Raw genomic sequence first — 121,896 nt, 5'->3', positions numbered from 1 at the left:
ATGTTGTGATGTGTGCTGTCTCCTCTTTTGTTACCCAGCACTTTGCTTTCACTGGCAGGTGCCAATAGAAACTGATCCTTCGATAGCATTTTGCTTTGTCAAGATCTGAGTCCTTGTTCCTGTGGCTTTTTCTCGCTGTCTTAAAACACAGAGATCTCCTAACTCAGCCAAATAGATATCCTGTAGGACTTTTTAGCCACTTTTCCTAGCTCTAGGAAATTTGTACAAATTCAAAGAATGGCCTCTCCAAATAACTCTTCTGACCATCATTAAGTTTTGGACTGTCATTTTTTCTTATTGTGCTCAAGATTTTATTATGTCAGTTATCTTTTCTCAACACAGTGAAGAGTACAGACCACTTCTTGGGTGAGTTGATCTTCTAGTATGAAGCAGAAAATTTTTTTCTAGCGCTGCTGGTTTATGCCAATTTTCCATAGCTGACAGGTTAATGAATCTGTTACTTATTTGAATATGTTGGGTTTTTGGAAGGTGGGATGGGTGAGTTTATCAAAATGTGGTTTGTAGAACATCATTCACAAGAAGAAAACCTTAGTTTTCTAAGGTTCTCAGAACAGGTATGCAGTGACTGTTACCTCAGCCAAGCAGACGTGTGATTCAGTGAAGGTGTGGTTATTGCAGGAGGAGTGTCCCAACCAAAGAGAAGACATCATTTAAAACCCATGGCCTGAAGGTACGACTGTTTTTCTGGGAGGATGAGGAGCAGTATTTCAGTCCTTGTTTTGACCTGGCCAAAAACTGGTGATTAAGAGGCTCATTTCCCCTATTTCTGGCACATATGTTCCTTTTCCTGGGCAAATGCCCATAAGCTTGCTTGGTTTTCTAAACCTAAGCCTCATATCTATGAGGAGAATCAAAGGGTAAATTCATACATTAATCCAGAGTTTCTCTTCCTGATGTGTCGTGGAGAAATGAATGTGTTTGGGCATACTTTCTAGGTCTTCGGTTTCATCTTGGGATGTGTTTATAGCCAACCATTTTCCTGTTACAGCTTCTCCTTTTGGCTGACTTCCTTTTTAGTTCAGTAGTTTTTCACTGACCTGACTTAGGAGAAATGTATTCATAGCTGACAGACTTCTGCCTATTTGTGGACTTCTTTCCCCTCTAATGTTCTACTTTGTGTCAGGTCCTTATTCTGGAGGAGCGGCTTCCTTGCATGTTAATCCCCTTGCAAATGAAGGGGGAAAACTGCAGCTGCCTTATGGGAGAGGTTACAGGGCATTTCTTAAGTCTCAGTAGTGTCCTTCATTTTCTGCCAGTCTTGCTTTAGCCTAATTAGCTGCCACATAGATCAGAGCAGGAGGCCACCAGGAAACAGAATGGTTGCTTCAAAGCCTTGTGCACTGTAGTAGCTTCAAAGGAGTGCAGAAAACTGATGCTGTGGATTCTACTGTCCTAGAGCCTGGAGCAAGGATTGGGTCCTTAAGGTCCTATATTTGCTGCAAATTGACCCAGCCATCAAGCTATCCCTTGTACAACTAAGCTACTGCCTTTTCTGTTGCCTAATCCAAAGCGGAAACTACAACAGAAAATAATTCAGTAGAGCTGGTGAGTCCCTCTAAGCACAACTAGTGAATCTGTCATCACTTGCTGTGTAAGAAGCCAAAGTTAGCTGAAGCATTGTTTTTTTATGTAACAGGGAAAATGGCTTTGGTCCAGGTGATCCAGAAGCCTGAGGAGCCAGCCCATCCTGTGATGTAGGCCTGATAAGCTGCAAATAATCCTGGCTCAACTCCCCTGTTCTGTCTGCTGGTTTTGGTGAGGGGAGGGGGAAGGCTCTGTGTTTCCTAGGTACTGGGATAGCTCTGTGTTTATGAACTAGACTACCCATGCTGTGATCCGTGCAAGAACTGCTTTTAGTACATGCACAAAACCAAGTGTGGGGGCAGAGAGTGGTTTGTGAATGCTTGTACAGAAGTGTCTGGATAATTAACTCAGCCATAAGGTAGAAGCATTTAAATCTTTGAAGATGTTTTCTGTGGGAAACACAGGATAATCATCTCCTCAGGCACCCAAAAGAGACAAGGTTAGATTCTGATGTCAGCCTAAACTGCAGATCAGGAATTTGGGTGCTGGTTTTGAATCTCACCTGGAATAATTTGTTCCATGTCACAAGGATTTAAACCTAGTCTTACTGCACCATTGTCGCTTGGCTGTCTCTACTAGCTCATCCATCTCCACTGACAAGCTGGCACAGTACAGCGAGGGCTCTTTTGATCCCACAGGAACAAATGCCTGTTAGCAGGAGAGGGCAGGAGTGGACACAGACCCAAGCCACAGGGGGCATTCTGGGATAGTGGGGTTACTCTGTTTCAGGTGTTCTCATGGCAGCATCCTAAGCCTTGCATATTAGTTAACCTTTCCCATAGTTGTTGTATGTGAAAGGTCTTCGATCTGTGAATGAGCCCAACACATGGTGCTTGTATGATAACAGCAGAGATATTATTTTTAGCTCCCAAATTCTTTTTCTTCACTATTAGAGCTGAAAGACCTTTTGTCCTTAAGGCAGGCTACTGTTCACAACAGTGTACTGGGGCCAGCATGCTACATGAAGCCAACACTTCCATTGGGGACAATTTTTTGTCAGACTAGCTAAATGGCTTTTTAAATAGCCATTAAAATCTAAACGAAGTAGTCATGTTTTATAAAGTTCTAAAAAGAACTGTTGTCTTTGGAACATGTAATTTGCAGATCTCACTGCAGTAATCCTTGATTTAGAACAATTACAGCACTAAGTACTTGCCTTTTTTCCCCCTCAAAAAACAAAACCCCAAACCAAAAGCCAGACAGGTTTCCAGCAAAGGCTGGGATAATTGAATGGAAACATAGCCAAGTCTTGCAAAACTCTAGTCTCTAGTATACAGTTGCTATTCTCTCAAGAGATATTTTCTCCTGCCATCTGAGAGCCTGGTCACTTTTTTTTTTTTTTTTTTTTTTTAAACGTAATCACTAGTTGCTAGAAATAAATATTGCAAAAACTAATATGCTGGTTACAGCCTTAAAACTGGGCATATGCAGTGCACACTGGTTTAAGAGAAAGCTGTTTTATAACATCTTTAATTATGAAATTTCTTATGCAACTGAGTTAAAGGGTCATTTATGAACAATCCAATTCCAAAGCTTCCTTAGGCAGTAACTGACCTATGTAATTTCTTGTAGCTTAAGCTTGACTCAGTCCAGTCTGACATCAAACAAGATTTGGGAGCTGGAATACGAAGAATGTTGACTCAATGTAAGGTTCATAATATTTCTTTTCCACTCACAAATCAGTGGAGTTTATCTGTGGCTCCAGTGTCTGGGTTTTTTTAAGTCCCTTAAGAGAAGTGAGGCAGCTGTGCTGCTTGCTATGGCAGGAACATCTCCCAGGCACTACTGGCAGTAGGCAGGCTGTGCCAGCTCTGGATCTCTGACCATGAAACCAGACCTTGCACAGCTGATTCTGCAGCCAGCTTCAGTCCTTGGCTCTGGGATAATTTATACAGCTACAAGAAATTTGACTGTAGGCCTCTACCTCTTGTGTGGGCATGGACTGCATCCAGAGAGAAGCAAATCCATACTCCTGATTAGCAGCTTAAAACTACTGCTCCCTTCCCTTAGATTTTACTGGGAAAATGATGGAGGGATCCTTAGTACTTCCGCTTAGGTCAAAGCTAACTGAGCAGCATTGAGCCTTCCCCATTCCGTATTCCTGGTATGGAACTGAGACTTCTGCTCACTTTTCAAAGAAAAAGTAACTTTCCAAAATCACTGTTTGCAAACAGCCAAACAGACGCATTGCATTTCCTATGACAGAAGACTGAGCCAAAAGTCTTCAGCCTTACGAGTGACTGTGCCTTCCTGAGCTTGCTTCTACCTTTGAGGGATTCTAGCAAAAAAAAAAAAAAATCTCTTTTTTAAATTTAAGCCAATTTAAAAGACAGTTATCTTTAGTTTTATTACAAAGCTTTTATTAAAAAACAACTGCTCAGCACATTAACTCAAACTGGAATGACAAAAAAAAATTGGTTGACAGTATTTTTGGCAAAGGCTGTGCCTTACTATTTTAAAAAATGGGTACATCAATGCTCATTTCAACAACTGGCATAAAATCCCACTAACAGGCTAACAAAAACAGATACAAATACAGAACAATTGAAGTAATAATTCAAGTGCTGGGCTTTTTACAAGGAGAAGGGGAATGGGTGAGAAGGAGAACTCACTGCAGTCAGATTTGCTGGATGTATTGCTTATGTTTACAGAGTAGATGATGCAAGACTAACATGTCTACTGACCAGCTGACTGTTGTTACATTTATTTAGTTCTATAGGACACTGTATTATATAGACTGAGAGGCCACTATTTGTTACAAATAGTTTAACAAAACAGCCACCTTTTTTCCATACAGATTTTTCCTCTGGCAGAAAAAAAAAAAAAAAAAAGAAAAACTCCTTTTATTTAAAAAGTATTTCAGATTTCTGACACTTGTTTAAAAGCTCATACCTAGTAAAATATACACCAAAGAAATTACAAACTAAAAGTTAAAATATAAAAGCATTCAAGTTTCTTTAAAAAAGCTAAAACCAAAATTGATCCTGTCGCACCATTAAATAAAAAGAAGGTTGAGCGTGTCATCCTGGTCCAGGCAAATTCCATTCCTCGATGCGCTGTATGGGGCAGCTGTGGTCTACGTTATTCTGCTGGCTGAAGCAGGCAGAGACAGCCATGCTACTGTGTTTGCTGATTCAATATGGACACAGATGAGACGGGAGCTTAAGAGTGCAAGGCAGAGGTGAAGACAAAAGCTGCTCTGCTGACCCAGGAGCTCATTTGCTCTATTTATATCAGGGCTGGACCTCGTGATAGTGAAGGATTTTGGCAGTGATTGTCTTTATGATTCAGTGTCTCTAGCAGTGACATCAGGGTGAATGACATCCTAGACAGACTCCTTGGGGGTGGTCTGTGCGGATGAAGGACACACCTAGGGTTTAACAAGCTTCCATCTCCAGAAGGGGTCCTGGTGTCGCCGCCTTTGCTTTGCAAGTTGAGAAAGCATTTCTTTTCCCACCTACAGGGAAGAGGAGGGGAAAGAGAGAGAGTGAATGATAAAGACTATCTGAAGCCCTTAAAAAAAAATTCTTCAGACAAGCTGGTGATGGGTCACTGTAATTCTTACAACTGTATTAGTGGAATGTGCATTACAATGTCAAAGTTAAATGCAGAATTTATTACTACTTGATTTTGCTTTAAGTTTGCAACCATATTTATGGAAAGTATTTTGGATTGTAAAGAGACTGACTAGAAAGGTGGGGTTTTAAACATACAGCATATTACAGAAGTACTTCCCTTTTGTAGTGGATTTCATTTATCTACAACATTTGACCCAGATACCATTACAAAATTAGACATCCTCGGGCTTTAGTACCGCAGTGCAGTGGTTGAGGTCAATTAAGCCTCTATTTCAGAGCCTCAAGCTCAACTCCCTGCAGACATGAAAAAAATGCTGTCTTCTGCAAGGCAGTTTGGCACAGGAATGTGGTGCATGAGGCTTGTGTGAACACTGATTCTACCATCCATCCTCATGACTGGAGAGGATTTGTTCTGCTCTTCATTGGGTAGGGAACATCTTCCAGCTGTGTAAGAACCATGGGCCTCCTCCCTAGCATTAAAGTTCACTAGACCTTGGAAGGATTTATGTTCTTAGAGCATGTGAAATGGCCACAGTACAGGCCTAATAGGAATTGCTCAGCCAGAGAGGAACAGTTTTTCCTCACTAGGTCTCTGGGTTACATCAGCTGATTTATGAAATTGCCAACTCAACCATCACCCTTGCCCTTCCGATCCAGAGAAGTGGGTCATAACAGCATCTCCACCCAAAATCTCTCTTAACGGAGTCAGATGTTTTTCCACACATGGACACATGTTCTCCAGTAACTGTTTAGGGATTATTGGCATCTCAGAAAAATCAACATTAACCTCTAGGTCTCCATGTACTACTCAACTGCCAAACAAGTAGAAGGTTCAATGAGCAAAGCTTTTGAGAGTGATCAAAATTAGCACAAGAATGCACTTCAGTGGAGAAGGTTAATGCATTTTCACCAGAAGAAACACAAAATGCTTAGTCACATAAAGAGATACATTGCCAGCACCTTGAGTCACACAAGGCAAGACAGAACAAGTTTATGAAGAAATGGTTTAAACCACAAGTAAAACTTCTTTTAGACTAATCATGATAGATAGACTGCTAAAGCCTGCAAGAGCCACAAGCTGAATTAATAAGCAAATTTTACATTACATTATATTTCAGCAGTATTTAAATCAGGGCCATTTATAACTGAGCACCCACCTCCCATCTGGTGCAGCTTCCATCTAAACCATTACAACACAAAGTGTTTCACTCATAGTGGCTGAGTAGTGTGGCAGGACCTAAGTAAGGAGTTACAATGCCTCATGTAGTCCAGGGTAGAAAGCCTCTAAAACTGATTTTGTACCCTTTCATTTTAATCAGCATAAGCTGAGCCCCCAAAATCTTACCAAACAAGTATTCTTCCTATCAGAGGCTACACATGTGACTATTGTTATAGTGGAAAGAAAAGTTGAGGACACTTAAGTTTAGCTGCAGACTGAGGTAGAAAAGACCAGTGTGAATTTATAGCCAACTTCTCTGTACAGCTTCGATTTGATGCAGACTCCCCTGCTACCCAAATGCTGCAATCCCTGATACACAAGGAATAACTTACACCTGCTGCTGGTAGCCACAAAAGGATATTTAAAGCCACTGAGGCCTCTTAAACAGCACAGCTAGAAGTCCACTGGCAAACCAGCAGTTTCAACAGAGGTGGTCTGTATTGACTAATTCGGTTCCTATTTCCTCATAAAACCAGCCCATGTCCCAACTAAAAAAAGCTTCCTGAGCTTCCTGCCTTTTTTTTATTATTATTTTTTATAAAGTAGCGCAGTGCTCCGTAACACGTGCGGATCAAAGAACTACGAAGGGCTCTACCTTTCCAAGGAGCACGAAAGAGAGGCCAAGCAAACAGCAGAGAAACACTGGGGAGAGCACCCTGCAGCTTTATATTTATTTTGTGCCTTTTCATCCCGGATTTTCAAAGGTTTGGTCCAGGTTGCTCTTCCTGGGAAGGTTTTCCTCTCAGTCTTACATGAAAACATTCAGCTTCCTGTTGAGGAATGGCCTTGAGGCGCCAGGCCAGTAGTTCACAGCGGTCTGATACAAGCGCTGTGATTCAGAGCTACTCCCCATTAGCAGCCAGGAATGTCTCCTTCGCTGAAGGAAATGAAATGCTCTTCTGTTGAGATGGTTCCCTGCCTCCTCCCCCCTTCCCTTACCAGCAAGCTGTCTTTGAAGTCAGGAGGTTAAAATAACGACCGTGGCCTTGCTCTGGCCCTCAGCTTTTCCCAACAGTGGCCATTCCTTCTTTCTCAATCCAGAGGCAGCTTTTGCAGCGCCTGCCTCCTTTCCTTAGCTCCTAACTATGCCCAGCTCCTCTAGAGATGCTGCAGACACCACAGTGATTCTGGATGGGGACAGGCACAGGGAAGCCCCACATATTTTTATTTCCAAGCAAATTACACAGTAGCTATCCTGAAAACAGCATCTAGAACCCAGCCTTTCCCCTGCTGCACATTAAGGCTAAACGCTGGAAATTGCTTCTACTGCTGATAAACCAAATAATACCTAAAAAATACGAGTGATGATGGTGTTGCATTACAGATATAAAACAGGTCAAATCAGGATTCTTTTCAAGAAACCACAGGCATGTGCTAAGGAGACTGAAGACTTCCCACATCTAAGGCTTCACTGGGGGGCTGCAGCTGAAGTCTCGCCAGGCGAGGCATGCCCTAGCAAAGCCCAATCCACAAGTGAAGTCGGCACAAATCAAAGACTGCAATTACAGCTCCCTGGCTGTGGTTAGGCTTCAAAGAAAATGCTGCAAGTCACATTTTACATATGTGAAGTCTTGAGCCTGAGCCACAATAGGAGGCACTGTCTGTGCCATTTGCAGTGTACATCTGACTGCAGGAGGAAAGGGGAAAAAGAAAAAGAAAACAACGCCTCGGGAAAGAAACAGACATAAGATTCAAGAATAAGGCAGTGCATAAAGAAAAGCCGTACTACTGAAGTGAAAAAACTGTAATTCAGGAATTCCTACAATAAAACTAAAGTCTCCTAAGCCTGGGCTCAATGGCTGAGGGCATCACAAGGGGATCTGAAGTCCTCCCCATGCTTTGGAATGAGATGGATTGCAGGGTGGGTCCCAAAGGTCTTGTTCTCCTCTGGTCTTTTAACTTTTCTAGAACAAGGGAGAGAAATATGCAGCTTCATTCAGATCATGCTAATCAGGAAAGGTTACTGAAGAAAGTCCAGAGTGTCTGAGTCAGTACAGGAATAAGTATGGTAAAAGAAATACCTAACCCTTCACAGAGGGCAAGGGATATTAAATGTTTTAAATGAGGTACTTCTTTTCTACACCTTTCCCTATCACATTGTTTGGATACAGTTCTAAGAAGAAACAAGACTACATATAACAGGCAGTTACATATATTTTTTTTAAAAAAAGAAAAAAGTTCATCTCCAAACCTGTCTGATAATCTGGTACTTTAAACAACATGGCAAATTCAGGGACCCAAAAGCTGAAACTGTAATCTTCTTTGTAGGTCCAAAACGAAGCTGTTTGACTTATTGCCAGCCATGGTTTATTCCATAGTCCAGAAAGCTGGCTATGCAAAACCAGGTCATTATTTATCAGGGTGGTTCATGCTGTTTGTGAAGTCCCTCTGTATTTTCTTTAACACCAGAGCTGGAGACAGTTTCAGGCACAAGCAGATAGATGCCAGCATTGCAGTCTGCTCCTCTTCCTGCCCAGCTGTGCCATGGTTTGTGGGTTTAGCCCAAACCAGATCCTTGAGATGTTCAGGGCAAACACAAACAAACACTCCACAACCCTTGTTGTTTCTAAACAAAAAAAGCACCTCCCAACAAAACCCCAGTCCTTTTAGTAATCCAGTTTGCTGCAGGGTCCCACAAGCTTTTACAAAACATGGATGCAGAGACCTATGGGAGACAGGAAAAAGGCCTTCTCTGCAAGAGCTGGATACCAGCAGTCAGCAGAGGAAACTTTTAAAGCTGCCTTTGTATCCAAAGAAATGACATAAAATTGTACCCTAAAACTGTAACAGATGCTGCCATGTTGAAACTGCTAGTATGAAGGTTTTCTTGGTCTGTCCAACCCCTCCAATCCCCCTTGCTATTTTTAACCTTGGTCCATTGCTGGTAATGAATGGAGACTCCAACAGCAAATTCTTCATTGCTGTTTTAAATGCCCTAAATTAACTGCCCCTGAAAATACCTCTCCATTAACTACAGGTGGAGCCTGGAGTCCTAACTTCTGTCCTCATGGTTTGACCTCAGCTAGACGCATTAAATGAGCAGCAGGAATATTTCTCCCCCAGCCTTCCCAAGCCAGAGACCCTTTCCAGAGCAGATTAGTTTCAGCATGGAAAACACCCAGGTATTTTAGGGTTCCCATTTTGCACAGCTGATGGCAATGATGCCAAGCAGGTGTGACTCTTATCAAAGGCTTCCAGTGTAGGCAGCACAAAACTACAAGCTCTATCACTGAGCTAGAATCTTTAAAATTATCTTACTGGAAGACACAAGACATGTTTTTCCTGTTGAGGGTGGGAGGGGAGAGAGGCTCCATGTTTATAATAAAAACCAGATTGCCTCTAGACAGCTGTTTCTAGCCGCCTCTTAAAGAGGAACAGTATACTAAAGGCAAGGAAGAGGGAGGAAGAAACAGGCTTGTCTCCTTTCTGTCTCTTTATGGCATATAATAAATATTCAGAAGACTTTTTAAAACTATTTGTTTTCTAGTCTGAGAGCTAGGGGCACTAAAATTGCTACTTCAGTTTTCACCTGCTGTAGCAGAGAAGAACATGAGGTGTTGGTAAAGCAATAAGTGAACATTCTTTCAGAAGAAAGAACTAACACAGGTACAGTTTCCTTTGTAGATATTTTTTTTTGTCACGATTAAACATAGGTTAGAATTTACACTACTTTGAAAGACAATCTCAACAGTTATATCTTCTGATACATGGAATAATATAAATAGCTGTTTTCATGAAACCAAAAGCAAGTCAGATGTAACTTGAATATCTTCCAGAGTTTCCATCAACTCTTCTACACACAGGCATCCACAGAGCAACAGTACAAGAGTAAGACAACAATTCACAGAAACCACGACAGAATTTAAACATACCAACTTCACTTTGATGCAATTAACTCATCATAAAATCTGTACTGATCCAAAATACACAACAGGAAGCCTGCGTACCTCAAAAGACACATATGTGAAGAAAACCAACTGTTCATCAAAATGTAGTCCCACCTAGCTTGTGCATTTGCCTTTACACCATAGAAACCAATTCTGTGTAGTTATTTTGGCAATAATGTTTTACCACGTGCAATTTCAGGTATCCCTGAGATGAAGGATAGATAGAAGCTCTCATAACTCCTGTGGTTAACTCTGATACAGCTTAATATTAATGAGGGAACACATAGCCTGTAACTTTTGCAAGGAGGAAGTAACTTCAGAAATTATATCTCTCTGCTCACTTAAGCCTACTTAATTCTCTTCAACCCTGATCCTACTGATGCCTGTGGCAAGAACACTAATTACGAGATGGTCGCTGGTACCATTTTCCTCAGTTGCCTCTAACCCTGCTCACACACTACACCCCTGTGCCAATGATGCTTTCACTGCACAAATGCTTCCAACATTTGTTCCTACCACTGGAAGGAGGAGCTGAAAGCTCATGTCCTGAAAGCTCTTGCTAAAGCCCCTAATGTCTCACTTACCAGGCTCATGTTTTTAACTGGCCAGACAGTGGTGCTTCATAGCTGTGCTATGAGCTTTATTATTTCTACGGCTTTCCAACCTGCAAGCTTTCAAAACTGTCTATATGGTACAGTCTTAACAAGCAGGGAAAGGTCAGAGATTTAAAAGATGACATGCATAAAAAAATCTTAAAGTAGAGAATTAGAGAGCTGACTGGTATGAGAAGGTTTGCTCTATTAGCAGTGACTTTTGCAATATCATGGTTAAGGCTCTGGTTTTGTTCTGTTCTTTTGGGTAGTTTTGTCTTCAGGATGGCTAAGTTTGCATTCATGTATATCAGAAGACCTCTTTAATCATAATCTCTAAAATCAGAGGCAAATGGAAAGAAAACTCTGCTAGGGTATATGATGATTTGCTAAGCTTTCACAGAATTGTATTTGAATACAATTCTCTTGAAACTAGAAGACAGATTTCACCTAAGCTTAGTCTCCAGAAACAAATGGGAAAGACTTTCACAGGGTCATAAAAACTTGCTTTCTAGCTGGTCCGGAACACAGTATTGAAACCTCATTTTTAAAATTTTCATGTAAATACACTAAAAAAAGTGAAACTGCAATGCAGACCTGAGAAAACCACTAAAATTCTGAAGTTTTCTTCCCACTGGAAATGAAACGACATTTCAAAACCTTACATCTTATTTATGAAACAGTTTGTTTCTACAGAATTTTTCTCATGACCTTAGACTTCTCAGTCTGGTGGTGAGTTTACTAAATCCACCGTTTTTATCCAGAGAAGAATAGTGCACCAGCAGTCAACTCCCTGTCCCCACCCTATCCCACAGGAAGAGTTAGAACAATAGTTGTCCCACTGCTCTCCTTCATTCTAGCCCAAGCCGCCTACTGCTAACACCTCAGAAGTGAAACAATAAGGGTTTTTAAAATCACTTTTAAATGTGGTTAAGTACAAACTTCATTAAGCATCTCTAATTTCACAGTAGGTTCTGCAACTTGAGTGTCTCCATCAAAACAAACACATAAATCCACCTCCTGAATTACCTATTTTTTTGTTAGTGTCAATTTAAAATACGAAACGATGAAGATCAGCTTTATAACTGACCATGCTGCACTTATTTTGCAAAAACCTTTAACATTTTTTCTTAATTCTCTAATCCCATATCTATGCTGATTGCCTAGTTGAAAGTGTTCTGCTGTTCTTTAATTTGGAAAACTTATGCTTTGCTACTACCCTCATTTACCCTCCCCATAGGCTGTGATTGCACTAAAAATAGCTTTTCCTTCCTTCCCCTCCCCTTTCCTTTCCTTCCCCTCCCCTTTCCTTTCCTTTTTCCTTTCCTTTCCTTTCCTTCCCTTTCCTTCCCTCCTTTTCCTTGATGTCAGAGAACCTGAAATAAGGAGGGCTTCTGTCTTTCACCCCAGCAAGATCCATGTCAGGTCAGAATTAAGTTGCAGGAGGGGACACACTGGAGGGAAAAGATGCCATCCAGAGGGACATGGGCAGCCTTGAGAGGTGGCCTGTGCAAACCTCATGCAGTTTGACAAGTGCCAGGTCCAGCAACTGCGTCAGGGCAATCCCAAGCACAAATACAGGCTGGGTGGAGATTGGACTGAGCACAGCACTGTGGAGAAAGACTTGGGGGTATTGGTGGAAGAGACCCAGCCATGTGCACTCCCAGCCCAGAAAGTCAGTTGTATCCTGGGCTGTATCCAAAGGCAAGGCCATCAGGGCAAGGGAGGGGCTTCTGCCCCTCTGCTCTGCTGAGACTCCACTTGGAGTGCTCCAGCTCTGGGGTCCCCAACAGTAAAAGCACATGGATCTGTGTGACTGATCCCAAAGGAGGTCACAAAGATGCTCAGAGGGCTGGAGCAACTCTCCTCTGCAGATAGGTTGAGAGAGTTGTGCTTGTTCAGCCTGGAGAAAGTTCCAGTGAGACCTTGTAACAGTCTTCCAGTTCCTAAAGGAGGCTACAGGAAAGCTGGAGAGGGACTTATTATGTAGTGATAGAACAAGGGGGAATAGCTTTAAACTGACAGAGGATTGGTTTAGATTGGATATTAGGAAAAAAATTCTTTAATGTGAGGGTAGTGAGACCCAGAGAAGTTGCCCCATCTCTGGAAGTGTTCAAGGCCAGATTTGATGAGGCTTTGAGTAACCTGGTCTAGTGGAATGTGTTCCTGGCCATGATGGGGAGGCATTGGAACTAGATGATCTTTAAGGTCCATTTCAACCCAAGCCATGATCTGTCTGACGGCTATACTTGTTTTCTATGCAGGACTATACTAATTTTCTATGGAAATTTTATGTCTATCTGAAATAATACAAATATATCAATCCAGAAAATTTCCTTCTGCTCATTCTGTTCCTCTTGCCTCTGCTGAAAGCCACTATTCATGGGCAAAACAGAGAATAGGGAAATACGGGTGACACAGGAAACAATTTTTAAAGCAAATCAAGACAAATCTCTACACCACCATCACCACACACATTCTCATAGAGACTAACTTCTATGCAAGTTCTCCAGGCTCTGTTTAAAGCTTCTGATCAGTCAAGAGCTGTGGGAAGGGGTGGAGCATTTGTTTCAATTTGAACTACTTCAGCAGCAATTTCAAGAGCACTGGACAAGCCAGGTTTGAAAACATGCCTGAAAAAGGAAGGTACCACATCCCCTTTGCATCTCCTTTCTCAGATGCTGGCCAGAAACCCATGGTGAACCATGACCACAGTCATCAGATGCTTCTTCTCCACAGTATTCTGGCTGTGGACTGGTCCACTTTATAGTCTGCTTCCACAGCCTCACTCAATTTTATTTTAAAGTAATAGGGAAAACATAATCCAGTCATAAATTACTGCCCAAAAATTACTTCTGTGCTGAAATTTGGCTCAAACTTCCATGTAGGAAGTTTGAAATATTAAGATAATTCATTGTTCAAAGTTAAATGGCCTTAATCTGATACTTCTGATTGCAAAGTCAAGTTTTCTTGGTTTTGAAAGCTTTGTTAATGTAGATACTAATTGTCATGAATTTTGCAAGCCACAAATATACTTCTCACAGGTTTTCAGATGTCTATTAAGCTTCTCTATCACTCTTTTTAGCCCTTGAAAATATGCCAAAACACAATGTTAAATTATGTAGTTTCCCCATTGCATCCTGCCATATGTTGGATGATGTGCCTTTTAGAGTTCTTAGAGAGTTCTTTAGAGTTTTTAGAGAAACTCATAAGAAGTTAAGTATTTCCATGCTGCAGAACAATGAGGAATTTTTGTTAATACCCTTCTATTTCCTTGCTGATTTCAAAATACTCATGAGATGCTAAAAATCATCCTTTTTTTTTTTCCTTCCAGAAGTCTCCTTTTCTAGGAAAGTAGAAATCTCCACTTGCAAGACAGAATTGCTCCTATTTACAAATCCCCTAGAAGGTTGTGTTTAAAGTAGAAAACCACCACTCACCTTTCAGAAAGGTGCTCAACAGGTGATCTCTACATTGTCTTTAATCTCAACTTTCCTCATTTCCCCTTCCCTCCCTGGCCTCGCCTCAATTTATTTTTAGCATTACAAGGTCTAATTCCACTCTTGGTTGGTTTCAAAAGAAGAGAATAAATAAGAGTTATTTCTTCAATAAATCAAAGTTATTTCAAACAGTGTGTTGGGCCATGTCAACTGCAAACAAAATCCTCCTTGGGACAGTTCTACAACACTTGAAGGACATGCTTTGGAATAACCCAGGATAATATAGCAAAGACTGGTGCAAAGGGTCACAGTATTCCTAGAGCATTTTGAAGTGTTTTACAAATTGGCCATTCAGCCAGTTGGAGATCACAGAACTCAGTTAAATCCTAAGCAGTGAAGCCATAAGATGACTGCTGCTGTGTACAACCCTTGGAAAAGGGGCAACTTAATTTTACTGCCTTGGCTTTACCACTCTAATCATACTCAAAGTCAAAAAGCAGGACTAGAGGTCCACCTTAAAAATCAGTTACTTGCTGAAAGTTCGTGGACAAAAAAAACCTGACAAAAACCCCACACCCAAAACTTTCACAGTATCTTAAATCATGTCTGTTTGCATGTCTCTTCCGTTACTTTCCTCTGAACATCCCACCACACAATCCTCCCACCATTTCATCCTTCTCACTTACATCACCGTAATTACAGCCCTGGCTGATCTCCTTTGTGCTGATCTTGAGATTCTTTCTTTGGTCTTGCCACCTACTCATTTCTGATTCTTCTCAGATAACAGAACGCTTGTCTCCTTCCCAGACCTCCCACCCTCCTTCTCCCTCTTTCTTACACCATCCGGGCGAGTAAGAAAGCTATTCCCAAACTTATTATCTCCATCCAGTAAAGACTACAACAGCTCTGCTGTGGGCCTGGTAAGATATTATGCTTGTGGGCAAAACATTCTTTGCGTTAGGCTTGCAGAGGGCAAGAGTCTTAACCTTCAGAAGTTTACTTTGAAGTCTGGCTGATTCAGGTTGCCTAAATTGTTCTGTGCATCTACTTCCCACAAGAGCACATCTGTACATCTCCAGTGCAGATCATTCACTCAGTGTGAAACACTTAGTGAGGCTGCCTGCACGTGCACATATGGAGTCAACAGCGCACTTTCCCTTCCCTGAAGAACATACTACTCGTCTCAGGCTCTGTGTTACAAACTGCCTGAAGGCAGAGAGACAGGTATTGCCAACAGTTTCCACATTGTTACAAAGCCTAAGAGGACACAGGAAGGCAGGAGTGTAAAGGTCAAAGGGAGAGAAACCCCCATACTCAGAACATTCAACCTCTAATACCAAAAATGCAGAGAAACTCCAACAAAAGTAGTTCAGCATAGGCAAGACTGTAAGGCATCCAAGGGACCAAATATTCCCTGTTTTTTAGCTATCACTTGAACCTTAGTTGTATTCCAATCCCAATCAAGTGCTCTGTGCCAATTCAGATAAAATTATGGGTATTTTTCCTACTGGTACTGTGTTAAGGTCAAAGTGAAAAATATTCACAACAGTCACAGACCCAGCAACTAAGCTGAAATATCTATTATAAAACTCAAGGTTAAAGCACTTTATTTTTCAGTAGGTATAATGCTCTAAGTAATGATATTTTACAGCTACGTTTGTTGTATAGGTTACAGAACACCAGCACTGCAATCCACATCTCAAATCAGCATGACTCAGGCACATTGCAAAGGGCAAGGTTGCCTGCTTGCCTGAAAAACTTCTGCTTATTAGGAAGAAAAAAAAGAGCAAACATTTTGCCTTTTCACTTTACTTCAGCTTTAAAAATACCCAACAAACAAATCACCAAAGTCTTGTCTTAACTGAGTTTAGACTAACCAGCATAATGGCATAACTTCAGAAGAGGCCTGAATCATGCTGACTGACACACTGCACACAGGAAACTGAAGTTCTCTTTCTCAGGCTGAAAGTCCAAGCAGAGCAGAGGGCCAACAGGAGCCTGCTTTGCTGACTACTCTTAAATGCCACAGGGAGCCTGTGGCCAAACAAGGCAGAGAAAGAAAGGACAGAGCCCATTTCTGATACCGTGTGTAGATGACTTTGAAAAGTTGTAATTTTTTTTGCATGATTCCTGGAATTCTTGGGGATCTCCCAAGTGCAATCTGTGTTAATTAGACAGTTTAGAAGCAACTATTATTTCAAATTAATGCCATTCCTACTAGAAAACACATCACACTGAGAGAAAGAGAAGAACCAGCCTTCCAACACAGACACTGTGGAATTAGAATCACACTGTGGTACTGTGTGCACTCACAAGCTGACTAGATGGTGTTATTGCACATGTGTAATCACTAGTCATTCCACACTCAGTACAGGTAATATGATATAAAGAAAGAAAACACATGCTGGAAATACAACAACCACAAAAACCCCCAACCTGCACCACACATGAAATACCACTGTACAGCTGTGGGAGAAATTCTTGAAACAACTGAAATACCGTCCCATTTTCTTAGCAGGTATTTTGTTAGTATACAGGTGAATAAATTGTTTTTAAAGATGTACCCAGCCAGCCAGAATCTTGTTGATGTCAGCACGTAAAATGTGCTCCGAAGTCAGCATCTACTCTGCTCTTATTAGCTGTGACAGTCTGGGAGGGCTTGTACTGCTTAATAAACCCATCCCTGGTTCACAGGCAGACTTGCAGTGAGTCAGTGAGGTGTGGTCAGTTTGAAAATATTATGGTTAAGCAGTGAAATGGTGAACACCTAATAGATAGCCGGTATAAAAACCATCAGTAATCAAAGTAACATTAGCTTTGGGATATGGTAGTTCTGCAATTTTTGCTAAATTCATGTTATTGCATAAAATTTATAAGAAGGCTTATTTTACAATTCAGTTTTATCAGCAGGAAAGCTTTAGAGATGTTCTTACCATGCTTCAGATGTAGGCAGCTGTCATTCTGGGGCCTGTACCTGTAGAAGATTGTTTTCCTTTAACAAATTTCTGTTACAGAGTTTTTGCACATTCCAAGTAAGTTTGTTTGCTACAGTGTTACATGGAATTTTTTTTGTGTGTGTGTTTTTGGTTTTGTTGTTTGGGTTTTTTTTATGGTTCTTATACCAGCCATTTTTTGTTGGGGAAAACAGGGTGTTTCTTTATATCTGTTTTAAAGGCAAAGAGAAGACCTCACTGATGCTTTTAGCCAACCTACTAGGCAGCTATTAGTGTACAAAGAAACGTAAAATACAGTGAGAAAAAATACAGTTACTACAAAAGGTCTGTGTAAAGTTTCCAGCATCCAAAAATACCCCACAGTATTTGAGACATAGTTAAGTCTAAAGATGATACAACACTGAGGAGAAAAGCAAAGGTAAAACAGGACAGTGATTGCAGCAATGTGTAAGTTCAGCCAAAGATGTTGATGCCGTCAAGACTGCTGCTCAGAAAGGTGTAAGGGAAAGGAGGCACAGGTTGTGTGCATGTTCACAAGCTTACATTCCAAGTGAAATATCTTAAAATGTCCATCAGAAGCAAGTGTTAGATAAAAGCTTGTAAAAATTAAATAGCGCAAGCCCTGGTTTCTAGAATATACCTGAGGAAATGGCAAGTAAGAGGTGGTCATGGCCTACCTGATGCTGATTCCTGCAACTTTTCTCTCTTCCTCTTCTTTTTCTTCCCCTGAAAAATAGGAAAGTTTGTCATATCATTACATGAACAGAACTTTCTTGTAGTCACTTACCCCATAGCAAAAGCCATCTGGACACTGAAAATGTTAGGAAAAAACGCAATTATTTTCAGGGTAACTTTTCTATCCCACTTTTAACTCGAGTTCAATGGTTTGCTCTGAGCATTTATGGAGAAATATGCACATCAGCAATACATATATTTATATCCACATGGGATTACAATTTCTGGCAGTTTTTCAACTAACACTGGCAGCCACAAGCACCTAAAAGACTTCTCACACTCAATAATCTGATGACACGTATGTTGATATCATAATTTATGGCTCTTACAAGAACGCTTCACATATTCAGATACTTACACTGGCATACATGGTAGGAGCAGACAGGGTGTTGAAAGTACCTAGGACGACCATGACTTGTCCCCAGGGTGCAAACCAGCCAGCTAAAACTGTTCTGATAATGCTCCTACCTGAACAAAAGCCAAGTCTGGTGTGGCTGTGCCTGGCACTCTGCAATAACCAAACAGCAGAGACTGTACAGCAGAGCACCCTTAACATGGCTGAAGTGCAGAACACAAATGAATGCCTGGCAGCTGTCTTTCTGAGAGACCACACTGGCCACAGCGTGCCAACCTACACACTCAGCCTTCTCCTGCACCCCCATCTGTGGCAATGGCCACAGCTCCTGCTTCACACAGTCTGTCAGGAAACAAAAGGCCAGCTTAGACCCACAATTTTAAACCTCAATCATCTTGCATCACCCTAACCACCACTGATATTCCTCCATATGTTTTGTCTTTATTGCCCTGTACAGTCAGTGAAAGCTTTTTGTGTGTGTTTTAAGAAAAAAATAATATCCATCTATATTTTAAAGAAGCCTCCAATCAGGCTGCAATAGATGAGCTCTGGCAAAGGCTTGTGCAGTTGCTGTGAGCAGGGCTGCAGCCTGCTGCCCATCCTCTGGCCCCCCACTCTCATGGCTGGCAGCTGCATGTCCCAGCACAGAGCATGTCACAGTGGTCTCAGAGTGGAAGGGCTGAGGTGCTGGGACACACATCTAGCTCTGCAAGATGCTTGGATGGACAGCAGGTGATGTGAGAAACCACCTCAAACCCCTGCAGTGCTCACTGATTGATAGACAGCAATGGGAGGACTCCAAATACATACAGGCTGTGGCAAAGCTCCAGCACGTGAACTTAAGTAGCCTTCACTCTGCTCTGACAGTCTGGGCCTGCCTAACTCTCAAGCTCCTGTCCTTATTTATCTCAAGGCTGGCAACAGGGCTGGGCAATGCCTTGTAAGCAAGACTCTGAAGTCAGGACCAAGACTAGAAGTCAGAAAACACATTTCAAGGGCTCTGGAGAACTCAGAGCAATGTACTTTATCACTTAGGCACCAAGGCAATACTTTTTTAGAGGAAAATGCATTAGTTCAGATGTTAACATGGAAAAGTCATGGGAGGAAAGTTTGTTTTATTCTCTATATCAGACTGACTTCAAGTGCTAAAAAATAAACTGAAAGCAGATCTGAGATCTACCTATGAGATAACACAAGTGAAGGATTAGAAGTCTGGGCTGAAAACTAGTTGTCAGCATTCCCAGGTAAGATAGTTTCTGACAACTGCAGCACACACAGACACCCTCATGTTGTGAAAACATTGTGCTTCTCATGTCTGTCACACAATTTTGCATGACTGCTTTGGGTATCAGTAATAAAAACATATGAAAAAGATAGTTTCAACATTTGAATAGCATTTTATTTGAATTCCTAAAATCCTGAATAACCAGGCAAACCAAAAGAGAATAACTAAAACCAAACTACGTATTTTTTACTTGTACTGTTTTATGAAACAGAAGAACCACCCCTAAGTCACTTCCAACCCTCAAAATGCTAGAGTATTACCACCTGTGCTAAATTAATACAATTTCACTTTTTGGAAAAAACCAAGATGACATATATCTGAAAAGATTTCAGTGATAAACTGTGCTCTCCTAGGATCATCATCTGACCACCACTGCAGAACATGTGCATTCCTGGAGAGGCAGAGGGGAGGGTTGCAAGAGGAAGCTAGCAGAGTTCCTCATTGTAACATACAGGACTGGAGTATGTCAGAGCTATACTTCCACACAGGATGTAGGCTGGAAGCACATCAAAGAGATAACTCATACGTGCCACCTCACACACTCCAAATGTCTGTCAAGGCATTTAAGAAACCGCAGGTCTGCTGCTTGTGTTCTGTGGCATAGGCTGGGGCAGAACACAGGGTTCTCAAAGCTGACATGACCAAACATCACAGGACCATCTTGAAGCCTGATGTCCAGTAAGAACGAGCTGTCAAGACTCCAAAGTGGTGTGATTTTCCAGCAAGTAAATTTGAGACAAGCAAAACCCCCTTGTTTCTAGGGAGTCTTTCCCTAAGACCCTGCTTTTTCCCACCTATACTTCAAGACAGCTCTGTTGACACAGTCTGGCTACTGGAAATAAACCCTGCCTGCATAGTGTAAGGACAGTTTATGCTGTGTAAAACAGACAGAAAGAAGCTGCTAGGGCTTTCAGTTGTGTCTGTGCTTACAAAACTGGGCATGCATGTGAGCAAGATCAGCATTTCCTTCAGAGATAATCAGATAGTTTCTGTGTCAATGCATTCCGTGCCAGTTCCTACAGTTTCTGTTAACACTGTATTTCGGTACCTCAATCCTTAATGTTCAAAGACATCACTGAAGTAGAGAAACACTATTGTCCACCTAATGCAAAGGAAAATTGAGCCAGATGTCCATTTCTTATCTCAGTAGATGGTGTCACATCTAATAGAGGGACAGAAAGGAGCTCAGATCTAGGGTTAGGATCAGTCTCTCAGGACTGCAGCTTCTGAGTTTGATATAATCACATTTGGCTACACTGACAGCTCATTGTAGGCACCAGAGTGTAACCATGAAGTGCAGGCTATTTGATATTTAATTATAAAACAAGAGTAACTGTAAGAAAACTTCTTAACATATACCTATATATATATATATATGTATGTATGTATAACAGCAGGCTCTACCATGAAGATTACTTATACAAGATTTGCATAAATGGACTATTCTGAATTAATTTCAGCTAAAGTTCAGTCTGCATTAAGACTTCTGGGCTTGTAGTGCTCTTGAAAGCAAGACATCCCTTTTTTTCCTTAGGTCTAAGAAAGATTTCTGGATAATAAGTGATCAAGTAGAAATTATGGAAAATTCACAGCTGTCCAGTACAACATGAGTTTCCAGACATTACTGGCCATTGTCTTAGGAAAAAAACTTTCCATGTTGTCTTTTCCCCTCAAAAACTGTGAATTTCATAAGAAGCATCTTAACAACAACAACAAAATCCCAAGTTTTCTGGATGCTTGAAGTGAAAACAAATGTATGGCTTATGTCATATATATGTTCACCATCCTTTCATCCAGAACTTTCCACAAGTTATAGAGAAAAAGAAGAAACAAAAATGATTTTAGAAGTTACAAAAAGAAAGTGAATTTTAAAAAAGAACCTTCAAGTAAGTGACTTACATAGTTGTCTCTTGCAGACCAGCCTGGATAAAGCTGCATGTGTAGCTGCCTTTCTTTACGAGCTAGTTCATAATATTTTGCTTGTTCTTCACGGGAGAGAGCATGCCACTGCAAACAAAATAAACACACCTTTAGATTAGGAACTAACCTATACCTAGGCAACAGATGACTTGAGCAAGTGTTTTAGTGACTTTGATTCAGCCTTTCCCCACTGCAAAAATGGATTCATTAGCAATTACAAGCACCTGTGTTTATTAACGACTTTCAGGCATTTGTCAGCTCTGCAACTGCCAAGCGCCTTGAGCAAGACAAAAAATTATTTATGGAAACAGGGCTCACCAAATAATCTGCTCATGGAACCAAGCTTTCCCAACACTACTTAAAAAAACCAACAACAAACAAACAAAAGCAAACCTCAACAAAAAAACAGCAACAAAAACAGCCTTCAGCTCCTGGCAGAACTGAGTGGGCTTGTGCTGCTTTTAAAGGGCAGCAACCTCCCCTTGACAGAAGGGTCTGCTGTCTTAGTTTCAAGCAGCAACTAGACACAAGTTTTCAATGTCTTCAACATAGAAGTCTTTCTGGGCACCAGCACCCCTGCTCCAAAATCAACTTCTAAGTATTGAACTTTAGGGTACCTGCTTTCTGATTGAAAAAGGAAATGCCAACTGCAAAAGTTTCAAAGATAAAGAAATCACAGAACTACAAATTACATGAATTGATCTTTGTAGCCAAGCAGGAATAAATTTCCTGGTTTCATGTACTCAAAAATATCTCCCCCCCCCAAAAAAAAAAAAAAGCAAACAAAAACCCCTCACAACCTGCACATTTGGAAAGGTACCAGCTACATTAGTATCCAGTAATTTTGTTCTTGTTGAAACACCTATCATAGACCTGAACCAGAAAGAGTAAAATCCTTTTATTTAGAATTAAGTTCCACTGCTGCAGCATTAGATGCATGTTCTTGTTTGACAACATCCATGGGGAAGTAAGGGGAGAAGAAGTTATTAAAAAAATCCGAAAAACAGACAATCGATCATTAAGAAATCATTAAGACATTCATACAAGACTAACATACAGAACTAATATTTCAGATCAGATCACATTTCTATGATTTAATGTGTTGTTTGGTTATACATCAGAGGATGTGAACTAAAGCTCTTGCCCTGCCTTGACTCAGCACGTTGAATGTGTTATTGAGAGCACAGCAGCTCAGCCTGTCTGCAACTCTCAAACTCCACATGCACATTCAGAAACTGGAAGGCAGTGAACACAATGATGTGGCATCAGGGAGCCCAGCAGCATGCCATGTCAGCTCGTGAGAACAGAGGTGGTGCCTCCTCTGGGATAGCACAGGGTAAATAGTGACCATGATGACTGAACATAAAACACTTGACAATAATTAATGTCCAAGCAAATGCATTGGATAACTCATGCCTCGTTTGCACCACAGGAAAAGTGGAATTTGAGGTACTTCTATGGAGAACAGTAACTTGAAAAGAGGAGTCCAAGCTGCAGAAAAAGCATGCAAAGGACCCCTGAGGCTGATTCCTTACCAAAACAGAGATAAATAAGCCACTGCCTTTGTCCAGGCCAAGAAGACAAGGCTGACACACTAAGCAACTAAGATAAATCATCTAGGATTGCCATCACCTGTAAGGGTAGTTCACAGATCACAGAATACTGTGAGTTGTAAGGGACTCTCAAGGATCATCAAGTTCAACTCTTGAGTCCAACTCAAGTAAATAGCCCGTATGTGATTCTAGAGACTTGCATGAAAGCAAAGGCAAATACCAAGATGTCCTTTAAGAGGAGGTAACAAGAACAACAGAAAGCAGAAGACTGCATGAACTGGGACAAGTACCAGTAGATTTCTGCTCTGTTTGGAGGGGGATGTCTTTCAACTGTAATATAAAAGGAGCACTTTAAGGTCATGTACTGATTTCCCACTTAAAAGTACAGGGTTTTCAGAGAGTCACAGAGCCTTGGTCAGTGATCAAAAGGAGATGTTCACTGGGAATTTGAATAATCCCCACTCAAACTCATACTGATACAAAAGTCACCCTTTTTCTCATTTCTGGGAGTCAGTTGCAAAATGCACATTTACCTCTGCTTGGAAGAGTAACAGTGACAGAGAACACAAAGGCTGTTCTGTGAGTAGGCCTGCATAGGTTTTTTTCTGAGTGTGGAAAGTACAAAACATGACTACAATGCCACAGAAGCATACAGCTCTCAGCAAGGCTCTGGTACATGTATTGAGATCATCAGTACTCAGCTGATGACTTCAGAGACATTCAAAACTTGGCTGGGAAGGTTCCTGAGCAACCTGATTTAACTGGACCTGCTTTGTGCAGATGTTGGACTACATGACCTCTGTGGGTCCCTCCCAACCTACATGACTACAACTGAACCACATTATATTCACTTTTGAGTTTCATCTCCAGTGGCATCCAGTGTTCATCTTTGAATGATCCTTTCCTGCTCTGATGGACACCAGCCTAAGGGAGGACCCAGAATGTGATTAAAATGCTTCTATTCTGTGTGACTGAGGGTATTTAATGTCTGAGATGCTGACACCATAACCTGAGTGGAACAGACAAATTTGATGATGTTGCTAATGCTGAAAAGAAGAAAATCAAGATACTGCTTTTATTTTTGTTGCATGTTTTATCTTCTATAGCTAATTTGATAGTTGCACATCAGTTATCACCTCAAGCAGAAAGTCTTCACACCCAGCTAAAGAGAAACACAAATTAGCAGCACACACGAGTGCTCACAAACCCTCCTGTACATACCCTTCTGCCAAGGATCTGGTTGATAGCTGCGCTTTCTTTCAGAGTACACTCTGCTACAACGTTTGCTCTCATTTCTTTCATGTACAACATGAAAGCATTCAGAGGTTTCTTAATATGAGGTCTTTTTGGCTCTTGTTCTTTTCTCTGTTCGTGCTGAGGCTTCCTAAAACGTGGTTGGGAAAGGGAGAGGAAAGGAAAAAAAGCATTAATTTGCCTTCAACCTAAAAAGATCCAATGGAAAATTACTAACTTGTGGTTACAGTAGCACTTAAGTAGTAAGAATGAGAATTTCAGTGGTCATGCCCTGTCCACTTTCATATTTTTTAGTTTAATACTCAGGGAGGTTGTCAGGTTGACATTCTCTAGCAAGTAACGTTTAATCTGTGAATCTGCTCCAAACTTGTCTCAATTCTCTTTTTGAAAGGCTATTCATGGTACCCTAAAAGACCACTGCCACAGGCAGGAGAATAGCTTCTCACCCCCTTCTTTCCTAGGTCTTTTGCCTTTGGGTACTAAGCAATGAGACTGATTTTTACTAGCAAATTTTGCAGGTAAGAACGTTCCCAGCAGAAGTTCATGTGTTCTCACACAAGCACCAGTCACAACTGGACAGGTCCATGATTATGACAGAATCAAGATGGCTGTTGCCAATGGCTTAAAAGTGCTGGACTGGAATGAAAAATGGCTTCTCATTACCCTTAACAAACAGTGGCCTACAGTCCTTGTTTTAGTTATAGGAGAAGAGTTAAAATTCAAAGAGGTCATGAAAGGCACTTCTTTTTAAGTGCCCTTGACTCTTCTTCAGACAGAGTTAGTTCTCAAACATTTATTTATTAAGAGCCAGAGCAGAAAGGCAGACTCACACATGCATTAGCTCACTGTCGTTGTGCAGATGTTCTTGTTTTACTTGAGGTGTTACAATAGCTGGGTGAGGGATTCCAGTTGTGTGAGGGCCTGGAGGACCAGGAATCATGTGATGCGAAAACCTAAAAGAGAAAACAAAGCAAGGTCTGTAACCCCACTGAAGACAGGCATTAAACACATATGACAGCAGCAGGACACTCCAAGAATGCAAATGCTATGGAGCTTGCAATGAAGACAACTATTAAAGAGCACAGGAAAAATATTTGGCTAAGATTTGTGCATTGTAGCCCAATTATTCAAGAAAAACAAGCAAACCAGTCAACATTTTTGGTTGTAGAGAAGTTGTTTTATTACCTTTCAGGCAAACACTTCTAGCAATGCACACAAAAAATATTTAATGTTTGTACTGTTGCACTGTCTAGCAATAAAAATACACATTTCTTAACCAAAAAAACGTATTGCCACACCAAGATATAAACATCCTTGAAATATCCACCACCAGCCAATGCAAAGGAGGAAACTGCCATGCAGAAACAAATAAAATGAAAGAAGAGTCTTTTCAAGAAGTCCCTGATGGCTGTCTTTACTTTTCAAGGTACTTAAGGTAGAAGATTTTAACATAATTTCATCTGAACCCACTATTCTTACCTCAAATGCATAAAATGAACTTTGAAAATCCTGCATCCTGGATGAAGGATGGGAGCAGGGAGAAATTTTTGTCCTAATTAAAGCTTCCTTTCAGTTGTACAAGAAGGAAATGGAAAACAAAACCACTAACTAAATAATCCCACCCTACTAACCCAGGTCATTCTCAAGAGCAGCTGAGACAGATCTTGAAGGTGCTGCGCATTGCAAACTCTGGCACAGCAGAAAACCTGCATGCTGTATTTTAAACTGGTGGAAAGTACTGTTAACATCAAAAGCAAGCTCATGCTCCAAAGTTTTGCTGAACAAGTGACGGCTAAGGAATGGCATCCAGCCTCTCCTTTTACCATTCCCTAGTCCCCTTGTTGCCCTTTTCCTTCATGTGATCAAAATAAAGGAAACACAAAGCCCTGTAACCAAATCAAGTGATTTTATCATGGAGAAAGAACGGGTTTTCTTCCCAATCACCCTGACAGGCACATGCTTATCATTCCCCTGTAAGAAGTGAAGGGACAGTGATAATCCAAAGGAGCCCACACACAAAGAGGTAAGAGGACCTATCACTCATCAAGTGGCCTGCCTTAAATCCCTGTGCAAGAGGATATCTCTTCTACAGATCACAGAAAAAAACCCCAAGAACTGTATATTGCAACCTCTTGTACACCAAGCACAGGATGCAGAAGCTGTCTTTAGAATGCGAAAGCAGAGCATAGGAGGTCTGGAGTGTGTCATGGCCAAGCCTCAATTAGCATTGCTTACTTGCACTTAGACATAAAGACACAGTGCCTGAGTCACACACCAGTACTGTGCTGGCATCCCCTGCCATTAGTGGCTTTGGGCTATGAAATACCTTCTTGTGAGCAAGTTTCCACACAGAGCATTACCTACATGATTCAAGACTAATTACCAATGATTTTGAAATTGGAACTAGAGAACACAGACTAGAGTGACAATCCACCTGGTTGCACACTGACATGAGCAAAACCCAAGGATGCTATGCACAACGCTATATGTTGCATCTAGAAATGAACTAATGACTCATTTCAGATGAAACAGCTCAATTAATTGTTGACAATTCACTGGTGCTCCTCATTGCAACACTTCAGAGACTGACAAGAAAATGCTGAATGAGACCAGTGTGGGATCCAGGCAAACTGCATATACACACAAAAGTTAAATAAAAAATGTATGCGTAAGGGTTTAGCTGACTGAAAAGCAAGCAAAGGCAGACCAAGATGCAAGCAGAAGAGCAACTTGCCCTCTAATGCCAGCAGTTACTCCCCAGTCAGTCATTCACCTCCTACACCTACCTGGACATGGAAGGGTCGACTGAGAGTGAGGATGGATAGGGCTGCCTGAATCCACTCGAGATGGGATATACAGGCTGACCTTGCCTGAGGTCACAGAAGAAAGGAACCCATCAATCATGTGATATGGTATTTAGTGGTTATTCTAGAGTTACAAGCTCTTGATGGGAACTCAGTACTAGTCACAAATAAATAGCAAGAGCTAACACTTTCAAGAGTTCTCCTAATGAAACTAATGAATACTTAAATGCTTTGAACTTTCTCTCTTGCTATTGAAAGATTCCCAATCTAAGTTTCCACTGGGAGGGAAAGCAAAACAACCAGCGTTCCTCCCCCGGGGCACACACACATGCACACTCCTCAGTTTCTATCTCTCTCACCTAGTTTTAGAAGCACTGGAATCAGATTTGTTAAAAAAGCTCTTAGGAAAAAAGCATCTTATTCCAAATAGTTCTACTGTAGATCAGAGCAAGAACACCAGATGGTGAATTATTAAGCTAAAAAGCCTTTTGAACAGTTTTATTAAGTCTTTGAAAACTTAGGACTTTCTCCATTAGCATAGTAAGGTACAAGTGGACAGCTTTTCTAAGGAGAAACTGATTCCATAAAAAAACCCCAACCCAACTATGTAAAAGCCCACGGCGACACAAGCCTGTCTTACTACTTAAAGATCAAATTTTGCAGTCCAGTAAGAGAAGCTTGCATAGAAACTTTTACTTCCTTTCCACTCCCATATATACAGAATATTTTGCCACCAGTCCATCATGTGGGGTCTTTAATTTTTATCATCATCACATTTTGATTATTTTCAGTCCACAATGGTCCAGTCATGACTACAATGAACACCCTGAAGTAGCAGGTGATGGTAATGTGAGCAAATACCAGTTCAGCCCAAACACCTCCACGAACCAGAGGGACACCACACACATCAATCCTATTCAAACAGTTGTTTATCAACTGGTCAATCAGCTCTCAGATGAGAAAAAATGGAACCTGGCCTTTATAAGGTTCAGAACACAGATTTTACTCTTGGAGCACATTACTGGAAATGAGCAGTGCTCAAAGGGAAGAGGAAATTAAAAAAAAAAAAAAAAAAAGTTGAAGGAAGTCTCAACAGCACTACCTCACAGCAGGGAGCCATAGCATAAGGGACAGCTGAGTATGTCCCACTGTTGGTGAATGCTGCTGAACACATCCCCACGTCTTGTAAGGTTGGATCTTGTCTTGCCTCTTGTTTCTCTTTCCCCTCTTCCCTCCCTCCAGCTTCTGCACCAAGAAACCATCCAGAAGAAATGACTGACCACATCTGGAAAATGCATGCTAGCAACTGCCTGGTGGCAGTGGAAGTGAGGAGTCAGCTAAGCAGCCAAATGGGGAAGGGGCAGGGAAGATTAAAAAAAAAGATACTCAGATACTTCCATATTTTAGTTTGATATCTACTAATTTTTTGTTCCAAAAAGGCATGTGGCCTTTCCTGAAAGATATGCCAGCAATACAATATTTCACCATCTTCTGCTCTACTTTCTCTGCCTGTTGTCATCTGGATCATGTTTCTCTCCCATGGAGACATTAAAAACCAAAAAAAATCTGCAACCCTCATTGCATGGGCACAGAGTAGTCACAATAAGGATTCTAAAGCACTGCAACTGTGGCCGAGTTCCCTTATTCCCTGTTTCAGGAGATCTCAAGGGAAGTATATATCTACCTCAAGCAGACATGAAGCACCCTGCCAAATCTATTCCTCCAAAAATTCCTCCAAAAGCAAAATGACACCCTGAGTGGCAGCAAGAGATCATGAGAGAGCTAGTATTAGCAAGAGCAGCAAGATCTCCCTGTGGCAGATGCTCCTCTCCATACAGAAACTGTAAAAAGCAGCACACTATAAAATATTGTTCTCCGTTTGGGGCAGTTTCAAGATTCATCCCCCCACACACTTCAAAGTTCTTTCTTACCTCCCCTCTCTCCAGTAATTGCAAATTTGTTTATTAAAATTTACATTTAATTACTTAAGAACTGTTTTCAGCTATCTTTCCAAAAGCTAAGATCCACAAATGTGAACCATAAGAGACATGCAGACTTCAAAGTGAAATCTAACACTTCAATTTCTGTACATGTTCAAAAAACAGATTCATTTAATTTCAAAGATCAACATTTTTTCATCTTTTCAACTAAAATAAAGTAGCAATTTCTTACTGGAATGACATTACTATTATTTTGTAAATGCTATAATTGATTCAACAATAGGGAATGGTGTGAGCATGCAGGTGTCTGAAAAGAAGCTAAAAAATCTTACCAGCCAAGAGGTGGTGTTATCTGTCCAACCCCCCCTGGAGATAAGGGATAGAAGGTAGGGAGATCAGGAGCTGGAGGATGCCTGGACATGCCTGTTAAAAAGCACAGAAGAATGAGTGAGTTTCCCCTCAAAATACTCCATGTATGACCTACAGTTCCCAGCTGATACTACAGTGCAACTAGTGCTCTGGATAAGGAATAACTACCTTCTTGGTTGGTATTAAAAGCAAAAGGCTCCACAGGCCACCTTTAAAACAATTTGCACACAATACTGCAATGCAAAGGGAGATACTGGAAAAAAACAATGTGGAAGGAGGAAATAAATGTATTGGTAAGGACCTGTGCAAGTTAAGATCTCCTGTGAAGTGCATTAGGTGCTGCTGTCCTCTCAGTGGTCTCACCAAACCTGACAGGATCCTGAGGACCTCTTCTAACACATCATGAAACAAGGGGAAAATAAAGCATTGTCAAAGAGGCAGCACAGCAGAGCTATTAGATTAGGTAAATTGCTACTTTTATATTTTCACGGGCTCCCTTATGGATTCACAGATTTTGGAAACTTGCTACCACAGAGGATCAGTGGTTAATTAAGAATCATTTTCAGGCCTGTAATGGTCACACTTGATATGATTCATTTGGCTTCCAATTGTCACTCCAGTTCCAACTAAGCTCTTCATCAAGTTGACTCCTGTGGGCTCCAAGGTCAATCTGTTTTGCAATGGTAGTATTTCATGGAAAAATAAGAGTCCCATCAGGAATGATCCATCAGCTCACATTCCCCAGAACACAGAGTCCTACAACTGCAAGAATCACCTCAAGATTAAAGCTAATCCTCATCCCAAAAGGGTCTGTGGTCTCCATTCTTCACCTAAACCTTGTGCCCCCAGGAGACATGGAATTACAGTTGCAGAGGCCACAAAGACATTGGTTTATTTAAATGTGTTTGGGGAAGAGGGGGTGAAGCAGAAGGAATTGTTAAGTCTACTTCACATGTTAAATCAGCTGCTTTAAAAGGGCATAAATATTTATGTGGTGACACTCCAAAGGTCCAAGACTGAGTGTGTGCTACCTTGAGACTTAGTTTATAGACTGATGTTACTGATTTATTCCCATGCCCAGTTTGTATTTAAATCTTCTGAATTTCATTACAAGATTTGAAGAATATCTGTCAGGACCATGTACAGGAAAGCATGGAAAATAATACCAGTGGTATCATTGTCTCAAAAAACCTGAATTTTCAGACTTGGAACCAGTACCTAAGTGAGGATCGAATTTCCAGTCAGTTATCTTTTCAAAGGTGTAAAACAGCTGGCAGCTGACATAAAAGGAAACACTTTACATATCCCAGGGCTTTTACATGAGAGGGAACATCTTTCCAAGTGGTTAAAAAAAAAGGAAACCAAACAAGGTGTAAAAGAAGCACAGCACCTCATCTCTCACATCTCTGATGATGAGTGATGCTCCTGGAAGTGATGACATGACCATGCCTCTGCCAGGCCAACTTCTGCACAAGGAGCTGGTCCACTCCTTCCCCAGAATCTGCAGTTCTGACCCACGGAGACAACACTGCTCTCTCTTAACTACTGCACAGTTGTTATTGCTAATCCAAAACTTCTGGCCCCCTATGGAGGGCTACAAGCACCTAGTACCTGCAGGAGCACACACAGCTATCATATGGCCAGTGCCCTCCAAAGCAAGTTCTCTTGAGCGGGTTAAGAAAAAAAAAAATTAAAATTAAAAAAAATAAAATAAAGACGTGACTGCCTTTAGGAAGGTGGTGCTGTGTGTCCATCCCAAAGTGCCTTGGATGCAAGAGGCAGTGCTGAGGGCAAGCTGCTGCAGACCCCCTCGTTGGACTCCCTTCGGTGGGAGGAAGGCACCCTGGCATCAGGGCTAGGGCGCCAGGGCAGTGCCTTGCTCCAGACCCACAGTGGGAGGTGAGGACAGAAACAATGGTTGGAGGCGTTTGGCAGAGGACCTGAGGAAAAAAAATCCTCTCTCTGCAGCAACTGCACGGGCTACTTCACTGTGGCTGCTCCCACATGCCGGTGGCGCCGAAACAGGGAGCATGGACAGAAAGACCACACACATCAAGGACACCATCCCAGACAAAACCAGTAGTCTCCAGCCTGCATTATCCACATCATCCATCCCCATTTTTGCCAGACACTGAGCAAAGGGATCAAGAGCCTGTTCAGGAACACCAGAGGGCAATGAGCTTTGTGCCTCCTGGCACAGCCCCTCAGCAGGCTTGCACTCGTGACTGGTGGGATGCTGGACAAGGGAGAGGGTAGAGAAGAAGCTGAAGAGAAGATGTGCAGCAGAAACAAAAAACCAACAAACTAGATGTTGTTCAGTTGGGGTCTGCTGTACAGGAATACAAAAATAAACTGCATTAAAAGCAAAAAAAATGGGGCACAGAAGGGCAAACTGAGTGTGCAGTAAGCAAAAACCTCTTGAGCTCACAAACAGCGAGTTGTGCCCCAGCTGTCATAGCCAGCTTCAGAAAGAGGTGGAAATCCCATTCTCTTAACATGTAGCACCCCTGGGATTTCAAGGAATGAGTGTGAATATCCTTCTCCTGGGCACTGATGCAAAGGAGGAAGACAAAAAAGGACAGGAGGTCTCCATTTGCTTCTTCCAAGTCTGAAAGAGATATTATACATGTATTTACAGGCCAGGCTTTCCAGGCAGAGTGCTTTTTTTGTATTCCTTCTCCCTAGAAAAAAAACAAAACCTAACCAACTAACAGCAAAAACCACACAGAGCCACCAGGCCATAGCATTTTCTGGATGTAGCCCATGTTATTATCGCCATAGCAAAGCCAAAATGAAACCTAGGCATCCAGGGAAAGACGGAACAAAAAAGTCTCTCTCAGTGAACAATGATGACTAAAAGCCTCTTCAGATAAATGGGACAACTGTGCATATGGATGTGTGCCCAGGTAAAGCAGAGCTTCAGGATTTTGTCAACTGTGTGTCACAGCACGTGGTGGGACGTGCGAGTGCAGAGAGAGGCATCCTCCAGGACCAGTCATGGCACTGACAGACTTCCTGCCCATGCAGAGATATCCAGACTACAGTGAATGCCTTTGTAAAGCCCCTACTCTCTCTCCTTCTCTCCTCACCACGAGCTCTCCCATGCAGGCCTTTCCTGCTGAAGCTCTTGCCCAAACCCTGGCTCAGACCTGTGGCAGCCATGGCCAGCCTTCCCCTTGCACCTCCCCAACATCCATCACGTTCCTCCCCAGCTCTTGCAACCCACTGCAAGCAAACACACCCTTCCAAGGAACCCCTTGTGTTCTCCTGGGTATTGGGCAGAAGCTCTTGGCACAGGCTGGGCTTGACACCTTGGAGACTGTCTGCTCTTCCCTGAGGGCCTGTGGATTGACCCTGAGCAGGGCTGGTCTGACATTCCCAGATGTGGATCTAGGAGGTTTTTCTGTTTGCCTGAAGGGGTCCTAGAGCTACAGAGAAAACTGACATCCAGGACTTGGACACCTAAAAAGATGCTTTCTGCAGAAGGCAGCCAGCATAAGGAGGTTAAAAACATCTGATTTGTAAAGCTTTTACTTGCACAGGCTCAAAACTACTTTTATGGGCAATGCTTTGATTATGCAACTGATGTACAGAAGAATATGGACAGGCAGAACACAAAGACATAAAATAAAGTGAAAGAAAAGGTTTCAATAACACCCCTCTGGTCTCAGAAAGTGAGAGTTGGTTGCCCTTTCTGTATTTGCATGCTGCAAACCTTGGGCACCATAGAAGATGGTGAAGACTGGCTCCTGCTTACTGAGATTCTGAAAGACTTTGATGAGAAAAGCAAGCCCAAATTATCATTTTAGAAAGAGTATAAAAATTCAGGCAGCCAAGTATCAGCATCAAAGCAGAATTACCATCTCTGAAAGTGGGATATGCACCTGGAAGCCTCCCTCTAAAAATATTACAAATTGGTAATACTGGCTCTGTCAGCAGCACAGAGGGCACCAGGACCACACTGTGCTGGGAAAGGATGGGCTCACCTTGTTTGGAGCTGACGTCGGAGGGTACGTGAGATGGGTGTGACCCCGGGGAAAAGTGCTCATCGCTGTAGGTGATAAGAGGGGTGAGGGGGTGAACCGCATGAGAAGGCTGTACCACGGGCACCTTGTTGGACTGCAAGAGAAGAACAAAAATTGAATTGTGTTAGTGAGGTGAGACTTCTGCTTTGGGGAAAAAAAAAAAAAAAAAAAAATAACAAACCAACATTTCCAAAATGCTATTTTTAAATATTTGCATTACTGAAGCAGGGGAAACAGATGGGCAGACATGACATTGGGGCTAGTGGATGGAAACCAGGTTTGCTGCCAGAATCGGCATCCTTAAACCACTGGCACCCGAAGAGGGATGCAGATATTGAGGAAATGCGGGGAAATGGGTGGGCGCCGGGAGCAGGAAGAAAGGCATTTGGGAGACATTGAGACAGGGCTGCGGAAATGGCAAATGGAGAGCTGCAGGGCAGGAGGAGCAACGTGTTGGGCAGGCAGGCACTGTGCACCAAGGGCTGTGACAAAAGGACAGCAGAGCCAGCAGCACTGCTGGAGAAACCCTTTGGTTATGGGAACAGCATTTGAGAAAAGAAGGATTAAAGTACAGGTTTGCCTTATCTCCAGCCTTAAAAGCAATACAAGCTTCATGAACTTCCCTCTTCCTCCCCAGTGCTCTTCCTGCATGGCTGTGGCACGGCACAGCTGGGACAAACCCCTGCCATCATGAGAGGGACCAAGTTTGTCCCTTGCAGTTTTACAAACTCTGGTTGAAAACTCTTGGTCTGTCTACCGGGTAACTAAAGGACCACCCTTAGAAGCCTGATTCCATATATAAGCAGTTGGCAGTGGCCTCTCATGAGGGTCAGTTAGAGGGGAGACCTGCTGAGCGCATGGGGAGAGCTGGGAGGCCTCTGACTCTATCAGGAAGAACTCAAAAGTACTACAAATGCGCACAAGGGTCCTGAAATGGGTGCCATAAGGTGATGTCCTTGCAGGGCAAGATGCACACTTCCCACCAGCACTTCCCAGAGTGCAGAGGTACAGGATTAGGGACAGGATGCTGTCCAAAATTACCCCCTTAAATCAAGGTTGCAAGACAATGAAACACCTCAATCCCAATGAAATCCTACATTTTTAACACTGCTGGAAACTCAAGTAGCTTTTTCCACAGTGGGACAAGCTGTAGTGATGATGCCAGCATGTAACAGGCACTCCTCATTTGTGCCCTGCCACTCTACCCTGCTCCTCAGCACAAATAATTATGGAACAAACAGGTTTTTAATAAAACCCCTCCAAAATAATAAAGCTGTCCTTCAGACAGACACACTGACAGTGAGAACAGCCTGCCAAATGTAAGGAATTAAGAAAAAAAAAATTTAGGAGGCTAATGAAATTAATTTTCATTGAGCTTACTACTGAAATCCTAGCACAAAGCAGATGTTAGGACATAGCTCCATGCACAAGTCCATGATTTTTCTGGCCTTCTGGAAACAGACGGTTGTAAATGGACAACTCAATTCATTGTTAAGGCTGATAGGAGTAGAGGAAAGGGAGCAAATGGGAACCAGTGCAGCATTTTCCGTTTTCCTCGTTTCCAGAGCACCACCTTAAGGAACTTGCATTAGCAGGCAGTATCTTCTTAATGTCTGACCTATCCCTCCAGTCATATAGCTCAGAATCTGGTGCCATGAATTTTTGCTAAATTATGCTATCCTTGCTCTCCTTTTAATTTTACGGTTTTCAACACAGATTTGCTTTCCTGTGGGAAAGAGATAAGAACCTGAGGATTTTAATTTAAGCTTCGGCCTTGTCTTATATTTTGCAAGATGGAGAGAGAAAGCAGCGCTGGTAGGTGTTTTAAAGCCAACAAGCATTAGGTCCATTTTTATGACCAAATAATAAAAGCAATATGAATTCTCAATAATATCTATGAGTTGAGTTGTAAAGGGGATAGCTCAGACTGCTATTCATCTTCCCCATCCGTATAAATTCCACAAAAAACAGATGCCAACAAATTTCAGATTATTTACAAATTGGGCCTCAGTCTCTAGCTATGAGACTTGTGGGCCAACCCACTATTCAGACATTACTTAATCAACAATAAACTGTATATTATGAATAAAGATAAGCAATAGATGTATTTAGGTCACACACACACAGCTGCTAATCAGCATTAATTTCTCAAAATTCAGTAATTAACATTTTGTATTGTACTGGATGTAATTGTCATGCACACCCCTGGTATCAGGGTTCCTTGCTTTCAGAAATCACCCATTTATACTTAGAGCATGCCAATCCCTGTACCCCCTCGCTCTCCGGCATCCTGCAGATTTTATTTTATTTTCTAATTCTCGGCACCTTATCCCCTAAGCCCATGGCAGCGGCTTTCAACGGGCGAAGGAACCGTGAGAAGTCAGGAGAAAAGCAAACCGCTTGTCAGCGAGCTTAAAATTAACATATAAACGGGCAATATCTCCATTAAGAGCATTTGGGGGTCTGCAGAGCCAGAAATTGGGAGAAAAAAAGTGACAATAAAAAATAGCAATAATGCAAAGCTTCTCAGTCTGCCTGCCCCACACAGCTTTGGGAAGACTCGGGGATCTCTGGCAGCCAAATCCTGCTGGTCACCCCAATATGACAACAGATAGGGCCTCACTGGGCACAGGCTGAGCCTCCCAGTTCCCTCTGGTCCCACTGAGATGTCCACAGTGATGATCAGCAGCAGGAGGACACACAGGGTGACACATGCATAATTAAACCAGGAGGAGAAAGGTCTGACGACATATTTTCCAAAAGCCCTATAGACTTGAAATCGTTCTGCCATGGCACCTGCCCTACAAGGCAATCCAGATGGGTTATCTGGGCCTTCCTCCCAGAGAGGGTTCAGGGCAGGAGACCAAGACCTTGTATGCAGACACTTGGATGCCCCTCTTGCCACCTTCTCAACCCTCTCAGCCCCAGCTGCAGTGAGGGATTGGCCCCAGGAGTCCCATCCAGTCCCATGGACCCTGCCCTGTACCCGTTCCCTGGGGACATTTGGACTGGGGACGCTGCCAAAGCCCCTTCCACCACCTACTGCTCACAGTAGGCACTACTACTTTCCAGGGCTGTGAACATGGCCAAATTCTACTTTACACTGAGGTACAAAACTGTGCTGGTGAGACTGCTTCTACTGCTTCCCAGTCTTTACCCATGGGCTTCCTCCTCCCACAAAAATGGCATCCCTATCATATTTGCCTCCCCAAATCCACCAAAGACAATCCATACATCTGCAGAAACACCTGAGAGACTGACAAAGACTCGATCTTGGTCAACATGACCTCTATGCAGGGGGAACTCCACTCCCCAAGGCTTGCTGAGCACCTGCTGACCAAGCCCACAACTAGCTCTCTCTGGCACACTGGTGACATCTATATCTAATATAGGCATGGTCCACAGAATGCCTTTTCTCCTCAGCACAGCCTGAAAATCTGCAAAACCCAATCAGTCCACACGCTTTCAACAAGACAATTACGTTGTCCTATGTGAGGTTCTTTGGTATTTTAGTACAGAAATTATACTTTATCCACCCACCAAAACATAGCATTTTGGTACCAAGTAGGTACCCAAGCAGCTTCTAAAACCACGATACAGTGAATGAGGATGAAATTTCCATTCTCGTTTCCAGGACAAGCTGGAGAAGCTGAATGTTTGTTGAAGCTGTCCCTAGCACAGCCCTGATGCAGCATAAATGGTGTATTACCACACCACACCAGTGAAGTTCCATTCTCTGTGCCTAAGGTTCTTTACATGACCTGGAAAAGGAAATGGGACATACAGCATAGCTCAAGGTATGCAATTTGGAAAAAGTAAATTACTAAAAATGAGGACCTGTTGTTTACAACCTGATGACCTCCTGTGGTGTTTTAGGACACCTTATCATGCGTGTGTTACAAACACTAAAGGCTAATGGCAAAGGGACAGCCTATTCCTGTTTGCCTGGGGACACACAGCTGTGTCCCACAGCATTCAGCTCAAAGGGACACTCCTGAGCGACTCAGCCTTGGTGGTCTCCTTCTCAGAGACCACACGGCCACCAGGGCTCCAGTCCCAGAGCACAGTCTTGCACCACAGACCACGCCAGCATCCTTGGGGAACTGGCCTCTGTGCAGCGCTCCCTGGGGCACTTTTTCTCACCAGCTTGGCCCTCCCAGTTGGTATCTTTTATTTCTCCCAAGCATGTGCTCTCAGGCTGAACTGAGGCAGTGCAGGCAGGGGACATTCCCCTGAAGGACACGAAGAGGACTGGGAGAGCATACATGTACTGGAAACAGCAGGAGCCATATTATTTGGCCAGTTAGGGCTAAGATGAAACTGCTATTCAGTTTTATGACTGACCTGAAAAAATCCCCCAAAATCCCCCAAAATCCCCCGTACAATGTTGGTGGGCAAAGGGTAAGAGCTTGCAGGGAAGAGGGCCCTGACCCAGCAGTTGACATTATCCCAGCAGAAGCTTTGCTATGCACCGGACACCTGTTTAAAGCTATTGCTGTGTTAAAGTAACTCAGGAACAGGTCTGTACAACAGCAAACACTTTCCTTGCAAACAGCAATCACAGTCTGCAAGTGGTAAAGCTTGAACTTACTCAGGCATTTTGGCCAGGGCAAGGAGCAGAGTGAGAAATCCCCTGGCTGCGGCACTGGCACAGCTGCTGCCACATGGTTGGGTGACCCCTGCAAGTGCCTTGCACTGGCAGTGCTGCACCTGCACTTGCAGAGCTACTCACCATTTCAGACATGTGCCTGCCCTCTCATCCGAGGAGCACACTGTGAGACAATTCAGATTAATCTTTGGTGAGCTCGTGGTGAAATGCTGCAGCACAAATTCAGTCTGAATCCAGTAAGTTTTCCCTTGTTTTTGAAATGCTTCTGAAGAAAAGCAAGAGTCCAGGAGAAAACCAGACCTCAAGCCCTCCTTAAACAGCCAGCTAATGCTTCAGTGAAGGCCCACACCTGTAAGGTATCTTATATGCAACAAGTGTGCAAAAACTATAAAAAGCCTGAGACAGCCATGGCAAAAATGCCTGTAGGTCAGCGCTGGGCGAGGCAGGCAGCTGGGAGCTCCTGCTGGAGCTGGGGCCACCATTTGTTCCAGCTGCTGCACAGAGAAAGATATTAAATTAATGACCCTTCAAAGGACACACATCTACAAAGGAGGTTGCAGGCAGGCAGGGAGCTTTGCAGAGAACCATGAGGCATGCAAGCCTCTGCACACAAGACCTGAGTGTCCCTTGTCAACATCCAAAGAGGTGCTGGGCTCGTTTTTGTTTTTCCTCTTTTCTTTAAACACAAAGTCATTTCTAAAAAGCAAAAATAAAAAGGTCCCAGCCTGTCCACTCTTCCTCTCCTGTCAGCAAGTAATGCATTGTTACAGATACTAGCAGATGGTCTTCTCAATTAAGACTAAAATAAGTCAACTAAAAAAAAACCAAACCAAACAAACCAACTTAAGGATGAATAAATGCATCATTCCCTTTCATTCCTGAAAGAGGGGGTCATTTGAAGAAACAACTTCAACTTTTTGACAACAAGTGTTAAGTTTAGGGGGAAAACACAACAGACAGCTCCTCAAAAAAACCCAGCACCAAAACATCTCTAAACCCTTCCACTTACTGCTATAGCAGTACCTCAAAATAAATGAACTAAATGGAGAGAATTCGAGGCTACCTTGATCTGAAGAGACAAGGAAAATTCATCTCTTTTTTAGCCTATTCTCATTTCTGCAGACTTGAAATTATCCTTAGGCTGAAGGTTTTAGCAAACCCAGAAGACAGCAGTTCCAGCTGTCCTCTCAAAATACCAACAGCATTTTAATGGCTAAACTAACTTTGTATTTATGCGTTTGCTGACCAGCTGTTGCAATAAAAATGCAAGATCAAGAAGAATGTTATTTTGGAGCAATGTCAAAACCAGGTCCATGTCTGGGTTCATCATGGACTGGCTTCAGCAAAGGAGAACCAGTGGTGGAAAAGGAGGAGGTAATAGTAACATGTTTTGGCCAAAATAGTTACCAGTAGAGGAAACAAGCTCATCAGCACCAGTAGTAACAGCAGTAACAATTTGCCACCTCCCTAGGAGCGACTGTACAATCCCTTTTCATAGACAACTTCGCAAAGATGCAGCAATATAGAGAGCTTAAGTTACTCCCCCATTCCCAAACCATTTTTTTAGAGCAAAAAGGTTTATGTCCAAAGCCAGCCTCTTTCTAGGCTCTTGACAACAGACATAATTTTATGCTTAATTTTCAAAACCCTCTCCAATCCTCCCAACAGTGCAAGGGGGAAGATGCCAGAGTAGGTATGGTGCAGAGTGGCTTGTAGCATTACTTTTAGCCTCACCTGAAGCTAAAAGGAACAGGGATAGGAAAGCACACCCACAGGAACACACTGCTCACAGGAAACAGGGGCTTATGAATAGTGTGATTTATGAAAGACAAATAAAAAAGGTGCAGTCTTTTAACCCTGCTTCACAACTGGGCAGCAGGAGGCCATTTATCTCACTGACCTTTCATACTTACCAACAGCAGGGGGGACACCCCAGGGACTCACCATTTTAAAGAGGTGAAGTGAAATGCTGCATTGCTGCTGATGTGAAACTTTACAGCTTCACAACTGCTAACACTTACTCAGAACAAAACTAAAATCAAAACCACACATTTCAGGGGGCAAACTGATGACTTGATGAGGTCAAAAAAATCCTCCTGGTCCCCCTTTTCCTCATGTGCTGTATTCAACTCTTCATCATGGAAGTAGCACTTAGTGCTGGGAGTCAGGAAAGGGCAGAACAAGAAAGTTACTCTAAGTCAGTTATTGAAAGTTTCCCCATCTCCCAACGACACACTGCATCATGAAACCAGAGCCAGAGCATGCTAGGAGCCCTCAACATTTGGAGAGAAGAAGCTGCCAGTACATCATCAGCAGGTAAAGGAGGCAATCAGGATGCTTGCTAGAGCTTCCCATGGTTATTTGGGAGCAGGAAAAGTTTGTGACCTTTTTCCAGTTGCTCACACCACTTTCCTTTCTGGGAAGCCCAGCAGCAAGTGGCTGTGTCTGCAATGCATAGGAAGGGCAGCTTCACGGCCAACACGACCATGCCACAGTTCGCAGGCACAAAAATCAGCACCTGAAGCAAAGGGGGTGTCACAGCTGAAAGTGCAGGCAGCATACAAGGACAGGCAAGAGGAACTGGAGACAACTGCTCTGCCTGAAGCCTGAAGGGTTGGTACACAATAAAAAAATTCATTGCAACAGCCAGGGGAGCACTGCAAAGGAAAGCGTAAATATGATCTGACAAGGCCTAGAATAAGCATCTATCTAGATGGATTATAATCAGTCACTAAATTCAGGTTAATTGCAACATTAGCGAGAAACCACTATTATTGGCTTGTCTACATTCTTGTCTTTTTCCATCTTTTTCACCCCTCCCTCCCCTTCAATCTTGGAAATTCATATAGCACAACTGCGATTTTTTTTGCTGAAAAGTTGTAATAAGCATTTGAGTTCCCTCAAGACAGCTTTAAAAACATGGGTGTTGAATATCTGACAGAAACATGCTTTATTTCAAGTGTTCATTAAGCACTGTCATTAAGTAAATGATTAAAGCACACCCAGTATTAAAATAGCTTGATTAGAAATCCCCTGCTATCTGCATTTTCTTCTCTCCCATGACTTCTTAATTTGTTTGTTCTTGCCTGCTCAGGAAGGCAGAACAGGAGACCTGGAGTGCTGGTGAACTATGTGGGGAGCCATGCAGGTCTTGTAAGGCTCTGATCAGGGGAGGACAAGCCCACTTCAATTTCTGCACTCTGAGTTCACATATACAGAGATTACACCTAGTTTTACACAGCCCATTGGTTTTGGAAATATCACTGATAGGGCACTTAATTAGCAGAAAACCCACAGGCTCACAGAAAGGACTTTCCCTGTTGCAAAGTCTTATTTCACTCTGTAAACTCAGCAATAGCTTCTCTTAGATGGAGATCAACTGCCAGCAAACACTCCACAATTTGACTGTCAATACTTGTTTTAAGGTCTGATTTCTGCAAGAAGATCTTTTAACTTTGGCCATCCTGAACAGCTCATCTTTTTCCTGATGAGCCCCACACCCAACAAGCAGGAACCTGCATTACCAAATCACACACTCAACCCCAGAAGTCTCTTAGAATCCCCAAAAACCTGGTAAATGGGACTGCTGCCACTACAAATGCTCTGATGGGCCTTCACTCTGCACAGTATCCCTTCTTTTGCCTGGTGCATCCTTGTCACATACAAGCAATCCCATCAGATGGAAAGGTGTTTTTCTTCATTGTTTCCTGACCTGTCCAGAACACTCTTGGTTTGTTATTGGCTAGAGAACAGAGCCCCAGCAATGTTTTAACAAGCCCAAGCTTGAGTCCCTGGGTTGCACAGTTCTAGCTTATTGCTTCCTTGGACAGTAAGGACAATTGTCCTAAGCCACCAGAGGAAGAAACCCACTGGACATCAGAGGAGGCAGTGCCCAGAGCCCAGCAGCTTGCCAGGGAGGAACAGTAGAATGTGACAGGGAGCCTCAGGGGTTCTGGGTGGGGGAAAGGGGGCTGGAGTCCATCCTGGTGTCACCTCTTGTGCCATCTTCTGCTCTTCCCTGGTGACAAAGCTGCTCTGGTTTCTGTCAGCAGAGCTGTCTGCTGAGTTAAGACAAAGACACGATCTTATTTTGCTTGCCTCGAGGTTATCAGGATCTCTACTCACAACAACTTTGTCATTTTCTCCAGTGTACTCAGACCCACAAGCTCATGTGCTTCTCTCACAAGCAGAGGGATGTGCTTCAGTCCAATATTCAAACCTTGGAAATGGTTCCATCTACCACATAAGCACAAGTGTTGTGTGAAAGCAGGTTGTCCGACAACAGCCTCTGAAGCCCAGCATTTCTGTTGTGGCAGACAACGTGCGTCACAGGATGGGATGACTTTTCCTTATCGGCCTCCTCAAGTCCCACAGGATACAGACCCAGACTCCTGGGGGGAGCCAAGAAAAAAAATCCATCCTGCACCCTGGTGACAGGAAGATGCCTTTCGGCACTGCACACACAGCGGATCAAAAGTGCTTGAAATAGGACCTCTCTTAAATGTATTTATATTAAGTCTATGTTACAGCCTATCCAACTCCATATGTCATAACAAAGACTATCAGAGGCCCAGAAAACTGAGAAATGGGTCAACTTCTCTCTGAGCTGCAGTTTTCAAGGTGCACTGAATAGAGATGTTCCTGATTAAGAAAATGCAAGAGTATGACATGTATTGGGAAAACATCTTAGCTCTGTCATATAGAAGGTAAGGACAAGGGATTGACATCTGTCTGAGCACCTGGCACACTTTTACATGTTCAAAACCTCTGTTTAACATGTAAGTCTGCAAGCAGACTGCAGAAGATGCAGGCAGCATCTTCTTACTTCTAGTAAAGCAGAGATCATGCTGGGCTAGTCAAGCTACCCAACACGACTGATGTTTTTGGAAATACTCTTGCCTCATCCACCCTCTTAAAAACAGGAGACAAAAAGAAAAAAATGTAGGAATGGATGTGATGATGGAGGAATGACGAATTTGATGACATCAATGACTCTTCTCAGCTGGCCTTTACTCCTGGCAAGCCCTGTTCCTCACCACACTGATGCTGCTTGAAGACTCCCAAAGGGAAACTAGTGCTAAAGCCAACCCCTCTCTGGCTCCAAAGTGGCAGGAAGGGCTGCCCCAATTTGCCATGAAGTGAGGAGACCCTGCTGCTGGGATTTGAGCTCCTTCAGGGGGGTTTACTGGCAGCAGTGGGGCAGACCTGAGCCCAACACAAAGTGCAATGCTGACAGCTGGGGGTGCATGCACAGCATTACAGGTAGCAGGCACAGGCAGGGCTGGGTGGGATGGATGCAGGGGTTGCTCAGCACATGCCCTCAGAGGGGGCATTTTCTCCAAATTTGAGGCTCTCAGGCATCGTTGACCCTGCATACGCACTGTAAAAAGTTTTCAAGTAACTTCCTTGAGTCCGGCTAAACCGTATTAACAGATTTATCCAATAACATGCAAATTTGAGTTTTAATGAAAAGTCTTAAGTCCCAGCTCTAAGTGATTTGGACTTTTCTGCTAATGGCATCGGCTAATGACCAAAGATTTAATGCATCAAGTCTTAGCATACATCAGTGCAAACAATATAACCATTTAGTGGAGGCAAAAAGTCATCTCATTAAACATCCATCATTGGATGTGGGCAAGATGGTCCACAGGCTTAAAATAAAATATTCATTTTTAAACTTAAAAAAAAAAATCCCTAAAAAATGTACAAATGATTAGGCCAAAAGTAGCAGTCTGCTAAAGCTTCACTGGGATTGAAAATGCAAACTGCAACGTTTATCTGGAGGTAAAACGCATTTGCAAGTACTTAATTTCAGCAGCACTATTCCACAAAGAAGACAAAACCAATTTTAACAGGAATTAAAGCAATAGGGCCCTCCAGAAACAGGATGTCTCTTAGACAGGTTATTTGAACCATCAGTAGAAGGTCACAACAGGAATTATTTCTCTACCACATTGTGCAAGATGATTTCAGTACAAACAAAAGTGTTGAAAAGCTACTAACTTAATTTTATAGATCATTCCCACGAGGGTTTGTCACATCAATGAGACACAAAAATATGCCCTAAAAATTACATTTTTATGGAGCTAAAAACACAAAAATCACAGCACACAGCTAAGGACGAGCAATGAATGACCTGAACAAGGCATGGGCTCAAAGAAACAGGGCTAGAAACACTTTTTGGCCCAAACCATTGATACCGAATGTTTCATTTGGACTCTTGAAATAAGGAGGAGCAATAAACCTACCACATGACACAGCTGGATGCTGAGCTACTGACACAAAATCTAAATGCCCATTATTTTTAGTCTTGTTTGCCAAATGGCATCTTAGAGGACACAAAAAAACCAGACTGACCCCTCCCAGCCATGGGCTGACAGTAGAAGATGACTCAGCTAGGGGAAGGACTGCAATTATAATGGACCCGTGTAAGCTGCCTGTTTGCAGGAGGAGTGGAAAAAGGACATCCAGATAAGACAGAGCACCCACTTTTGTGCCTGCATGCTGCCTCTCCCAAGGCAGCTTAGGAAACATTTTTTTTCCACTCCCCAAAAAGCAGATATGGCAACCTCACAGCAAGCCCTGCCTCCAGACACAGAGAGAAACCAACAAAGGAGCCCTGGAGGGATGCTCCTACATCAGCTTTGGAGCCAGATCATCCTCTAAGAGCTGCCTATCCCCACTGAAACACACACTTGTGACCCAGAGTCCTCAGGACCCAAAGTGGTGCTATGTCAGGGGAGGTTTAAATCGGGTATCAGGAAAAGGTTTTTCACCCAGAAGGTGGTTGGGCACTGGAACAGGCTCCCCTGGGAAATGGTCACAGCACCAGCCTGACAAGAGTTGAAGAAGCATTTGGACACAAACTTGGGCACGTGGTGTGATTCTTGGGGTGTCCTATGCAACGCCAGGACTCAGGCTTCAATGATCTTTGTGGATCCCTTCCAAGTGAGGATATTCTATGATTCTAAGAAAATGCATCTTCTCCTGTGTTAATGGTATTATCTCTCCTCCAACTCTTCACTAGCCCTGTTCACCACCCATCCTTGCCTCTGTTCCAGCACCCTGTACTCACTCCTGGGAAGGTTCCTGGGCCTCCTGGCCCTGCTTGGCTCATTTAATTGCACAGCACCCTCAGGCTCCCCAAAACCAGGCATTTCCTTCAGCTTTCAGGCCTTACCCATGCAGGCACATCACTGTCCTGGGCACTGACCTGAAGATGCTCTGGTGACTGGGATGGCAGCCCATGAGATGGGGGAGACAGGAAACATGGGGCTCACCTACTCCCTCTTCCCACCCCATTCAATCTGGTCTGTTACCACTAAGCTCCTTCACCCATTCGGCCACAGGGCTTAAAAAAAGGTTGCTGGTATGCACAAGACACGTGATGCCTTTTAAATCCTGCACAGGATATTTCTGCCTGCTGCTAGACTTGAATTTTTTTTTTTTTTTTTTTTTTTTTTTTTTTAATTCAAGAGCTGCCCTTTAAAAATCACTCTTAAAAACAAAAAAACACACCCGGCCCACAACCTAAGTTTTGTGCAGCAGGCACCTACGTCCTCATAAAAGCCCTGGGCTGTGCTTTATAACATGGGTAGAAAGTCTAAACATCGTAAAAACAGCCTAAATTGCCAGATTGCCCAAGCCTCCAGTAAATCACCCTTCCAGATGGGCTTAGAGCTGCACATACAGCCCCACTAGTAGCAACGGGTCACTCTGCAATTATATTTCAATCCTACTAAACTCAAATAACATTATATGAGAATTATGCTCAACTACATTAAAGAGGCACTTCCAAAGTTTACCATCACCCTGTCATTACCCACAGTTTGATTTTTCATTCAATTAGTCTTCCTCTGTGCAATTAACTTCTCCCTCAAACCATGGCAGAGGCCGGGATGGACAATTTCTTATCATAACTACACCCCTCCTTGGTACTTTTCATTGCAATAAAGGTTGTGCTTGGGAGAAACACAGTGTGTTAGACGCCGTATAACACCACTGAACAATTTATCAGGCAAAAAAATAGCTCATGCCAGGAGAGCTTGGGGAAGCACTCAGCCCCTCACCCCCCTCCACTGCTGACAGGGCAAATGGTCAAGAGTGCCAGAGATGCCCCAATGCAACTTTAATCCTTTTCTTTTTTGGCGTGGACACACAGGGGATCTACATGAGACCTGCCCCTCCCACACCGGCTGCTGTGGGGCAGCAAACCCTGGAACTGCTGCAGTGTCCAGTCTGGCCTGGCACTGGGGCTGGGCAAACTCTGCCAGCGATGCTCCCACCCAGCAACCCCTCCAGCTGCCACCCCCAGCCAGCAACATGGGCAAGGTCAGCAACCACATACTGGAGACAATTTTTTATTTGGGTTTGTTTGGTTTTTCTTCCCTGCTCCTTCCTGCTCTCTCTGGCTTCCCCCTGCTCCTACCAGAACTGGCAGATTCATTCCCCATTGCCATCACTTCAGAGGCGAGGACCAGACTCTCACCTCTCCTGTGCAAGAGGGAGAAGGGTTTTTAGCTGGATGATCTGAGGATCATCTGGAAGTCGGGCAGGAGACACAGGCACTCCTGCTACAGACATCATAGATGCTGCACACAGACACTCTGAGTTTGCTCGAGAGGCCACATGTCCACAGCCAGCCACACAGTTTGCCACATTCATTTGCAGATGAGGCAAACTTTTGCTGCCCCCTTTTTCAAGAAACAGTTTGGGAGACAGATTAAAGGACACTTATTTTGGCCTTTTAATCAAGGAATCAAGCACTCTGCTCTAAAAAATTAATTATTTTTCCTCTTTATGGCAGAAAGTACCCTTTCTGATGGAGAGAAATCATGGTCCCTCTTACTTCTGTCCTACACCTAAAATAAGGATAGCTTAACCTCATCCAAAACTGAAAATTACCCCAAATTTCAGACAGTTAAATAATTCCACTATCTCACAGCCAGGACACTATTCACACCACGAAACAGGCAGAGTTCCCCTTGCCTTTCTCAGAGTTTCAGCACCCGTGCCTGAAGACAAAGATAGCAAATACCCTGTGCCAACCAACCTATGCTAAGGACAGTCAGCCTCCAGACAGCCAGAGACAGGACCATGAACCACGGGGTGAATCCTTGTCACCCCTACTCGAGGGACACGCTGCCCCCATGCCACTGAACTAGCAGAGATGCAAAAATACGGCACCTCATGTGCGGAAGCAGAGACAGGATTTGCTCATCTCAGACACCTCTTCCTTCCGCTCGCCCTCCCAAACCTCCCTGTCCACACTCAAGCTGCTGTGGGGGACAACCAGCTCAAAGGGAATGCCAGTCTATCAAATCAGTGAGAAAACAATATCCTCTCACTGGAACATGCTGTAGATGATTTCTCATCTGGCCAAGATTTTGGCACTCACTGTTTTTATCAGTTGCACAGAACTAGGAGCTGAGAACACGAGGAGAGCAGCCCCTTGGTGCAGCACGGAGACAGAGCACCGCTTTTATCGGCATTAACTCTCTCGCGCTAAGTCAGAGGAAGGAAATGCTGCCTCCCCCACAACATTATTTTTTTTAAAAACAACCACCTTTCCTCTTCAGAAGGCCCTGGCCAGGTGTTACACGCTCTCGACATCAAGCTAAGGCCAGGCTGGCTAATCTGTAGGTTCACTCGTTAACGAGATAAAGGATTTCAGCTCGGTGCCGCAGCCGGGCTGTGGAAGCTGTGGGCTGGAGGAGCTGCCGGCAGCTGAGTGTCACTCCTGGAGGAATGCCTGACCTTTCCCGGGGCTTTGATCATGCTGCCTCGCAGCGTGAGATAACCAGCCCTTTGCAGAATCCGGAGGTAATAAAAAAAGCAGCTTTGAGGCCTCGTGTTTTTGCAGGGAAATACTTACCTGTGTTCCCAGCACGCTGCCCAGTCCCCACCGTCCTCCCCAGATTTCAGCCACATTACGGCCAAACGCATTGCTGTCAACTCAGGGAATCACATAAAGCCTTCGGATCAGAGTTTTTAGCTCTTGTTTAATTTCTCTTAATTGAAGAGGGTACTTGTGACTGTTCTTAGGGAGGATACAGAGACTCAAAAAAGAGCAGAACGACAGAAGGTCCCCAATTAGCATGTGATTAAGCTGTAAGTAGGATAATAGGAGGAGAAATTTTGTATCTTACACAAATAAGATAGCAAAAGAGATAGATAAAAGCACGGAAGGGGAATAAAGCTTTATCCCCAGCTCCCCTCTCAACACTCAAGCCATACAGAAAGGAGTGGATTTCCTGAGGGTTTTTTGTTTGCTTGTGATTCTTTTAAAGCTGGGTGTCTTTCTCAGGATAGTTCACTATGGCAATTTAAACAAGCCAGTGTAGTACCAAGTTAGTAAAGCATGAAATACTTGGAACCCTGGGCTGAGTGTGCTGAATCTGTAAGTGATAATTACATCAGTCTTGAATACTTCCTTTAATGACTCTACACAAGCACTCCCTCCACCCAGTCTGCTTTTAGTTACCGACCTAGAGAAGTCTGCGTGATCTTCTCAGGTTGGGGTTGGATTTTGTTTTGTTCTGTTTAGGACACTGCAGCACAGTCTCTGAAGTTGGAGCCGCAACTCCTTGATGCTCTCTGTAGGCTGTATATGAGGCACAGGGCTTGCTCTGCAGCACTCCTCAGCTGCAAGTAGGCTGATGCCAAACCGAGCAGACCTGGATAAGTTACCCCTCTGGGGTGGAAAAAGTTGTACTTAGCTACGCTGTCTTCCTCACGGGGTTAACTATGTAGATTTCAGATGCAAATTTTACTTTAGGGCAGGCTTTATGGTATTAAGAGTCTCTTTTTCAGCCTTCTGAAATTTCATATGTATACATGCTAGAGCTCTCTCATCTCTCTTAATTGGGTTTTGTGGAATTTCAAGGCCCGGGGGCCAAGAGGGGAGGGCTGCTGATTAAAGCACGCCATGCAGAAGTGGATGCAGAAGTGTTGCACAGTAACAGGAGAGAAACAATTCCTCTGAGCTACCTGCCTCCACGTGCAAACCCCATCTGCCACTCAAGAGGAACCCCATCTTTTGCCCTGGTCTTCCTGAGAGTGCAAGGATGGCTCCTGCCCTCTGCAACGGGCACTGCAAGGAAGATGTTCAGCCCTGCTTCTCCAGATGTGCAAATCAATTTCAGAGGTTTAGAGGCAGCTACATTTGTTTGTTTAAATGGAAATAAACCAGTGTGCCTGTGTCCTCACTGCAGACCCAAATGGGCCTTCTTCCCACAGTCCTAACCATGACTTAGACACTTCAGGACCATTAAGGAGGAATTGAACGGTATCTTCCTTTAACCCTTTTCATAACCCAGAACATACATGTGTGTCAGAATTTGTTAGGCTATGATGTCTGAACTGATGAGATGCCATTGTGTCTGTGTCCCCACAATGAGAGCACAGAAAACACCCATTCCTGCATTTGGCCAAACTGCATCTCTCCACATACAAGGATTCAGTCCAGGAGCCTGCTTGCAGCAGCTAAATACAGATATTCACACACCCATTATAAATGCAGTCTAGTTTCATTTTTAACCCACAGGAGGGTGTGGAGGGAGAAAACATCAAAGCATGGACACAGGCTACCCTGGCATTCTGGGTGTGCAATTTTATCTTCCCCTCATTTCCCTCCTCTCCAAACCAGCTGCTTCAACTATCATGATGCTTGCCCTCCGGCCAGTAGGCTGGAAAACTGGCTTCCAAGGCAGTCATTAATCTCTCCTCATTGCCCAGCTGGCACAGGATTTTGCTTAGATGGGAGAAGAGTCAGCTCTGTGCCCTCTGAAGCACCAGTGGCAGCTCCCGCAGCCGGGCATGCGAGGCACCCGCTGCCCACACCGGCACAGCCTGGCACCGCTCACCCTGCCACAGCACAAGGGTCACCACGCATGGAATGAGAAGGGTAAAACTCCAGCACAGGCACTGTAGAGCACTGAAAGAGGAACTCTGAATTATATAACCCCCTCCTGTCAGCAGTGACGGTGAAAAGAAGGGCTGTGCATCTTCAGGGGAAGATGTCTTGGCTCAGAGCTAAGTTTAGAGGCTGACTTCTTGCATAGCAATAGCAGCGGAGACTAGCCCCTACATATGCAAGTTATGCAAGTGAAATGAAGATGCACATAAACCTTTAGCAGGAGAGCACAGCTCAGCAATGCTACGCCTATCGGGGTTCAACCCGTCTGAGGTAACAGGGCTGGAAATACACAGAGGTGCTGAGCACCAGCAAGGGCTGCTCCAAAACAGCCAAGCTGAAATGAGAATTAAACAAGCTCACAAAGCATCATGCACACCACTGCAAGTTTGTTAGGGAGATAAAGTAACACGAAGTGTGGTTCATGTGACTATAGCCCGAAACACAGCCATTTTACTGTCCCCCACCATGCACTGCACTGTCCCGGCAACTTCTGAGACAATGTTCGACCATCTACTTCGAGTCAAAAATAGTCCTTACAGTGAATACTTTTTTCCTTTGCTGATGGGATGATTCATACCCAACTTATCATATCCTCTCAGTAATACCACTCATTTGCCATTTTTAGAGAGGAAGAATGGCCCACCAAGACCCCATGAATACACATCTAAACCTGCATTTGATCTGCCAGTAGTACTGTAGCTTTCCCCAAGAAGAAGAAACATGCAGGCAAGTTTTTGATCTTCCTTAAAGCACCGCTTATCTCAGCTTTTGTTTGTTTTCTGTTTTCAGGTGTGGGGTAGTGTCTGATGTGAAAGCCACCCACTGTAAGCTATCTAGGCAACGAAACAACCATCATAAACCACCACTGGAACAAAAATAGCAGCACCTTTCTCTCCCCTGGGCACAGGCTGCATGCAGAACAGTGCTGACAGCATGTGCAGCTACAAGCACACTTTGCTGATCACAAACCCAGAGGTGCTAAGCATGGGTCTCCTCTCACATATCTTCCAGCCACTTGTTAGGGAACCACTAAGTCCTTCTGGATGGCTCCAAGAAAAGGCAGCCTTTCCCTAACAGCTGTGGAGCAGAGAGGGGTAATTCCTCAAAACTGCTTGTGGGTTCGAACTCCAGCTTGGCCCAAGGAAAGCTGCCACCTGCAGTACAACCAGATAAGTGAGCACCTACAGCAACACAGTTCACAACAAGCCTAAACCACAGCAAGCTGAGCCTTCTCCCACTGCCCAACCTTCTTCTTCTAACCCCCTCCTTGCCATCTAGAGGGAATGCCAGTCCACAGCTAGACATAGGACAGGGTGCAACAGCAAAGGTGCCAAATCCTAACTTCGAATGGGGAGACTGGTCTGAAAGGAATTTACATGAGGCTGCAGGTTAAACCAATATTCATCTACACTTATGGCTCAGTCCCTTTTAAATCCAGAGCAGGCTGGCCAACCACAGCCACAGCTGAGCTTGGAGGAGAGGTTTCCAAGTGGCTACTATGCTCCTACCAGCTTTGGGAGGGAAGAGAAAAAACAAAACAACCCAGCAGCCAGGTAGAGGAAGGAGCTCTTCCTGAGCAGGAGGCAGCAATCAGCTGCTACACCGCCTGTTCTGCAGCAGTCAGCCGGGTGAGCATGTGGCACACGGGGCCACTGATGTGCACCACATGAGCTCTCCATCCCCAGCACATCCTTCCTCACTGGGAAAGGACAGAAACCCCCGGGACACCCAGCTGTGGGGTCTGTTGCTGAAATCCTGCAGGGCTTCTGCTGAAAAAGGCACTTAAAATGCACGCTAAAAATAGAGTCTGCACTGATGCTATATATAGCAGGAGGGTGCACACTTTCAAAAAAAGGCTGTCGCCCTCTCCAGCAGTAGAGGGAAGGCAGCCAGACATGCCCCTGGGATGGTCCTGCATTCCAGCCCTGCTGCAGCAGCATGTGCTGGCACCCCAGCATGAGCGTGCTTTGGGAGGGCCACCTTTTGCTACGGAAATATGAAGACAGGGTGCAGGAAACCATTTGCAAGGTCACTGGGTAGAGGTTTCATCCCACAGAGGCCAAGAGGGATGCAGGACCCTGGACATCCCTGCAAGCTGTGCTGCTGGCCAGTCCCACAAATGGATGATTCCTTCTCTGTGCCAGGGTTTTTCTAAGTGCAATAATGAGCATCAGGATTTTCATAAAGCACTTATGGATATGTTGCTTCATCCAGGTGCCAGGAGAGCCAGGCATGGCCACTGGAAACTTGTCAGTTAGTGAAAACACGAAACCTCCTACTTTGCCTGTCTAGCCAAGTATCTGTCAAAACCCTTGACTGTCTCTTAAGTAAAGGGCAAAATACTCATTCCCTGGCTGGACTACTTGGGCTATGGGGGCAGATCCAGAGCTGACATGACACAGGTACCAGTGTCTGTGTTGGTAAGCCCAAAGGGGCAGGTTTGCACTTTCCACATTTTTTGCCCAGAGCAAAGCTGAAGGGATGTGCAGCACAGGAGAGGATGCCACACAGTCCATGCAGATGCTGCATGGGAAAAAGTGGCACCTTCTCCCCTTGACTAGCTGAGCCCTGTGGGATGGCAAGACGGGGCAGGGGGTGTCCCACCTCCGGGGCCCAGGAGGAGCCACTGAAAGCCAAGCTTCTAATTAAGACCATAGCTTTGGTTAATTGAGTCCAATTCACCTGTGACATGAAGAGTCCCAATCCCATCAACAATAATGGAACTGCATCGGCTTACACCAGTAATGACTTCAAATCAGTGGCATAATAAAGCTAATTCCATACTTTTCCAGGTCCAGCTGATGAGGCTGCCAAGGGAGAGCAGGAGACAGCCTTCCTCCCTCGGCGCCAACACCTGCACACAAGAGCAACATGAACAGCCCAAAGGTTGGAACGACAGGAAATGTAAAAAATAAACAAAGTTTCCAACAAGACTAAGGCTTAATTTTGACACTGGATCAGGCGATCAGTTTAACACTGAACACAATGTGACCCTGTTCAAGTGCTGATGACAAAGTGGCACTGCCCACAGCTGCTTCCCAGGAGGAGGAACCCTGAAAGGCAGCTACCGGTTTCCAACCTGCCATGTGCTGCTGAGCCATCTCATCAAGCTGAACCCACCAGCTCGGGGCACCAGGGACAGAACTTGTGTCACATGCTGCAGAGCACCTGCCAGGGCGTGGGAAGGAGCTCCTGAGAGAGCCACGTGCTGGCAGCCCTGAGGAGGAATGTGGAGAAACATGGAAGTTGCCCGATATAGGCAGACATGCAAATCAGCAGCTGCGGGGCCACACCGACAACCTCCTAATTGCCTCGGCAACCTCCTAATTGCCACGGCGCCCCCAGCTCTCTCGGGGCAGGGACTGGGAATAGCCAGGAGGAGCTGGAAGGAGCGAAACCCTCCCACGGGAGCAGGGGATGTGCTGCCAGGTCGGTGCCGCCCTGGGACAGCCCGAGTGCCCCGAGGGATGGGAATGGCCCAGCTTGGCCCCCCGCCGCCCCACACAGGCCACTGCCTTGCACACACAAATTTGTCTCTGCCTCCAGCCAAAAAAAACTAAGCCGACACTCTTCAGAAGAGAAGTGCATTATTTTAGAGCAGTCAAGTTATGACTGGTCTGATTTCCATAATACATGCTCTGCAAACATCTGCCTGTTATTGAAGGCTCAGCTCCACTGGGACAGAACTTAATAGGGCAGATCTTTGAGCTGGTGTCCGTGGAAGTCTCCTTGCTGCCAGAGACATCCCGGGGCATAAGTGTGCCCAACAGGTCAGGCTGGTCACTTCTGGCTCCCATAGCCATATCCAACTTCCATGTTTCTGAGCCCTTCCTCCTGCACCCACTGATGCTCCCACTCCCATCAAAGGAGGGCTCTGCCTCCTTCTCTACCAGAAGTATCTGTTCATGCTAATGAGCCAATGTCACCCGTCAGAGGACCCAGCAAAGTGTCCCTTCTCATGGGCACCTAGCAAATCATCTGGCACCTTCAAGTTGTCTGCTAGTTTTGCAGGTTGACTGTTGAAACCTGAGTGTCCCAATTAGATGAAGTTAAATGCTGCCCTGAACAACGAGCATAGCTGGCAGAAAGTTATCCCAGCGTTATTAGACTGCTCCCTCCCTACGAAGAGACCACAAATTAGTGTTTACTTTAGAGGCCAAGCAGGCCAGCTTTGAGGAACTGTGCCTGCCCTGCCATCCCAAAGGTTTCCCAGGGGCTCCTCAGCACACACCTCCACGCCGTGTCCTTGCTCTGCATTTAGCCCGGGCTCCATCCTAGCCTGACGCAGCATTTAGCTACTGGTTTTATTCCCTGCATGCTGTATTGGGAGAGCTGAAACAACTGAGTCTCTGTACTGCAGTGAGTTGACACAGGCTAAGTCAATTAGCTGCTATTGCTGCGATGCTCAGCTAGGCCAGATCAAAAGACAAAGAAAGAAAAGCCTCACACTGAGAGGAACCAGGTCCAATCAACACACTTGTCTTCAATACTTCAATCAAAATATTTGAAATGGGAAAGGGAGATGGCTGATGCTTCCCAAAGCAACTAGGTATGAGCTTGCTTTCCTAGGGCAGGAGGGGTGGAGGGGCAGAGGGGCCAGGAAGAGCACTGCAGTTCCCATTCACCTCTGCTCCAGCCTTTGTTTCCGTCCACCAAATCCTTCAAATAAACACACAAAAAAGCAAAATATATTCCATAAGTTCAAGCTAATGGCACTTTCTATTTCAAAGTGGGCTGCTTAAGCTCTGTAAGTCTCCTAGTTCATCCTGACTCAAACCAACACTCTTTGCAGCTTGTACATAGCATTCTTCAGGAAGGACACAAAAGATCACAATGCACCACAGGCCTCGCATATCCTCCTCCTTTGGGCAGGATTACTATTTTGCAGATCTCTGCTCTGTATCAGCCATCCCAAGGAGTGCTGGTCTTCCCAGTGACTTTTGCAAAACTACACCAGTCATCAAGCATTGTATCCGATACCAAGCATTGTGAGTACCAAGCCCATTTTTGCCTCCAAAAAACATAAAATGTTTCTTTTGAGAAGCTGACAGTTACTGATGATGAGGATTCACCTACAGCCGGACTGAAGGAAATCAAAACTGGTGAAGGACAAAAGCAGGTCTGCAAAACTGAGCAGTAGCTGGGCAGCCTTCAGCTTCAGTTTGGCTCCTTGTGCTGCTATTGAGAGGTATCATGCCACGCTGCTCCTCACTTCAAAGAAGACAACCATAAGGAGAACTATTAAAGCAATTAAAAAAATATTATCTGTAGGATGTAATCTACCCAGAGATGAATGGGAATAATTATCTAGCTGCAGATTTTTATGTGTTTTTTTTTTTAGGGAATAACTGGCTGAACATTCATTCTAAGTAGTTACCTACAGTAACTTCCACTTTATTGAAATGAGAGACTAGAGATACCTTTTTTTTTTACAATGTAGGCCGCATATTCCATACCATATTTCACAGTAACATCTATACTCACTAACCCTTTCCCCGTTCAGTTCACAATCCCATAAACACCTCTGTAGCAGCTCATGCAACTGTTCACGTAGAAAAGAGTGCTTTCTGTTTTTCTCAAGGCAGCAAAGGCAGCAGTTCAATAGCCTGAAGTGAGAAGATCCAGCTCCAGTTTACCAGGCAGCTGTCTGAAATCGCCCCCTCAAATTCTCAGTGAAGAGCAAGACCTAACATCAATTCTTTAATCTGCATACCTTGAACCCTTTATTCTTCCTCTTCTGCTCTGTTGCCCCATCTCTGAAATGGCTATTATGCCATACTGTAGATGGGGAAATGGGCCCTGAGACACCAGCTACTGAGGTGAAGTTGTGCATCAACAAGACTTCCTGAAATTCTTTGAATATAAGTTCATTCCAGGTATTTTTGAATTCCAGGTATTTTAGAACCTACGTCTACTATTCACTTTTGGTTGGATAGATATGTTCTCTGTAGCTATTACTTGAAGCATTACCATCTTCTGTCTGCTTCTTACGTGCCCATGGCCAGGTATCAGCACCAGCTGTCCTGATCCAGAGATGGCACAAGAGACACTTCAAGCTCCTCTGGACGGTACACACATGCTCACCCCTACTATAAACACTCCAAAAGATGAAACAGAAACAGGTCAAAGCCAACAGACCTCTTTTCAAAAAAGGCTTTTTTTTTTGTTTGATTAGACCTCTGAGATATCAGTCCTGAAGAGACACACAGAGGGATTGATTTAGGTCACCTATCACAACACTGAGGTGCAATGCTTTCCTCTTTATAGGTTAAGGCTTAAGCCACATATTGATTCAGTAAAGGCAGTTAACTGACATTAAAATTTTCATGAATCAGCTATGAAAAAATGTTAAGGAACTCCAATCAATTTAAAAAAATCTATTTTAGAAATTCCTTTGTAATTTAAATTTATTGGGAGGCGGGGTGGAGGGAGAAATAACCCCAGAAGACAACAGTTTTACTTTTTTGGAGATTATGCATCTTTCACCAAATACTTAAAAAGAAATCGCAGTTCATATTTGTAATAGCAAGGGATAATCAGAGTCCTTGATTTACTGTTGAAGTCTGCAGTGAAGTTTCATACCTTGAGTGAGGTGCAGCCTAATCCCTGCATATGATTACATTTAAGAGTGAGAGGGAGGTATGCAGGGGGTAGGGAGAAGCAATTTTTATTGAAGACAACGCTTCAGGCAGCCCTGGAGCAGAGTGGATCCAGTTTGAAAAGAATTGGCAACCTTAAAACTTTTTGATAAGATAAAAATTCATTGATGTTGGCTCACACTAGGCCCATTTCAACTCTGCACTTGTCCTCTGTGTTTCCTTGGCATATCTGTTCCTTTCCTCTATCTGCTTTAGCATAACTTTATTTTTCTCTTTTATCTTTAGCTAACTGCACCCAGGGACTGGAGGGATTGATTTTTTGTTTTGACTTATTGTTTGAAGATCTGTAACTCAAAGCAGCTTCTTGCGCCTCTGATGTCTAAGCCCGAGCAGTATAAAAGGTAAAGCTCATCCTGTGTACCAAAGTGAGCAGGGATACCATTTTATAATCAGTCATCTGTGTTTTATTTTGCCTTTTGGGGAGGAAAACTATTTTGAGACTTTATAGGCAATAATACTTTAAATAAATATTCTCATGGCAGATACTACGCATGCCAGTTCCCTTTTTAAAGACAGACAGCTATTGCTTACCACTCAGGGGAAGAAAAAAAAAAAGTTCCTAATTAAAGGAGGCCATTATACATCAGAAGATATTTTGAGCATCACGTCACACTACCAACAGCCTATTGCAGCCAAAATGTTACCATGCAAATGTGAAAATGCTCTTGCTCAGAGATGCGCTGCCGTGAGGCCAGCGAAAATCCCCGCTGGGAGGGGAAGGCAGGAGCCGGGGCCGCGCTCCTTGGTGCTGCTCTGAACATCCATCGCTCACTGCCGTGTTAATACCGCGCGGCCTCAGACACGGAGGGATGGAGATGGACTTCTGCTTGCTTCCCCTGCCTTCTGAGGGCCAAACTCTGGAGGTTTCTCCATTTCCCAGGCAATTCTTCCCTCTCCTCACCCCCAGAAATGCCTCTGGGCTGTTTTAAACAAGCAGCTCCTCAGGACGTGGCACCCGTGTTTCTCACCGCACATGCACGTTTCTGTGTCGTGGAAAGCCGATAGTCGTGGCACACACGGACTTTGTTTACGATCGCCAGTCTCTGCTATTCCCTGAAGTTGCCCAGCTTGCTGAAATATGGTTACATATGCAAACATTATCTCCCAATTGTAACCTCATTTTCTGCTCTGCTGGACAGCGTGACCAGCATTTGTCATCTTGCCGCCCCCGCCCGCCACATCATTCATGTGTCTATAATTGTCATCAAGATGTGGCATGTCAGCAGGACTCCCGCGTCCGCTGCTCCCCATCTCCACGCAGTCACTCAGGTAACAAACCCATAATCTCACCCTGTTTTCATGATGGTTGAATTACACATAATTGTTTCTGCACAGTGATTGATTTCTGCCTGAATAGAGACCTCTGCCTTTTTTCAATGCGAGCGAGTGGCAGCCAAGTCTCTCCATCTAGGAGGAGGCAGCAGCCTTTGAAGAGATCAAAGCCAAGGCCGCGAGCAGTTGTGCGCCCTGGGAATATGGAAAGCCTTTATGCTCTCAACCCCATTTCCAACATCATGTTGGATTGCAGCTGCATTACATTCTGCCAGCATTCTTAATGCTTTTAGTATTGACTCTGACATCACCGATAGCTGTTTTAAAGTAACAAAAGCTGAAGGATGACTTATTTTCACAACTCCATAATTGGAACATGCAAAGTTAGGGGAAGGGAGCATTTGTTTTTAATCTGAGATACAAAAGAAAGCACAGAAAATTATATAAGTTCCCCAAAATTAAAAACACGTTTTTCATATGGAAAGAACAGAGGGGGCATTTTTATAGCCTAGACCACACAAAATGAACTGATTATGCACATGCTTTTTCAAGCCTAAAGGCTGAAGTAAAAATACAACTGGGCAAGCGAGTCAAATTGGGAAAAAATATTGTGACTCACAGTACGTTTAGTGACTTTTAGCACCTGATGCAAGGGAAAATAATGCAGATGCCCAGGCTGTTGTCTCCCCTTGGCAGCTCCTTATAGCAAACTGACAGTGGTTCACTTACCTTAAACAAGACATACAGCAAACACTAAATCTCTATCAATTTTCTAAAAAGATAATGACCTAAAAGTATAAAATACTGCAAAGCTTTATTTAAGCCTCCCTCTCCTCCAGTCATACAGACAATTCTTGGGCTGCCTTAAAACTACTCTTGCCACAATATTGTTTTCAGGGGCATCAAATGCTCCCACGCTCCTTCTCTCTCCTCATCTGGCTTTGCTGGTGAAAACGAAAGTAAATTTCTATCAAGAAAAAACTGTCCTGAATTTTAATTAAATGTACATCTCCATTACTCTGAGAAAATATTTCCAGGGAACTTTAAAAACCTATCAGCAGAAAGGAATGAGGATAAGGAGGATGTAAAAAGCAAGAGCCCAGGAGGGCACAGCAGCTGAACCATTCTGTGTGGGTGTGCTGCCCAGTCTGAGCACCAGGGCAACTTTGACAAATATTTTTATTCATGGTAAAACCACTGAATAAGAGCCTTTAAGAGCAGTAATTTTGAAATACAGTCCTGCTGCTACAGTGTGCGGATGGTGAGGGAGGAAGAATGTGCAAATAAAGCATAAGCTGTAAAGAATTAAATATTACGAGCACCCATGTATTAGCAATAAAAATAATTTCCTCCTAGCTGTATCATTTTTGTTCTGCTGTACTAACACTCCTTTCCTCCCTGTAGTCATTAAAACCCCGACTCAAAGACAACAGCAAAGGGATCTGGCCTCCCTCCCTATGGACACAGAGCTTATGTCCCTGTCATTTCAAGGCTGGGAAAATGTCTCATTTTCACTTTGACTGTTCCTTAACACACTAACCATACTGAGGCTGAAATTAGAGTCAAACGTAGCAAGCTCTTTTCTAAGATGTAAAAGCTTATTGTTTTTTTAGTATCAAGACAGAAGTATTTTCTGTTGTAATCCAAGGTTTTGGAGTTTTTCCTCCCTCTACTCTTCTGCCATCCCCAACAAATTTACTGCTTCCTCTGCACAGGCTGCTTTTTAAAATCAGGACTAATTCTTTGTGTCTCTGGTGTTCACTCTGATAAGCAGAGGGATGCTCGTAAAGCAACACAGAGGGAAGAGTGGCAAGATATGGGGAGCTGAAGCCATCACTGTAAACAGAGGGATCTGCTGCCATTATCTGCAGGACAACTAATTCAACTTCTGCCTATCCCATAAGGAGTCTCAAGTATCTGGAAACGAATGCCAGCCTCCAAAAATTGAGCAAGTAACATGCCCACCATTGCAAAGATCTCCAAAACACTCATCACTATGAGGACACAGCAGAAAAATAACTTTTACATGATGCTGCAACCCTACCTTTCAACGTCAAGCCATTACTATGATGAAAAAGTATGTTTTACTGTAATTACTGCTAATTTTTCCCTTCCGGGGACTTTTGTGTTCATTTACAGAGGATTCACTTGCTACTTTTTCTCTAAAGTTTGCTCTTGTTTTGCAGCTATTCAGTGAAATTTAAGAGACACTATTTAGCCCAAAAGAGGCACCAGAAGGCTGTCTGCCAGGCTTTCACCCCATGCAGCCCACTCCATACCCTGCACAGGCAGCATTCCGTGCCCAAACAGAGGCACAGCTTCTCCTCATGCAGGATTCTTTGGTAACCACATTAGCGAGAGTCAGCGACCCTGACAACCAGCCCCACCAGCTCCTGAAATCAGGAACTGAAATCCCTTCAAAGTGACTACCTGCAGGACCACAACAAACTGAGTTTTAAGTTTGGCTGTGGTGCTGGGGACCTTGCAGCCAGCAGCTGTGGCCAAAGTGTATCAGCTGTAGCTACAGAGGTGTGGAGAAACAAAAGAAGACGCCACAGATGATCCGAGTAACCCTGGCAGGGCAATGGCACCGGGGCATACCGCTAAAGAAGCACAGATAGGAAGCTGAGAGCTGTGCTCCAATAAACACAGCCTGGCTGCACCATAGTGTATTAAAATAGAAGATATTTCAGGACGACCAGGAAAAAGTTTAAAGCTTCCAGCTGCAAATGAGCCGGCATCTCCTTGCAAACTATTCTTCCCACCAGAGGCTGCTGAGGCACAGGGCATGGACATCACTGGTGGAAGAGGAATACCACTAGGATGCCGATGCTGTCCCAAAAAGCTGCTCTGAGGTCTTCCCATCCCCACAGTAAACAACAAAAGTCCCAGCAGGCCGGTGCCAGGGCAGCTGACAGAGAAACCCTGGCTGGTCATTCCCAGCACATTGTGTGCAAGAGCTGTGAATCAATGGCAGGTTCCCAGGAGAGGGAGCGCACCGTGCTCGTTATCTAATTGTGTTTGCACTGAACTTCTGAGAGGGAGGGAGACAAAAGTGGGGGATGAAAATAATGATGCTGAGGGCAAACAGCCTGCTCCCCTGCAGGGGAGAGAGCAAACAGAAAACCAAGCGGGAAGATACAAGTGCTGTTTTGCAGCAGGGAGGGAAAATGAGAAAACACAAAGTCTGTTTTTTGACAAAACCTTTTCTGGGCTAATTTTCTTAGGCCCCTTCTTGTTTTTATCAAAAAATCATAATTAATCAGAAGATTGTTTGCTCCTTCATTTAAAGGCTAGGTATGAAACACAGCCACAGCCAGCACTGACAACAAACTTTCTTCCTATCGGCACTGGTTTTAATCCTCTCATTTTCCCTCCCTCCACCACACACATCTCAGTTCTTACTTTCTCAGACTTCTCACTTGCTTTCATAAAAAAAAACTAAAAACAAAACCAACCTAAGAAACATATGTTTAGAAGTGAGCTGTCTTTCAGGTGAATTCCAAAGTGAACTCAGGAAATACGGATTTTGTTCCCACCTCTGCCATCACCTTCCTCTAAGATTCTGAATAAATGTTGCTTTTTCGGGTCCTCATTTGCAGAAGTGTCCTCCCAGACTGTGCCTTTGCTTTTGGGAGTGGAGTGGGGGGAAACAGAGCACACCCACATACACAAACGCACACAACTCCAGTGCCATCGTGGGCGCCAGGGATACTTCCCAGGAATCTGCCAGCAGTCACTGACACATCACAATTTCCACGGGTCACATCCTCACGCTACATTTTAGGTTGGGCAATTATACACAGAATTTACCTATTTCATGCTTAATTGCACAGGCACAAACTTTTGCTCCAGCCCCGAAAAGCTGTAACTTACCGGCAGCACTTATGTTACCACAGGCACCTCTGCCGGGCCTGGCTTAACCTCCTGGGATCAAATCTCAGCCACTGGCTTAACCAGCCATCCCCTCCTGGGAGAACTCAGCAGAGGAGAGAGAGGAAGCGCAGGCAGCACCATAAAGGCCAACGTCAGCCCATGACTGACGTGTGAGCTATGGGCTCCTGGGCTGCGACATACCACATCCACAAGAAAAATGCAATATCCACCTGTAGGCTCTTCTACTGACTGAACCTGAAAAAATAATTTGCCCACTAGTTGTTGGCTAGAGAGATTCATTTAATGGAGGAGGACATTTTTTGTGCAGTAAGCACTACTGTGTAACTATCCGACCGTTATTTATTTGGAGTCCTGGAAGACAAGCTTCACCAACTCACCGCTGAGATCTCCTTCTCCTAAGAAGTCTGCCTGTGCCACAAACACAGGGGTTTCTGAACTGGCTTTGATTCAACCACATTTCCTGACTGAATATTTATTGTTCTGCCCTATTAGCCTGCATTATTCTCACTTACACACATATCCTTGGAAAGAAAAAGCAGTAAAAGGAAGGATTTAAAGCACCGAAGAGAGAGGGAAAGTTCCCTACACAAGTTGTTTTGGAAGTACCCTTGAACAAAAACCTGTTTCAAGACAGCGTTTTGACCAGCTCTCCTACGACCTCTTAATATTTCCTTATTACAAGTATGAAGTCATCCCCTTACAGGTCACTCTGATAAGAAAATTATATTTGCCAGTTATTAAAAAAAAAAAAAAAGTGTTTTGAAATATTGCTGTCAAACTGTCTGGGGAGTCACCTAATAAGTAAGCATTTTCTTGTGTTTCTCCTATTCCAATCCTTCCTTCTGAAGATTTACATCTAAAACAGGATCACTGTTCTATTATCTTAGAGATATCCTCAAAATAAGTGAGACAGGAAAAAAAAGTCTCAACAAAACCTGAAAAATCCACACACTTAAGAGCTAAGCTTTTTAAAGTTTTATTTCTTTTCTTTCTCCTTTAAATCCAGCACAGCTTCCTTTTCTTCCTATAGCAAGAGTATTTAAGACATGAAATAAAGTGCAAGAGAGGTTTTGAGTAACAGCTTTTTCAAATCCAACATGTTAATTTGAAACTTATTTTTTCAAGTCGAATTTCAGTTGTGTGCAGGATGCAATCGGGCAGTAAAAACCAGACCAAAATATAGCCCAGCATGCTACTGTCAGAAGGCAGCCAAACAAGAGGCATTCTAAGGGGGCAAGCTATTTTAATTGCTTGAGTTTTCAAAAATGTATTCCAGTATGTTTGATGTATGGCTTATTTCCTCAATATCCTCACTGGTTCTGCCAGTGCCAGCTGGGTGAGCTCGCTGCTCCTTCCCATGATGTCCAGCAGGCTGGAGGGGACCTGGGCCTGCCTCTGCCTGCCCCATCACCCTGGGCTCCCACATTGACCCTCACTCACCTGTGAGCTCCCCGAGAGGCTGAACGTGCACCTATGTTTGTATTTGAAAAAGGAGGAGGACCTGGGTGTGAACACAAGGACAGTTTTTACACTTGACAGTGTAAAGGGGTACACACGCAGAGGTTCAGGGGAGAAATCAGCCTGTCTAGTTTGGAGGGGTCCCTGCATTGGGCCAAGCCCAGCTATTCTCCTGCTTCACCTCAACTTTTCTGTACACAAGTGTTTCTTCAGTTTAAGATCCAGAAGTGCTGCTGACCAGACCGTGAGGGTGGAACGAACTGCCACAAAACCTAAATTGAGGAGAGGGCACAGATGTGAGAATGAAGCCACTCTGTAAAAACTAATTGAAGAAGATGTGCAATGGAATTTTCCAGCATGGGACAGAACATGAGTTGGTGGCAAGAACCTGGCTCACTGTGAGTGCAAAAGGGAATGACACAAAACTGCAATGAAGGAAATACAAGACTGGCAGGGCGCAAAATAAAGAGCGAGGAACAACACAATTACCACTTGTAACTGCAGCTTCCTGAATCCTGAATACAGCACCACTCAAACTTCAGAAAGGAGAGACCCTCAAAAAATCACTGGATTGTGGCATTTAAACAAAGTAAACATATTTGTGTTGCTGGACAGAGTTTATCTGTGTTTTAGCACGCTGGCAGGCAAAAGGCCTTTTCCCAGACCATGGTCTGTGTTTGACACACACTGACACCTTTAATCGTCACCTCCACATTGTACTTTTTTCATGCTAGACAAAGCTTGCCAATGCAAGACTTGATAGGGATGAAGAAAGATCAAGGCAAAAAGATATGCCAGAATTGTGGAGAGACAACAGACGGTCACAAAGATAAGCCTCTGAGGCAGTTTTGAAACACTGAAAAAGGCAGAAAATTGAAGAAATAGAGCCTCATAGCATAGCTAAGTGACCAGTTACAGAGAGAGAGCTCTGAGCAGCCTGTCTCTAGGATGCCTACTCAGAAATACAGAGCCTACAGGGATAGCATTTTAGAGCTTATCGCTCTCCACCTCTGAGCCAAAAAACTGCACAAGAAAAGTTCCATGATACCTTTCCCTGTTTTTTGTACATGATGAATCAAACAATTTCCAGACTAGTTTCCTTTGGATAATGACTGCAACCCCCTCCACGCCTCCATTCAAGTCAGTAAAGGTGAAGCTGAGCTGTCATCAGTATCCACAAGATTTCAGCCTGCCGATTCTTTGCAATCTCTCTCCTTGGGCTGGCACTGTGAGCTTCATTGCAGCTCCCACAAGTTCCAGGTTTCTCAGAGCAGAGCCCCTGGGTATGTGCAGCACCAGCCTGTTTCAAACTATTTTAAAGCTTCCCCACTCAGAAAGCAAGGAGAGGAAAGAAAAAAAAAAAGAAAAAAAAAGAAAAAAAAAGAAATTCACATAAGCAGCTTTCTGCTGCTCTTTCGCAAAGCAGCATTACTCTAGGGCTGCCTGGGACCACCAGCACATGCCCATGTACCCTGCTCCTTTGAAGCAGCAGCACTGTCAGAAAGTACTTCATGGCAAACACTTGCATGAAGTCCTGTGCTCCCAAGGGACTCCTTCCCCTGCCCTGGTCTGGGAGAAGCGGACCTACCCTCTGACTCATGTGGCTCTGTTTGAAGTATGGGCTGGAGCACCGAAAGTGCTTAGATAGACAGATGCTTTTGGGAATTAACTGCTCTCTGGCTTGCCTAATATCTCCTAGCCAAAGCAATTCCCTGGTTTATGTGTTACAGCTGGTGACAGTACTACACTTAAAAAGTAAGTTGAGCTACCCATTTTATAAATATTCAATCAAAGCCCTGTAACTTTACACTGTAATTTTGCTGACTAAGCTCATCCCATTGATTTTAATGTCTCAACCTTCCCTATATCCACAGTCATTTAAAGAAAATAAACAATCACTGAGTCGATCTTTCAGCTCCATGAAAATGCTCTTCTACACACAGGATTTGGTAACTTTGAAGATCACAGACAAAGATATTCTCAGTCCTTCATCTCATCCTGAAGCCCCAGCAAGCAACACCACCACCAGAAGCCACAGAAGGCCAGCCACTTTTCCTCACACAGTTCAGGCCCCTTTTCTTCCCCTTTAGGAGAGCAGGCAATCTCTGGCTGATTAGCACAGTTGGTGCACATGTTAACTCCCTACTGCACTTTTAGCTCAATCCCAAAGATTCAATGAATACATTTTTATTTAAGTGCTCAATCACTTCCTTGCTGAGAGGACAGATTCCTTTGAAGTGGGAATCCCAAACTAAATAAACATATCCACAAGATCCAAGTCTCAAATAGAAGCCACTGGGTTGCTAGATTAAGTTATTTGGAATGCAATTTTCTTAAGTGAATCTAATGCTTACGAAGGGCCAGAGCAACAGAGACACTAATCCCAAAGTGCCCAGGCAGGAGCAGCATACCGGGCAGCTGCATCTCCTGTCACCAGTGTCCTACAGAAAGGGACCAAACCCAGCAGCCAGAGGAGAACTGTCCTCATGCCGAACATGTCTTGCAACCAACAACAGCTTGGAGAGAAATGCCTGCTATCCCAGACAGTCTGGGTAAATGAGAGCCATACATGCACAGTTGGAGTGTCACAGCACACAGTTTCCCTGCAGCAGCGGGGAGGACACAAACTGAGGACAACCTGACTCGACCAGGTCAAGGACTGACTGCTTGGCTCCCAGCAGTGTTTTCCTCAAACCAGACAGATGCTGGATCACTGTCCACCCACGTGAGAGCAGCACAGAAGTGCACAGCAGGACTCACACAGACCTCACACCGCAAAATGTTCAATGTCCATCTTAAAACGGACTCTTGCATGTTTGTCTTCTCATCTTCTTGAGAGATAGGGTGTTTTACTACTAGCAAAAAAAAAAAAAAAAAAAAAAAAAAAAAAAAAAAGCAGCACATGCCTCTGATAGGACTTCAGAAATATTAAGCAGCAGTAAAATGCTTTTGTGTGGGTTATTTCCTTCCCATATCAGGAGGCATTTTTGTTAACTATAAACAGAAGTTAAGTACTCAAGAGAAGCCAGGCCTGTGGTACCCAGGCTTTTCAATGCCTGCAGGCATGCAGTACTGCAACTATCTGGAAAAAGCCTTTTCCTCTTTTGATGCCTGAACCTGTGGAGCTTCAGGCTTTCTTCTTGAGCCATATCCTCCTTGGCACTTGCAGCCCATAACAAGCTATTCTTATTAACATTTTTTCTAGGCTGGGATTAAGTTGGAAAAGAGACAAGAATGACATTTTGCTTGAACCACTTTAAAAAGTAAGCAGCAGCTCTACCATTTAAAGTTTATATTGAATGAGCTTCTAGATATAGAGGAAAATGGGACATTTAGGACATAAACACACAGGTATTGCTATACAAAAGCTCCAACTTTCATGATTTGCAGTGGGTGGGGTTTTTGATAATGCCTCTGTTCAAGCCACACACACAATTGCTGCCTGCACTGAGACATCAGGAGAACATTTTGTTTTCCCCTTGCCCATTCACAATTACATGGATTTGCTAATTGCATCAGTGTGACAAGGAGGAGGCAGCAAAAGCTGAAAATGTGTTCTCTTCACCCGTATGTGCCAAAGATTGTGGTAACAATGAATTATTTACCTAAGACTCTGCCTGGAGCTCTGACCAGGAGTAACCAGATGAAGCTTCAGACAAGGACCACCTAGAGCCACAGTAGTAACTTCTTCTGCCCCTTTTTCCAAATGAAGGAGTCATCTTATTAAGTGGGAAAAGAAGACACCACCAAAACTTATGCCATGACCATTCACATCTTGGGTTTATGTTTCACAGTGGCCTGACTTGTAATTTAGACTGATCAGCCGCGATTGCTTGAGTCAGAGTAGCTGAGAGACACGTCTGCAGCAATGAGGTGCCACTACTAGGGCTGAGCAGATTCCTGTTCTTTCCCGGTGCTGCCATTTGGCACGACTCACGGAGCTCCTCAGAAAATAGTGCTAAAATTCCTCCCTGAGCAAATGCTAATACACTCCATCAAGTTCTGCTTCCATACAGCCAGGAAGCTGTGTGCTCCTCTGTGCTTGATTTCAAAGCTTTTTAAGGAGGTAACCGGCACCATTCGACTGCACTGCGAAGCCACGCGTTGCGCTGGGTGAAGCTGCAGAACTTTCGTGTTGGATAAGCAGTCTGACTTGTGGAGACCCTCCAATGCCAGTCTCCTCAGGAATGGGCCTGGGGTTGTACAGGGAAGAAAGACATCTGCGACAGACCACAGCTGCCTAAGGCCCCCAGAACATCCTGCTCCCATGTCAACTTGGGAATCAGAGCTTTCTGGCGGGTGATATGGGAGCAGGAGCCCAGCCACAACTTCTGCACTGTGAAAGTTTGTTTCATATTGGGCCAGGGAGGGTTCAGCTGACCACAGCTTCCAGCAATTCCCTACGACTGTGTAGTGAGAAGAAGCAAATTCTCAGGAAAAGACAAGACAACAAAAAATCAGGTTTGTGTCCTTCTGCAGCTCCCATACATTTCCCATGGGGCTCCAAAATTTCTCCACAAATAAGTGAATCAGCCCACTTTCAGAGGAACAGAAGGTGTAGCTGGGGAAACAAAAACCCTCTCACTGAGGCTCTGTAGCCACTCATTTTTGCTATTTCTACCCTCATCCTTCCTTGCCCATATTATCCTGTGAATCTCCTGGGACATTTGCTCATCAAGATGGGAACTAACTCCATACCCCCCGCCGCCCAGAAACACACAAAGAATATCCAAAAATTGGGCTAGTCCTGCGTTGTTCTAGCAATCCAACTCCCTTAGAAGAATTCCTTGCCATTTTCAGATAAGGCTGCATTGTGCAAGTTGCCATAAAATGTTTATACATTGTATCCTCCCGACCTACTTAACAGGTCCAGCGGCTACAGAGAGGCAGTTGAGCCACAAAGAAACCCAGACCCCAAGAACACATAAAAACAGACAAAAGGCAGGTTGCAGAAATCCCCTATCTTTCCATACGAAGTTTAATTTATGGAGAACGAAGAATAAATCCAAAATTATCTTCTGGGTGAATTTACAACATGGAGAAACGATCCTTCTTCAGTCACCTCCTCTGTTCCCACGTTCCCACCAAACAGTCAAGAAAGCTTTGCCACCCCAAAACTAGTCTTGTTAACCAAAGAAGAAAACCCACACGTTAGAAAACAAACAGCTGCCTCCACCTCCCACCTTCAGTGCCCCTGTGATGCTCAGAAACCACCAAGAGATATCTGGAGCACACAGGATGCACATTTGCCAGGTGCTGCTGCGGTCTGGTACCATCACATGCCACTTCTCCTGCAGCCACCCCAAGTGAGTGCTGTGCCTCTCCATTTACCCATCTAACTGATAAGAATATATATAATATATATTATATACATGCTGCAGCACCAGGCTCCTACCTGAACTTGCAATTAACACTCTCCTGCTCCTACTAATACAACCTGGAAATAGCAAATCAGTTGCCAGTAAAATTAGAAAATTAAAAAAAAAAAAAAAAGGCGGGGGGGACGAGAATGAGGAAGACAAGACCTCTCTAAAAACAGCAGATTTTGGAAGATTCTAAATCCTTCTCAAACACCCTCTCCCTTCCAAAAGCTGGACTGAAATTAGACTTCCATTTTTTTAATTATGGTTTATTAGGCAAGTTGTGTCTGACTGTAGATTTGTACTTTTAATTTTACAAAGCAAGCTTCTAAAGCATTCACCTTAAAAAAATAATAAAAAAAAAGGCTTTTTTTTTTTTCTCCCCTTTACATATGGTGATGAAAGTAACTTTTTTGCCTTTCCCGGAAAGCTTTGCTCTCCCCTCTCCTAGATGGTCCTTGCTGTGTGTCTGGACACCATTCCCCAGGGGTGCAGCCCCGGGGCAGTTTGCAGTCAGCAGGTCCTTCCAAGGTGGAAAAAAAGATTCAGGGCCCCAGGGCGCCTTTTTAATCCTGGCTAACACCTCCAGGCAACAGATGCATCAACAAGAAGCGTCTTTGTCATGCAAATAGCAGGGCACAGGTACACACCAGGCACAAATGGCTGGGGACTACTGACACCCCAGGGGAGACCTCTGCCTCCAGTGCTTGCAGATCTCAGCTGCTCCTTGCCCCCAGCCCAGGCAAGGAAAGGGGAGGCAGAGCAAACCTGGAGGGCAGCGGCTGGGACCCCACGGAGGTGAGGGCAGTGCAGGAGAGCCGTGGAAAGCCACGGAGAGAGCGAGCGTGTCACCTCCTGGATGCCGCGTTTTGATCTCGCGCGCATTAAAACCCAACTGTCAGCTACGAGCCTAGCAGAGATTACAGTTCAATTAAACAAAAAAATTATTTAATAACTCAAGCGTGTAGCCTTGTGGTTAAACTGAAAGAACTCCGGGCTTATGTTAACATTGCAGCCATGCAACAGCACTGTTTTATTGAAACAGTGGTGCTGCTGTAACATGCAAGAGCAGCACTGAACTGAATTAGCCCCTCAGATGTTCAGCAGGCAGCTTTACAATTAAAAACAAGATGCATCTTCCCCCTTCCTCCCCTCCACCACACCCACAAAGGGCAGTTCCTCAAGTACCTCAGACAAGAGCCTCTGCAAGATGATATTCTGAGGGCATTGATGCCAGACGTGTAAAGAGCGGCAGCCCCACAGCATGCATATATGGAAAAAATCCTCGGTAAATAATTAAATTGGATTTTGTTGTTTCAAGCCATGCACCAACACCCAGGACTTTCTTAGGAAGGCAACATGGCAAAGAGAGGGTAAAAAAAAAAAAAGTCTGAAGTCTCCTAGTCCTCCAAAGATCGGATTTGAGTCTCGATGCCCTCTTGAAAAGCTGCATGCTTTTCCTTATGATACATGCAAAAGGAAGTTTTCTGTACAAAAACGTTTACAACAACAAATATCAACAGACTGTGATCATCATGCTTCACCCTAAATGGCTGTAAGCCTCTGAACTGGAATTTATACACAAAAAACCCCCACAGCTATAGAAAGCAATATATTGCATGAGCTTTTGCATCTTTCAAATGCAGATCCCTGTGTTTTCCAGTGCCAAAGCACCCTGTCATTCCAACTCAAAATATACACTAATTTAACATGTTTTGCTGCTGTCAAATTACCAATACAGATCAGGCCCCTTTCTTTTTGTTTTTGAAGTCAAATGCCACAGTCCTGAATAAAAATCAAGAACGTCAAGAGAGCAAAACAATGCCATGACAGAGACATCCAAGTAAAAAAATCTAAGAGCCAGTAAGAGGGAAAACTGCTTTATCACAGGGAAGTAACAGCATCCAACTTCTCCTATCACAGCACGCAGAACAGCAGCGGCATTTTTCCAGCAGGATGCCTACAAGCAAATTGTTTCCCGCTCCACTCCAGTTCTACTAATATAATTTCCACAGCTCATTTTAACACTGCCTCTCTATTGCTCTATATGTATACCAAGAGGCTTAGAAAAATAAATGGGAATTGACTATCCAGAATTAAAAGTACATTAAAATCCATTAAATATGCATCTACACCAATGGAAACAGAGGGACCAACCTGGAAGAACCAGTGCTCGCCACAATATAAGGGAAAGCTGTAACTACTGCATCATGGTTGATATTAATTCCTAAACAACCATTTCACAGTCTGAAGATAGAGTATGTTTCAAAACAATGCTGCCAGATAGATAAAGCCTTCATGCAGACCAACTGATGGTGGAAATAAATATCAATCAACAAAGAGCAATGCCACATCTAATGGCAAAAAAAAAAAAAATTAAAAAAGGAAAAAAATTCCAATCTTCTCATCTTACTGTCATACAACTTTAGCAGTTCTGCTTCCAGCCCCTGATTTTCCTCAACAAATGAAGAGTTAAAGCCAGAAAATTCACATCTGTCCCAGTCACTACAAAGACACCATTTACATCATTCTGCCATAGATTATCCTACAGTCGTAAACCAGGGCTCCCCCCACAAAGAAAGCCCCCAGCCCTGTTCACAGACACTAATCTCAGCTTTTCCACTGTGATCATGACCAACACCTCTAAGAGCTCTCAAACTCCACTGGACAGAGGCTCTGAACAGCAGAAGCTCAACCTTCACCGTCACTGAAGCTACCCAAAAGACCCTGTTGTAAACAGACTCTGCAGCCCAAACAGGAGGAAACCCAGCTTGCCAAAACCAGCCTTTGGAAGAGATAACTCACTGTTCTGGGGATGGGTGGCGACAGAGATCCATTAGGCATGTATGGGTCGTTATTCATATTTGGCATCATGATATACCCAGAATAACCAGAGTATGATGGTCCCTTGCTGTATAAGCCACTGTCTGGATGCTTTCCTATGGAAGATGAAACAATGATTACATTATTCCCCGCATATGCATTTCTCATGAGTTAGAGCACTGAAACAGGTACTGTGCATATATAAAAACGTTCTGCATGCAAATGTTTCCTTACTCATGGAAATTACTGCTGACAGAAAACAATATGAAGCATTTTGTAATAACATTTTTTTTTAGGAAGAGTTAATTCTTAAAGGAGCGAATACTCTTGGTGAGAAGATTATGTTTAAAATACAGAATAGCCTAAAAATAAATTATTTTGCTAGTAGTCATTCAAATCAAAGTAGACACATCAGCAATGACATCACATTTCATGTAGCAGTCTTCCCCAATTTTATAAGCGCCTCTAGGATTCGTCAGTTCAGAATTATTGCCAGTATGGGTTTCCAACATCACTGTTAGGAAAGGGAGGACAAGGCTGTGATAACTGGATATAATAATTTCCTTCTCTTCCTGAGCCAGTGTGTGCAGCAAACAATTCATTCTGGCTATGCTCATTGGGAACAATTAAAGGGCAGGGGGTGGGTGGCTTGGAAGGAGATCCTAACAATTTGGGAGGGGGGCTGTTGAGCACACATGGTACTACAGTTAAGAGGGAAGCCAAGCGAGGGAGGCTATTTGGTAGAAAAACAAAGTGTTTGGGTCCAGGTCCTGCAAAAAGGGTGAACAGCTCTCTCACCTACACACTCGTTGACAAGGATGTTACTTGAAAGTGAGGTTTGAAGAAGATACAGAGTTGAAAAATATCCAGAGCTGAACACCTCCCCCTCACTGCCCAAATGCTATGAGCATGGACATCATTGCTTTTAGGTTGTTTAGTTACAAATTCAGAGGAAGATGGCCACAGAGTCCTGGAAAGCACCAGGACCGAACTCTATCTGTCTTTAATGGAATTTATAATCTGGTTTAGCTTGTGATGATAAGCATTTGATTTTAAACATAATCTCCCACCCTTCAAAGCACACATTCTTTGCACGTGTGTCCAGCTTCCTAAATGATATTCGATGAACTCTGCTATTTCCTCTGTCTTTCTCAATCAAAATTCACCAGTTGGTACATCAGAAAATGCAGGTCTGTTCACACTTGAAAGAGGAGATTTAAGTGACAGACTTTGTCTATGGGGAAAAGCAGAGGGTTTCTAAACACAACTGCGTGAGTGAAGAGAGAGATGTATTTAAGCTGATATCCTAAAAATAGTTATTTCTTCAGTGAAGATCCATTTGGCCTACTTATCAGTTTCTAAACAACTGGAATACCATTTGGTCACTCAAGATAAACGTGCTGCACCTTCACCTCTTTTTTAAATGTGTTTCCAAAGCGCTCTGGCATCCCTCCCCCCCTAAAAAAGATATTACATTTATGTTTTCCAAAAGAAACCAAGTTCCAGTTTGAGGACTCTGTGGAGGGTCACAGAGGGACAACATTGCAAGACAGAACTGCGCGTGTCTCACCTTCCTCGGGGTGTTCTCTGCCTTTATCATGGTAGGAATCCTGTGCTTGAGTCTGCCGGGAAACCTGACCGCAAGGAATCCACCATCAGAAAGGAAGAAGAAAAAGAAGAAAAGTCATTGTATGGATGCTCGTTTATCAATCGCACTGCTATAGTTTCTTGAAGGAAGAGAGGAGTTAAGAGCTCAAGATAAACATCTTTCTTTTTCCCCTTAAGTCGCTTGGAAGGCAACTGTACCAGAAACGTTTGTGTAAACTATTGTTTTATGACAACGTGAATGACTAAAAGGCTTTGCAAAGCATTTCTAGCAGAAGCACTCTGCATTTAATGAAAGTGGATCATTTCTGGAAAATATTTGGCGCTCTGGCGGTCAAAATGCTCTTGATAAAAAGATATCAAAAATAATAATGAAAATCAGGTTGCCCTCCTTAGCAGATCTTTAGGAAGGAAGAAAAAAAAAAAACCCACAAACAAAAAAAAAAAAAGGAAAATGGAAATTAAAAAAAATAAAAGAAAAAGAAGAAAAAAAAAACAAAACACCAAATTCTTTTTAAAAGGCAGGTTCCCCTCTCGAGGTGAAGTTATTTTAGAGCCGGGAATTTCTTCCCAAAACAATTTTATGCAAATCCCTTAAAGAGTTTACTGTTAATACTCCGACCCCGCTGATTTTACTGAGGAAATTTCATGGCTGCTTGAGGTCTAATACCACCGCACCGTCGGGGAACTCGCGGCAACTTTCTCGTCCCGGGCCGAAGCGCGGCTCCAGAGACAGGATTTGGGGCGGAACGCTTTCCTTTCCTTTCCTACGGGGAATTTTTTCCCCGGTGCCCCGGCGGGGCTCCCTCCCCGCGCATCCCGCACCCCCCGCGCCCCCTGCCCCGCGGAGCCCCCGCGGCATCCCGCGCACATCCCGCGCACCTCGTGCCCGTTGGCGCCGGGGGCGATCTCGGACTCGTTGACGAGGGAGGACTTGATGTCGGCCAGGTCTCCCTCCTCCTCGGGGTGGCTGATCTCGGCGAAGATCTTCTCTTTCTGCGGGTCCCCCTCGTCCTTGAAGGGGATCATCTCGTCGGTGGCGCAGAGCTCCGGGTCCCCCCCGCCGCCCCCGGCCCCCGGCAGCTGCGGCATCCTCAGGGCAGCGCGGCGTCTGCTGCGGCCGCCGGCCCGCCGCGGGAAGGGGAGCGGGAGGAGCGCCGGGGGAGGAGGAGGAGGAGGAGGAGGAGGGCGGAGGAGGAGGAGAGAGAAGGAGGAGAGAAGAAGGGAAAAATCCCGTGAACTCCTCGGGGTTGCTCTCGGCAGCCGGAGACCCCCGCCCGTCCGCCCGCCCCCTCGGGGCCGAGGTACCCCGTCTTCCGCACGGCTCCGACGGCCCGGGAACGCTCGCCCCGACGCGCCGCACGGCCGGAATAGGTCGAAATACGCCCGCCCGTGTCCCGACCGCGCCAGGGACCGCCCCCTAGGAGACCCGACCCCCCTGCATCCCCCCCGGGACCCGGGCTCACCCCGGGGCCAGGAGTGAAGTTGCCACCAGCCCGGCGGGACCGAGTTAAAATGGCTGGGGGGACGCGGGCAGGGGGAGGGGGCGTCCCGGGGGAAGGGGCCGGCGCTGCCCGAGCCGCGCACCCACCGGGCCTTTGTCCGCCGCCTCGTCCGCGGCTCCGGGCTCGGCTGGGCTCGGCGGCACCGCGAGGGGCGGGGGGCCGAGGAAGAAACAGCCCCGGGAGGGAGGGAGAGAGGGAGGGGAGGGATGGAACGGGCGGGGAGGGATGTGACCCCCCCCTCCGCTTCCCTGTGCGCCCGCGGGCAGGGGAAAAAGTTGCCGGCACGGCGCCCCCGGCCGCCTCCGCGCTCAGGGCCCGGCGCGGGGCCTCCTCCCGCAGCCCGCGGGCGCGGCGCCCCACGGGGGGCGGCGGTGGGGCAACTTCAGCATCGCTCCCGCCCTCCCTCCCTCCTTCCCTCCGCCGTCGGGGCGGGGAGGGGCGGGGGCGGCGGAGATGAAAGGAGCCGCCGCCGTGACTGACACCGTGTCCCGGCCGGGAGGGCCGAGCGGCGGGGGCGGGGAGAGGAGGAGGGGGCCGGGGCCAGCGCCAGCGGGGAGGGAGGAGCGGGCGGGGGGGAGCGGGTGAGGGGCTGCCCCCGGGCAAACTTCGCTCTGGCCGCGCGGAGTGGCCTCTCTGTGTGCCCGTGTGTGTATCTGCCCCACACACGTGTACGTTTGTGTGTGTGCTGTCCGCGGCGCGGGGGGGGCGCCGCCGCTCCTCTCCCCCCTCAGCCCAGAGCCCGCCGAGGAGGGCACGGGCAGACCTGGTTGTTTAGGGGTGCTTTGTTGAGCTCTCCCCATCGCCGCATGGCGCTGCTCCGGTGCGGGAAGTGTGCGAGGGATTGAGCAGGCTCTGCCCGCGCCCGCTCCGCACCAAGGGCAGGATTAAGACATCCCTATTGAATCCCGCAAGTGCCCGGCAGGAACGAGTAGAAGCCCCCGAGAGAGAGGGGGAAACCCGCCAGGGTGAGCTCGGAGCGGTGAATGGAGCCAGAGCGGTAACGGAGATTCACCGCTCCGCCCTGTCCCGTTCCTCCTGCCCCGTTAGCTCCCGGCTGACCCGGCATCGCCCTGCAACAGGGCACCACTACAGTAAAAAAAATAATAATAAAAAAATCATCCAGACAAAAGCAGGCGCTGCGCTGGGGAAACGTCAGGATCCGCAACTTTTATTTCGCGAACACGATGGGCGCGCGTTTTGCAGAGGAAACAACTTCCCGGTATTTTGGCATCGGAAAAGTGTGCTTGGTGCTTTGCACATGCCCCGTCAGGTTGCTAAACCTTCAAGCGCCGGGAGCCGGAGGAACGGGAACGTGGGGATGCTCAATCCGTTTTGGGCAGATGCTGGCGCGGCTCTGCCGGCCGGACACGGGCGGGGTGAGCCCTGTGCCCCCGCCACCGCCCGCGGCTCTGCCTCATCCTCCTCCAACGGGGAATTAAAATCCAGCTGGGAAATCAGACCCTTCAAACCCACAGAAAGGGAGCAAGGGAGCGGGAAACGGGAGATGGATTTGCCGAGTCGCACCAAGTGCGGGAAAGAAATGATCGAGAAGGAAAGAAATTAGAAATGTAACTCCTGGGAAGGGGCTTAATTGTGCAATGCCCCCCAGATGCAGGGAGACCCCCCCTCTCTCCCGGAGACATGGGTACAGAGGCCGTGGGGAAGCGGTTGTTTGGAAAACGACAGACAACTCGGGGATGGTTCCTGAGCGGAGATGCACATCCCCGCATCCCTCCCGCCCCTCTTCCCTTTCCTGGCGCTCGGCGGGCACCGGACACCCGGGCCGGGCAAAGCTGGAAAAGCCCTTGGGCGAGAGGCTGAGCGTTCCCCCGACGGGACGGGACGGGACGGGCAAGGACCCACCAGAGGAGCCGCCAGCGCGGCCACTCCTCTGTTTCATTGCCGGCTCCCTCTGGAAAAGCGGCCTCCCCCCGCCCCTCCGCCGGCCCTTCACGTGGGCTGGAGTCTTTCCCGGATCGGTTTTTTTTGGTGGAAGGGTTTTGAAGACAAAAAAAAAAAAAAAAAAAAAAAAAAAAAAAAAAAAAAAGGGCCAGGGTGGGGGCGGCGGGAGCGGGGCGGGGGAATGTGCGTGTGGAAACCGTAATGATTTACGATGAAAAGATAAACTCAGGAAACGTCAACTCCAACGTCAGATTTGAGTGGAGAAAACACAAAGCTGTCGCTTCACTCGCGGTCCTCGGGGCACGGCCTGAGGCGGGGGGCAAGGCCCGGGCTGTGGGGACACCCCACAATGGCCCCACAGCGGCCACCGCGCCTCTTGCTGCCTTCCTAGGGGGGATTTTTGCGCTTTAGGTGTTTCTTCTTTATTTCTCTTTGCTTTTAGCGCGAGTTTGTATTTTCCCGTGGTTTTGGGTTTTTTGGTTTTGTTTTGTTTAATTTTGGACAGGTTTTGCTGGGGGTTTTTTGGTCGTTTGAGTGGGTTTTAGCGTTTCGGAGGGAGTTTTTGTTGGTCGGGGTGTTTTTTTTGCATTTTCAGCGTTGAAGGGACCCACACGTCGAGCACTCCCCGACGTCCCGCCCGGGGGGCGAACAGGGAGGGCAAAGCGGCCCCGGGCGGGCTGAGCACCAGCATCACCCCCCTGGAGCTGCTGAGCGGGGAGAGAGGGGGGCACCGGGGTGCCAGTGAGGGCCCCTCCGGGAGCAATGAGCAGGGCTGGGGAGCACAGGACGCTCTGGCGTGCGGAGCGGCGCCCGCCGGCGGCGGCCCCTATATAGGGAAGGGCGGGAGCGGGGCGGGGCGGCGGCGCCTTTGATGTCCCGCCGGCGGCCCCTTTCATCCCCCTCAGTTCCCCCCTCGCCGAGCTCTTTGTGTGACTAAATTTGGCAGGAGCATGGAGGCGCGCCAGGGCGCCCACGTGTGCGCCCAGCTCCCAGCTGAGAGAGCCGGGGTTTTCTTCCGGGTAAGGAGACAGCGGGGGAGATCAAAGAGTTCGGGGAGCTGGAGCCGAAATGTGCGCTGGAAAGAAAGTAAAATTAATTAAATAAATAAATGATAGAAAAAAAAAAAAAGGGAGGGGAAAAAAATAAAAATTCCTCCGTTCCTGGACGCGGGCCAGTCAGAGGGAAGGGGGAGCACACAGTGGAAAGGGGGACCGGTGGGAGGGAGGGGGAAAAAAATATCTCGCAAAAGGGGGTTGCAGTTGTTTTCTGAAAAGAATAAAAAAGAATAAAAACCAACCGACGGTCCAGCCCTTTTGTTTAAAGCCTCTGTGGAGCCAAGCGGGCTCCGATGGGAAGAGCCGCCCGACAGCGCGTCCGGGAGCTGCGCGGCCACGGGGCAAAACTCCTTCATCCTGCCCGACAGACGAGCCAAGAGCGGCAAAAATCCCCTTCTCCCCCCACGAGAGGCCGCTCCGGAGGGACTCTTTCTCGGCAAACCCCCCGCGGTTTTTTCTCCTCCTGGGGAGCGATGCGGAAGGTGTTCCCCTGAGGGGTGGGCGCGCTGGGGGCCAGGCGCCTTTTGCTGCTGTGCCCGGCAGTTCCCCCGGGCCCGGGCTCCCCGCGCTGCTGGGGGACAGCGGGACTCCTCCCTGAGCTGTGCGGGCAGGGCTGGCACTGCCGGGCTGTGCCCCCGCAATCCCCACTGCCGCCCTGCCCACCCTGAGGTGCACCCACCCGGCTCTGCTGCTCCCTCGAGACTGCAAAGCACGACAAAGCGTGTTGGCTTTTGAATTTCTCAACTCGAGTCTTTTCAGGGCGATGTGACTGAATTGTGCGTGTTCCCCGCATCTGCCTTTGGCACCCCATTTAGATAATATTCTGTGATTCATGTACAAGTTGGATATATAGGCTGAATTCCCAAATTCCTTCTGAAGCAAATAAATCCTCCTCCTTCAGGACGTGGGGTGAGCAAGGCCAGAGCAGGGATGTGATGATTAGCCCTGGCTCTGCAGAGTTATCCCTGTGGTGTCCTGCACATGCTGCTCCTGCACAGCATCACTGGGGAGCCAGCCCTGGGCTGCCTCAGGTTGTATGGATGTGTTTGGAAATATGGACCTGTTCTGTGCCTCTAAAACGAGGATAATACTTCTAAAGCCTTTTTTTTTTTTTTTTTTTTTTTTTTTTTTTTTTTTTTTTTTTTTTACCCTGTAAGAATAAATGCATTGTTGTGTTTAAAAAGTCTCTTCTCTTCTGATGAACGCCATAGGGAAAGATGTAGATAACAGATCAGGATTTTTTTGGGGGGAAAACCCAGTGTTCTTCCTCACTCTTGTGTTGTACCAGGCAGACAGTCCCTTTGGTGGTGCAGTCTTTTTTGTGTTTTTACAAGCACAGTGTCCTGAAATCTGGCATAGCTTTAGATTTGGGTCCAGGTTTGGATTGCAGACACTGTGGCTCACACTCCATGGCCTGTGTCCAGCTGCTTATCAGTGTGGGTCACCTGCTGTGGCCTCCAGATGATGCTGATGCCAGTTCCTGGTAGCCTTGAGGGAACTTAGGTGTAGTGTGGAGGGGATTTCTCATTGCACATAGGATCATTTCTGTCATGGTGGCTGAAAGGGATTCTTTCCTACAGTCGAATCAAGAGGATTCTGCCGAGTGAAGGAAACTATTCTGTATTTGGTGCAGATTTATGTTTTAAATGGAGAGGAAAACTAAAAAGGGAATAATATATTCTGGTTTCGAAGACTCATTTATTATGAGCCTTTATGAAATACGGACTCATTTTTTAAATTTATAACAAAGGGCATCCTGGCTATGTTTCTAGCAGCTATATCAAAGAGTAACTGCACTTCTCATTTAAAGCTACTTTGAAAGAGATCACATGTAATAGGTATTAGGATATTAAGAGTGTATATGTGCTTTTTGCTTTTTAATTTACACATCCAGCTTTCCAGTTCTGGGATGCCATTAATGTTCTTAGTCCAGAATTACTCTATTTAAAGAGCTAGGTTTTCATAGCTCTCGCAACAGCATGGGCCTTATGAGATTTGAGTGGGAAAATCTTACCAGTGCAAAAGCTGTAAGAGCTTTTGTTTAGAGGAAGGCATTGGTGGCTCAGATCTCATGAATATGTTATCTTATTTTGAGATTAAAATAATTAGTTAGTGGCTGTTAGTTAACTAGTTAGTGGCTGCTTTCTTTTTTATTTTTAAAAAATAAAATACAGGGCAAGTGGCATAGTTTATTCAAATAAATGATGACATAAAGTAGCTTGCAAACTAACCATTACATCGAGTAGTGCCATTGCAGGATTATTTCTGATGACTCATCAGATCAGATAATCCACGGCATGGGGATTAGAGGGGACATAGGACTCAGAACTAAACCCAGAAAGCCACGCTTGGAAAAATGCAAAATGTGAGGTTAATGTTGTATTAAAGGTAAGACCTGAAAAGAGCATGGCAACATGTTGCCCCCCAGCAGGGATTTTTAGCCTGGCATTTTTGAAAGGACCAAAGAGGTGTTCAAAGGAAGTGCAGTAAAATATCCCCAAAGGGGCCTTTGAAAGTCCAAACTTTAGTAGTTTTGTGGGACGCCACATTAATGTGAGATTCAGGCTGAAGAAATGTGTTTTAATTTCAGAGTAGCAGTTTTGCCTGTTTATGTCAACATTTCCTACTTTCTTGGAGGGGGAAGTTCTGCTCCTGAATAAATAAATGTTATACATGTCCCAGAACAGATGAGATTTTCTCCATCCCCAAAAGCCAGGATGCCACACCCAGAGGCAGTGTCTGTAGGCAGGCTTTCAAAGGCCCCTCCAACAGAGTCGTGTTTCTGCACCTCTAGCTTGGAGTCAGAAGTGCTGGTGAGTGTCTCAGGATGCAACTTCTTGGATGCACCAGGGGAAGCCCCTGAGAGCCTTTTGCTGGGGGTTTTGTGCACTCGTAGTTGGGAGCGTTGTGCTGAAAATGTTTATTTCTATTTGTACTTGATTGTACAGTGCACAATTGGTATCTGGAACCCTGTAAGTATATGAGATGCTTTGTAAAGCAGTCACCCTTTTACAATAGCCCTTGGCATGGGTCTTGCTAGACCTGTTTTGGAATTCAGCATACACCAATTGATATATTCTGCCAAATACATAATGAACATGCAGAGCTGACTGTGCACCAGTGTTTCCTTCTCGCTTTTGAAATGGCGATCGTTCCTTTTCTGTACTCCCAACGAAATCAAAGCATCTTGTAATCCTTTGCTTGTTTTTAAGTGACAGTAGTCCTCTGTTCCCTGACAAATATTGCCAGCAGAAGGCTGGTAGCTCCAGACAAGGTCCTTTGAAAGAGGTGGGAGGGGAGAGGGGCTCTGCAGGCAGCTTTCCAGCAGCAGCTGTGCACTAACGGCATGGGAGTGTGGGAGGCTACTCCCGGGTTAGCAAGACAGTTCAGCAATGCAGTGAATGTGTGCTCGCAGTACACGAGTCCTATTTACTTTTTTTTAATTCCCTGACCTTCATCTGACCAAGTCCATCGCCGAAACGCAGCTGGATGGGGAGGGGGAACAGCAGCCAGGCTGTACCAAGGATCTTGCTGCTCTCAGTGAAACGCGTGGCACTCCCCTAGGGAAAGTGTTTAAGGCAAGTAACGAGGAGGTGAATTTTCCTTCTTGCCGAGAAAGTTATTTGGACTTGGGTCTTACTTTACCGTACCTTCTCTCACTTCCCTTGGAAGTAAGTGCCATTAATTTGCCTGACAGAGGTATTAAGCTGTAACAGCTGAATACCAGTCAAAGGCAGCAGTGTTTGATAGGCAAGTGCCAGAGAAAGAGGAGTTTGCAGGATTCTGGGGTATTGTTCAGAGCCTTGTGATCTCAGCATCACAGCTTCACAGTTTCAGGTCTGGTAATGATCTGAAAATACAAGTCTTCATGGTGGCTGGAAGGCGGAGAGGCACAACCTAGAGGGACAGCAGCTGGGGCTCACCTTTTGATGAAGAGCAAGATCAGCAAGAGCTGAGTTGCAGCTGACCATTTCACCTTTAGCTCCATTTTCCTTTGAGTGTGTCTCAGGGACTACTTGTGTCCACGTCCAGGGGAAACAGGCAGTTTTAGCTTGCAATTTTAGAGTTTCAGAAAGACTCCCTGAGACTGAGGGAAGTAAAGAGATGTGAGCAAAAGTCCTGCAGGTGTGGCTGAGTTGTCATAGGAGAACATTATATGCAAGGAGATTTCCATCAAATTCTGCAGACCCTGACTCATAATTGTGCTGGAGCAGGGACCTACAGATGAGACTCCATGCTGAAAAAGAGCTGACGAGGGATGACACTAAGGACAGTGTAGGGTAGAGGAGAAAACTGTAAGTTGTTGCACTTAAAATTCCAAATTCCCTGTGTGGTGTTGTTCTGAGTTTTTTAGGCTGCTTGTGGCTCCTGCTGAACTCAGCCAGAGTGCTCAGGCTCTCTTCAAATAAGCCCTGCCTAAGGAGGAGAATAGTTTCTGCCCTTCTGGACGAGGGTGATGAGAGAGGGGGACCCTTTGGGCTGGCTGGACTATTGCAGAGGGTGGAGCAAGGGTTCAGATTGTGGCCCTTGTTGCTCACCTGCCAGGTTACACCATGATTGATCAGTCAGCTTCTGGCCTGTACATCTCCACAGATGTACATCTCCACTGTGCTTTCTCTCCTGTTTCCACCTTGCTTCCTTTGCTGCTTTGTGCCGGTCAGAAGGAAGGAGCAGCTGCAAAACTTGTGTGTCTGGGTGAGCCTTCAGTCAGCAGCTGAGCCAACAGTCCTTGCTCATGTAGCAAGGCTTTTCACCAAAACAAGAGACTCCACATAATATTGTTCTTCCAGGCTAAAATACTTTAATAACTTTTACTAACTTCAGCACCTTTTTAAACAATGTGTAATTAAATTATGAAGTTTCTTGCTGCAAGATGTTAATGGAGGCTGACAGGATGAATGGATTCAGAAAAAGATTAGGCAGATTCATTTTGTCTATGAAACAACCAGTCATATACAACCTCCAGCTTAAAAACTCCCTGAACCTCCAATTGCAGGCAGTCATTCTGGGCACATGGAAGGTGATGCAGCAGAGGAGTGCAGATTGAAAAACCGAAAAGTGCAGAAAATTACTCAAATGCATGCTGTGATGGAAAAGTCAGAATCTGAATTTGCAGCATGCCGTCAGTCACTGGCCTCAAGCTATAACCAAGATTGATACCAGCTGATGTATGCATGCCGCTACTTAAGTTGATAATGAAATAAACCTTGCCCTGCTTTATTTGTCTGTCCCTTGAGGAATTTGGTTTTTCAGACCTCTCTCACAGCCAAGACTACTTTTTATTACATTTATTTCTGTTTGCTGGCCATGAAGCATCTAAATAGTGTTTCATTAAAAAAAAACTTTATATGAGAAAGATCAGAAGCGTTCCATGGTATTTATTTTTCTTTAAAGAGGGTATCTTTGGCATGCAGACAGGCTGTGGCTCACCATTATAAGTTAGCAAAGGATCATCCATAAGATATTAGCCATAACCAGAATAATATTAAATAACTAGAAAAATTAGCTTTTAATAGGATTTCACTTTATGTGAGATGTATTATTTTGAATTTCAGTAAAGTTTTCTCTTTTTCCTTGAATGCAAACAATCACCTTGTTATTTTGAGCCCTCTTCCTCTTAAACACTGTGCGTTTAGCCCTGATATGGGCATAGGATTCACCAGATTATTCTGCATTAGAAGAGTGCTATCTTTAGTGAGAGCAATTAAGGCAAAGGGGCTGCAGGCCAAAGCACTGGAGCTGTATAAGGATAGCAGAAGCTGTAGATTAAGCTGTATATTAATTACTTGGTTCCCTACTTGGAGCTATGAAAAGTGAATTCTTTAATTTTATGTCGCATTTTTTAAGGTAGTTTGTGGTTGACTAAACCCAAAGCATCAGGAGGTTTTGCAGGTAGATATTAAAATGGTGAAATTACTATAAATGTTTTGAAAAAAACAGCTGAAGGAGACTTCAGAGGTGGATGCAGAGGGAGGGTGTAGGGCAGCACTTGGAGATGTCCAAGTACATTGCTTTCTGCAAGCCCTCGCACAGGGCTGCTGTAAGACAGATTTACTTCATCCACGCCCTGACCTGGGCTGTGGATTTGATGTTGTGTGAATGAATGTCTGATTTGGGCAGGAAGGTCTTCCCTCCTGCTCCACTCTGTGGTTTGTGGAGCTGCCCAAACAGCCTCTGTTACACGTGGTACACTCTCCAAATTAACAGGTTTCTGCCCCAGAGAAGCTTAAGCTCTGGAGGAAGTTCATATTTTTGAACTTATGTGAATTATCCTCATCTGGGGAAATGAATTATCCTTCAGCTCATTCTCATCTCTCAGAAGTTTCTTGTCCCCTCAGTCACACTTTTGTCTCCCTTGTTACTGCTGCACATCCTCCCTGTGGACTCTTCCCACAGCTGGGGAAGCCTGCAAGATCCCCTGGGGCTGCTCCTGATTTCCAGCCAGGCACCAGGGCAGCTGCTGCTTGCCCAGTGCCCAAGCAGGGGAGGGGGCCCTATTAATGTTACTTTGTTCAGTTGATCTGGGTCTTGTCAAACATATGTGCCTTCAGAAGTCCTGGCTCTGACCTGGGAAACAGGTGGCACCTTGTTAGCCTTTTCAAAGGGAGTTCTCCTGCTCTGCTGTGTAATTTAGGCTCCTGTGTTAAATATAACTCAGTGTGGAGCAATGCCTGTAACCATCGTGCTTGGGCCAGTGCCTGCATGTCAGTTCAGTGGGGCTCTGCACAAATGCAAGAGCTCCCACTGGGCATCCTCCCACCAGGCTAAGGGTCTCTGCCTGTGGTGGCTGTCATCTGTCATGCAAGGAAAGGATCCTTTGTGCCTTACTCCCATCAAAAGCACAAATACCCATTTACGACACGGTAGAGGAGGAAATGGCAGCAGCAGTAACACTCTTCACACTGATTCTGAGATCCAACCCTGTCACAGAACCACGGAATCAATGAAGTTGGAAAAGGCTTCTGAAATGATCAAGTCCAACCTATGACTGAACACCACCATGTCAACTAAACCATGGCACCAAGTGCCACGTCCAAGCTTTTCTTTAACACCTTCAGGGACAGTGACTCCACCACCTCCATATGTAGCCTATTCTCGTATCCAATTTCCCTGATAAACAGACATTAGTGTAATATAGCTTAGTAAGTGTGTAATAGTTAACATTTTACTTCCTTGCCCCTTTTTCTTCTGTCAGGAGCCTAAATGCCAGCCATCACCTGGGTGATGTGGAAAATGTATGGCTTGAGACTGACCCAAAGGCTGACTTTCCTTCAAAATTGCTGTGTGGCAGGAGGATCCCAGAGAGAGACGTGGGCTACCATCAGGCCAAAGAAGAAAGTCTCTGTCCCAATAGGATTGTTGGAAGTGGTTTCAACAATCTCTCCCTGGAAAGGCAAGAGGCCGCCAAACCAGGACATTTTATTTGTTGCTGCCTGCTTGCCCTGACTGAGTTTAGATCATGTAGCTGTGGGACAATGTGAGCACACCTGGATGGGCTGGTTTGTTGGCTGTGCTTTCCCTCAGCAATGAAAGGCTTTCTACTGTGCAAGTCATTGTGCTGGGCTGTACCAATAACCAAAGTGCTTAGCCCAGGAGGGTTTCTGTAGATAGTCCACCATCTCTTTAGTAAAGGTGAGTAGGTCTGGCCGTTCAGACACACCAGTATAACCAGAAGGTCTTATCAGTAGCCATTTTTCAGGAATACTGATTTATTTAATTTACATAAAAACTACAAGGACAGCTCTCGAAGTTTGTAAGGCTTGAAAAGCTTAAACCAAGTGAAATGATAAGAAGAAAACAAACCCCCTCACTCAACTCTGTCAGCCCAGCTCCTCTCTCAGAAGCCCATCTTTGCTGAATGCAGCCCAGAAACAATGCACAATGAGCCATTGCTGATGCTGTCTTGGGAAAGGTGAGAAGAGCTCTCCATAAAGCTGAAGGGCCTTGCAACAACTACAGTACCCTGGTGCCCTTGCTCCTTCAAATTTTGCAGCATCTGGCACAAGCAGCTCTGTCAGATGTGATGGTAATGGAGTAGTGCATGCAGAAAAGCTGCAAGCCATTTGGAGGAAAAAAAAAAAATAAGGCACTTGAGAGTGTGTTGTCATATGGAAATATCAGAGGCACTCAATAATAATTGCACCTGCATGTTATTTAGCCATGTTTTGGGGTTGTGTTGGCCCTTTCCTTTATTTGCATGAGGATCTGCCCCACTTCTCTATTTCTACCAAATTCTGAAGTTGTTTGACAGGAGCATCAGTCAAGTACACCATCCCATCAGGTTTGTGTGGGGTTTTTTAACCCAGAAGTATTTTTTTCAGCAAGATTTTGGAGCAAGATTTATTTTCAGTTTCTTTAAGGCAGTTTGGAGCCAGAAAGGAACAAAAAAGCCTCCAAACACCAAAGGAAATGGTGCCACTGAACAAAGGGTCTCTTGTTTGTAAACTTCCATTTTAAAGTGTTGGTGCATATTCTACTGGAACAGTTTTTCATTTTTCACTTACACAGTCCAGTGTTTTAAATACTAACCTATTCAAGAGTCAAGTACTTTTAGGGCCCTTTGGAGTGTCTTTTCAGTGCTGCGTCTGTTTCTGAGAAAGCTGAGCTGTCTTCACTCCTGTGTATCGATCCTCTTAGATAATGCATCCAAAGAGAAAAAGGAGAGAGTGTTTCAGTTTGCAGAGAAGCACAGCTAAAGAGACTGAGCTGAATCTGTCCTGTAATCTGTCAGCTGCAGAGCCTTCATCAGTGAATGATCCTCACCTCATGTTTCTTGCAGCACAAGAACAAGACTCTGTTTCAGAAAAATAACAACCCGGGAACAAAATTAAAAAATAAAAACCTACCAAAAATCCTACTCCCTTGTTCCCCCCTCAATTTTGCTTTGAATCTAGATGTGGTCTAACCAAGAGATTTTTTTTCCTCTGCACTTCTACCTTAATATTTCTGTCTACATTGCTGTGCCTCTCTCTACCGCCAAAGCTAAGTGTTTGCTGAATTAAATAAACCATGCTGCATTGACAGAGCTCGTGAATGCTGCTATTGTCACCAGAATCCCTTTTGCTGGTCTGACCCCAAATCCTAATGCCAACTGTGGTGTAGTCATAAGTGAACAAGAATCAATCATGCTGACGAGACTAAGAGACTCTCCAAAAGGTAATTTTAGAGGCTGGTTTTGTCACCACGTGGCAAAACTTTGGGTATGTTACATCTGGTCTGGTTTGGAATCACTCCTATCTGTCAGAAAAGGTATTTTTGAAAAGTAAATGCTCAACACATTCAAGAAAAGCTCTTGTCATATGGCTAAAACCCCCCAGGTAATCATTTCAGTTACAATTAATATTGGATTTAATGGTTTTCCAGTGTTTGCATAATGCAATAGGGGATCCACAAGGAAATGGATTGTTCCTATCTGTATTGTGGAGAAGAACTTAGGGCTGATGAAATATAAAGTCTCTAAGATGAAAAATTAGAGTAATTTCAGACAAGATAGTTTCTTAAGTCCTGAACAGGAGAGGTCTGAATTTTCGAAAGAGAACTGTAATAATTGAAGTTTCCTAAATTTGCATGTGTCAAATGCCTACATGCTGTTATGTGTTCCAGAACCACATATTACTGAGAAGTGCATATAAAATACTGGGTCTACTCTTTTTTTTGTGAGGTCTAGAGACAAACATGTCCAACTTAGTCTTTTGCCAAACTACACAGGAAAATAACATCCCACCTCAAATCCTATGCTATTGTTTCCTCTGACTCCTGTTGTTACTCCTCCTTTGGACATGCTGAACAGCAGCTGCAGCAGAAGAGTTGCTTTGGGTAGTTCTGGTAAGGAGATGATAGCTCAGATCAGTACTGGAGGTCCAGAAGTGGTACTGAGGTGTGGGGTTCAATTTCTCTTCTAACACATTTGCATGGGGCAGCATGATAACCTGTTTTCTTCTTTACCTTCTCTTCCTTTCTGACAGTATAGCACAAACCCCTCAATGTGATTGTACAGAGAGCTGCTGTGTGAATGACTCAAGCTTGTCTCCAGACATTGTGTTCCACTGACACGTCCTCACCTGAGGACTATGGTTTCCCCCAAAATGGGCACTTTCTGTGTGAGCTTTACAGAATAAGAATTTTCTTCTTCCTCCTTAAGGCATGAGGAGAAGTGTCAGAGTCTGTAATACTTTCGGGTTTGTGAGCAGAAGCTCTGGGCCATCAGGGCTTGCTCTGTTCTGGCTCTGGTGTCTCGGAGGATTGCGGGAGCACCAGTTCTCATGGGCTTTGGAGGCAAGGCAAGAGCATGGCAGGAGAAAATCTCTTCCTTCCTCAGCCAGGGGAGACAGAGACCTGCAGCTTTTACAAAATCTCTTGTTCAAACAGTGATGTCAACCTTGCCATGGCAGTGAGCATTGGAGCCCAGGTTACCATTGGACTCCTGCTATGAAAGCAGAGGCTGGTACAAACCAAACTGATAATTCACATCCACCAGAATTCAGATCGCAGCTCAGAAGTGACTCTTTAAAAGCTTCAGAATAATTATTTCACCTGTAGTTGGATTTTTTTTCTCCAGGCTCGACTTACAGTTTATAAATATGTGAGACAGGCGATTGGTAATTCAGTTTATAGTTTGTATGAACCCTGAAGCTTATGTCAATGCTGTTATCTATTATAGAAATGCAAACATGCTCTTTGATGTGTTATTCTCAGTGACTTGGGAGGATAAAGACAGAATACTCTATGGGCATTTGTAAAAGAAATTCAGAAATTGCAAGTCTACTAGGACCTAACAACATATTTTCATTTATTTTTTTCTCCTTTGCAATGTGCTTGATTACAGTAACTTAAAAACAAGAGAAATATTGCATGTCTAGGTTTCTGCAGTAAGTGAGCCCAAACTGGTTCCCCTGCTATGCCAAATAAGCCCTTTTTTGAGTATGCCAAATGTGTTTTATATTATGCAGAAGGGAAATTTGGTGCCACAGATACAGCATTGATTCTTTTGGACAGATTTCCTTGCTGTAGGAGCACCTCCTGCTGGCCCTGCACTGTGCTGCCCTTGGACTGCCCGTGTTTCCCAGGCTTGGGAATAAAAAAGGAAGCCACGTGAGGTTTCTTGAGATAGAGCAAAATGGTCATTGTGGGACCAGTTCTGCTGCTGTGAAGGGTGATAAGGAAGACTCCAGTGACTGACACTTCCCAGTCTGCTACAGATACATTTTTCTATAGTCCCGAATGGGATGTTGATACCTCACTAACTCAGTTCAGGGGTGACACACTGTCTGCTCCCACATCTCTGCAGTAACCCAGCTGAAGTCCACAGAACAGCTGGGAGTAACACTTGGTAATAAGGAGGTGAGAGAGAGCAAAAAGACATTGTGTTTGTCCCTGGCAGCTTCAGTTTGTCCATGAAAAACAGCTCAGAATGTTTTTCCACACAAAATGTCTTTTTTGTTGTTGTTTTTTTGGAAGAATGTGTAGCGGATTCGTGATCATTTTAGTGAATTTTATTTGAAAATATAAAAACCAAGATATTAATCCTTTTTGATTACTGCCACAATAAGCAGCTTCAGTGGGGTTTTTTTCCAAGCAATTTCTTCCTTGAAGGTTTGTTTTATATATATATTTTCAGGAGGCAGTTATAAAGTAGTTTTAAAAAATAAATTAAGTCAGCCTACAAATGATACGTTAAAGCTAAGCGAAATAAGCTATCCTGACCAGAGTGCCTTTCTTCCTTGGGAAACTAAACCAGTTGAAAATACTTGCTGTCATTCTGATGCACAAGAAAATAAGTCCAAAATATCAACATTTTCCCCAGAATGAGAACACTGCCAGCTCTGACACGTTTCCTTTGGTGATCAAAGCACTTGGGATGGCTGGAGATGACATAAAGAAAACGTGGTTTGTTTCTTTAAATGCAGTGGGTGGGGAGCATGAGAGAGCAGAATGTTGTAGGGAGTAGGACTCAAACATAAAATGTGCAGTAAAGATCTGTTCATCAACGCCTTTTCTAGTAGTAAGCATTAGCACTAAAGCAACACTTAAAGGCTTCTGTTATTGTTATTCCTAGAGTCTGTTCAAATAGGCACCAGTGAACAAGCACAAGGAGACACAGACCTTGTCTCTACAGCAGTGAAACTTCTGGTTTACAAAGGGACTACCCATGGTTTATTAGAAAAATGTTTTCTTCTTTACTGCCTTGTTTTAATATTTTGATACACCCTGGTGAAAACCCAGCAGTTTTCACTGCACTGCCATGCTGTGCCCCGTTGTCATGCACTGTCTGGCTGTGTGTGCCCTCCGGCTGTTCCTGCAGCCCCCTCCCTTGGTCGCTTGTCCCCTGGGGCTGACTGGCTCTTCCTGGGGACAATGCCACCAGGGTGATCAACAGGGCTCAGGTGACATTTCATTAGAAATGCCCGAGAGTCAGCCCAAGCAAATGCTCAGCCAGGACACTGCCCTCGGTCCTACACCCTGTATGGTACACATTTTACAGAATGAAAAATAGGGAAAAAAGTCAGAAATGGTGTACAAAATGGTTTAAAACTTCTCTGGAACTATTTTGGTAATTCTTGCTGCCTGTAAAACCAGATTCCTTTTATCTCATAGGAACTGAAAGGCAGAAGAAAATTATGACTAATATATTTTTAAGAATTAGAAAAAAATACCTAACCGCACATATTTGGAATATCAAAATATTATCATTTAAGGCTGTGATTTTCAAAAGAGCTTATGGGATTGTGGCATCCAGGCCTACTCCTGCCCCCATGGAAATGCATATTAATTTGCTATCAACTTCCATGTGAGGGATCAAAACTCTTCAGCTCTCACTGAATTTCCCTGGGAGGTTGGTGACTGTTGCAAAAATCCCAGCTCAAACCTCCTCACTGTCACTCTCTTTTCAGGGGAAATTCAGTGACTTTTGCAAAAATCCCAGGCTGAACAACCTGATAACTCCTGGCTTTCGAGGCAGGAAGCAAACTCTGTTCATCCTACCCAAAACCAGCAGCAGTCTCTCTTCTCCAGAGAGGTTTGACACTTTTTGCCTTTTAAATCCCTCATGCTGGACAAATAATGACCCATCTGAAGGTTGTGGTGGGTTTGTGTTATTTGGGTGTTGAGAAGAATCCATGTCTGGACAAGAGAAAGCAATCTTTGATCTGGCTGTAGAGATCCATTTCTGTTAAGTAGTTATTGTTTGAAAGGTGTCTAAAACCAGTAGGTCTCATGAGCTGGGCTAGGTGTGAAGGTGGCTGGGGCAGTCACAAACACACATTCCCAGCCCATTTCAGTTGTACCAATCCATTTGTACAATTTGGTTCTTTGGGTGTGTGAGGGTGCTGGTATGGGGGTGCACACCCTGCTGCATGGCACACTGCAGATGGACAGCAGCAATGAGAGGGACTGCTCACAGAAGAAACAAATCTGCTTTTCACTGACAGCTGTGGATCTCTGCTTGTTTGGAAAAAATACTGCTCACAAACACGTGAACCAGCTGTGCTTGCCTGTGCTCTCAGAGCGATGGTAATTACATAGATTTTTGGTCAGTCCTGTCATATTTACTCCACCAAATTGATTAACCTATGTAATGAGTACAGGACTGTGACCAATACTGACCCCACATCAAAGCCTGATATTGCTGCAGTGTGCTGACCTGAATTTTAATTGTTCAGTAGGTTTTGTAATTAAACCGCAAATGTGCTAAAGAAGAGATTAGGCATTTTAGCTAGCAGAGTATGTATTTTTTCCTAGGTGTGCCAATTGTGTACACTGTAAAATGTCCAATGCCTGCCTCAATACAGAAAAATCTAACAACATGCCATTTCATAGATGACTAAAGCTTCTTCTATTTTTTTTTCTTGATATATTAAAATATGGAAAAAATGTAACTTGTATCCTAAAATTTTCTATATGCATTATCGTGTAGCACTAAAGCTCTTGCATCAAGGTATATAAATAAATCAACAATGAATAAATTAGGACTTCAAGTCTTTATGAAATTCCCACAGGCTTGTACACTTGGTCCTCAGAGTCCAAAGGAGCTACTGCAGACAGATGTGTTTTTGTTCTTTAGTATCATCAGTGTGGTACATCTGTTGCTTCAGCCAGTGGCTATGCCAGATTTGAGAGAAAACACATTGCTCATTAAATGAAGACAACTATCATAAATAAACGAGAACATTTGGAAAACTACCCATGTCTCACTTTTGCTTGAAAGAAACTTCTCTTTTGGAAGTTCTCGCAACATAAAAGAGAGGAACTGTGCTGCCTCATTCCACATGATTCTTTCTTCTTTCATTTTTCTAGAGAAAAACATGTGTTTCAACATCTGAGTTTCCAGCAAATGTTGCCTTCTACCTCATGCGCCTGCTCCTTTGGCAAGGAGAAATCCAGTGGCTCTGTTGGTGCATCTCCCTGCTTTATTTTTGACCACACAGAGGAGATGGAACTAGAAGGAGGTGGGTTAATCTGGAATTGGGTGGGTTGTGCTAGAAGGGAGCAACTGAGAAGAAGATCCATCTTTCATTCATAAAATTTTGTTTGAAACATATGGGGAGAATTAGGAGCTACATTTTCATCTTTATGAGCTGGGACTTGGGAGCTTGCCTTGAGATTTTTTCAAGACCATGAATCTGGTTTGGAACTGTTCTTCTTTGGTGCACTTGTACTTCTTCCATCTTCCTGTGATTTAGTCCATCTACCAGTGATGGGTGTCACCAGGACTCACAAAAGGTGATTGACTCTGTGGGTTTGATTTTGAGCAGAGAGTTTGACTGAAGGAAGGGGAAGACCCAGGTTTCTTTCCTACAGGAAGACTGCATGAAGAATAATGAGGGCAAGATGATAAAATGTGGCAGATTTGGGGAGTAGCAGTCTGAGATACAGGCTATTTGTCTCATAGATTTGGTAGCCAGAGTTCATCAATAGTTGGCAAACAAAAAAAAAAAAAAAAAAGTAGTCATCTATTGATAATTGGAAAAAAATTAAAATTTAATGTAGATATGTAATTTACTGGAACGATGAGACAGTAATCATCTTATCTTTTTTTTATTAAAAATCACCCTTCAGACTAAAGAGAGCCACCTGGCACTGAATAGTGTCCTGTAGACACTGATCCTTAACACTGGCAATGTGTTCTCCAGGGACAATCTCTTTGCTTTTCTTTCCTGTGTTCTGCCCAGAAATCCCAAAGGCATCTCTGGGAAGATTTTTCTTTCAATGGGGAAATGTTTTGTTCAGCCACATAGTTGAGTTCACCAACTGGATGTGTTTTTCCCTTTGCAGTGTGCTCCAGGATGCCTTGATCCACGCTAAGAGCCTCGGAATCCAGCTGAGCATTGCTTGGGTGTGAACTTCCCAGCACAGGTTGCTCTCAGGCACAAGATTCTGTAACCTATTTTGGTTGGTCCTGCCATGAAGGTATTTTCTGCATGCTGGAGTTTTCAAGACTGTTGACTTATATCACTTTGGCAACAATATGCTGAAATTCTTCTACCATTTTGCAATTGTTATTCATCCATTTAAGCATGTGATAAATCAATGAGGACTTTTAAATGCTGACTGTGGGAATCCATGAAGAATGATGCCTTTGTTATCACACTTGAATATGCACTGAACCTTGCTTCCCTGTCCAGAGGCAGCCTCTCCTCCACAGAAAACACCCTACTTGCCATGCCTGACTTTCTTTAATGTATTTGAAAGGACTGTACATTAAGTAGAACACCTGAAATCTAAAGAAAATAATGTAACCCCGCTAAAAACACCAATGTGTTGTATTCTTTGAGTGACTGCATGCACCTGTAAGAGCAGATTTTAGATTGCAAACAAGACCTCCACATTTTCCAGCTGTTTTAAGCTGGCAGTGACAAAAGACCTTGCAGTGCATAATGATGAATCCAAACAAAAACATATAAGTATGCCAGATAAATAGAATGTTTTGCTTACCAGCTCAAGCTCTATGAAATAGGTTTGGACTCTGAAATTGAGACAACAGTTTTCAAATAAAATTAAATGAGGTAACAGAAGACAGAAATCCTAATATAAGAATTAAGAGGCAAGAGAAGTCATAAACAAATTACTGATATATAATTTTAAGGTAAATATGTTAATTTAAAATAAGTTTGCATGCCCATTTGAAAGATGTAATTTCAAGAGAGAATAACCAGTTTAAAATTAATATAATTTATTAACAAATAAAATTATAACACAAGCAGAGGGAGGTTGGAGGTGAAATATTGAGTTTCCTTTGATAGGTAGAGTAATTATGAAGTATGCTTTTGAAGTTCAAGAAGAGAGCCTTAGGACACAACATTTTTTAAAGTAAAAATTGGCTTGCACTCTGTTCAAGTGATTTATTTTGCACTAAGAAATGGGTGTGAGACATGATGTGATTTAAAATGTCATCCCTTGATGGAACTGCTTGAGGGTGACATCATTTTTTTTCTTTTTTCTCTACCTTTATTTATGTATTTGGCTGCTTTATTTCTAAAATTTTCTATCTTAGGGAATCTAATGAAACCATGTAGATATTAAAAAAACCCCAAGCTATCAACACCTTCATCATCCCCCAAATAAAGCTTTTCCTTAAAGTTCAGGAATCTAAAAGCTAGACTCTGGAGGGAGCCACTGGGAAGGAACAGAGTTTTCAGCTGCATCTATGTCGTCTATGTTGTGGCCAGCTTTGAGGAATTCCACTTGTCCATGCCACCAAACAAGCACATGGAACAAAGGAGTGTTGCTTGTCTTCAAGACCCAGGTTGTCCCACACATCCCTGGACAGGGAGGGCTGCTCATTCTCTGTCCTCTCCTGCATTTTTTCAGGGATCTGGATGTCTGATCTCTTACAAGTTTTCTTAGAAGCAGCACATGTAGCAGTCACCACCATGGCTTTTGTGACATCTTTGCTTGCACTGGGATTCACTGTCATGGTGAGACAAAGCTGGATGTTGTAGCAACAGGCTCAGAGGACAGAGGTCAAGCTCTGGCCAAAAGACACTTGCTTTGCACACCCTCTCTCAAGAGGTTTTTGCTTAACCTCAGTTAAGCATTTCACATGCCTGGTGACTTTTATCATAAATCTTACAAATTTTGTTCAAAGCCCTAGCTGTTGGAGGCAGAGGATTTATGTGAGAATGTCATAAATTTAACTTCAACGTGAGTCCCATGACGCTTTTCCTACTGGTAGCTGAATAGATCTTGCAGGTCCTGGATGGGACAGGCTTCTGGACACAAAGTGTTGTGGTTGAGCAGCTGTAGGGCAGATCCACCTGTGCTTGTTCCATACAGAAATATTAAAAAAATAAAGCAAAGAGCAACACCACTACCTCCCACTAAAAACCCAAGAAACAGCTCCCCCAGGAAAAAAACCCCAAACCAGACAACAAACCCTTCACGTTTCATACAGATATGCTCTGGAAAGCCATGAGATATGGATGTTCTCTCTCTGTGCTCTGCAGGCTGAACGACTGAGAACAAGGGGACTGTATTTCGTCACCAGCATGAAAACATTATAACCTAAATACACACAGGCACATGTCTGCCGAGTAAGAGAAACCACTTCTTCCTTGCCATTTCTTCAGATAAAATTGCCATCTAATCTAAAACATGGCAGTCTTGCTGAAAGTCTATGATTTCTCTTTGTATCAGGAGCTGTAGCAAAGTTCATAGCCAGACTTGTTACAAAAACACAGAAGTTATAAATAGCTGCACAGTCAGGGAGCAGGATCCAGCTCAAAGTGAGTGGCCCAGTTTGCTCTCACAGTCAAGTATTGTAAGCAAAAGTCAACCCTTTCGTTTTTAGGCTGCTGCTGATAGCTTTTTCTTTCCCATGGGGAAATGTTGGCGCTTCCCTATCATTTGACAACTTCCAACTCTTTTTGTGGCCTTTGTGAAAGGTCTGTGCCGACAAAGTACCAGTGCCATTTTGATTGCAAGCAGAACTTCTTTGGGAAGGTGTTATTCATGGTTTTCTTAAACTGAAAAATATTGGAAAGATTTCTGTAGGAACTTTGCAAGGAGCTTACAATGCTTTTCTTCCGGGTCTGCTGCAGAAGTTGCTGCTGCTCTGGTTAGCAGACAGAATTGCTACTGCAGTGGGAGATGGATTGTCTCCTTTTCTGCTCTGACAGCCATGAGGCTGCATGAATTACACAGCCTGGTGTTCTGGGTGGAGCAGTTCTGAAGGATTCATCCCAGCTGGGTCTCACACCAGGTGGCAAAACAAACTATAAAGGGCTGAAGGGCTAGGGAAGTAGGTTCCCTTCTTTCCTGCTGTGCTGTGGGCAGGGACTGCTGTGGGTGATTGCTGCCCTCCTCGATGCACAATGGAGAAAGCTGAGGCTTTGAAAAAGGAGGAGGGGGTAAGCGATATCTAAGCTGGTATAAGTCTGTTTTAACTGGAAGTTTGGGGCTTTTTTAAAATGCTTGCTTGAAGAACTGTGTCAGTTCTGTGTTTTCTTACTTGTGTTGATCCTCAGCCTGGATAAAGTCTGTGCTGTATTGCTTTGCAGGGTATGTAATTAAATATAGCACAGAGTGGTCTCTATATCCATCTATGAAATGGGAGAATAATAGTTATTGGTCTTACAAGGTTTTTTCCCCTGAAATAATTTTTTCTTTTGTTTTTAACTGTGAACCTTTTGAGGCTTGGTCCTTCTTTTGGGTGACTGCCTGGGTCCAAGCAGAGGTGGTGTTAGGGGCAGACCATGAAAAGTACCATAAAATCCATGGATGCAAGCCAAAGAATGAAAAGATGTTCCATTATTTTAGCTGCTCAAAATGATGATTACCCATAGAAAGCTGTAGATATGTTCTCCGTTACTGGCTCATATTTTAATATGTGGCCTTATGGGAGCAAAAACATCTGCTGTTTTCCTAAAGCTGGTATTTTTAATACTTTACACCTCTGATGCAGTGTGAGGGATAAAGTCAAAATATGTATCTGTTGCCCAAGATGTGTTTGATGATATTGTAGCCTGTGGTGTCCTTTTGCTGAATCAGCTCTTGCAAGGGGCTTGGAAATCTGTTACAAAGCTGGGAAACACACGGCTAATCCATAAAACCTTAAATATATGTAAAGCAATGTGCAAATGACACCTACTAACTGGAAGTTGCTGCAGATAAAAGAGATCTGGCAGCTGAATCACAAAAATATTATTCAGAGTAAATACTTACACCAAATTAATAGCCTAGAAACACTTCCACCACTCAAACAGCCTTCAGAAGTAACAACTGATTTGAAAGAGTGGGCTGCTGTTAAAATAATAATGAATCCAGCCTTGTCCTTTCTCCTTGGTTTCCTCCAGGCTTTCTCTGGTGGGGTGTTTTGACTGCTGTGAAGATTTAAAAGAACTTTCTTATCACTGATAAATATCAAAGCTGTTGAGACTGCTGTGTATGGCTCAGGGTTTGCAGTATGAGAACATCAAGTACTGATGCTATACTTGGTGCTGTAACAATTTCTGCTACTTTAGCTAAAAATACCCAGGAAAGGTCTCTAGTCCTTTCCCGGAGGGGAGTGGGTACATTAAAATGAATAACTAAGAACCTGGCGTGTTGTTGGCGTAATGCATTTGTGTAATTAGCTGATGAAAATCTACTTGTTTCCATTTTGGTAGGGCTTGTGTTGTCCCGCAAGTGTGGTGTCCTGCTCAGCAGTTCAGGAACTACTGCCCATGCAGTGTGAGGGAACTCCTTCCTTCTGGTCAAGCCAAAAGGATGTTCTAGAATTTAGGGTGGTGATCTAGGATGTGGCAGCTTTATGTTCACCACTCTGCTCCCTGCCTATATAGTGTTAGGCTTTGCTTCCCTGTTGAAAATAGTGATGATACAGGGGCAGTGTGAGACTGCTAAAGGTTGTTTTTTGATAGTATAGTGGTGTTACAGATCTAAGGTATGCTTGCAGAGGAATATAATCTACCTTCTGTATATTAATATCTAGAAAGCTTGGCACTGGGTTGAACAAAAGCTGCTCCTACCAATCTGAAGAAAAAGTAACAAGAATGTTACTTTAGGGTTTTTTTTAGTTAAGGATTTCTAATGCTGTAATTGCAATAAAACGATCTAAGTTCTGCTTATTTTGGGTCTCTTCCAGTGTTGATAGAGAGGTCATCTGCTGAGCTTGATGCTGCCTGGTCTGGGCTGCTTCTCTAGGAGGTGATTTGCTGAAGGCTGAGTATCTGCCCTGGGGACATGCCTTCAATGGGTGATTTCCACAGCACTTCTCCCTCACATATGGCAGATATTCCTGGGTGGCTGCTATTGCTTCACAGACTGTGGTTCAGGTATGCAACTTATAGATTGGGCATGAGACACATAAAAGACTATTAGACAGTGCCTTCTGAATTCCATGCTCATAAGCACTGTGAAAGGCTATCAGGGTCTCACAGATTCATAAGAAAGTTATATATTACTCATGCATTTCTTTCATTACATGGATCCAGTGCTCAGCATCTCTAAGGACCAGGTTAAAAATTAAAACCCCAAATTTCTTAGGCTGAAAACCTCATTATAACTATTTGACCTCATTATTTATTGAAGAGCACTGTCAAGTCTTAAAAAGAAGAAAATTACCTGTATTATACCTGTTAGAAGTAGGAGGGATACATCCTGGCTCTCTATGGATGTGTGTAGCACAGCTGCTGAGCTGTTGGCTCAGCTTCCCTCAAGGAGAGCTAAAGAGCCACATGGTGTCTCTGGGTGCTGGATTTTGTACTCAGATAAACCTTGTGTATTAGCACCCATCCAGAGCGGCAGCTCACTATTGGATGTAGATCTGAAACACCACTTGAGTGTAAGTCATTCCAGTGAGGGTCTGCTATATATTACACATGGTAAATTGCCTCCAGATATATCTGGTTTGGACTGTGGAACTCGTGTGGTGTGCTAAAGTCTCCTATTTCTTGCTCAGACCCTGCTTTTTTGCAAGGAGCTGCCATGGCAGTCACAGGAATACAGATCTAGAGTCTGGCAGATTTGAGATGGCAAAATCCTACTGGATCACATTTTGCACAAAGGCTGCTATCAACCTTCTGGCCTTATTACTTAACTGGAATACAGGCAGTGGGATCTAAGAGCTGTATCAGATACCTCGTTTAGCTGTAACAAGTTGCCTTTAAGTGGCAGATTCATCTTGATTTTAATACATACAGGCTGATTATGGAAGAGGTAGACACAGTATAGTTGTTTAAACCTCAAAATATGTTTTAAATAATTGATTTCCATGCATCTAAAGTAAAGATCAGTTATTCAAAACATATTTATATTTACAAAAAACCAAAACCAAACAATATGACAAAACAAATACTTATAAATAATTTAAAACATATTTTGAGGCTTTTAATGTTGCAGAATGTGTCTCCAGCACTAGTAAAACCTCAATAAATATGATTTAACAATTCTCTGTATTTAATACACAATTGTGCTATTGAGTAGAAAAAAATATTAGTTTTAATAAAAAGTTTGACAGTGCGCTGGATGAGCTAGAAAAGCCAGCCTTTAAAATGACACCTGTTTAGTGAAAGGCATGTGCAATTAAAAGTAAATGAGAAGACACTGGTGTTTATTAAGAATTCCTAATTATTGATCTAGTGCTGAGTGCAAACCAGTGCTTTTAATCTGATAAATCTGTGTTGGGAGGCTTCAGGCCTAACATTAGGAAGCTGAGAGGGTGGCCAGACACTATAAACAGCTTTCTAGAGAGGTGGTTTGTGTCCCAAGCCAGTCAGTGATAAGGGGTGTTTGCGCAATGCTCTTCATGTGTGTTAACTTTTGGTCAGGCAGTTGGGCTGGAAGATCTCAGGGTAGTCCATTTCAATTGAGTTTTCTGTATCAAAGGATAAATGTTCAGTGAAGTTCTGCAGGTTGTTAGGATCAAGAAGTGCAAAGTGAAATTTAAAATTGTTGGTGGTATCTAGAAGAGACTTTATCTCAGCTGTTGGGGTTTTGGCTGGTTGCATCCCTTTGTCTCAGGGAATTTTGGTTCTATGCCTGAACCTCTCCTACTGATACAAATAGAAGGTGAGGTATAGATCTTGTTTTATGATACAAAAGGCAGGCTGGCTTCCTCCCTTGGGCAGAGCTTCTACTGGCTTTACTGTCTGCTTCCTTGGAATAAAGGCAGCAGAGCATGAACCAGAACAACATTTAGGTACTAAACAGTGGGCTTCATTCTCACTTGTAATGCAATCAAGTTGCCTGTCTGTAATTTCCCTTCCTTTTGTAAAGTAGCTGTTATTTAAAATCACTTCAGATATTGACATTCCCTTACTATAGTAAAATCAGTTCTGTCAAAAGTAAAGGCAGACACGATAGTTTTGCAGTCTGTAGATTTTGAGATGGCTTTGGCTGTGTGGCCTTCATAGTTGGCTTGCTTGTAAAGAGTTGCTGGTCTCAGTAAGTTGTAGGCTTGTCTACATTAAGTGCATTTAATAACTGCGTTAGAGTGTGAATGAAACTGCATTTCTTCATGTCTCTGTGGATACTCTTGATCAGGCCACTTTCATAAAGATTGGACTAATCTACATCCAAAGTTACTTAGCACATTAATCTGTTCTATGCTAACTTTTCCAATGCTTGGCAGGCTCATAAATCTTCTCTCTTCTTTCTTTCATTCACCCCCCCTTATATATACTGTGTGATTAAATACACAGTGTTTCTGAAGAATTCTCAGCTTGGCGTTCCCCAGTTGGAAGTTAAAGGTTCCATGTTGTGCTCTCTGTGAGATGATAGGGATACCTATAAACATGTGGAACTCCTGGGTGTCTGCAGTGGAGAAGTTTAGGTGAGCATCCACCTCCCATGCAATCCAATACTGTTTTGCGTGCTTTTATGGAAAGGGTAATGCAACACAGAGTACTGTACATGGGTTCTTCCAGCTCTGAATTAGTCTCTTTTATCTGTCTCTGACCACAACAGATGTTGGCAGCCTTTCTATTCCATATCCTTAAGTCAGACTAAGAATATAAGTTCCGCTTAGAGAAGCTGTAAGGGAAAAGTTTAACCCTTTCAGGAGGATTTTCACTGTGTTTTTTCTTGAATGCTCTTGACTTGATTTAAAGGGGAAAGAGGTCAGCAAATGTCAGGATTGACAGAGTCTTTGGGGCATCCTCAGATTATATTCCATAGAAGTGCTCATTGGTCTCTGCATTTTCAATCAACTTTTCTCTTACTAGGAACACAGGGTAAAAAGATCATAGTGAGTATTTCTGACACAGTTTGCATAAGAATTTGCAAAAGAACAGTAGCAGTTCTGTAAAAGGCTTTAGCATAGACACCAGAGACAGTACTGGCCATATCTATGGAAAATTAGCCCATCTGACCCTTCTCAAGCAATCAATCAGTTGACCCTATTGCATTTATTATGGTATGAAACATCCTTTAAAAAGCTTGAAGCAGTTTACCTTTTCCCTGTAGGTGGAATTAACAAAAGCTTCACATGCCTACATCCTCTTCAGGATAGCCTTGGACTGTTTGCTTTCATATTAAAGCAAATAAAAGCAAACAAAAATAAATCAATAATTTAAAATAATTGCAAATGTGCAGGTATTTTACTCCTATGTTTTTCAGTGAAGAAGGCTCATCAGAGAGCTGTAATTAGAAGAAAGCATCATATATATATATATATCTGTGTATTTATACCATAATAATTTCAGAAGTGCCCATTCTGTCTCCAAACAGCCCTTGCAGACTGTTCACTGCTGCTCTCCAAGATGACCAGCTGTCATAAAGACTTAGGCAATGGCAGAACCAAGCCAGCATTCTTTTTCCCTGCTGCACTCGTGCCTCTAACAGAGACCTGTACAGCCTGATGTGTAGCTAGTTATTTGTCTTCAAGGGAGAGGGATGTAAGGATCTAATTTTACTGACTGACATGGGCTGCAGAAGCATACACAGCTTGCTCATATCCTTTGTGGAGTTGGAAGCCGAGTCACCTTTTTTCTTTTTTCCTTTATTTTTTTTTCCACCACACAGAGACGCCATCACATATGTTCAGAGGCTGATGAGCTGAAAAGATCTGGGAGCCACATGTGACCAGCAGAACGAGCATCAGCCTAGAGTAGCGTTTCAGTGGGAGATGACTTTTGGGAAAGTTCCCACAGAAATACCATGGTAGCATTTCTGTCCTTTCTCAGCCTGATTTCGTTTATTCTCAGACTACTTTATGTGTCCCTGGGACCACAAAAATACCATTAATCAGGTGTAAGGAGCACTTGAGATCCCATCAGTGCTCTCTGGCATCACCAGAAGGGTGCCAAAGGGCTGCCTGTGTCAAGGTGGACCTGGGCCACTATGTTTATTGACACAGTAGCTTGTGCTGAGTCACAGTGCCTGCCCCACAGCCAGGAAAGGGAAGGGCTTGTTTTCATTAGGGGACATCAATGCTATCTGGAGATTACAGAGTCCTGGGGTGCAGATCGTGCTGAGGGAGGGTCATAGAATGTCAAAGCAGGAAGGAGTTACTGTGGTGAGCGATACAGTTGGAAGGCTGGTATGTTCAATAATACAGCACAAGTCTGTCCTTAAGGTTTAATCTCCCAAGTGTAGAAAGGGGAGTCTGATCTCTCTCCTCTCCCATGAGAAAAGAAGCAGAAGGCCTCAGGAGGCTGGGATGATGACACAAGCAAGCGAGTCTCCAGCTGGCTCACTTGTTTAAGTGTGGGCATCACCTTCTTCGGAGGAGGTCTGCAAGCCCCCTGCCCTCAGCTTGCCTCCAAATTTGTTGCCCCTTCAGAGAAGGGAGCAACAAAAGCAGACTGGAGGAAATGTAGAGAAAAGGTCATATATCCCCCTGGTTAGAAGGTTTTGATATCCTAGGTAAAGTTTGTTATTCAGCTTATAATGGACTTTTTGGATAGACAGGTTATGGCAGGAGGAAGTAGTGGTTGGGGTGACAGAGGGGGTAAGTGCTGAGGGGAGGGCTGCAAAGGGTTGATTTTTTTTCATCTTGTTTGGTGTAGGAGATGGTGCTGTGGAAATGCCAACCTATAGCTGCTGCCTTCCAACACCCTGCTAGAAGTGGGCAGGATGAGGCAAGAAGTTAAGTAAGGGCATCCCCCAGTCCTCCTTCCTGGTGCTAAGAGGAAGATGTAGTGACTTGAAGATGTAGATGCTGGTGTAGAATTGACAGTTTGTCTCTGGGGGAACTCTCCTGACTCCTGTCTGAGGGAAAATATCAGATTCCACTTATTATTTCTGCTATCTAAGTATTTTATATGTGAAACTTGTCATTTGGGGAAAGCTGCAAGCTCAGAATTTTGGAGGAAGCCACTCCCATCATTGTGAGATCTAATACAGAGCTGGTCTATGCCTCTATGAACTTGTTCCTGATTTATATCAGACTGTGCAGTAACCCCCAGCACCACCTTCCTGGGTGTCCATCTCCTGTAGTGCCAGGGTAGCACTAAGGGCCCCTAAGCCAGCCTAGTCCTGTGTACATGATGAGTATTTATTCATTCATTCTCAGGCAGAGAAGGGTCTCAGCCAGGCTGAGTGCTCTATCCACTTTTAAGTGAGACATGCAGTGGCCTTCTGCAGTTCTGTGCATCTGGCCCTTTTCACTTGATTCTTCTCCAAGCACCCACAAATGAAATGTTTTGTACTGAAAATATTTTGTGCCCAATAGCTTGCTTTCACTGTTGTAAGAAAAATTGAAGTTTCATAGGGGCTGCAGTCAAGACCCTCCCCTGTCCTCCCTGTTTTGTCAACCTGAAAAACCAGCTATTCCTGTAATCCAGGTTCCAGGATAATGTCAGGTGTAGGGGGCATATTCTGAAATGCCTTATTGTAGTGAGGGCTTTGGAGCTTCTCCCAGGAGACTTTATTTGCTGGGAGCTGTTCTCTCATGCTTATGATGCTGTTTAAATCACATACTATCCTGCAACTACTATAAAATAATGTTAAATTATTTAGAGCATGCCAGGCCTGTTGGTAAATTTTTTCTAATAATTGATTGTTGGAGTGTTTCTTAGTTCCTTGTGGCAACGTGGTCTTCCTCTTTGCAGGATTATTGGTCTTCTAAATGGGATCCAACCACTTTCCTCAAAAGAGTGGAATACTAGATTCAGCTAGTAAATACTTTGAAATTATATTTAACCCAAGGCTGCCAGTGTTACAGAATATGAAGGGATAATATTCTTTCTCTCTTCTGCAAATTCACATGCACATGATTAATTGCATTTTTTATCCATGACTAAATACTGTATAAAGCTCTATCTTTATCAATCTTCATTGCAATTCAGAAGTGATATATTTTTAGATGCTATGTGCAGTCTCTGCTAAGTGTTAGTTTTTCTGTTTCATTAATATGTACTTTTGCACATACATGAAATTCTAATATACTGGATGTCTAATAACTATTCCTTTTATGCTTGATAAATCTATAATATCAATTGAAGAATATGGGATATGAGCCAAATACCACAACAGAGTTGTACTCTTACCCTGTGTTTGTGGGATGACTTTCATAAAATAATTCCTAAAAGCATCCAAAGTTGCTTCTACTTCCAAGAACATGGAAAAGTCCCATTGACTCCAGGTTTGTTTACACTGCTGTGCAGGACAGACATGCTAGAGATTAGCTCTAAATAAAATGGATTAAATCCCAGAACTGCAGGAGACAGTCTGGGAGATCTAAAATTGGTCTATAATAACAGATAGGAAAGGTGTAAAAGAATGAATTAGGTACTCAAAGTTTTCTTGTCTTTGTTAGTGCACTCCTCTCTGTAGCCCAGTCCAGTGTAAACCTGGAGTTGACACAATTCTTCCGATTTTATTTTTTTATTCTCTTTTACTAATTAGAGCCACTCCATTTCTGTGAAGTAGGTTATGGTGTCAGGTAAACAGGCCATCAAGGCTGCTCTCCTTCAAAGGTCTGTGAACCTGAAATAAAGGCTGGCCTATCATCCAACAGGTAGAGATTGAGACTGGAAAAGTACCCATACAAATAATGATTAATTTCTTGAGCACTTGTGTAGTGTTGGAAGAACTTGGGGATCAAGCTGCTGAATACTTGGTTATCTGCCTGCAGGCTAATTTTGGAGCTGAAGAATTCTATTAATACTGGTGCATGTTCACATGAGGCATTGAGTCATTGCAGTCACACATCATATTGCATCCTCTAAAAAGTCTGTGGGTGAAATACACAAAATCAGATTTTCTGTATTCTAGGTTTTGTCTTGATCTTTTGAACCAAGATTTCTTGTAAAATAGCCTCTAAGTTAAAATCTTACTAGCCCCCTATGGCAACTAAGCAGTTTCATGAACTGGCTACTGAGATCCTTATGGAAAAAATCTGCACTAGTTGACTCAGAGTAGGCTTTTTTTTTTTAAAAAATCATCATCCACAGTGATATGGAACTTTGAAACAGTGTTGCAGTTTCATGGGCTATTTCTCTCTTCTGCATAATATCCGTTTCTTCTCTGCATATTTTTTTTTTCTGGAATGTGTCTTATATTACAATATATTTTGCCTCAAACAATGACCTCTGTTGCAGTCAAATGTAGCTTTTCTAATCTCTGACTTTCAAGGAGTGTTCAAGAATAGGGTAGAGAATCCCTGAGTCTGTCCATCTGAACTTCAGCAACATTTGGCCACCTGAATCTGTAGATATAAACTTCATTCTGCCATGCTCATCTTTTCATTCATCTCATGCCTTGAACATTGCCTCCTTCTTATTAAAAGAATAGGGTTGGAAGACTAACTCCCCTCTCCTTTTTCATTGCCATCTGATGTTTTGGCTACAGATGGTGGCTGACTAATGATGAACATCCTGTTCCCTCATGCTGCAGGAAGTCCACACAGGAGAGGTAAGAGCACAGAGGCAAGGGCAGCCTGCTGGACTCCCCACCCTTCAGAATCTGCAAGTGGCAGCACTGTGCTAAGCTTCCAGAAAGCGGGAATGACACAAGAAATTGCCATGTAACTCCTGATGCTTTGTGGGTAATTGGAATGGTGATGGTTTTTCAACTAATAGCTGCAGTTTTCTGAGGTTGGCCATTTTAACCCATGGTTTTGGAGAAAAATAGGTCCCTTGTGACCATATCTCTGCTCAAATGTGATTATTCTACTGAACAAATGTGAGTAAAAGCATGGTAGATCTTCAAAGCAACATAATTCTTTAACCTGGAGAAGAAATACCTGCAGAACTCAGCTCCAAGTACTACTGTACCTTGTCTGGGTGGATAGAATAAAGAAATGAGGAGGCTCTGAAATGCTAAGCTCAGCTGCAGCAAACTCACCAGCTTTTGACTGAGAAGATATTGTTCCTTGAGCTATACAGTGAGCATGAGCTATTTAGTCTCCCTTGAGACAGGAAAGCTCTGAACTTTCCAGATAAATCCATAGTTTAAACCAGTTCTGGAGTAACTGCAAGGGCCCTGAGCAGAACTTGATGTGGTCTGGACTGGATATGCTGAACTACTCTTTACTCTTTCTGTCTGGGCACAGCATGTGTCCAGCTTCAGGAATACTGATCCTCAAAAGTGATAGAGCCTTAATGTATAGGTCATGTCAGAAAAGGTGTACAATGATTATGCTCATCCTAGCACAAGGGTTGCCCATTAATTTGTTGACAGTTAATATTATTTGGTGTGTAGAAAATGATACTAAATTTGCAGGCCAAGTAATTTCTCTGTTTTAATGCTCCATGGATTCCAGTGTTTGGCATAATAAACTCCATGTGATAAATCACACTTAGGTTTCTTTCTACTTGCTTTGCTTTTGCAATTGCATTAATAAAGTCTCCAAAACTTACCTGTAAATCTTAAGAAAAAGAACCTAAGAATCTAGCTAAGTAATTGTAGCCTGAGTGATTTCTTCTTTCTCCTACCTGCCCCTCTACTAAAAATGCCCAACATTCAAAAAAGAAAAAAATCTAAGGATAAACTGAAACTAGTTTTAGGAAGCTATATGTCATGAGCAGGTAGATCTAAAAATAGGTTGTATCTGCTATTAGTGATAGCTGTTCTAAGCCTTCCAAAGCAGGCTAAGAACTCCTTAGGGCTTCAAGGAGCAAGATGATGGATGTTAAAGTACTGTCATTTTTAGGCATTTTTCAAAATAAGTGGCTATTTTTCTTGCCATTTGGTGCTACAGAGCAGTATTAATGGTAACTAATGCAGTGCAGGTTTAGACAAAAAGTAGTCACAGCAAAGCAATTTTAAAAGTCTCTCCAACATTATCCGATATTGTAAATAAATAGGAACACACGTGACCTGATTCATTGGCATGAGTATGGGATACTCACATTGCCTTAAAGTAGCATATAATTTAAAGAAAAAGGTTTTCCAGTGTCCATTCTCAAGTATTTTGTATGCACTGCATTTCAATGTTTCGCTGGATACTGTGCAGTTTTACAAGTCCAGCCTTTCTGGCAAAGTTCATCAAGAGTTAGACATTTTACAAGTAGCTGGTGGTTTGTGATCCTTCCATTATATTAATTTTACTCAAGGTCACAGGGGAAGCATTGTTTCTATGCCTTGGGAAAAAGCTGTAAACCTTATAGTAGGATTGCTTTATGAAGTATTTGCAGCTGTTGATTTTTCTCCAACCTCTTTTTCTCCTGTTTTTCGACACTTTCTTCAAAAGGTTAATAATTTTCAAGAAACATCATATCTTGATATATTTAGCTTGTGAGGTTAAATTTGCCAATCTTACCTTCAAGTAACCCCTTTCTCTACAAAGAGGAAAAATATAGAAGAAAACGGATTGAAAAAAATGTGCCAGGCAAAAGTTTACAAATAAGATTGTTGAGAAATAATGTCATTATTGATTTAGAAAATACAGCTATTAAGCAAACAGTGAAATAATTGTCACTGTGGGGCAGCTATTCTTTGAGAGTTGCAAAAATGAGGATAAGGGTCCACACTCAGGGGAGAGAAGGGGAGCAAAGACAGAGGAAGTTCACTTGCGAGTCAGGCGAATTATGATACTTCAGCATGTCTAATTGTCTAATGCTGCAGCATGTATAAACTAGGGCAAGCTGTATATTATAAAAATAAAATGCAAGCCAAGGCTGACAACTTATTCTCAGCGCTCTGCTCTACTGCAGAGGAGTTAGCTATGATGGGAGTTGTGTTCTCTCCTTGCTTGCTGCTTGGCTCTCTCAGTATGGAAGTGGGGATGTCATTCAGTCAGTTTTGCAAGATGCAGTTGCATCAGCACAGTATTGCTGTGAAAGACTTGGTTTATAATTTTGCCTTCGAGTTATCTCCAACAGTCCCTGTGCCTTGCCTTCAGAGATGTAAGCTGGCAAGTGCTCAGTGTTGCTCTAAGTCATGTCTCTGGATGTGAACTGAAAGTCTTCCTTGTGACCTTCCAAGCTGGCATGTGGAGTGCTGCGCACAGCATGTACTAAAGAGAACAGGAGTGGTGCTGGAGCAGGGAGGCTTTGCATCATCTGGCTTCAGGCACTGGAATTGCCTTGGCTAGAAGCTTAATCTCTCTTCTAGTGTATGCAGAGACAGACTTCTTAAAGGAGAGACTTAGAGTCCTCACTAGAAGCCTATCTCTTGCATTTTTATTTATTTATTTATTTATTTTAGCTTCGGAATTACAGCATCTGCAACAACCCTCCTAAATATCTTAAGACCTGAAAAACTCCTGTTTGTGAAACTACTGAAAGAGACAGGAGCTAGCACTGAGGAGAGAAATAACGGAAGCTAGTAAAGTGTAAAAGACTGCAAATTGTGGAGTAGTTAGCTAGGTAACTTCTGTTTTCCCTGTGTCCCAACAGTCTGCCTTCCAAACTCACTATGCTATATCACAAAAAGTGTTCCTCTGTTGCCTCTATGGGTCTGCACGTCTTTTAATCACCACTGTCTGCTTTCTCCTTTGAATCTATCTTTTAATAATTTTGTTAAAGGTCTTTATTTAATCTGTATATTGTATTTGGTAGAAAAAGCTGACTAATGGAGTTAAACTGAACTAACTTTTCTGCAGTGGGAGGGGCTTGGTATTTGTGTCTCATCATGTTTTCTTGGACTGGGTCATTCAGAGTCTAGCTCTGTTCCAAGCTTTTCCTAGATTAGGGTGCTGTCAGCTGCTCATGTGGTACGCTAGAGAGCCTCATGCATCTCAAGGATTGAAAGTATTTTGGCTCCAGTCTTAGCAAATATTATTTAATTTTTTTTCCATTGTAACTTAAACCTGTGCAAAAGTTAATGTAAATTATTGGATTACTTAATATGAAAGGAAATTACTTAGTATGGTATCTACATATGGATTAGAAAATAGAAGTAAGTATTTTGACAGCATGGCTGTAGCTGGTGCTGAAGCATGGAAACAGTAGTGTTTCCACATAGGCAGCCATCCTCACACAGGACGTTGAAATATCAGGTACATAATTTCATCTCTTAAAACCCAAAGCCAAGTTCTGATTTTGGGTACCCCACTGAAAACTAAGTAGTTGCTGCCCATGCATGTGTCACTGTAAAAACCAATACCTTGGAGAGAAAGGAACTTGGACACTGTAGAGGGATCTGCAAGATCCTTATGCTTGAACAAGGATTAAACCATTGCCTCTGCTCCCGGCTGCAACAGAACTGAGTTTATCTGTGTTTCTAATCTTTATAGCATCAGGCTCTTTTTGGTTCTGTTTGGGACTGGAAGTGTGAATGGAAAATGCTGTAACCTACAAGAAAGCCTTAACCCAAGGGGCTGCCTGGTTCAGGCTGAAGGCTCACTAGACAGAGGTTATTAAGCCATCAAATGGGAGAGTATTTATCTGACGTAAGCAGACTTCTGAACTGCTTGAAGTTGTTCTGTGAGGAGTTGAAGGTCACAGGTCAGATCCTTCATCAGCTTTCCCTGCAACAAACTTTCAAAGGTGAGAGCCAGCACTTTGCAAATTGCCAACATAAACATCTTCTTTCATATAATGCTGGCAAGTGTCTATGTATGCATATATATGCATATGTCTCCAATTACCAAAAAGTCCTTCCAGGGTCAGAGTAAAAAGAAAGACACAAACCCATATTTTTAAACACCTCAATATAAACCCATGGATCTCAGCACACATGAGCTTTGGAGAATTTGAAAACCTTATACTGATTCTGATTTTGTCTATAACACATCTCTACTCTTGTCAAGTTCAGTGTGCTTGTGCCTTTTAGTAGTTATGCAAGAAAATACCCAGAGACAGATTTCTGTAATTAAAATCTTGATTACTGAGTAGATCAGCATGTGATGAGGCAAGAAATGGTGGCTAATATCTGATGTTATCTTGCAAAAAAAGCCCTAAGCTTGAATTTGTTTAATGCTCATTTGGCTTCCCATATACAATGATAATGATCATCTTTTGACAAGAACAGCTGTGATAATGGGTGAGTGCAGGAGTGTTGCTTGCTTTCCTTTGCATTGCCAAGCATGACATCTGAAAGCAGGGAAAGGCATTTGTTTTAAACCTTTCAAGGAGCATTTTCAGAGTCAAGCTTCACCTTCTCATTTCTGTGGCAGTAGGTGCTTACAGAGCTGATCAAGTGTGACCCAGCATCACTACCTGGCTGCAGACACCACCTCTATTGCTGCTGAAGGACACCTCTGTGGCTGCCACTGGTTTCAGTACATCTCTGTGAAAAATGAACTATATATTTGACTTCTGGAACAAGGGACTGGATTTAATGACCTAAAAAAACATCTGAGAACAAGATATACTTGTATATAGTCAGCGTTTCTCATGAATTGGAAGCTTGGCAAAGAAGACGACCAAAATTACTTTATTCCCTCTGAAATTTCAGAGCTTCTGAAAATCGCATCCGTAGAGAGTTGTAGTTAGACACTGACAAAGAATCCTTGCCTTTAATTAAATTGTAAGTATTTCTGGGCAGTGATTACAGTGGTTTTAATTATCTCCTCTAAGTGCAATACTACTGGCTCACACTGAAGCTTTTCAAAATACCTTCTCTACCTAGAAGGACAAATTGTATGCTCTCAGTGAACTTATGTGATTTGGAGATGCTGTAGTTAACAGGGATTAGTGTTTCTATGATTTTAAAGATTTAGCTGTCATCTTTCATTTACTTTTAAATCTCACTTTTCTTCTTTTTATCCTGAGGATATTACAGAAAGAGTTTCTTGCTAAATTTATCTTGGAGTTATGAAACTGAGAAAAGAAAATTAAAGAAGACCCATAGTTCCCACAAAAGGTATGGAGATTATTCAAGCTTTATTGGGAGGGAAAAAAGGCAAGAGAAGAATCAATGAGATAAATAATTCTACCATGTAGATCAAGAGGGCATCCCATCTTAGAGAATATAGTGTAGAGTGGAAAATCGTCCTGGTGCCTGTGGGGTGGTGGATATGACTTGCTGGAGCTCCCTGTTGAGCAGTCATGCTTATCTACTCCCTGTTGCCCCAACTTTAGAACTGTGCAAATTCCTTCCTGTCACACAATCAAGGGGATCTGCTACTGCTCTTTGAACAAGATGACAGCAATGCTCAAATGAGAAGCAAGTGTGGTGCCATATAATGGAGCATGCTATTCTGTAATAGGTTGCCTGATCTGAGTTGCCTGACAGTCTTTACTGTCTCTGCCTAGGAAATGATTAAGGTAGAACCCAGGGAATACCTCTAATTGGGTAGTACACCTCTGGTAACATCATATCCTGCTATAGACCCCACAAATATGATGGCCAGTGTGTATCAACAAATTATCCACTTTGAATATAGCTTTGCCACTAAATTCAGTATTTATGCTAATGCCGCATTAATATTATTGTTTATTTCCTCCATGGAGAGAAAATTTGTAGTGTAAATTTACAAATGCAAAATAAAAGTCATTGCACTGTGGAATGCCACTCATCACTGCTCTCCACTTGGACCATGAGCCATTGATCACAACTGCTGTACAGCCAATTTTTTATCCATGGGGAGGTCCATCTGTTAAATCCATGTGTCTCTAGTTTAGTGAGAAGCATGTCATGTGGGCCAGGGACAAAATTTTAACATCTATTTAACACCTTAGGTAGTAATTTGCTAACATGAGGAACTGGAACTTTCTAGAGATGGTTACAGGTAATGCAAATACCACAAAGCACCATGAAGCAGATGGAGCAAAGTTTCCCTGGCAGAGAAGGAAGGGGTTTCTTTTTCAGAGAAAAGACTTGTTGTGGGAGAGATCTATTTCAGTTTGTATTAGCTGTTCTACTGCCTATGAAGTACTGATTCAGTGAGTATGGTGTTGTCTCTGAGGATTGGTCACCAGTATTAATTCCTGCCATTTTTTTCTCAGTGTCTGAAATTAAAGTCAATTTTAAATGCTCTGCTGAGTGAAAATTGCTATATTCACTTGTTCTTCTATGTTTCAAAGTTAGTGAATCTGTGTTTTTCTCCTGATATTTTCATCCTTCCCAAAGGGTCTTTTAAAGTACTTCTCAGAGGTTGTCTAATTGTCTCCATATCATAATCCCCCAAACCATTTATTTATGAAAATAAATGTCATCCTGACTTCTAACACTTCCATATGTAGCCTTGCCTGTAAAATACCTGAACAGAAATCAAATACTACTTCCCGCTTATGCAAAGTTTGTTTCTCACTAGAGCATTTCAAAAATACATCTATTATGGTAATAATTTTAGCTATTCATATCAACTTACTCTCAAAATTTGTGCTTCACCTCTTCTAAAGACTTGCTGAAGCCTTTCTTCTAACCCTCCTCCAACTCTCATCTTCACTCCTTTTGATTTCTTTATAGCTGGTTTTCTTTTTTTTTTTTTAATCTCGCAAACCTTAACTGGTTCTGCCTTCTCATTTAGTTTCTTCCTCCTCCTCTATTTCTGTTACAGATTATTCTTTGTCCTTGGAGCTTTGAGTGGTCCCATGTGAACACTCATCCGTTGTTACTGCTGCTTTGCTGACATGAGTGTTGCAGTGTGCAAAACAGGAGAGTCAGCAATGCTTGGACCTTGATTATGAGAAGACCCTCCCCCTGCTACTTAAAACCTCCCTTCCAAACACTGGAGGGGAGGGGAAACACATGGTGGAGCTGATATATTAATACACATACAATAACACCAACTGCCTGCAGGAGGAAAAAACCCTGAACACCTAACTTGAGAACAAAATTAATTTTAAAATGTAGGTCATATGCTAATACGGCTCCCAGTGTAACCTGTGTAGCACCACCAAGCATAACACAGGAATTGATGGTGTCTTGCTTCTCTTGCTTGTTCTTTTTGCCACTTTCTGCATGTTTACAACTAAATTAGCTGTCAGGCTCAATGGCCGCATTAAAGAGAGGATTTTTTCATCTAATGATCAATAACAAAATGTTTTGCATAAATTCTTAGGAGTGGGTTGAGAATATTCCTCCTTCATTACTGGTGAGTGAAGAGAGAAAAGTAAGGATTTCTCTCATGATCACAGTGATCCTGATGTGCAGGCTGTGTTTTGCTGCTGTCTCACTTGCATAGTGCTCTGCAGCAGCTGTGCCCAGGTGTCCTGATGAGCTCAGACCTATTAGCCAGGAGCTGGTTGTGCTGTATGGCCACTTTCTGGGTGGTATGAACAAACTTGGAGCATGTGCAGAGTATGACTCGATTTACATCTACTAGAGTAGACCCAGTAAAGCTGGACATCCTCTTTCCTGCCTGCCCCAGAGAATTTTTCTCTGCCTGTTGCCTGACTATTCAGTGCCAACAAGATGGCTTTTCTACTGCTGTTGAGGTCCTGTCTTTATCACACAGTTCAGACCTTTGCAAAGTTCAGGACATTTCAACAAAGGCAGTCACAGATTTAGAGCTGCACAATAAAAACTTATGAATGCCATATGCTGCCATGGGTTATAAGGCTCTTTACTGCATAATGATATTGTTTAATTCAATACAGAGGGATAGAGAGGAATAGGTGTTAGAAAATATGCAATAAGGGGTAATGCCAAAAGAGATGCAGAGCTCCTCAAGAATTAGCAAAAAAGTGCAGGAGTGGCATTTGAGAAAAAAGGCCCAGCATCTCCAGACAGAGAGGGATGGCTGGGTCTTTGAACTCCTGGAGCACCTGTCTGGAAAAAGACTGAATATCAATGTCTGAGCAAACTGAGCTTGTCTATGGTAGTGTCTGCTAGAAATGAACATGTAGGCAGATAGTGAAGAGATTAGCTCTGCTGGGCTGGGTGTACTTCACAGTGTGCATTTAAGTGGGTATTCAGTGATGCCAGTTAATACTACAAGAGTTTATTTTTGCCTTGTTTGGCTGTTTAAAAAAAAATTGTAAAAGGATGTTTTCTTCTAAGGCCATTTTAAAACATTGCATTTTATATCAAAAGGCTTACAAAAATCTAAGTCAAGCAAGATGTTGTTTCAGGCAAGTAAATTTATTTTTCCTTGCCTTTGCTCTTCACTTCAGTAATAAAAATAAGGGGATTTATGCAGAGCAAGGTCTCTTGGATCTTTCAGCAAACAGTCTGTACAGCTGTTAATAGTTGGTTTAGTACTGTGGAAGCTGCCTCCTCTAAAAGCTACCACAGATTTTGTTTTAAAAAGACTGTCAGGCTGATCACTGGCTAGGTGTGGTCTGACTTTGATGGAAGGGCTGGGACCTGGACCTGGTAAATGAGAGCAGAGGCTCTAACGAGTACTTTCAGCCAGTGCATCAGAATAAGGCATGCTCCTCACATTGCCAGAACTGGGCTGCAAACTTCTTGGCTACCTGGTATCCCAGGAGCTGTGGCCTCTGCTGTGCACAGAAAAGCTGGATTTCTTGGCAGACCTGTAGAGCCCACCTTGACCTCCACGTATTTGGATCTGGAGTAGTTTGGTATTACTGCTAGTGTGTCATAGCTGGCACAGCTGTGCTGGTGTAGGCACTGCTGGAAGCAGAATTGAGAAATATATTGCCCTGAACAGATATGAGCAAGACCCTTGGAATAAGAGCAGAGAAGAAGGTGGTGTAGCTTCCCACAATCATAACATAAGTTTCAGTTAGAGGAAGGACTCCTTAAATGTTATGATTCAAGGAGCAATAGCCATTTTGTTGGGCTGTTCCTAGCAAAGATGAACATGTGGCTCCTAGCACAGAGCATGTGAGCAGGGAGTTGAGAGTTCTAGTATTTTATTTTTGCTACTACAGAAAGCAGTTGTTTCTCTTAATTTGTGAAAGTGGCTGGAGAAAAGTTTTGAGACGTGGCTTAGGTGTTGTGCACCCAAATGGCCACCCTTCTGAATACACTACTGCCCATTTAAATGTCTGCTCAATTATGGTGGCGCCAGCTTGTCCCACATTCGTAACAGTGTGCCAGCATTTTTACAATAAACCTTCATTATCTGAATTTTATATTTGTCCATAAAATCTTGCTCTAGGCAGGTATGTGATGTATAAGATAGGAGGAAGGAAAAATGCAAATAACCATTACAAGCTGAGTTGTAAGTGGGCATCGTGATTTTGAAGAAAGTATCATGGCTTGGCCCTACCTAGTGGACCAGAAATAAATGTATGGCTGCTGTTGAGAAGAGCTGGGGTCCTTGTTCTGCTGACTGAGTGGGAAGCTGAGAGTCTCTCACCTTGCTGATGACTGGGGTGTGGGGTGGTGTGATGCTCACATTGTCTGCCCCGGACAGAAGAAGGGCAGCACCCTGCATACTTTGCTGTGTTAGCCCTCAGCTGAACTGTGCTTACCACATCTGCTGTGATACAGCCTTCTGATCAAGTCATTTCATATCTCCACTGCATTGCCATACCCTCAACTCTTGCCTGAGATGACATGACACATTTTCCATCCCCTTTAGTTTCTTTTGTCTTTTCCCTCTGCTTTTATGATTTGTTTTTGACTTTGGTTTTATTTTTCCAAAGTAGGCAAGACAAGAATTGTTTTATGATGTTTCTCAACATCACAAGAACTCACAAATTAAATGTTCAACAAACCAGATTTACCAATTCCCACACACCTCTGTTTCTCTGTAGCTCTGCTCTCTTTCTTAGAGGCACGACTTTGTGCTCACTCAGGAGAAAGAAGTAATTCAGAACAAGAAGCTCTTTCCCTGGTTGTCATCTGCTTGACTCTCTTGCTTCTATCTCAGCTGTCCAGGTGCTTCTGTAGTCCCCTAAACCCAGATTTGATTGGCTGACATCTGTTGAAGGGCCTGCTTGTTTACAGCACTCTGGTGACATGGACCCATTTATTTGATTAAAGACAGCCCAAATGAGGTGTAATGACTTGCTCAAAGGAAAGCAGCACAGACAGCAAATGACTGTCATAAGGAAAAGGCAACTTTCCTTCTCTTGTGTGTTACTTATCTTTTTAAAGAAAAATTTGAGCAATACTTATTTTAAAAAGCCCTCAATGTTGTGAGAATACCATGTCATACCTGAGTTTATAATCCTACCAGTCACGTTTTCAAATTTTTACATGCAGTTTAAAAGTGCATTGTCAGTTTTCCTCACTTATTTCTTACACCTGCAAGTGTTCACATTTGTGTAAATCAGGCATTTAAATGTCAACCCCCCCCCCCAAGTACGATGATGTCTTTGGTTCATCTTCTCTTATTGAGGTAACTGCAGAGGCCTCTGATTACTAAGTAATGGGAATTAGTATGACAAATGTAAACATTTGTTCAAAGGGATTGTATTTGGAGACCTTAATTAGAGGGCATGATGACATTAAAGAGTAATAGCCGGCTGGCCTGGGGCTGATGGGGAACACTGGCCTTCACAGCTATAAGCACAGCCAGTTTCTCCACTCTCTGCCATTTTATTTGTTTTTACAGGGACACAGCAGGATCATTCTGTTTTTTTCACACTTGAGGCTCTGACACTTTTTTCACTTCATACCCAATTGATTACTTTAGGCAATGTTTGCTTTCAGCTGCATACTGGAAATACATCCACGTGCTTCATTCTGGCACCTAGTCTGGCTGGCACTAAGATTTGTGGAGATGCAAATTTTGTAGAACTTTTTGTGTTTCTCTGTTAAAGTTCATCCAGGTAAACCAAGCATGGCCTGCAAAACCCATGGAAATTTTTAATTGTGTAGGAATAGCATTGAACCTCAGTGGCTGGTGACTTCTCTATCTTAAAACATACATCCTAAACAGTGTTAAGCAAAATATCTTGCATGTCTTTTTCTGGATTTTAAAGAGCATGAAAAAAGAGAAAAAGAAAAAAGTCATATGTTTTGTAGGTTGAAAAAAACCACAAGCCACAAACAACAAAAATCTCCAAACAACATTATGAAAAACCCTCCTTAAAACCCCTAAATAAATCCTAAATGAAATTATGAGGAACTCTTTGCTGTTAGTATAATACAAATGTTACTTTTGTGGTTAAAAAGGATGTTTATTTCGTTTAGATGGTCTAGCACTAGCTTGCTTTGTAGAAACGTGTGGGGCTATGTTTTGGATCTGTGAGCTCTTGGTCATCATATCAATTCTTTCTGCCTTGTGTTTTCTTCTGTTTCCTTGTTACAAGCATTATATGCAACAAAGGCTATGATCTGGTTACTTAAAATTTTTATTTATTGAAGTAAAACACAAAAATCACTGCTGGTGGGGGTTCCTATGGGATTAAGATTGAATCATTCATTAGGGTCTGAGCAATGAAGCTGTTAGCCTGATCCAAAAAATTTACTATCTGGTACACTGCTGCAAGTCTAAGTGCTGGTGCTGGACAAGGAGGACTGTCTGGGTAGCAATGTTACCAACAATGCTACATGAATGCAGTCCCGGGAGGACTGTGTCGAAAACACACAGTGGAATGAATTATAGCACACAACTGAATGGAATGAGTTGGGTAAACTTACTTTGATGGCAAAACGACTTCAAATGCAGGCCTTCTTCCTGCTCCAAAAGACTTCTGCACATCTGGTGTGTAGGCTAGGATCCACACCCATACCCTGCAGGGCCATTTGTCCACCTTGCTGCTTGGTGTGAGAGTGCTCCCTGCAAAGTTTCCTTTCAGGTGTCCTTGCAGTATCATGTGTTAGAGATTCATGAGGAAAATCCAGCAAGTGCTGCTTGAGATTTTCAAATGACAGGCAGATAGCTATTAGCATTAATCCTCTTTCTGTATTCTCCAAGGGGCTCTTTGACAAGGGTGTGTGCAGGACAGGAAACACTTGACAGGATTCAGCTCCCACTCAAATCCCTACATTAATAATGAAGAAAAGAGAGACCCTTTCCATCATCATCCCTGGCACTGCTGCAGACAGCCTGCCCTGGAAGGCAATCTCTCCACCAGGATAAGTGATGGGGGATGTTCTCCAGCATCCGCCTAAAAGGCCACCCAGTAGTTGTGTAGGTTTGAAGAGCAAGAGGCACTGAAAATTTTGGTTAAGGCACAGGCCTGCATCCAAGAGCCCCTGGAACAGCACTGAGATGAGCACTGTGTGGGGTCATGTGAGCTCTGTGACACCCAGCTGTCCCACTTTCCTTCTTCCCTTGCTTCTCTGTGATGGATGAGGTCCACTGAGTAATTGCTAAAAGAAGGGTGGTCTCCGCTCAGTCATATGGACCCCATCAAGTCCCAGAGTGTCTACCCAGAGCTGCTGGCTCTCTGAGGAAAAGGGGAACCTCAGGGAACGGGTTGTCTTATCTTGAGAGGTTCTGCACCTTTGGCCTGAGGGCAGTGTGGGTCAGTGTTAGTTCTAGAGGACTGAATGGGTGTTCATGCTGAGGTTTTATAAGTGGCTTCTAAAGAAGCATAGTGGAGTTATGCATTTTCTTTAAAATATATATTGCTTATAATGTCTACCTCTCATAGATAGAAAAGGGAAGTTGACCTAATGGTTTGTTGTGGTGAAAATAACCAGTGTTGCATGTGTATAACTAAGTATACTGTGGACATGAGCAACTAGAGGAGTCTGGTTGTAGTTCAGCTTATGTCAGTGAAGCTACAAATTATAAACAAAATCAGAATTCATCTCGCTATGGCCGCCTTTGAATCCACACTTCCTTGATCCATAGTTGTAGCTGATTTGCAGTTAGTCAGTGACTTTATAATTCCAGACATTTCTGCTAAAACCCATCATCCTTCCCCATGCAGATCTAAGCTTTTCTTTGGGAAGGAAATAATTTAGTTAATTTGCTGAATAAGTATGTGGTAGAGTTTTGTGGGTAAGCCTAAGGGAGAAGATTAAAATCACAAAACACATTTGAACATCAGCTAGCTGTATGAAATACAAGACAACAAAAGTCAAGACAATGACAACAGCAATTTAATAGTTTTCTTAAAAATCTGTAGCTTTTTACTACAAAACTGAATATTGATCAAGTTTTTGAAACACCTGTGTGTGTGGTAAAGTACTATAGCAAGTTATAGGAAGGTAATACAAGCAAAATAGCAACTGGAAGAGCACTAGTTTGTAGGAAGTCTGATGATTCTCTCCTCTCCTTTGCTGTCTGATGATCAGTCTAATGCTGTCTAATGTCTCATAGTCAAGCTATTGCCACATGTGAACTCTTAATATTACATCACCTCAAGGAAATCTGCACTTAACATTTGCATTAAAGGATCACTTTTAAACAAATTCTGGCATTAAACATGCACTAAATCTTGGCTTTCCAAAAGCTTGATTGCTGTCTGCTTCTGGCTGCCCAACTGGTGTTGAATCTCTCTTAGGACACTCAAAGTTGTTGAGCATAGTTTGTGGTTTCAGAAACAAAAATCCGGCTAAAAAATGTCACCAGACCATCTAGCTGACTTGAGCGGGTTTCACCATGCCTTACAGGTAATCCTAATCTGAGAAACAAGATTGGAAGAGAAAAGAGAGTTCAGGTTCTTCAGGGGGAAGGAATATTGTGGGACCACCCCATTCCTTTCACTGCACAGGATTTTTAAAAAAAACTAAACTGAAACTTTTTCTGGATAGAAGCAGCTAGTTACGTTAATGTTGCTTCATGAAAATCCATGGTTCTGATCATGAAGTCATAGGACAGTGTAGGAACAAGGCTGAAGTTTAAAGATTAAACAGTCAGGGCCCAGGATCATGAAGATGCTTTGTTTTCATTACATTGGGTTTTTTTGGGTGTACTTCATAAACAGTGATGCAGTCTTATCACTGCAGATGGACGCTGTCTATTCAGCTTTACCTTGCTCATATTCATAGACCTTTCTGTAAAATATCTCAATCTCAGCCTCAAGGATGTCACAAATATCAAAAGCAACTTGTTTGGGTGGTCTAGGAAAACTAGCCCTTCTAAAGGAGAGAAATGAACTGCTTATAAAATTAAAAAGGTAAAGGAAATGGGGCTTTGAAGGGCTTCAAGAACATGATCGTTTGTATTTGGCCTGACTGGGGACAGGTGACTGACAAACTGGAGGCATTTTTTATGTTGTCCTAGTAGAAAAGATTTGGATTTGCAATGTCTAGGCCTGTTAAAACATGAATTGAGGTTGTGACCAAGACTTTTCAAGAAATTGCTAACAATATCAATGCCTCTCCTTTTATATGGTCTGTTTAAAGGAGGATGATGAAAGGGGGAGAAAAAGCTGAACTCAGATGCTGTGCTTCTTAATACTTGCAGGTATCTCAAGTTTATCACAAAAAAATCACAGGTAAAATAAAAAATAGCTACAAGACCTGGTTTCATTTAGGGATCTCAAAACCACTTCTCCTGTATGTGGTATTACAATCTCTGTGTTCAAAGCAAGGCAAGCTCTTAAATCTTAGTGTGGCCACCTCTCCTCCTGAAATTCAAGGCTCATGGCATTGCACTTTATAACAAGGAAGGACTGAAAACTTTCTTAGTTGGGAGTTCCTTTATAGAATCTTATAATTTCAGAAAAGGCCATAAAATTTTAGGTGCAGGACTTGAGATAAAACAGTTTTGTGCTACTATTGTATTCTGACCTGCAGTCAAAATGAGGCAGGTATATTTCATCTGCCTGTGACAGAGAAGCTGAGACAAAGCACAGTCATGTTGTTCCTCTCAGGATCACACTATAGGGACAAACCCCACTATTCCTCACCCTGGCCCTGTTGCATTGGCTACTGAACTAAAGGATCTGCTGTGCTTAGCTAAATGATGCTTATAGTTAACTGCTGATGCAGATAGGAATCTCTTTGGTGTTTTATCTTGGTTCTTTTGGTGCTTATTGTGGTTTACACTGTCAAAATTCAGAGTGCATGTGAGTGGCATTTTGTAACTGAAAGGTGTTTTCCATTTGCATTTCCATTTTGTTCATAGCCCTTGAATTAAGTCACCATGGAAAAATGCCAAATAATACACCCTTTTTTTGGCAAATAAATGTAAAAAACTTGATGCCTCAAGCATATTACATGCTTTGCAGGAAATTCCCAGCCTCTTACAACAAAGAGACAGCCAGGCACCGTATCGGCTCTTCAGAGCAGATCAAAATTGCAGTTACTCGCAGAGTTATGGAGCTGAATGTCAGAACTCGCCTCTTTGAGCACCATTTACATGCCCCTCTTTCTAGGGGCCTGGTATCCAAGGTGAATTCTGTGGCCACCATTTGTCTTTAAGGGGTATCATTAAATGAACCAAATATCCAAATAGCTTCAGAAAGCTAAGAAAAATAGCATGTGTTTGTCAGTTATCTCAAACTGGAGACCCTAAGCATTTAGCATGTTACCAAAGTACTAGTACATATTTCACAAGTCGTAAGAGAATTCTGTACTGAAATACTTGAATGTGTTTGGGGTGAATAGGTAACATCCATCTCACAGCAAGGAATTTAGGAGTTGGACACCTGTTACACAAGGATTATTTGATCTGTATCTATATAGCATATGGTGATAAGCCTAACTGCATTTTGATGAAAAATGCCCTGTGTGGGATCAGACTGTGTAAAGCAGAACTGTCCAAGACAAAGGGCTGAGCCTAGAAGACACATTATTGATAAAGTCACTTGGGCTGCAGCAGAAGGATGTGAATTACCCAATCCACGTTCTCTTTCCACTAAATCAGCTTCTACTGCTTGTTTTTGGCATGGCCAGTAAAAAATTTGGGGAAACTGGGCTCCCATACCGTGGCAGTTCAACACACACTTAGCAGTTTGCATATGTCCAACCTCACAAGACATTGCTTGTCTCAATTCTCTTCTCCTGATTCCCTGATTATTACAGCGTGAAGGGTGGGATTCTCCCTAGGGAGACATGAGGCCTTTGTGATGTACCAGGACTGACCTCTTCTACACAGGCTTCAAACAAAATTAGAGTCTATGTCAGAACAGCTCAGAATTTTGGGAAAAAATATTCAAAGCCAAATCTGGACTTTGTAATTCAAGACCTTAGGACAGCTTAAAACAATGGTTGTATTTGCGCTGTGACTCATGCTCGGGGTGTGGGTGGATGACTCCCTAACCGTGACTGAAAAGCGAAGTAAAGCCAGGGGAAGGGTTCCTAACCTCATCCTTGCATTTCATTTCCAAAGAGCAAAATCCTGTTCAGTA

General features: G+C 43.6%; 1 protein-coding gene across 4 annotated transcripts; it reads right to left on the bottom strand.

The window, feature by feature from the left end:
• Positions 1 to 3,797: 3,797 nt before the first annotated feature.
• LEF1 (lymphoid enhancer binding factor 1) lies at positions 3,798 to 74,205 on the bottom strand (the record flags this gene model as incomplete). Of its 4 annotated transcripts, XM_083860993.1 has the most annotated exons (12): positions 3,798 to 5,062; positions 17,253 to 17,293; positions 17,951 to 17,999; positions 21,548 to 21,655; positions 24,343 to 24,505; positions 25,206 to 25,328; positions 27,162 to 27,245; positions 29,452 to 29,542; positions 33,475 to 33,607; positions 71,491 to 71,624; positions 73,079 to 73,142; positions 73,996 to 74,205. In XM_083860993.1, the coding sequence occupies 11 exons, from the start codon at positions 74,203 to 74,205 to the stop codon at positions 17,259 to 17,261; spliced, it is 1,194 nt and encodes a 397-aa protein (XP_083717119.1). In that variant the 3' UTR covers positions 3,798 to 5,062; positions 17,253 to 17,258. The 4 variants fall into 4 exon arrangements, with proteins under 4 accessions (XP_083717119.1, XP_083717118.1, XP_083717121.1 ...); XM_083860992.1 differs by lacking the exon at positions 17,253 to 17,293; XM_083860995.1 differs by lacking the exon at positions 27,162 to 27,245.
• Positions 74,206 to 121,896: the final 47,691 nt, after the last annotated feature.

Source organism: Zosterops lateralis (genome assembly GCF_965231275.1).
Source record: "Zosterops lateralis genome assembly, chromosome: 5".
Lineage (NCBI taxonomy): Eukaryota > Metazoa > Chordata > Aves > Passeriformes > Zosteropidae > Zosterops > Zosterops lateralis.
The sequence above is the reverse complement of the archived record's forward strand: the minus strand, read 5'-3'. Positions and strand labels throughout refer to the sequence as shown.